This window comes from Taudactylus pleione, unplaced genomic scaffold (assembly GCF_031769625.1).
Source record: "Taudactylus pleione unplaced genomic scaffold, aTauple2 ptg001691l, whole genome shotgun sequence".
Classification (NCBI taxonomy): domain Eukaryota; kingdom Metazoa; phylum Chordata; class Amphibia; order Anura; family Myobatrachidae; genus Taudactylus; species Taudactylus pleione.
The window spans coordinates 1,269,429-1,399,892 of record NW_028286088.1 but is presented as its reverse complement, the minus strand read 5'-3'; the positions used below and the strand labels follow the sequence as shown (position 1 = coordinate 1,399,892).

General features: G+C 46.9%; 1 protein-coding gene across 1 annotated transcript; it reads right to left on the bottom strand.

Annotated features, from left to right (window-relative positions):
* Window positions 1–9,106: 9,106 nt before the first annotated feature.
* Window positions 9,107–92,518, bottom strand: EML2 (EMAP like 2; the record flags this gene model as incomplete). The annotated part of the gene is made up of 6 exons (XM_088464576.1): window positions 92,312–92,518; window positions 86,848–87,021; window positions 51,885–52,008; window positions 46,662–46,763; window positions 36,968–36,996; window positions 9,107–9,243 (listed from the first exon to the last, which is right to left on the bottom strand). Coding segments are annotated over exons 1-6 (630 nt in total), but the record flags the coding sequence as incomplete, so codon positions are not given.
* Between the last annotated feature and the right edge of the window lie 37,946 nt (window positions 92,519–130,464).

Sequence of the window (130,464 nt, the reverse complement as noted above, 5' to 3'; positions counted from 1 at the left end):
AAGTAGCTAGTGAACGATTGGTGTGGGGAGTTGTAGAAGGAATGCAGGCACACAATTAGGAGGCGGCGGGGGAGGGATATTGGCCCTCATTCAGAGCCGCACGTTACCAACAGTACGCTCGTTGCGTTCCGATGTTGACTAACCGCACATGCGTCGGTGTTACACTGCGCATGTGCGTACGGCAGAATGCGAGTTTTTTTTCTCTCGTTCCTAAAATAGCGTACAGGAAGTGACATGCCAAATGTGATTGACAGAACAGGGCGTTTTTGGGTGTTGACGGGGGTGGAGATGAAAAAACGCAGGCGTGGCGAGGCGTTTTCGGGGCGTACATACATTAGCAGATGCGAACGTCAAATGTGTTCGGACCGTCTCATACGTCACTGGAACATCCGCTTTCCCTTCAAAATGCTCGCACAGCTTAGGGTCAGGATTACTCGACCACATTGGCGATGGCCTTCTCCTCCGTCCCGGGACTCAACGATGGTGCTGCGATTAATCGCGGCTGGTCAGAAAAGTAATTAGTGTTGGATTGAAAAGCGGCTTGGTATGTGTTTGGAAAGCAGTTTATTGGGATAGCACAAAAGCGTACGCAGGTGGAAATCAGAGCTGCTAATGTCAGGATTACACAATCAATTAGCGTACATTTTTGGTGTTTTATTTTGGCCACAATTTGTTGGTTATGGCCTATTGTAACAATAATGTCATCATCTTTTAATTAGCTCCCCTTTTTTTTGGTTTACTGTGGAATTTGCATCGCTATGTGATTTTTTAAACGTTCCTTAAAGAGGCCTTTTTTTTTTTTAAGAGGGTCAGTTTTTGCCTTTAGGGCCAGGATTAAATGTAACCCATTTGTACAATAATGTCACAATACAATGTCAGTGTTTTGTTTTAAATTTATTGTTTAAACACAAACAAATTGGCATAATATTTTGTTGCCTTTTTTTTGTGCCAAAGATATTTGTTAAAAAAAAAAAAAAAGCCATAACTGGTAACATCAACGTAAATACCAAATGTAAAAACATTTCACAAGAAAGGAGAGGGAAGTTTTGACCAGAAAGGAATATGAGCCAAGCACAGAAGGAGTGTGGGAAAAGTCGCCATTGCTGTCACCGTTTTCTCGCCCGTTTGGCTGGGTGAGGGTGGGCGCCAGACCGGGTCCGGGATGCCATCGGGCTGGCCTGTCCAGAGGCAGATGTTGTGGCCTCTGGACTAGGCACAGGGCTAGGCTCATTTGGAGGATTGGCTGATGTTGTGCCAGAGGTGGAGGATCCGGATGTTCCGGCAGGAAGGGAGGTCGGCTCCACCATGTGCTGGCGAACGAGCTGCTCCAGGGCATCGGCGATGCGGATGTTGGCCCTGGTATTTTCCGCCAGGGCCTGAGCAATGGTCACGTTGGCCGCAGCATTTTGCTCCAGGGCCTCAGCCACCCGTATCAGACTGGCGTCCATCCTCTGCAGAATCTCCGTATGGAAATCCGATTTGAAATTGAGTTCTGTGAGGAGGCCCACTGCCTGCGAGGGGGCACGCCCTGGACTGGCTTCTGCAGGGTCCTCAGCCGGATGTACTGGTTCCTCCCCTGCAGAGCCAGCAGAAATTCTGCGGCCAAGGCTCCCCTCTGGAGCAGACTCATCCGCCTCTGTCTCTGTTCGGAAAATTGGGAAAAGACTCACATTAGAATCTACATATTGGCACAATAGCATTTCAGAGTTGGTGACATCACAAGACTTACCTTGGCCAACATGAGGAGCCGCAAAGTCTGGCATGTCCGTATCCATGTTGGACACGCCAAACACCTCCACAGCCTGCACACACCCCTGTGCCAGCTCTTCTAAGTCTGTCAACTCCAATGACACAGGGGTGGGACCCCCACCTGTCCCCCTTGCATGCCTAGCCCTGTCGGCAAGTTTTTGCTTGAGACGATATTTGAAGTCTGCCCATCTGTGGAATGAAATTGGAACCATTATCCTTTTTTTTACAATGGGGTTTGTTTATAGGATGGGAAAGTGTTTACTTACCGCCGTTTGACATCCCGGGCTAGACGGACATAATCACCCACCCTATTGACAGCAACGGCGACCTCCTCCCACATTCTCCACTTCTGGCTTTGGCTCATATTCCTGGCTGCCTGGGGCAGGATGTCAACGCACTTCTGGATCAAAACCTCCATCTCCTTGCTTGTGAAATGTGGCTGCCTTTTTTTTTTGGCAGCTTTGGCGGGTTGACTGGGGCCAGCAGTCTCTTCCATGTCATCCTCCTCACCTATTTGGGTAAATATGCAGATTTAGCCACTTCTCAACTTGCCCAATATTATGTTTTAAAAGAATCATTGACACAAAATGCATGAAGGCCTTACCGCCGGATTTTTGACCATTGTTTCCCTGGTTTGAAGCCATGTCTCTGCTTCCAGAATGAAATCATCCAGAAATTCAATGTGATTTTGTGACGTATTTATACATGCGTCCTTAGTTTGCGGCCGCATCATTGATTGTGCGTCCCTATGATTCATCCTTAATTTGTGCGGGAAAATAAACACTATTTATGGCTTGGTGTGTGTGGAGTCGAGGTTGGATTGTTGGCGGTTAAGTTGGTTGGATTTGGTTGTTTGCGGTTGGAGGATTTGGCAGAGTTGGTTTTTTTTTGGTTTTGCTACAGTTGTTTTGGTTTTCCGTTAGCATTTTTTTGCTTTTTTCCCCATCCTTTCCTGATTTGGTAAGTTTTGTGCAGTCTAATTTGTGGCCAATTGGTGTCTACTTCTGTTTTTTGCTTAGCTATTTTTTTTTTAACACTAATTTCATCTTTTTTAGTTTGTTTTGGCTTTCGGACCCAAAGACCTTTTTTTTGGAAATTTTATATATTCGAGTTGGGTAAGTCCATTTATTTTCTTGCATTTGCGAACTAATTACCGCATTTTTGACTGTTGGTGTAGTGACTTGCATTTGCGAACAAATTAACGCATTTTTGACTGTTGGTGTAGTGACTTGCATTTGCGAATTAATTAACGCATTTTTGACTGTTGGTGTAGTGACTTGCATTTGCGAACTAATTAACGCATTTTTGACTGTTGGTGTAGTGACTTGCATTTGCGAACTAATTAACGCATTTTTGACTGTTGGTGTAGTGACTTGCATTTGCGAACTAATTACCGCATTTTTGACTGTTGGTGTAGTGACTTGCATTTGCAAACTAATTAACGCATTTTTGACTGTTGGTGTAGTGACTTGCATTTGCGAACTAATTAACGCATTTTTGACTGTTGGTGTAGTGACTTGCATTTGCGAACTAATTAACGCATTTTTCGCGGCTTATTCATCATGTAAACCAGTTTTGCTTTTCCCTTTTCCATTTTTGGGGTCCATTTGAACCCTATTTGACGTACGGTGTGCAATGTCGTTTTCATCGATGGCCAAATGTGTGTTTCGCCTATTTTATGTGTTGGCTTGCAACAATTTGACAAACAAAAAATCACCCTCGAAATTTTTGATGTCTCATTTTTGGCTTTTTTACAGTTTATACGTATCATGACAATACCCCGGCATGTAAGCAGCTATGGATGGTATCCGAAAGCTAAGTTGTTTTATGTTACTTTTGGGGTGGCTCAAAAGCCTTACATTGTAAACTTTTAATTTCAGGTAGATCTGGGGCGAATTGTTCTGGCCCTGCTCCCGGAAGACGACCAACCTCAAACTCGTCCCAGGCGTAGGCATCGTAGGCATGCAAGGCCCCAGATATTTCAAACACGTGTCACCCTTTTTGGAATGCCCGATGATGAGGTTTTAAGACGCTACCGTCTACCTCCCAAAATCATCATAGACACTCTCTCATTAATAGAAAGTGATCTTGAGCGGCAAATTGACAGTCCAACAGCAATACCACCACTGACGCAATTTATGGCGGTGTTACATTTCTGTGCCTCAGGAGCGTTTCAAACAACGGTGGGAATAGTGGCGGGCATCTCCCAATCCTCCTTTTCCCGGATCCTGAGGGCAGTGATGGAGGCACTTTTCAAGCACCTCCATCATTTTATTAAAATGCCTTTGGATATGGGTGCCCTTAGTGTGGCCAAGGCCAATTTTTACCAAATAGCTGGCTTCCCACACATCATAGGGGTTGTGGATGGTACTCACATACCACTTCAGCCTCCAGCACGGCTGGAGGCAATATTTAGAAACCGTAAACACTATCACTCCCTGAATGTAATGGTGGTATGTGATGCCTCCCTCCAGATCCTGTCCCTGAATGCTAAATTACCCGGAAGTGCTCATGACTCCTTCGTCATCCGGCAATCAGGGATATGGCAGAAATTAACCAACCTACAAGCTGGTGATGCGTGGCTTCTGGGTAAGTGGAGACCTTTAGTACATAACAATGTTAAGCTTGATACACAGTGTTCCTGATGTGGTCTATTTTTGTTCACAGGAGACAGTGGATACCCTTGCATGTCCTGGCTGCTCACTCCTTATTTGGCTCCCACACCAGGGTCACAAAGTGCGTATAATTCTGCACTTACAGCCACCAGGCAAGTGGTGGAGCGCTGTATCGGCCTTTTAAAAGGCCGATTCAGATGCCTCCACCGCTCTGGTGGCGAGCTCATGTATGTGCCGGATATGGTGTCTAAAATTGTGGTCCTGTGTGGGATATTTCACAACATTGCCATAAGGAGTGGTGTCCCAATGCAGCCAGAGGATGCCTTACCTGAGGATGGCCCCCCCGAGGTTGGTCGAAGGTCAGTATGTGGGGGGGCCATACGCGATGATGTGGTGGCCAGATTTTTTAGGTAAGTTTGAACAAAACTACAGTGTTTATACCTAATGTGTTTGTGTTTGTTTGCGAACATCTAATTTTGTTTTTTTTTCTCACCATCTTCTGTTTGTTCACATAATCTTTGGCACTCCAACGCTCACTACTTCCTGCTACCCTTACCAAACCTGGATCTGGTCCTTTTGGCCATATATTCTGGAACCCATATCGCAACGCCATGTTTGTGGAATCATGTTGGCATGGTCCTTCGTCAACCAGTTCTTGATTTTTTGTTTTTATTTAATTATTTCTTGGTATGTGTTGTATTTGAATTTATCACTGTGTTATTTTTTTGGGACTGACCACTTTGTTTTCTCTGTTATGTTGTGAATAAATGTTTGGAGAGTGAAATGGTCTTCCTTTTTTGGGACGTTAACAGCAAGTGTAACCAGGTTAACACAAGTTACATTTGACTAAGGGGTAAACCAGTACTGACGCCAGTTGAGCACAACTGAAATATGTTTTCAGCTTTCCAATCCACACCAAAAGGAAGCCTGGCCCAACCTTGGGATTTGTAAGATTGGCCTAAGCAGCTTGCGCACCAAGTAGGAACCTGGAAAATGTAGAAATATGTAATTGACACTACACCCAAAAAGGGAAAAGACATTGTTACTGTTATGTGTTTCTTGTGTCTGTTTGACATACAAAGACAAAACACAATCGAACTTTTAAAAAAGGGAAATCCTTGCAGGAACAGTCTACTTATGTCAGGCTAAACTATCTTGGTTTTGGATTTTAAAAATGAGCCACAACGTATATTTGTCTTAATAAATTTATTTAGAAAATATAACAAAGAAAAAAACTACTGGCGAAGGAGGCCAGACAGCCGGTCGAGGGCCACCAGAATGCCGATGACATGTTGGCGCATCTGCCCCACACAATCCGCCACCTCTTGCCGACGCCTCTGTTCCTCTGTGGGTGAGAAAAGTGTGTGGGTTAATACAACAATAGGGAATCCACATTAAAAAAAAAAAAAACAACCAAATCACTCCTAAACACAAACAAAACAAAAAAAAGGGGGGGCTGGCAAAAATACAAGGCCTATGTACAAATTCCCACAGGTGTGATATGTGTATGTTGAAATCACCAGGAAGAGGTAAAGGCAAACCAAAAGTCAAGCCACAAAAACACGAAGAAAGGCACGACACATGATTACATACAAACAGTTTGTGCTTTAAAAAAAAACAAAATAAAAACATACCGGGAGACAAAACGGGAGCTCCGGCCAAACCTCCATGATCCTCCTCGGAGGATCCGTCATTACCCAAAGAATGGGGAGGAGTTATGATGGACTCTGGGGAGGGGGTAATTGGAAGAGGGGTGGGTGGAGGAGAGGGGGAAGTGGGACGGAGGGGAAGGAGGCCCGACATTTCCGGGAGAGGGTCTGGGAAGGATGGGGAGGAGTGGGGAATAGGGGAAAGATTTGGGGTGGAGTGTTGGCTGGGGGTTGGGGATAGTGGCCGGGAACGCCGTCTGGACGGACGGTGACGGCGGAGTCTTGGCTGTCCCCCTAAAATATGACAAAGAAATTGCGGTTAGTTTATGGACAAATCCGGGCAACAAAACTAAAAAAAAAAAAAAACAAATAAGCCAAATAGCAGTAGAATGAATAAATCAGAAATAGAGGGAAAACATGCACACGCAGATATGAGTACAAATAATAAATAGGACAGACAGGAAAACATGCACACGCAGATATGAGTACAAAGAATAAATAGGACAGACAGGAAAACATGCACACGCAGATATGAGTACAAAGAATAAATAGGACAGACAGGAAAACATGCACACGCAGATATGAGTACAAAGAATAAATAGAACAGACAGGAAAACATGCACACGCAGATATGAGTACAAAGAATAAATAGAACAGACAGGAAAACATGCACACGCAGATATGAGTACAAAGAATAAATAGGACAGACAGGAAAACATGCACACGCAGTTTGCCCCACAAACACAAACATTAAAACCACAATACATAACACTTACTTTCCAGGATCTGCATGCGAAAGCATGCCAGCAAGCGGGGCGTTCGCCGTTGCAGGTCGGACCACCTGCGCTCCAGCTGGCCGATGTTGCGGCGTGATCCAAAGGACCGCAGGCGGGACCGTACCTCCGCATACGCGGAGCGCTTCTGCCGGTTGGTCATGGGTTGAGGTTGGCTGGTGATCCGGCGATCCATGACCTCCGTAAGCACCAGCAGCTCGCGCCTGGTGAATGCGGAGGCTCTCATGATGGCAATGGGGTTTTTCTTAAAAATCATTTTTGATAAAGTGTGTAAAAATTTTCTGATTGGCTAATGTATTTTGGAAATTAACAGGAGCAATTCTATTGGTTAGTGTATGAGTCATGTGTTCGACAGGGCCAGAAATCTCTGGAGAGTTATGATAGGCTTGATGCAGTGACATGCGTAAGCAAATTTAAATAAAGAAATGAACCCAGGGAAATATGCGGGGATACACAGCAATAGAACAATTGTTTAATTGTGGTTCACATGTTTTTTGAACAATAAAAGCGAATGTTTCATCCGTACGTATTCTGCGGGTAAACACAAACACGGACAAGAGTAAAGTTTCTTGCATTGTGTTGAAAAAAAACAAACAATTAAGGTAATTGATACATTGATTGGCATGATACGATTGATGGAGGTAGGCAGAATAAAGGAGCAGGTAATCGACATCTGACAAGGCCACTTCCTGTTTATACTTGTGCGTGCGTTCCTTTCAAGCCATTTCGGGGATGTACGCTCGCTATTTCGTACGCTCGTTAGTTAGAGGAGGGGTCGTCAGAGTTTAGGGAGGAATTTTAGATGCGAACGAAAATACGAGCGAGCCATTGAATTTAAATATTTTTGTACGTACGCCTAACGTACGTGCGCCCGCTTGCGAGTGGGTCTGAATGAGGGCCATAGTTACTATCCCGGTAGTTGGGATGCCGGCACTTAAAACGCTGGTGCCAGAATCCCAACACCTATCAGAATCCTGGTGCCAGCATCCCGATGGGAAGTACTGGGGTATGGGGGAGGGTTAGGCACTGGGGAGGGAGAGGGGGAGGGTACTGACCGACAAGTGTCGGTATCCTAAACCTGTCAGGATGTCGACGTCTGTATTCCATACCCAACCTGTGGGGTAGTTGGAGTAACCAGACAATATCAGTGATAGAGGGTACTTGGATCACAAACGGGGGAAGGGGGGGGATACTTGAGACACAATCAGGGGGTGGGGTACTTGGGATATGTGAACACACAATATAGGGGGGTATACTTAGAAGAAGAGGACACACATTCGGGGCAGACATATAATCAGAGGGGGGTACACAAGCATGTGGGGATAGTTGGAAGAAGAGGACACACATTCGGGGTAGACATACAATGAGAGGGGGGGTACACAAGCATGTGGGGATAGTTGGAAGAAGAGGACACACATTCGGGGTAGACATACAATGAGAGGGGGGTACACAAGCATGGGGGGATAGTTGGAAGAAGAGGACACACATTTGGGGCAGACATACAATGAGAGGGGGGGTACACAAGCATGGGGGGATAGTTGGAAGAAGAGGACACACATTTGGGGCAGACATACAATCAGAGGGGGGTACACAAGCATGGGGGGATAGTTGGAAGAAGAGGACACACATTCGGGGTAGACATACAATGAGAGGGGGGTACACAAGCATGGGGGGATAATTGGAAGAAGAGGACACACATTCGGGGCAGACATACAATGAGAGGGGGGGTACACAAGCATGGGGGGATAGTTGGAAGAAGAGGACACACATTCGGGGTAGACATACAATCAAAGGGGGGTACACAAGCATGGGGGGATACTTGGAAGAAGAGGACACACATTCGGGGCAGACATGCAATGAGAGGGGGGGTACACAAGCATGGGGGTATAGTTGGTAGAAGAGGACACACATTCGGGGCAGACATACAATCAGAGGGAGGTACACAAGGATGGGGGGATAGTTGGAAGAAGAGGACACACATTCGGGGCAGACACAATCAGAGGGGGGTACACAAGCATGGGGGGATAGTTGGAAGAAGAGGACACACATTCGGAGCAGATACAATCAGAGGGGGGTACACAAGCATGGGGGGATAGTTGGAAGAAGAGGACACACATTCGGGGAAGACATACAATCAGAGGGGGGTGCACAAGCATGGGGGGATACTTGGAAGAAGGGGACACATTCGGGGCAGACATACAATCAGATGGGGCTACCCAAGCATGGGGGGATACTTAGTAAACGTTACAATAATGTTACACACTGAGCTGAGGGCCCAGCTATAGACCGCTGTTATTACAGGATACACCCATTCCAGCTGTAACTCCCTCGGAGGAAGTTCCCCCTTTGCTTCTATGTTGTACAACGCAACCAGCGAGTCCGGCACATACAGAGGAACAGAGCGACCCCTGAGGTACAGCTTCACCACACCCTCCTCTACATGGGGGAGAGGGAGAAGGATCAGACACAACGTGCACCCAGCACGGGGAAGAACAATGGCGACACATTCATAGAGGCCGGCGTGGAAGTGGCTCTGCTGGATATCAGAGGCCCTATTCTTACCTCTCTATTACACCCCCCCACCCCACACCCCTGAATTATGATCCGATCTCAGGCATTTGTATATAACAATCTGGATGAGGCCGCTGAGGACCTGATGGCGCAGGCGCGGTCACATTACTTCCATAGTGATAAATGCGTATCTCCTCCCGCATACAGACGTAGCCGTCCGCATTGTCCAGATTCCTGCGTACACTACAATCAGCAGAGCGCGCAATTCCGCCTACATCCTGGTGTGTGCACCGCATGGGTGGCGATGTGACTGAGCTGCGCACCTCTCTGTACCGCTCAAGTCTGCATATTCTGTGCTAGGAAACAGATATCTATAAAGGAGCCCTGAGCTGTAATTACACAGACATCAGCGCAAATCTATCTTCTGTGTGTAATAAATGAGGATATTGGATGCACACAGTATTATACACCGTTAGCACAGTCACTAACACCGCTGCAGGTTCTGGGGCTGATTAAGCATGGATGGGTATTGCAATCGCAGCTCCATAATCGCACAGAGGTCTGCTGCCACAATATGCTAATTATTGCAATCGCACAACCAGCATAGAGACCCCCACTTCCTCCCATTACCGCTATCTCACATCTGTAATACCTCACAGTCCTGTGTATACATCTGTAACATCAGCCACAGCTCAGCCAGCATAGACACCCACTACTGCTATCTCACATCTGTAATACCTCACAGTCCTGTGTATACATCTGTAACATCAGCCACAGCACAGCCAGCATAGAGACACCCACTACTGATATCTCACATCTGTAATACCTCACAGTCCTGTGTATACATCTGTAACATCAGCCACAGCACAGCCAGCATAGAGAGACCCACTACTGATATCTCACATCTGTAATACCTCACAGTCCTGTGTATACACCTGTAACATCAGCCACAGCACAGCCAGCATAGAGACACCCACTACTGCTATCTCACATCTGTAATACCTCACAGTCCTGTGTATACATCTGTAACATCAGCCACAGCTCAGCCAGCATAGAGACACCCACTACTGCTATCTCACATCTGTAATACCTCACAGTCCTGTGTATACATCTGTAACATCAGCCACAGCACAGCCAGCATAGAGACACCCACTACTGATATCTCACATCTGTAATACCTCACATTCCTGTGTATATATATGTAACATCAGCCACAGCACAGCCAGCATAGAGACACCCACTACTGCTATCTCACATCTGTAATACCTCACAGTCCTGTGTATACATCTGTAACATCAGCCACAGCACAGCCAGCATAGAGAGACCCACTACTGATATCTCACATCTGTAATACCTCACATTCCTGTGTATACATCTGTAACATCAGCCACAGCACAGCCAGCATAGAGACACCCACTACTGCTATCTCACATCTGTAATACCTCACAGTCCTGTGTATACATCTGTAACATCAGCCACAGCACAGCCAGCATAGAGACACCCACTACTGCTATCTCACATCTGTAATACCTCACAGTCCTGTGTACACATCTGTAACATCAGCCACAGCACAGCCAGCATAGAGACACCCACTACTGCTATCTCACATCTGTAATACCTCACAGTCCTGTGTACACATCTGTAACATCAGCCACAGCTCAGCCAGCATAGAGACACCCACTACTGCTTTCTCACATCTGTAATACCTCACAGTCCTGTGTATACATCTGTAACATCAGCCACAGCACAGCCAGCATAGAGACTCCCTCTACTGCTATCTCACATCTGTAATACCTCACAGTCCTGTGTATACATCTGTAACATCAGCCACAGCTCAGCCGGCATAGAGACACCCACTACTGCTATCTCACATCTGTAATACCTCACAGTCCTGTGTATACATCTGTAACATCAGCCACAGCTCAGCCAGCATAGAGACACCCACTACTGCTATCTCACATCTGTAATACCTCACAGTCCTGTGTATACATCTGTAACATCAGCCACAGCACAGCCAGCATAGAGACACCCACTACTGATATCTCACATCTGTAATACCTCACATTCCTGTGTATATATATGTAACATCAGCCACAGCACAGCCAGCATAGAGACACCCACTACTGCTATCTCACATCTGTAATACCTCACAGTCCTGTGTATACATCTGTAACATCAGCCACAGCACAGCCAGCATAGAGACACCCTCTACTGCTATCTCACATCTGTAATACCTCACAGTCCTGTGTACACATCTGTAACATCAGCTACAGCATAGCCAGCATAGAGACACCCACTACTGCTATCTCACATCTGTAATACCTCACAGTCCTGTGTATACATCTGTAACATCAGCCACAGCACAGCCAGCATAGAGACACCCACTACTGCTATCTCACATCTGTAATACCTCACAGTCCTGTGTATATATATGTAACATCAGCCACAGCACAGCCAGCATAGAGACACCCACTACTGCTATCTCACATCTGTAATACCTCACAGTCCTGTGTATACATCTGTAACATCAGCCACAGCACAGCCAGCATAGAGACACCCTCTACTGCTATCTCACATCTGTAATACCTCACAGTCCTGTGTATACATCTGTAACATCTGTCACAGCTCAGCCGGCATAGAGACACCCACTACTGCTATCTCACATCTGTAATACCTCACAGTCCTGTGTATACATCTGTAACATCAGCCACAGCACAGCCAGCATAGAGACACCCACTACTGCTATCTCACATCTGTATTACCTCACAGTCCTGTGTATACATCTGTAGCATCAGCCACAGCACAGCCAGCATAGAGAGACCAACTACTGCTATCTCACATCTGTAATACCTCACAGTCCTCTGTATACATCTGTAACATCAGCCACAGCTCAGCCAGCATAGAGACACCCACTACTGCTATCTCACATCTGTAATACCTCACAGTCCTGTGTATACATCTGTAACATCAGCCACAGCACAGCCAGCATAGAGACTCCCTCTACTGCTATCTCACATCTGTAATACCTCACAGTCCTGTGTATACATCTGTAACATCTGTCACAGCTCAGCCGGCATAGAGACACCCACTACTGCTATCTCACATCTGTAATACCTCACAGTCCTGTGTATACATCTGTAACATCAGCCACAGCTCAGCCGGCATAGAGACACCCACTACTGCTATCTCACATCTGTAATACCTCACAGTCCTGTGTATACATCTGTAACATCAGCCACAGCACAGCCAGCATAGAGACACCCACTACTGCTATCTCACATCTGTAATACCTCACAGTCCTGTGTATACATCTGTAACATCAGCCACAGCACAGCCAGCATAGAGACACCCACTACTGCTATCTCACATCTGTAACACCTCACAGTCCTGTGTATACATTGGGAACATCGAGTAACATCGGCCCCTCGCGTAGAATTACAGTAGGTCTGACCTGCCACAGAAACTGAAAGTCTTGTTGAACGCAGTGAGTAGTAAATGCATAAGCCGTGTTAGTGGCTAATTTATGCACGCCCAGGAAACGACGTTAGAGCATACAGACATGCCTGCATTTCTACAATCACTCCCACAGCCTGTCACTTACTCTGTCATGGCTTTTATTCTGCCTGAGTGATCGCACTCTCATCTCTTCGCATACTGCGCTGCATTCGTATGTACAGAACGCACCATCGATCGATCTGCGTACGCTGAATCAGGCCCTCTAACTACAATGGATTCTCTATCACAGCAGCAGCTCATGTAACACGTATGACCCTCGTGCTGCCTATGGCATATCTCTCCTGCACATGCTCCGCACAGGCCTCAGGGAGTAATCACTCAGCAGCCGCTGGGCACCATTGGAATTACTGGTCTCTGGAAATGGTTTAGAACACAGGTTCTCAAACTCGGTTCTCAGAGCCCCAAACAGTACATGTTTTCCGTCTCCTCACAGAATCACATGTGAAATAATTTGCTCCCCCTGTGGATCTTTTAAAGTGTGTTAGTGAGTAATGAATACACCTGTGCACCTGCTGGGTGACCTGGGAAATGTGTCAGTGAGTAATGACTACACCTGTGCACCTGCTGGGTGACCTGGGAAATGTGTCAGTGAGTAATGAATACACCTGTGTACTTGCTGGGTGACCTGGGAAATGTGTCAGTGAGTAATGAATACACCTGTGCACCTGCTGGGTGACCTGGGAAATGTGTCAGTGAGTAATGATTACACCTGTGCACCTGCTGGGTGACCTGGGAAATGTGTCAGTGAGTAATGAATACACCTGTGTACTTGCTGGGTGACCTGGGAAATGTGTCAGTGAGTAATGAATACACCTGTGCACCTGCTGGGAGATCTGGGAAATGTGTCAGTGAGTAATGAATACACCTGTGCACCTGCTGGGTGATCTGGGAAATGTGTCAGTGAGTAATGACTACACCTGTGCACCTGCTGGGTGACCTGGGAAATGTGTCAGTGAGTAATGATTACACCTGTGCACCTGCTGGGTGACCTGGGAAATGTGTCATTGAGTAATGATTACACCTGTGCACCTGCTGGGTGACCTGGGAAATGTGTCAGTGAGTAATGATTACACCTGTGCACCTGCTGGGTGACCTGGGAAATGTGTCAGTGAGTAATGAATACACCTGTGCACTTGCTGGGTGACCTGGGAAATGTGTCAGTGAGTAATGATTACACCTGAGCTCCTGCTGGGTGACCTAGGAAATGTGTCAGTGAGTAATGAATACACCTGTGCACCTGCTGGGTGACCTGGGAAATGTGTGAGTAATGATTGCACCTGTGCACCTGCTGGGTGACCTGGGAAATGTGTCAGTGAGTAATGATTACACCTGTGCACCTGCTGGGTGACCTGGGAAATGTGTCAGTGAGTAATGATTACACCTGTGCACCTGCTGGGTGACCTGGGAAATGTGTCAGTGAGTAATGATTACACCTGTGCACCTGCTGGGTGACCTGGGAAATGTGTCAGTGAGTAATGATTACACCTGTGCACCTGCTGGGTGACCTGGGAAATGTGTCAGTGAGTAATGATTACACCTGTGCACCTGCTGGGTGACCTGGGAAATGTGTCAGTGAGTAATGAATACACCTGTGCTCCTGCTGGGTGACCTGGGAAATGTGTCAGTGAGTAATGAATACACCTGTGCACCTGCTGGGTGACCTGGGAAATGTGTCAGTGAGTAATGACTACACCTGTGCACCTGCTGGGTGACCTGGGAAATGTGTCAGTGAGTAATGATTACACCTGTGCACCTGCTGGGTGACCTGGGAAATGTGTCAGTGAGTAATGAATACACCTGTGCACCTGCTGGGTGACCTGGGAAATGTGTCAGTGAGTAATGACTACACCTGTGCACCTGCTGGGTGACCTGGGAAATGTGTCAGTGAGTAATGATTACACCTGTGCACCTGCTGGGTGACTTGGGAAATGTCAGTGAGTAATGAATACACATGTGCACCTGCTGGGTGACCTGGGAAATGTGTCAGTGAGTAATGAATACACCTGTGCACCTGCTGGGTGACCTGGGAAATGTGTCTGTGAGTAATGATTACACCTGTGCTCCTGCTGGGTGACCTGGGAAATGTGTCAGTGAGTAATGAATACACCTGTGCACCTGCTGGGTGACCTGGGAAATATGTCAGTGAGTAATGAATACACCTGTGCACCTGCTGGGTGACCTGGGAAATATGTCAGTGAGTAATGAATACACCTGTGCTCCTGCTGGGTGATCTGGGAAATATGACCTGTGTGGGGTCCTGAGGACAGAGTTTGAGAACCAGTGGTGAAAAGGACGCTGGTAAAGATTTACTAACAGGTGGCAAATTCTGACTGACAAAGACAATAACCAGCGATGGATTTGGATGTAATTAGCCTTTTACAGAGGATACTGTGACGCATTATTCACAGGCAGTGCTGAGCAATATAACTGCACATTGTCAGTGCCTGGTCACTATGCCAACCGCTCAGCCTGGTCACTATGCCAACCGCTCAGCCTCGTCACTATGCCAACCGCTCAGCCTCGTCACTATGCCAACCGCTCAGCCTCGTCACTATGCCAACCGCTCAGCCTGGTACACAGCAAGTGGCTAAAGGTGGGTACACATTACACAATAGTGTAACTACACAATGGTGTAACCCAGCCGACAGACCAATACAATGTAACTATACACTACACCAGGGGTCTTCAAACGTGGCCCTCCAGCTGCTGTGGAACTACACATCCCAGCATGCACTGCCACCTTTTTGATATAACAGCATGCTAAAACTATGTGCAGTGCATGCTGGGATGTGTAGTTCCACAGCATCTGGAGGGCCAAGTTTGAAGACCCCTGCACTACACAATGGTGATACACAGCCGACAGAGCGATACAATGTAACTATACACTACACAATGGTGTAACCCAGCCGACACACAGATACAATGTAACTATACACTACACAATGGTGTTACACAGCCGACAGACCAATACAATGTAAATATACACTACACAATGGTGTAACCCAGCCGACAGACCGATACAATGTAACTATACACTACACAATGGTGTAACCCAGCCGACAGAGCGATATAATGTAACTATACACTACACAATGGTGTAACCCAGCCGACAGACAGATACAATGTAACTATACACTACACAATGGTGTTACACAGCCGACAGACCGATACAATGTAAATATACACTACACAATGGTGTAACCCAGCCGACAGACCGATACAATGTAACTATACACTACACAATGGTGTAACCCAGCCGACAGAGCGATACAATGTAACTATACACTACACAATGGTGTTACACAGCCGACAGACCGATACAATGTAACTATACACTACACAATGGTGTAACCCAGCCGACAGAGCGATACAATGTAACTATACACTACACAATGGTGTAAACTAGCCGACAGAGCGATACAATGTAACTATACACTACACAATGGTGTAACCCAGCCGACAGAGCGATACAATGTAACTATACACTATACAATGGTGTAACCCAGCCGACAGACCGATACAATGTACCTATACACTACACAATGGTGTTACACAGCCGACAGAGCGATACAATGTAACTATACACTACACAATGGTGTAACCCAGCCGACAGACCGATACAATGTAACTATACACTACACAATGGTGTTACACAGCCGACAGACCGATACAATGTAACTATACACTACACAATGGTGTAACCCAGCCGACAGACCGATACAATGTAACTATACACTACACAATGGTGTATCCCAGCCGACAGACCGATACAATGTAACTATACACTACACAATGGTGTAACCCAGCCGACAGAGCGATACAATGTAACTATACACTACACAATGGTGTAACCCAGCCGACAGAGCGATACAATGTAACTATACACTACACAATGGTGTAACCCAGCCGACAGACCGATACAATGTAACTATACACTACACAATGGTGTAACCCAGCCGACAGAGCGATACAATGTAACTATACACTACACAATGGTGTAAACTAGCCGACAGAGCGATACAATGTAACTATACACTACACAATGGTGTAACCCAGCCGACAGAGCGATACAATGTAACTATACACTATACAATGGTGTAACCCAGCCGACAGACCGATACAATGTACCTATACACTACACAATGGTGTTACACAGCCGACAGAGCGATACAATGTAACTATACACTACACAATGGTGTAACCCAGCCGACAGACCGATACAATGTAACTATACACTACACAATGGTGTAACCCAGCCGACAGAGCGATACAATGTAACTATACACTACACAATGGTGTTACACAGCCGACAGACCGATACAATGTAACTATACACTACACAATGGTGTAACCCAGCCGACAGAGCGATACAATGTAACTATACACTACACAATGGTGTAAACTAGCCGACAGAGCGATACAATGTAACTATACACTACACAATGGTGTAACCCAGCCGACAGAGCGATACAATGTAACTATACACTATACAATGGTGTAACCCAGCCGACAGACCGATACAATGTACCTATACACTACACAATGGTGTTACACAGCCGACAGAGCGATACAATGTAACTATACACTACACAATGGTGTAACCCAGCCGACAGACCGATACAATGTAACTATACACTACACAATGGTGTTACACAGCCGACAGACCGATACAATGTAACTATACACTACACAATGGTGTAACCCAGCCGACAGACCGATACAATGTAACTATACACTACACAATGGTGTATCCCAGCCGACAGACCGATACAATGTAACTATACACTACACAATGGTGTAACCCAGCCGACAGAGCGATACAATGTAACTATACACTACACAATGGTGTAACCCAGCCGACAGAGCGATACAATGTAACTATACACTACACAATGGTGTAACCCAGCCGACAGACCGATACAATGTAACTATACACTACACAATGGTGTAACCCAGCCGACAGACCGATACAATGTAACTATACACTACACAATGGTGTAACCCAGCCGACAGACCAATACAATGTAACTATACACTACACAATGGTGTTACACAGCCGACAGACCGATACAATGTAACTATACACTACACAATGGTGTTACACAGCCGACAGAGCGATACAATGTAACTATACACTACACAATGGTGTTACACAGCCAATCTGACAACAAAGTAACTACACATGGCGCCATCTGTACACATTACATGATGTGGTGTATAACGGCGTTTAGCTGCATGGCGTCATTCATCGCATCATCACATCTGCTGTGCAGTACAATGGATGGGGCGAAGCGATGAACGACCCACAGGCGCGTGAGATTGGGCGTACACACTATATACACAATACATCAGTGATCCTTATCAGAACGATATATCGTGCATTGGGCAGCACAGTGTGTACCCAGCTAAGGGCGGCTGTCAGAGGAAAAACAGCGGGTTACAGGGACGTTAAAGAGCCGTCTGCGGGATACACCAGATAGATTATATATATACACACACACACACACACACATATACATACACACACACACACACACACATACATACATACACACACACATACATACACACATACACACACACACACATACACACACACACATACATACATACACCTCTCCTAGGTAGATGGTTAAACACAACAATAATGTATTTGCTTAAGGCGACGTCTCAGATCTGCACCAGAACTTTTTCAAGCACAGACGTCACCTTCTGCCAATACACAATTGTTTTGTTTAAGCATTTACCTAGGAGAGCTCTGGTTATATACTGCTGTCCTGTGATATAACAATCCCCCTCCTCAGGTTATATACTGCTGTCCTGTGATATAACAATCCCCCTCCTCAGGTTATATACTGCTGTCCTGTGATATAACAATCCCCCTCCTCAGGTTATATACTGCTGTCCTGTGATATAACAATCCCCCTCCTCTGGTTATATACTGCTGTCCTGTGATATAACAATCCCCCTCCTCAGGTTATATACTGCTGTCCTGTGATATAACAATCCCCCTCCTCAGGTTATATACTGCTGTCCTGTGATATAACAATCCCCCTCCTCAGGTTATATACTGCTGTCCTGTGATATAACAATCCCCCTCCTCAGGTTATATACTGCTGTCCTGTGATATAACAATCCCCCTCCTCAGGTTATATACTGCTGTCCTGTGATATAACAATCCCCCTCCTCAGGTTATATACTGCTGTCCTGTGATATAACAATCCCCCTCCTCAGGTTATATACTGCTGTCCTGTGATATAACAATCCCCCTCCTCAGGTTATATACTGCTGTCCTGTGATATAACAATCCCCCTCCTCAGGTTATATACTGCTGTCCTGTGATATAACAATCCCCCTCCTCAGGTTATATACTGCTGTCCTGTGATATAACAATCCCCCTCCTCTGGTTATATACTGCTGTCCTGTGATATAACAATCCCCCTCCTCAGGTTATATACTGCTGTCCTGTGATATAACAATCCCCCTCCTCAGGTTATATACTGCTGTCCTGTGATATAACAATCCCCCTCCTCAGGTTATATACTGCTGTCCTGTGATATAACAATCCCCCTCCTCAGGTTATATACTGCTGTCCTGTGATATAACAATCCCCCTCCTCAGGTTATATACTGCTGTCCTGTGATATAACAATCCCCCTCCTCAGGTTATATACTGCTGTCCTGTGATATAACAATCCCCCTCCTCAGGTTATATACTGCTGTCCTGTGATATAACAATCCCCCTCCTCAGGTTATATACTGCTACTGCCAAGTATCCATCCGGCACCCATCTGACTTTACCAATAATATGGACTGCCCACCCCCACTGTATGTATGTATCTATGTATGTATCTATGTATGCATGCATGTATCTATCTATCTATGTATGTATGTATGTATGTATGTATGTATGTATGTATGTATGTATGTATGTATGTATGTATGTATCTATGTATCTATGTATGTACACACACAATGAGAATGTGTACAGAGCAGGGAGTAACCCTGCAATTCCCTCTTCTGTTTACAAATATTAAATATGTGAATTGGGATAAAAGCTTTTCCAGGATGTTTGAGTAGCAACAGGTAACGTCCTGTTATATAACAATCCCCCTCCTCAGGTTATATAACAATCCCCCTCCTCAGGTTATATAACAATCCCCCTCCTCAGGTTATATAGATATATGTAGCTGCGGTTACGGTTTATGTTACTAGTGACAGGTAACGTCCTGTGATATAACAATCCCCCTCCTCAGGTTATATAACAATCCCCCTCCTCAGGTTATATAGATATATGTAGCTGCGGTTACGGTTTAGGTTACTAGTGACAGTACTGGAGCAGCGGTGTCCGGCTGGATTTACTCCCATGGCCCAGTATAAGGGCCGTTGTTCTGCCCAGGATACCATGGCGTTGCCATGGGTGGTTCCGCTGTCATATAGCTGCATGCGGTACCCTGTGGCTCCCGGGGTGTTCTCATATAGGAGAAATGTGGCCCCTGGAAGGACTCGTCTGCGGCCAGAGCCCAGCTAAAATACACAGCGCAGCCAGATAACACATCAGCGCTTCACTGCGTCTCTTACATAAGAGCTTTATCTGCTCTGTACTAAAGACTGTGCTGCAGAAATATCTCACATAACACACAGTACATACAGCTGCTCTCCCATTGTCAGGCTACACAATGTCCTCCTCCACCACCACTGTGTTCTTTATGTGAGAGGCATCATTTTGGGCAGCACAGATGGTGTAATGGTTAGCATTACTGCCGTACAGAACTAAGGTCATGGGTTCGATTCCCACCACGGCCCTAACTGTGTGGAGTTTGTATATTCTCCCTGTGCTTGTGTGGTTTCCTCCCAAAATTATACTGGTAGGTTAAATGGCTCCCAACACAAAGTAACCCTAGTGTGTACGTGTGTGACCATGTGATGGGGAATATAGAGTGTAAGCACTGGGGCAGGGAGTGATGTGACCCCTAGTGTGTATGTGTGTGACCATGTGATGGGGAATATAGAGTGTAAGCACTGGGGCAGGGAGTGATGTGACCCCCTAGTGTGTGACCATGTGATGGGAACATAGGGTGTAAGCAGCACTGGGGCAGGGAGTGATGTGACCCCTAGTGTGTATGTGTGTGACCATGTGATGGGGAATATAGAGTGTAAGCACTGGGGCAGGGAGTGATGTGACCCCCTAGTGTGTGACCATGTGATGGGAACATAGGGTGTAAGCAGCACTGGGGCAGGGAGTGATGTGACCCCTAGTGTGTATGTGTGTGACCATGTGATGGGGAATATAGAGTGTAAGCACTGGGGCAGGGAGTGATGTGACCCCTAGTGTGTATGTGTGGGAATATAGAGTGTAAGCACTGGGGCAGGGAGTGATGTGACCCCTAGTGTGTACGTGTGTGACCATGTGATGGGGAATATAGAGTGTAATCTCTGGGGCAGGGAGTGATGTGACCCCTAGTGTGTATGTGTGTGACCATGTGATGGGGAATATAGAGTGTAAGCTGCACTGGGGCAGGGAATGATGTGACCCCTAGTGTGTATGTGTGTGACCATGTGATGGGGAATATAGAGTGTAAGCTGCACGGGGGCAGGGAATGATGTGACCCCTAGTGTATATGTGTGTGACCATGTGATGGGAATATAGAGTGTAAGCTGCACTGGGGCAGGGAGTGATGTGACCCCTAGTGTGTATGTGTGTGACCATGTGATGGGGAATATAGAGTGTAAGCACTGGGGCAGGGAGTGATGTGACCCCTAGTGTGTATGTGTGTGACCATGTGATGGGGAATATAGAGTGTAATCACTGGGGCAGGGAGTGATGTGACCCCTAGTACGTATGTGTGTGACCATGTGATACGGAATATAGAGTGTAAGCACTGGTGCAGGGAGTGATGTGACCCCTAGTGTATATGTGTGTGACCATGTGATGGGGAATATAGAGTGTAAGCTGCACTGGGGCAGGGAGTGATGTGACCCCTAGTGTGTATGTGTGTGACCATGTGATGGGGAATATAGAGTGTAAGCACTGGGGCAGGGAGTGATGTGACCCCTAGTGTCTATGTGTGTGACCATGTGATGGGGAATATAGAGTGTAAGCACTGGGGCAGGGAGTGATGTGACCCCTAGTGTGTATGTGTGTGACCATGTGATGGGGAATATAGAGTGTAATCACTGGGGCAGGGAGTGATGTGACCCCTAGTGCGTATGTGTGTGACCATGTGATACGGAATATAGAGTGTAATCACTGGGGCAGGGAGTGAAGTGACCCCTAGTGTGTATGTGTGTGAGCATGTGATGGGGAATATAGAGTGTAAGCACTGGGGCAGGGAGTGATGTGACCCCTAGTGTGTATGTGTGTGACCATGTGATGGGGAATATAGAGTGTAAGCACTGGGGCAGGGAGTGATGTGACCCCTAGTGTGTATGTGTGTGACCATGTGATGGGGAATATAGAGTGTAAGCACTGGGGCAGGGAGTGATGTGACCCCTAGTGTGTATGTGTGTGACCATGTGATGGGGAATATAGAGTGTAAGCTGCACTGGGGCAGGGAGTGATGTGACCCCTAGTGTGTATGTGTGTGTGACCATGTGATGGGGAATATAGAGTGTAAGCACTGGGGCAGGGAGTGATGTGACCCCTAGTGTGTATGTGTGTGACCATGTGATGGGGAATATAGAGTGTAAGCTGCACTGGGGCAGGGAGTGATGTGACCCCTAGTGTGTGTATGTCTGTGACCATGTGATGGGGAATATAGAGTGTAAGCACTGGGGCAGGGAGTGATGTGACCCCTAGTGTGTATGTGTGTGACCATGTGATAGGGAATATAGAGTGTAAGCACTGGGGCAGGGAGTGATGTGACCCCTAGTATGTATGTGTGTGACCATGTGATAGTGACTATAGAGTGTAAGCACTGGGGCAGGGAGTGATGTGACCCCTAGTATGTATGTGTGTGACCATGTGATAGTGACTATAGAGTGTAAGCACTGGGGCAGGGAGTGATGTGACCCCTAGTATGTATGTGTGTGACCATGTCATGGGGAATATAGAGTGTAAGCACTGGAGCAGGGAGTGATGTGAATGGCCAGATATTCTCTGTACAGCGCTGTGGAATATGTGTGCGCTATATAAATAACTGGTAATAATAATAGTAATAATCATTTACATCAGGGGAATAGGGAGAGAAAACAGGAGCAGAACATTGTGGCTTATATACCAACACTGCATATTGTACAGCCATGTGCTTTCATTCTGAGACATAATCCCAGGGGCCATTAAGCAGCTTATTATCTCCAGACACTAATTCACCTGAGGTTTCTGATAGATCAATATGTAATAATAACTTCCATAAGCCATTCTACTAATTACCCCCACACATAACGTCACATATGTTCTCCCCCTACACTCATACAAACCACTGACCCCAGACCAACACAGCCGTGTGACCGGATCATAGAGCCCACCCACAATGTCCTATATGTTCTCCTACACACAGACCACTGACCCCAGACCAACACAGCTGTGTGACCGGATCATATAGCCCACCCATAATGTCCTATATGTTCTCCTACACACAGCACGCTGAACCCAGACCAACACAGCCGTGTGACCGGATCATATAGCCCACCCATAATGTCCTATATGTTCTCCTACACACAGCACGCTGAACCCAGACCAACACAGCCGTGTGACCGGATCATATAGCCCACCCATAATGTCCTATATGTTCTCCTACACACAGCCCGCTGACCCCAGACCAACACAGCTGTGTGACCGGATCATATAGCCCACCCATAATGTCCTATATGTTCTCCTACACACAGCCCGCTGACCCCAGACCAACACAGCCGTGTGACCGGATCATATAGCCCACCCATAATGTCCTACATGTTCTCCTACACACAGCCCGCTGACCCCAGAGCAACACAGCCGTGTGACCGGATCATATAGCCCACCCATAATGTCCTATATGTTCTCCTACACACAGCCCGCTGACCCCAGAGCAACACAGCTGTGTGACTGGATCATATAGCCCACCCATAATGTCCTATATGTTCTCCTACACACAGCCCGCTGACCCCAGACCAACACAGCCATGTGACCGGATCATATAGCCCACCCATAATGTCCTATATGTTCTCCTACACACAGCCCGCTGACCCCAGAGCAACACAGCCGTGTGACCGGATCATACAGCCCACCAAGAGCCTCTGCCATCTGGCTGCTGGGCCGCTCTGTATTATGTAACATATCCCTATTTCCCTATAGAGTGTGAGCAGGACTCTATGACCTCTCTGTCTGTATTACCCAATCTTCTTCTATTACTGTTTTCTTCCCAATTGTAAAGTCTGTCTGGTGCTATATAAGTAACTTAGTAAATACATAGAGGACTGTGTGGTGCTATATAAGTAACTTAGTAAATACATACAGGACTGTGTGGTGCTATATAAGTAACTTAGTAAATACATACAGGACTGTGCGGTGCTATATAAGTAACTTAGTAAATACATACAGGACTGTGTGGTACTATATAAGTAACTTAGTAAATACATAGAGGACTGTGTGGTGCTATATAAGTAACTTAGTAAATACATACAGGACTGTGTGGTGCTATATAAGTAACTTAGTAACTACATACAGGACTGTGTGGTGCTATATAGGTAACTTAGTAAATACATACAGGACTGTGCGGTGCTATATAAGTAACTTAGTAAATACATACAGGACTGTGTGGTGCTATATAAGTAACTTAGTAACTACATACAGGACTGTGTGGTGCTATATAAGTAACTTAGTAAATACATAGAGGACTGTGTGGTGCTATATAAGTAACTTAGTAAATACATACAGGACTGTGCGGTGCTATATAAGTAACTTAGTAACTACATACAGGACTGTGCGGTGCTATATAAGTAACTTAGTAACTACATACAGGCTGTGTGGTGCTATATAAGTAACTTAGTGACTACATACAGGACTGTGTGGTGCTATATAAGTAACTTAGTAACTACATACAGGACCGTGTGGTGCTATATAAGTAACTTAGTAACTACATAGAGGACTGTGTGGTGCTATATAAGTAACTTAGTAACTACATACAGGACTGTGTGGTGCTATATAAGTAACTTAGTAACTACATACAGGACTGTGTGGTGCTATATAAGTAACTTAGTAACTACATACAGGACTGTGTGGTGGTATATAAGTAACTTAGTAACTACATACAGGACTGTGTGGTGCTATATAAGTAACTTAGTAACTACATACAGGGCTGTGTGGTGCTATATAAGTAACTTAGTAACTACATACAGGACTGTGTGGTGCTATATAAGTAACTTAGTAACTACATACAGGACTGTGTGGTGCTATATAAGTAACTTAGTAAATACATACAGGACCGTGTGGTGCTATATAAGTAACTTAGTAAATACATACAGGACTGTGTGGTGCTATATAAGTAACTTAGTAAATACATACAGGACTGTGCGGTGCTATATAAGTAACTTAGTAAATACATAGAGGACTGTGTGGTACTATATAAGTAACTTAGTAAATACATAGAGGACTGTGTGGTGCTATATAAGTAACTTAGTAAATACATACAGGACTGTGTGGTGCTATATAAGTAACTTAGTAACTACATACAGGACTGTGTGGTGCTATATAGGTAACTTAGTAAATACATACAGGACTGTGCGGTGCTATATAAGTAACTTAGTAAATACATACAGGACTGTGTGGTGCTATATAAGTAACTTAGTAACTACATACAGGACTGTGTGGTGCTATATAAGTAACTTAGTAAATACATAGAGGACTGTGTGGTGCTATATAAGTAACTTAGTAAATACATACAGGACTGTGTGGTGCTATATAAGTAACTTAGTAACTACATACAGGACTGTGCGGTGCTATATAAGTAACTTAGTAACTACATACAGGCTGTGTGGTGCTATATAAGTAACTTAGTAACTACATACAGGACTGTGTGGTGCTATATAAGTAACTTAGTAACTACATACAGGGCTGTGTGGTGCTATATAAGTAACTTAGTAAATACATACAGGACTGTGCGGTGCTATATAAGTAACTTAGTAAATACATACAGGACTGTGTGGTGCTATATAAGTAACTTAGTAACTACATACAGGACTGTGTGGTGCTATATAAGTAACTTAGTAACTACATACAGGACTGTGCGGTGCTATATAAGTAACTTAGTAAATACATACAGGACTGTGTGGTGCTATATAAGTAACTTAGTAACTACATACAGGACTGTGCGGTGCTATATAAGTAACTTAGTAAATACATACAGGACTGTGTGGTGCTATATAAGTAACTTAGTAACTACATACAGGACTGTGTGGTGCTATATAAGTAACTTAGTAACTACATACAGGACTGTGTGGTGCTATATAAGTAACTTAGTAACTACATACAGGACCGTGTGGTGCTATATAAGTAACTTAGTAACTACATACAGGACTGTGTGGTGCTATATCAGTAACTTAGTAACTACATACAGGACTGTGTGGTGCTATATAAGTAACTTAGTAAATACATACAGGACTGTGTGGTGCTATATAAGTAACTTAGTAACTACATACAGGACAGTGTGGTGCTATATAAGTAACTTAGTAATTACATAGAGGACCGTGTGGTGCTATATAAGTAACTTAGTAACTACATACAGGACTGTGTGGTGCTATATAAGTAACTTAGTAAATACATAGAGGACTGTGTGGTGCTATATAAGTAACTTAGTAAATACATACAGGACTGTGTGGTGCTATATAAGTAACTTAGTAAATACATACAGGACTGTGTGGTGCTATATAAGTAACTTAGTAAATACATACAGGACTGTGTGGTGCTATATAAGTAACTTAGTAACTACATACAGGACTGTGCGGTGCTATATAAGTAACTTAGTAACTACATACAGGACCGTGTGGTGCTATATAAGTAACTTAGTAACTACATACAGGACTGTGTGGTGCTATATAAGTAACTTAGTAAATACATACAGGACTGTGTGGTGCTATATCAGTAACTTAGTAACTACATACAGGACTGTGTGGTGCTATATAAGTAACTTAGTAACTACATAGAGGACCGTGTGGTGCTATATAAGTAACTTAGTAACTACATACAGGACTGTGTGGTGCTATATAAGTAACTTAGTAAATACATACAGGACTGTGTGGTGCTATATAAGTAACTTAGTAACTACATACAGGGCTGTGTGGTGCTATATAAGTAACTTAGTAAATACATACAGGACCGTGTGGTGCTATATAAGTAACTTAGTAAATACATACAAGACCGTGTGGTGCTATATAAGTAACTTAGTAAATACATACAGGACTGTGTGGTGCTATATAAGTAACTTAGTAAATACATACAGGACTGTGTGGTGCTATATAAGTAACTTAGTAACTACATACAGGGCTGTGTGGTGCTATATAAGTAACTTAGTAAATACATACAGGACCGTGTGGTGCTATATAAGTAACTTAGTAACTACATACAGGACTGTGTGGTGCTATATAAGTAACTTAGTAAATACATAGAGGACCGTGTGGTGCTATATAAGTAACTTAGTAACTACATACAGGACCGTGTGGTGCTATATAAGTAACTTAGTAAATACATACAGGACTGTGTGGTGCTATATAAGTAACTTAGTAAATACATAGAGGACCGTGTGGTGCTATATAAGTAACTTAGTAACTACATACAGGACCGTGTGGTGCTATATAAGTAACTTAGTAAATACATACAGGACTGTGTGGTGCTATATCAGTAACTTAGTAAATACATACAGGACTGTGTGGTGCTATATAAGTAACTTAGTAAATAACAAGAGATACGGTAAGAACTTACCTTTGTTATCTCTGTTTCTACAAAGTCCATAGGGTCCACAGGGTGACCTTGGGGTATAGCTGGATCCTGGATCCTCGGGCACCAAGGAGTTAAAGCTTTTAGCTGCTCCCAGGATGCACTTGGGTCCAACCTCCCCTATACCCCGCCCCCGAGCCACAGGCACCTCAGTTGGTTAGCAGCCCAGGCCGGAGGAGGAGACGAAACAGAGAGAAGGAAGACTGGAACACACAAGAACCATACTCACAGAAATGGGAGACGGAAAACCGGTGACCAGTCACAGAGCCCATATGGAGCCAGGTGCGTCAGGGCGGGTGCCCTGTGGACCCTATGGACTTCGTAGAAACAGAGATAACAAAGGTAAGTTCTTACCATATCTCTTGTTTTCTACTTCAGGGTCCATAGGGGTCCACAGGGTGACCTTGGGGATGTCCCAAAGCAGTCCAACTAAGGGCGCGGACGCTCCTGTGCTGATAGGAGAACCCGGCGCCCAAAGGATGCATCCTGAGAGGCAAAGGTGTCAAACGCATAGAACCTCAAAAAGGTCTGAATGGAAGACCAGGTGGCCGCCTTACATAGCTGAACAGCGGAGGCACCACGTCTAGCAGCCCAAGAAGGGCCCACAGACCGAGTGGAATGAGCCTTAACAGAGGCTGGAACAGGTAAACCCTCCTGCATATAAGCCTCAATAATAACAGAACGAAGCCAACGGGCTAGAGTCTGTTTGTTGGCAGGCCAACCCCTCTTGTGAAAACCAAAGAGGATAAACAAAGAATCCGACTTCCTCACAGAACTAGTCTGGTCCACATAAACCTGGAGTGCACGGACAACATCTAAAGAAGCCTCCCCAGCCGAAAGATCAGGCGACTGAAAGGCTGGTACAACAATTTCCTGATTAAAGTGGAACCTGGAAACCACCTTAGGCAGGAAATCAGGACGAGTGCGAAGCACCGCTCTGTCCTGATGAAAAATCAGAAAAGGGGGACGACAAGAAAGCGCCCCCAAATCTGAAACCCTCCTGGCAGAAGCAATTGCCAAGAGGAAAACAGTTTTAAAAGTTAGCCACTTGAGCTCCACTGACTCCAAGGGCTCAAAAGGCGGACCCTGTAAGGCCCGAAGAACCACCGCCAAATCCCACGGGGCCACTGGTGGCACAAAGGGAGGCTGGATTCTTAAAACACCCTGGAAAAAGGTGTGTACGTCCGGCATAGCAGCAATCCTGCGCTGGAACCACACCGACAGAGCGGACACGTGCACCTTCAGTGAGGAAAGATGTAATCCTAAGTCCAAACCCGACTGAAGGAAAGCCAGAATACGCAAAACCCGGAACACCTGGGGATCATATTTTCTGGCCTCGCACCACTGAAAGTAAGTGTGCCACACTCTGTGATAGATCCTCGCGGAAGCAGGCTTGCACGCCCTCAGCATGGTGGTAATAACGGAGCTAGAAAAGCCACGAGACCTCAGGACGACTGTCTCAAGAGCCACGCTGTCAAAGATAGTCGACCCAGATCCGGGTGAAGACAGGGCCCCTGACAGAACAGGTCCCGCCGTTGAGGTAGGAGGTACGGAGCGTCGATGGACAGGCTCCGCAGATCGGAGTACCACGGCCTTCTGGGCCACCAGGATCAGTGTGCCTCCGTCCTGTTTGAACTTGCGCAGGACCCGAGGCAGCAGAGATATCGGAGGGAACAAGTAAGCCAGTTGAAACAGCCATCTCACCGACAGCGCGTCTATCAGACTTGCGCCTGCGTCCCTTGTCCTTGACCCGTACACAGGCAGCTTGTGATTGTGACGGGACGCCATCAGGTCCAGCTCTGGCAGCCCCCACTTGTCCACGAGTAGTCGAAATACCTCTGGATTCCCCGGGATGCACGTCGTAACGGCTGAGGAAGTCTGCCTCCCAATTGAGGACTCCTGGGATGAAGACTGCCGAGAGAGCTGGAAGATAGCGCTCCGCCCAAGCCAGGACGCGGGACACCTCCGACATCGCAGCTCAACTGCGAGTCCCTCCCTGGTGATTGATGTACGCCACCGTGGTGGCGTTGTCTGACTGCACCTGAAGGGCCCTTCCGTGAAGAGCGGTGCCGGACGACTGCAGGGCTCTGTATACTGCCCGCAGTTCCAGGATGTTGATGGGAAGAATCGCTTCCTCCGCCGACCAACGACCCTGAAGTGACAAGGAGCCTGTCACCGCCCCCCAACCCCGGAGACTGGCATCTGTCGTGAGCAGAACCCATTCCGGGATCCAAAAGTGGCGCCCCTCGAGGAGATGAGCCGTCTGCAGCCACCAGGCTAGTGACAGACGCACCTCCGAGGACAACACCAGCATCTGAGAGCGGATCCTGTGTGGCAATCCGTTCCATTCCGAAAGAATCAGCCCCTGCAGGGGCCTGGAATGGAACTGGGCAAACTCCACCATGTCGAATGCCGACACCATGGACCCCAAAACTCTCATCGCTGAGTGCACCGACACTCTGCCACTGCTCAGACAACTGTGAATCCGCAGCTGTAAGGAGGAGACCTTCTCTGGCGTCAGAAAAATCCGTTGCTGACGAGAGTCCAGCAGGGCCCCCAAATGAACCATCCGCTGAGATGGGATGAGGGAGGACTTCTTCCAGTTGATCAACCAGCCGTGCGCCTGTAGACAAGCGACCCTCAGGTGGAGATGCTGGATCAGTACCTCCGGGGAGCTCGCCAGCAAGAGGAGGTCGTCTAGATACGGTAGCAACCGTATCCCCTGGCTCCGAAGGTGAGCCGCCATGACCGCCATCACCTTGGTAAATACCCTTGGTGCCGTGGAGAGATCAAAGGGTAGAGCCCTGAATTGGTAGTGGTTGTGGAGAATAGCAAACCGCAGAAACCGTTGGTACGATGCTGCTATAGGTACATGGAGGTAGGCGTCCTGGATATCCAGAGAGACCATATAATCCCCCGGTTCCATCGCCAAAGTGATGGAACGCAAAGTTTCCATCCTGAATTTGGGAACCCTGAGAAACCTGTTCAGGGACTTCAAACTGAGGATGGGGCGATGAGAGCCATTGGGTTTCTGCACCAGAAACAGCCTAGAGTAATACCCCATCCCACGTTGAGACTGTGGTACGGGTATAATGACCCCCGCCGTCAGCAAGGCCTCTATGGCTTCCTGAACCTGCAAGGCCTTGGTATTGTCCTGAGAAGGACTTGTGCAAAAAAACTGGCGAGGCGGCCTGTGCCGAAAAGACAGGGCGTACCCCTGGGAGACCACTTCTCGCACCCAGGCATCCGTGGTGGTATTGTGCCAGCACTGGGCGAATTGAAGAAGTCGGCCTCCCACTCTGGGGTCCCCCAGAGGGAGGCCCGTCCCATCACACAGAAGGCTTATCTTCTTGCTTGGAAGAAGGGCGCCTAGCACTCCAGGCTTGCTGCTTTGGCTTTGAGGCGGTCTTGGGTGCGGACTGCCTCGGGAAGGACTGACCCTTTGCCTTGCCCTGAACCCGAAAGGAACGAAAGGCCGAGCTCCGGACCTTAGCAGGTGTAGCAGCTGAAGGGAGGAAGGCTGACTTGGATTTTGCCAGGGTATCTACTATTTTGTCCAGGTCCGGACCAAATAGTAACTCTCCATTAAAAGGTAAGGCCTCCAAGCCTTTCTTTGAATCCGCGTCTGCTCTCCAAGACCTCAACCACAAGGATCTGCGAGCAGACACTGCTGCCGCCGAAACCCTAGAGGTCAGCAGGCTAGCATCCAAAGATGCTTCTCCAATGTAAGAGGCGGCATCTCTCATCTGTCCTAACAACGCCCTCTGGACATCCGGAGCTTCATCCGTAAACGTGTCCTCCAAGGCGTTGGCCCACCCCTCAATGGCCTTGGCCACCCAGGAGATGGCCATGGACGGCCGGGCTACAGCCCCTGATAGAGAATAAATAGACTTTAGACAAGTCTCCACCTTCCTGTCCGTAGGATCCTTCAGCGAGGATATAGACGGCAATGGCAAAGTAGCACTCCTGATGAGGCGTGTGACATGGGAATCAACCGCAGGCTGAGTTTCCCATTTCTTACAATGCGCTTCTGGAAATGGATAATTGGACGCCAAGCGTTTCTGTGGCAGGAATCGCTTACTGGGTGTCTGCCAGGCCACCGCCATGTGATCAGTCAACTGATCAGACAAGGGGAATGCTGCAGAAGGAACCTTAGCTTTTTTTTTTTAAAACTAGGATACCTCGACTTGGGAGCGGGTGCCTCATCCTCAATCAGAAGAATGGCCTGCACCACCCTAACCAGAGCCCGCACATTGATGGAAGACTTAGTGTCTAACTCCTGGACTGAGGCATCTGAGGCTGAGTCATCCTGCACCTCACCATCATCCGAGGACCCCTCAGAGTCCGAAAAGTGCGCAGCCTGCGCCATAACTGTGCGTTTAGACGCCCTGGAGGACACGTCACTGCGCAACATCGACTAAAAAGCCGAAGATGCTGCCGCCAAATCTTGGACAGTGTGGGAAAGCGTATCCACCCAGGGTGGAGGAGCTGCCCCAGGAGCCTGAAACGGCACCACAGCCTGCTGCGCCACAGGGGCGGACTGTATATACATTGGCAACCCCGCATAGGGACCAACAGGCTGAGACCCCGGGGGAGTCTGAAATAATTGTGGGACACCCGGGGAATGGGGGATGGCTGGCTGAGGCAACGCCCTAGTAGGGGCGGCAGTCGGGACCGACAGACGGTCCGCGATGGACAACAGCACCTGGGAAAACATCGCCCATGGTGGCTCCTGCGACATAGGAGGTTTAGACATACCAGGGACCGCCTGGCACCGTCCGCACAGGCCGTCCTGTGACAAATCCTCCCTATCCACTCCTGCAGAACAGCGCCTGCAGGAGAACAATACCGGAGCCCCGGAGTGCTCAATCTCCTCCTCAGACATGACTTAGGAAGAAAACGTGCGCACTCACCAGTGTGCTGAACAACAGCCCACAATATGGTACTGTGTAGCACACAACTGTATGTGACGGACCTCACAAATACGTGCTCTATGTAAGTGAGGTCAGTAGAAACACCCTTCCCCCGCACACCTGTAGGGCTTGTAGGAGAAGGAAAGGGATAGGTATAGGCTGACAGTAAGTAGAAAAAAGACACAGACAGGCAGCACTAGCAAAAGTCACATACCATGCAGGAAGATATACTCACTGCACCTTTCCACTACAATCACCCTCCCAGATTCAGTGTCTGGGAGGGCTATAGCGCTGTGTACACTGTCCTTTTGCAGGGGATAGGTACACAGGGGGACCGGTCCGCGTGCTCCCCGAGTATCTGCGCTGCCACTAGAAGAAAATGGCTGCTGGAGACCTCAGAGGAGGAGTGGCCGAGTATCTCCAGCTCAGCGACGCCAGACTCTGTGCTGAAAGGCGTGCTGAGCTGAGGGGAGGAGCCGCTAGACAGGGAAGGCTTCCTCCCCTGGCTAGCAAATTTAACCCCCGGGTTGCCGGCACCCCGCTTGCCGTTTATTTACCCTGGTGGTCTAGTGGTCTGGCGGGGTATGCCTCCGCTGGAGGGGGGGCCCGCCGCCACTGCTAGCGCCCCCGGTCTGTCCCCTAGACCGGGGGCATGGGACTGCATTTAAAAGGAACCCGCGCACCGCCGCTAATCAGCGGTGCGCGGCTTACCTTAATCTCCCCGGCGTCTTCCGGCAGCGGTCCCGGGAGAAACCAGAGTCCAGCTAGTACAGACTCTGGCTTCCCCCACCGCGATCCCCACTTCAGTGCTGGCGTCGCGGAGCCAGCAGGGAGAAGGAGCGGCAGCGTGGGCGTCTGTACAGACAGCCCAGCGCTGCTGCTCTAGAGAAAAAAACTAAAAAATAAAAAAAATAAAAAATTTGACCTAGTTAAATAAAAAAGCTTTAGGGGGCTGCTCCTGCAGCCCACCCCCCGCAGGGTGACCCGACTCCGGCCGGGCACCATCTTAAACTGAGGTGCCTGTGGCTCGGGGGCGGGGTATAGGGGAGGTTGGACCCAAGTGCATCCTGGGAGCAGCTAAAAACTTCAACTCCGTGGTGCCCGAGGATCCAGGATCCAGCTATACCCCAAGGTCACCCTGTGGACCCCTATGGACCCTGAAGTAGAAACATACAGGACTGTGTGGTGCTATATAAGTAACTTAGTAAATACATACAGGACTGTGTGGTGCTATATAAGTAACTTAGTAACTACATACAGGACTGTGTGGTGCTATATAAGTAACTTAGTAAATACATACAGGACTGTGTGGTGCTATATAAGTAACTTAGTAACTACATACAGGGCTGTGTGGTGCTATATAAGTAACTTAGTAAATACATACAGGACTGTGTGGTGCTATATAAGTAACTTAGTAACTACATACAGGACTGTGTGGTGCTATATAAGTAACTTAGTAACTACATACAGGACTGTGTGGTGCTATATAAGTAACTTAGTAACTACATACAGGACTGTGTGGTGCTATATAAGTAACTTAGTAAATACATACAGGGCTGTGTGGTGCTATATAAGTAACTTAGTAAATACATACAGGACTGTGTGGTGCTATATAAGTAACTTAGTAACTACATACAGGACTGTGTGGTGCTATATAAGTAACTTAGTAAATACATACAGGACCGTGTGGTGCTATATAAGTAACTTAGTAACTACATACAGGACTGTGTGGTGCTATATAAGTAACTTAGTAACTACATACAGGACTGTGTGGTGCTATATAAGTAACTTAGTAACTACATACAGGACTGTGTGGTGCTATATAAGTAACTTAGTAACTACATACAGGACTGTGTGGTGCTATATAAGTAACTTAGTAAATACATACAGGACTGTGTGGTGCTATATAAGTAACTTAGTAACTACATACAGGACTGTGTGGTGCTATATAAGTAACTTAGTAACTACACACAGGACCGTGTGGTGCTATATAAGTAACTTAGTAACTACATACAGGGCTGTGTGGTGCTATATAAGTAACTTAGTAACTACATACAGGACCGTGTGGTGCTATATAAGTAACTTAGTAACTACATACAGGACTGTGTGGTGGTATATAAGTAACTTAGTAACTACATACAGGACCGTGTGGTGCTATATAAGTAACTTAGTAAATACATACAGGACCGTGTGGTGCTATATAAGTAACTTAGTAAATACATAGAGGACCGTGTGGTGCTATATAAGTAACTTAGTAAATACATAGAGGACCGTGTGGTGCTATATAAGTAACTTAGTAAATACATACAGGACCGTGTGGTGCTATATAAGTAACTTAGTAAATACATACAGGACCGTGTGGTGCTATATAAGTAACTTAGTAAATACATAGAGGACCGTGTGGTGCTATATAAGTAACTTAGTAAATACATACAGGACCGTGTGGTGCTATATAAGTAACTTAGTAAATACATACAGGACCGTGTGGTGCTATATAAGTAACTTAGTAAATACATAGAGGACTGTGTGGTGCTATATAAGTAACTTAGTAACTACATACAGGACTGTGTGGTGCTATATAAGTAACTTAGTAAATACATACAGGACCGTGTGGTGCTATATAAGTAACTTAGTAACTACATACAGGACTGTGTGGTGCTATATAAGTAACTTAGTAACTACATACAGGACTGTGTGGTGCTATATAAGTAACTTAGTAACTACATACAGGACTGTGTGGTGCTATATAAGTAACTTAGTAACTACATACAGGACTGTGTGGTGCTATATAAGTAACTTAGTAACTACATACAGGACTGTGTGGTGCTATATAAGTAACTTAGTAACTACATACAGGACTGTGTGGTGCTATATAAGTAACTTAGTAACTACATACAGGACTGTGTGGTGCTATATAAGTAACTTAGTAACTACATACAGGACTGTGTGGTGCTATATAAGTAACTTAGTAAATACATACAGGGCTGTGTGGTGCTATATAAGTAACTTAGTAACTACATACAGGACTGTGTGGTGCTATATAAGTAACTTAGTAATTACATACAGGGCTGTGTGGTGCTATATAAGTAACTTAGTAAATACATACAGGACTGTGTGGTGGTATATAAGTAACTTAGTAAATACATACAGGACTGTGTGGTGCTATATAAGTAACTTAGTAAATACATACAGGACTGTGTGGTGCTATATAAGTAACTTAGTAACTACATACAGGACTGTGTGGTGCTATATAAGTAACTTAGTAACTACATACAGGACCGTGTGGTGCTATATAAGTAACTTAGTAACTACATACAGGACTGTGTGGTGCTATATAAGTAACTTAGTAACTACATACAGGACTGTGTGGTGCTATATAAGTAACTTAGTAAATACATACAGGACCGTGTGGTGCTATATAAGTAACTTAGTAACTACATACAGGACTGTGTGGTGCTATATAAGTAACTTAGTAAATACATACAGGACTGTGTGGTGCTATATAAGTAACTTAGTAAATACATACAGGACCGTGTGGTGCTATATAAGTAACTTAGTAACTACATACAGGACTGTGTGGTGCTATATAAGTAACTTAGTAAATACATACAGGACTGTGTGGTGCTATATAAGTAACTTAGTAACTACATACAGGACTGTGTGGTGCTATATAAGTAACTTAGTAACTACATACAGGACCGTGTGGTGCTATATAAGTAACTTAGTAACTACATACAGGACCGTGTGGTGCTATATAAGTAACTTAGTAACTACATACAGGACTGTGTGCTGCTATATAAGTAACTTAGTAAATACATACAGGACTGTGTGGTGCTATATAAGTAACTTAGTAAATACATACAGGACTGTGTGGTGCTATATAAGTAACTTAGTAAATACATACAGGACTGTGTGGTGCTATATAAGTAACTTAGTAAATACATACAGGACTGTGTGGTGCTATATAAGTAACTTAGTAAATACATACAGGACCGTGTGGTGCTATATAAGTAACTTAGTAACTACATACAGGACTGTGTGGTGCTATATAAGTAACTTAGTAAATACATACAGGACTGTGTGGTGCTATATAAGTAACTTAGTAAATACATAGAGGACTGTGTGGTGCTATATAAGTAACTTAGTAACTACACACAGGACTGTGTGGTGCTATATAAGTAACTTAGTAACTACATACAGGACCGTGTGGTGCTATATAAGTAACTTAGTAACTACATACAGGACTGTGGGTGTCTGCTGCTATCTCTATGTAGAACACTTACTGCATGGTAATAAGAACACTCAGCACTCACCGGGGTAGAACACAACCTGTTTGCTTTTGCTGTGAAGAGAGAGAATAACACAAAGTTATGTTGTGACAGACACAGCCTGTGACATAGTGACACAGACACACAGCCTGTGACATAGTGACACAGACACACAGCCTGTGACCTAGTGACACAGACACACAGCCTGTGACCTAGTGACACAGACACACAGCCTGTGACCTAGTGACACAGACACACAGCCTGTGACCTAGTGACACAGACACACAGCCTGTGACATAGTGACACAGACACACAGCCTGTGACATAGTGACAAACACACAGCCTGTGACATAGTGACACAGACACACAGCCTGTGACATAGTGACAAACACACAGCCTGTGACCTAGTGACACAGACACACAGCCTGTGACCTAGTGACACAGACACACAACCTGTGACCTAGTGACACAGACACACAGCCTGTGACATAGTGACACAGACACACAGCCTGTGACATAGTGACACAGACACACAGCCTGTGACATAGTGACAAACACACAGCCTGTGACATAGTGACACAGACACACAGCCTGTGACATAGTGACAAACACACAGCCTGTGACCTAGTGACACAGACACACAGCCTGTGACCTAGTGACACAGACACACAGCCTGTGACATAGTGACAAACACACAGCCTGTGACATAGTGACACAGACACACAGCCTGTGACCTAGTGACACAGACACACAGCCTGTGACCTAGTGACACAGACACACAGCCTGTGACATAGTGACAAACACACAGCCTGTTACATAGTGACACAGACACACAGCCTGTGACCTAGTGACAAACACACAGCCTGTTACATAGTGACACAGACACACAGCCTGTGACCTAGTGACACAGACACACAGCCTGTGACATAGTGACACAGACACACAGCCTGTGACATAGTGACACAGACACACAGCCTGTGACATAGTGACACAGACACACAGCCTGTGACATAGTGACACAGACACACAGCCTGTGACATAGTGACACAGACACACAGCCTGTGACATAGTGACACAGACACACAGCCTGTGACATAGTGACACAGACACACAGCCTGTGACATAGTGACACAGACACACAGCCTGTGATATAGTGACAGACACACAGCCTGTGACATAGTGACACAGACACACAGCCTGTGACATAGTGACACAGACACACGGCCTGTGACATAGTGACACAGACACACGGCCTGTGACATAGTGACACAGACACACGGCCTGTGACCTAGTGACACAGACACACGGCCTGTGACCTAGTGACAGACACACGGCCTGTGACATAGTGACACAGACACACAGCCTGTGACATAGTGACAAACACACAGCCTGTGACATAGTGACACAGACACACAGCCTGTGACATAGTGACACAGACACACGGCCTGTGACATAGTGACACAGACACACGGCCTGTGACATAGTGACAGACACACAGCCTGTGACATAGTGACACAGACACACAGCCTGTGACATAGTGACAAACACACAGCCTGTGACATAGTGACACAGACACACAGCCTGTGACATAGTGACACAGACACACAGCCTGTGACATAGTGACAGACACACAGCCTGTGACATAGTGACACAGACACACAGCCTGTGACATAGTGACACAGACACACAGCCTGTGACATAGTGACAGACACACAGCCTGTGACATAGTGACACAGACACACAGCCTGTGACATAGTGACACAATGTATGTACCTGGATGACTTCTTCATTGTGTCTCTGTCTCTCTGCCAGACACAACTTCCTGGTTCCCAGCTAGAGACAGCCCAAGAGACCCACCCTAGAGACACCCTGCCTTATAGACCCACCCTGGGGACACCCCCTCACAGACTCATCTCGGTGACCCCCCCCTACAGGAACCCATGCCAGGGAAGAGGAGGTGTTACATTACAGTCACCATCTCCCGTATGCTGGGGCTGATTCTCAGTACATTGTATATCCCTTCCCTACACAGGGAGATTGCGGCTGCAGGGTAACTGGATGTCTGCATGTAGCCTATATAAATGCTGGGCAGCTATATCTTACACTGCACAGGGGGATTGTGGCTGCAGGGTAACTGGATGTCTGCATGTAGCCTATATAAATGCTGGGCAGCTTTATCTTACACTGCACAGGGGGATTGAGGCTGCAGGGTAACTGGATGTCTGCATGTAGCCTATATACATGCTGGGCAGCTATATCTTACACAGCACATTACATCTGAGCTGGGATGCGCCCCTCCCTAATCTAACCCTCTGCACTAGTTACACCTCCCCCCTCCCTGCATCAGCTCCTGTGTCCTCATTATACAAACCTCCCTCACTAGGGGTCCTCATCTCAGGAGGGAAACTCATTATTCTGTTGTCACTGCTACTGGATGAAGTACATTGTACTACCTCCCCACACTATACACTTTACTACCTCCCCACACTATACACTGTACTACCTCCCCACACTATACACTGTACTACCTCCCCACACTATACACTTTACTACCTCCCCACACTATACACTTTACTACCTCCCCACACTATACACTGTACTACCTCCCCACACTATACACTGTACTACCTCCCCACACTATACACTTTACTACCTCCCCACACTATACACTTTACTACCTCCCCACACTATACACTTTACTACCTCCCCACACTATACACTGTACTACCTCCCCACACTATACACTGTACTACCTCCCCACACTATACACTTTACTACCTCCCCACACTATACACTGTACTACCTCCCCACACTATACACTGTACTACCTCCCCACACTATACACTGTACTACCTCCCCACACTATACACTTTACTACCTCCCCACACTATACACTGTACTACCTCCCCACACTATACACTGTACTACCTCCCCACACTATACACTTTACTACCTCCCCACACTATACACTGTACTACCTCCCCACACTATACACTTTACTACCTCCCCACACTATACACTGTACTACCTCCCCACACTATACACTTTACTACCTCCCCACACTATACACTGTACTACCTCCCCACACTATACACTGTACTACCTCCCCACACTATACACTTTACTACCTCCCCACACTATACACTGTACTACCTCCCCACACTATACACTGTACTACCTCCCCACACTATACACTTTACTACCTCCCCACACTATACACTGTACTACCTCCCCACACTATACACTGTACTACCTCCCCACACTATACACTGTACTACCTCCCCACACTATACACTGTACTACCTCCCCACACTATACACTGTACTACCTCCCCACACTATACACTGTACTACCTCACCACACTATACACTGTACTACCTCCCCACACTATCCACTGTACTACCTCCCCACACTATACACTGTACTACCTCCCCACACTATACACTGTACTACCTCCCCACACTATCCACTTTACTACCTCCCCACACTATACACTTTACTACCTCCCCACACTATACACTGTACTACCTCCCCACACTATACACTGTACTACCTCCCCACACTATACACTGTACTACCTCCCCACACTATACACTGTACTACCTCCCCACACTATACACTGTACTACCTCACCACACTATACACTGTACTACCTCCCCACACTATACACTGTACTACCTCCCCACACTATACACTGTACTACCTCCCCACACTATACACTGTACTACCTCCCCACACTATACACTTTACTACCTCCCCACACTATACACTGTACTACCTCCCCACACTATACACTGTACTACCTCCCCACACTACATCCTTCCACTATACACTGTACCACGTCCCCCACACTACATCCCTCCACTATACACTGTACCACCTCCCCACACTACATCCCTCCACTATACACTGTACCACGTCCCCCACACTACATCCCTCCACTATACACTGTACCACCTCCCCACACTACATCCCTCCACTATACACTGTACTACGTCCCCCACACTACATCCCTCCACTATACACTGTACCACCTCCCCACACTACATCCCTCCACTATACACTGTACCACCTCCCCACACTACATCCCTCCACTATACACTGTACCACCTCCCCACACTACATCCCTCCACTATACACTGTACCACCTCCCCACACTACATCCCTTCACTATACACTGTACCACCTCCCCACACTACATCCTTCCACTATACACTGTACCACCTCCCCCACACTACATCCCTCCACTATACACTGTACCACCTCCCCACACTACATCCCTCCACTATACACTGTACCACCTCCCCACACTACATCCCTCCACTATACACTGTACCACCTCCCCACACTACATCCCTCCACTATACACTGTACCACCTCCCCACACTACATCCCTCCACTATACACTGTACCACCTCCCCACACTACATCCTTCCACTATACACTGTACCACCTCCCCACACTACATCCTTCCACTATACACTGTACCACCTCCCCACACAACATCCTTCCACTATACACTGTACCACCTCCCCACCGTACAGCCTTCCACTATACACTGTACCACCTCCCCACACTACATCCCTCCACTATACACTGTACCACCTCCCCACACTACATCCCTCCACTATACACTGTACCACCTCCCCACACTACATCCCTCCACTATACACTGTACCACCTCCCCACACTACATCCCTCCACTATACACTGTACCACCTCCCCACACTACATCCTTCCACTATACACTGTACCACCTCCCCACACTACATCCCTCCACTATACACTGTACCACCTCCCCACACTACATCCCTCCACTATACACTGTACCACCTCCCCACACTACATCCCTCCACTATACACTGTACCACCTCCCCACTCTACATCCCTCCACTATACACTGTACCACCTCCCCACACTACATCCCTCCACTATACACTGTACCACCTCACCACACTACATCCCTCCACTATACACTGTACCACCTCACCACACTACATCCCTCCACTATACACTGTACCACCTCCCCACACTACATCCCTCCACTATACACTGTACCACCTCCCCACACTACATCCTTCCACTATACACTGTACCACCTCCCCACACTACATCCCTCCACTATACACTGTACCACCTCCCCACACTACATCCCTCCACTATACACTGTACCACCTCCCCACACTACATCCCTCCACTATACACTGTACCACCTCCCCACACTACATCCCTCCACTATACACTGTACCACCTCCCCACACTACATCCCTCCACTATACACTGTACCACCTCCCCACACTACATCCCTCCACTATACACTGTACCACCTCCCCACACTACATCCCTCCACTATACACTGTACCACCTCCCCACACTACATCCTTCCACTATACACTGTACCACCTCCCCCACACTACATCCCTCCACTATACACTGTACCACCTCCCCCACACTACATCCCTCCACTATACACTGTACTACCTCCCCACACTACATCCCTCCACTATACACTGTACTACCTCCCCCACACTACATCCCTCCACTATACACTGTACTACCTCCCCACACTATACACTGTACCACCTCCCCCACACTACATCCCTCCACTAGACACTGTACTACCTCCCCCACACTACATCCCTCCACTATACATTGTATTACCTCCCCACACTACATCCCTCCACTATACACTGTACCACCTCCCCACACTACATCCCTCCACTATACACTGTACCACCTCCCCACACTACATCCTTCCACTATACACTGTACCACCTCCCCACACTACATCCTTCCACTATACACTGTACCACCTCCCCACACTACATCCTTCCACTATACACTGTACCACCTCCCCACACTACATCCTTCCACTATACACTGTACCACCTCCCCACATTACATCCCTCCACTATACACTGTACCACCTCCCCCACTCTACATCCCTCCACTATACACTGTACCACCTCCCCACACTACATCCTTCCACTATACACTGTACCACCTCCCCACACTACATCCCTCCACTATACACTGTACCACCTCCCCACACTACATCCCTCCACTATACACTGTACCACCTCCCCACACTACATCCTTCCACTATACACTGTACCACCTCCCCCACACTACATCCCTCCACTATACACTGTACCACCTCCCCCACACTACATCCCTCCACTATACACTGTACTACCTCCCCACACTACATCCCTCCACTATACACTGTACTACCTCCCCCACACTACATCCCTCCACTATACACTGTACTACCTCCCCACACTATACACTGTACCACCTCCCCCACACTACATCCCTCCACTAGACACTGTACTACCTCCCCCACACTACATCCCTCCACTATACATTGTATTACCTCCCCACACTACATCCCTCCACTATACACTGTACCACCTCCCCACACTACATCCCTCCACTATACACTGTACCACCTCCCCACACTACATCCTTCCACTATACACTGTACCACCTCCCCACACTACATCCTTCCACTATACACTGTACCACCTCCCCACACTACATCCTTCCACTATACACTGTACCACCTCCCCACACTACATCCTTCCACTATACACTGTACCACCTCCCCACATTACATCCCTCCACTATACACTGTACCACCTCCCCCACTCTACATCCCTCCACTATACACTGTACCACCTCCCCACACTACATCCTTCCACTATACACTGTACCACCTCCCCACACTACATCCCTCCACTATACACTGTACCACCTCCCCACACTACATCCCTCCACTATACACTGTACCACCTCCCCACACTACATCCCTCCACTATACACTGTACCACCTCCCCACACTACATCCCTCCACTATACACTGTACCACCTCCCCACACTACATCCCTCCACTATACACTGTACCACCTCCCCACACTACATCCCTCCACTATACACTGTACCACCTCCCCACACTACATCCCTCCACTATACACTGTACCACCTCCCCACACTACATCCCTCCACTATACACTGTACCACCTCCCCACACTACATCCTTCCACTATACACTGTACCACCTCCACACACTACATCCCTCCACTATACACTGTACCACCTCCCCACACTACATCCCTCCACTATACACTGTACCACCTCCCCACACTACATCCCTCCACTATACACTGTACCACCTCCCCACACTACATCCCTCCACTATACACTGTACCACCTCCCCACACTACATCCCTCCACTATACACTGTACCACCTCCCCACACTACATCCCTCCACTATACACTGTACCACCTCCCCACACTACATCCCTCCACTATACACTGTACCACCTCCCCACACTACATCCCTCCACTATACACTGTACCACCTCCCCACACTACATCCCTCCACTATACACTGTACCACCTCCCCACACTACATCCCTCCACTATACACTGTACCACCTCCCCACACTACATCCCTCCACTATACACTGTACCACCTCCCCACACTACATCCCTCCACTATACAGTACACTGTACTACCTCCCCCACACTACATCTCTCTACTATACACTGTACTACCTCCCCACACTACATCCCTTCACTATACACTGTACTACCTCCCCACACTACATCCTTCCACTATACACTGTACTACCTCCCCACACTACATCCCTCCACTATACACTGTACTACCTCCCCCACACTACATCCCTCCACTATACACTGTACTACCTCCCCACACTACATCCCTCCACTATACACTGTACTACCTCCCCCACACTACATCCCTCCACTATACACTGTACTACCTCCCCACACTACATCCCTCCACTATACACTGTACTACCTCCTCACACTACATCCCTCCACTATACACTGTACTACCTCCCCCGCACTACATCCCTCCACTATACACTGTACTACCTCCCCCTCACTACATACCTCCACTATACACTTAACTACCTCCCCACACTACATCCCTCCACTATACACTGTCCTTCCTCCCCCGCACTACATCCCTCCACTATACACTGTACTACCTCCCCACACTCATATAGCCCCCCTCTCCCATGTGTGTATTCAGCCCCCTCCCATGTGTGTATTCAGCCCTTTATCCCCATGTGTGTATACAGCCCCCTCCCATGTGTGTGTATACAGCTCCCTCCCATATGTGTATACAGGCCCCCCACGTGTGTATACAGCCCTTTATCCCCCATGTGTGTATACAGCTCCCCCATGTGTGTGTATACAGCCCTTTATCCCCGATGTGTGTATACAGCTCCCCCATGTTTGTGTACAGCTCCCCCATGTGTGTATACAGCCCCCTCCCATGTGTGTATGCAGCCCCCTCCCATGTGTGTATTCAGCCCCCTCCCATGTGTGTATTCAGCCCCCTCCCATGTGTGTGTATACAGCTCCCTCCCATATGTGTATACAGGCCCCCCCAAGTGTGTATACAGCCCTTTATCCCCCATGTGTGTATACAGCTCCCCCATGTGTGTGTATACAGCCCTTTATCCCCCATGTGTGCATACAGCTCCCCCATGTGTGTGTATACAGCCCTTTATCCCCATGTGTGTATACAGCCCCCTCCCATGTGTGTATTCAGCCCTTTATCCCCATGTGTGTATACAGCCCCCTCCCATGTGTGTATACAGCTCCCTCCCATATGTGTATACAGCTCCCCCACGTGTGTATACAGCCCTTTATCCCCGATGTGTGTATACAGCTCCCCCATGTGTGTGTATACAGCCCTTCATCCCCCATGTGTGTATACAGCTCCCCCACGTGTGTGTATACAGCCCTTTATCCGCGATGTGTGTATACAGCTCCCCCATGTGTGTGTATACAGCCCCCCCACGTGTATATACAGCCCCTGTATACAGCCCTTTATCCCCCATGTGTGTATACAGCTCCCCCATGTGTGTGTATACAGCCCTTTATCCCCCATGTGTGTATACAGCCCCCCCATGTGTGTATACAGCCCCCCCATGTGTGTATACAGCTTCCTCCCATATGTGTATACAGGCCCCCCATGTGTGTATACAGCCCTTTATCCCCCATGTGTGTATACAGCTCCCCCATGTGTGTGTATACAGCCCTTTATCCCCGATGTGTGTATACAGCTCCCCAACGTGTGTATACAGCCCCCCCACGTGTATATACAGCCCCCCATGTGTGTATACAGCCCCCTCCCATGTGTGTATACAGCCCTTTATCCCCATGTGTGTATACAGCCCCCTCCCATGTGTGTATTCAGCCCCCTCCCATGTGTGTGTATACAGCTCCCTCCCATATGTGTATACAGGCCCCCCACGTGTGTATACAGCCCTTTATCCCCCATGTGTGTATACAGCTCCCCCATGTGTGTGTATACAGCCCTTTATCCCCCATGTGTGTATACAGCTCCCCCATGTTTGTGTACAGCTCCCCCATGTGTGTATACAGCCCCCCCACGTGTATATACAGCCCCCCATGTGTGTATACAGCCCCCTCCCATGTGTGTATACAGCCCTTTATCCCCATGTGTGTATACAGCCCCCTCCCATGTGTGTATTCAGCCCCCTCCCATGTGTGTGTATACAGCTCCCTCCCATATGTGTATACAGGCCCCCCACGTGTGTATACAGCCCTTTATCCCCCATGTGTGTATACAGCTCCCCCATGTGTGTGTATACAGCCCTTTATCCCCCATGTGTGTATACAGCTCCCCCATGTGTGTGTATATATATATATATATTACTGGCCATCACTCACCCATCTCTCCTACTGCTGGAGGATAGCAGCACTCTGCTCCTGACATCTAAGACATCCCGCTTCACAAAGGACAGACGCTCCGGGGAAAGTGAGCGCCGCAGGCTGCGGGGAGAATACGCCACAGCGAATATTTATCACACTGAGTAACAATGCTGCAAATACATGGGGGAAATGTACCAAGCCTTGGAGGAATTGCCCAAAGCAGCTAATCAGCGTCTGACGTCATTTCATAGACTGTGCGAGATACGTGACGGTGACAGAGGCTGACTGGTTACTTCCTGCCACTTCTCCACTCTATCTCTCTCCAAGGCTTGGTACATTTCCCCCACAATTAGACAAATAGACTTTTGCACTTTGTTATACACCGAACATAATATTCTGCACATAGCGGACACCTCCCTGCCAAGCGTAATGCATCCAACATTGCCACTATATACCGTGTGTGTGTACCGACGGGAGTGAGTGTGTGTACCGACGGGAGTGCGTGTGTGTGCACCGACGGGAGTGCGTGTGTGTGCGTACCGACGGGAGTGAGTATGTGTGTACCGACGCATGTGAGTCAGTATGTGAGTACCGACGGGAGTCAGGGCCTCATTCAGAGGCGGTCGGAGGATGCAAGCGGTCGCTCAGAAACTGGGCGGCCGCTTGCATCCTGACCGCCCGCCTCTGTTGCGGTCATTAGGCTGTGGGTTAACACCCACAGCTCTAACGACCGCTCGGGTGATGGTCGCGATGGTCAGAGACCATCGGGTATTACGATGAGACCCTAGGGTAGGGGTCTCACTTGTCGTAAGCCCCAGAGAGCTTCTGGCTCTGTCTGAGCCGGAAGCTCTCCACTGACATCACTAGTGATGTCAGTGGGGCCTACCCCAAACGGCAGGCGTTCCCATGGGAACGCCTCCGTTTGGGCTGCCACCCCCCCGGCCCGCCTTCCAAACGGGGTGAGCTGTCAATCAACATCGACAGCTCGCCCCCTTTGGAAAGAGACCCGCTACGACCAGCGCTGTCGGTCGTAGCGGGTCTCACGCATGCGCACGAGGGAGCCGGCTCCCTCGTGCGCATGCGCACTGGCAAAACATCGAGGTGGCACGGCCGCCTCTGAATAAGTTCCTCAGTACTGACGGATGTGAGTACTGATGGGAGTGAGTATGTGTGTACGGATAGGAGTGAGTACCGATGGGAGTATGTGTGTGCGGTAGGTTTGAGTACCGATGGGAGTGAGTATGTGTGTGCGGTAGGAGTGAGTACCGATGGGAGTGAGTATGTGTGTACGGTAGGAGTGAGTACCGATGGGAGTGAGTATGTGTGTGCGGTAGGAGTGAGTACCGATGGGAGTGAGTATGTGTGTGCGGTAGGAGTGAGTACCGATGGGAGTGAGTATGTGTGTGCGGTAGGAGTGAGTACCGATGGGAGTGAGTATGTGTGTGCGGTAGGAGTGAGTACCGATGGGAGTGAGTATGTGTGTGCGGTAGGAGTGAGTACCGATGGGAGTGAGTATGTGTGTGCGGTAGGAGTGAGTACCGATGGGAGTGAGTATGTGTGTGCGGTAGGAGTGAGTACCGATGGGAGTGAGTATGTGTGTACGGTAGGAGTGAGTACCGATGGGAGTGAGTATGTGTGTGCGGTAGGAGTGAGTACCGATGGGAGTGAGTATGTGTGTGCGGTAGGAGTGAGTACCGATGGGAGTGAGTATGTGTGTACGGTAGGAGTGAGTACCGATGGGAGTGAGTATGTGTGTGCGGTAGAGTGAGTACCGATGGGAGTGAGTATGTGTGTGCGGTAGGCGTGAGTACCGATGGGAGTGAGTATGTGTGTGCGGTAGGAGTGAGTACCGATGGGAGTGAGTATGTGTGTGCGGTAGGAGTGAGTACCGATGGGAGTGAGTATGTGAGTACAGACGACGTGGAGAAGTTGCCCATAACAACCTATCAGCTTTGAAGTAGCATTTATCATGTAGAGTTTATATGATAATAGGTAGGCGCTGATTGGTTGCTAAGGTCACTGCTCCACGCTTTTCACTGCTTGACAAATAGACCCCTTGGTATTATTTGTATGTATCCTCTGAGTGCCGTACGTGTTGCTGGAAGTTATTTATATACATATTATACACGTCTTCTTTATTGGGGTGAGAGCTGGGTCTGCCGGGGGACGGCATCAGGGCAAGATATACCCAGCTTTACTTTGGGGTGCCAATCTACATGCAAATAAAAAAAAATATATATATACATATATACATATACTCCTACAACATCCGGCACTCAGTAGTATCGTTATAACCGCACCCCGTTACCAGCACATATGAGTCCAGTCACGACCCGCAACAATAAAAATGCAAAAGGTGCAGAATTCGGGGGATTTAATATGCAATATGGGTTTTACTGCTGAGGTGAGCGAAAATGCTGATTCATTGAAACGTCGACCACAGGAGTAAAATCCATTTTGCATATTGAATCCTCTGAGTGCCGCACCGTGTGTGTGTATGTATATGTATATATATAATTCACACATCCATATACATCACCCTGTGTCTACGTGGACCACTCCACAGAGCACTTGTAGCAGGTGTTACATTACATGGTAAAGTACTATAAATTATGGATGTTACAGTCCCTGATAGAGACACCAGTAACGCTCCCTTGTCTGTACTTATGAATAAAACACTTCTCAGACCTTTATCTATCCATTTATCTCGTAACAATCTCATATATATCTATCTATCTCTCACATCTATCTATCATATCTCTCTATCTCATATCTCTCTCATATCTCTCTCTCTCTCTCTCTGGGTCTCATTCAGACCCGCTCGCGAGCACAGGACGCTCGCAAGCGGGTCGATGGTGCCCTAATGCACATGCGCACGACGGAGGGAGCTCCGTCGTGCGCATGCGCGAGACCCGCATAGCGACATCCAAGCTGTCGCTATGGGTCTCTCACCAAAGGGAGCGTGTAACCCACAGCTATGCGAACGTCCAAGAGGCCGCTCCATTTTTAGGTAGGAGGGCCCTGATTCAGAGCGAGTGCTCTGGTCAGAGCGTCCGACTCTGAATCAGGCCCTCTGTCTCTCTCTGTCTCATATATCTCTGATATCTATCTGTCTCTGAATGAGGGCGGGCGTTTCTTTTTTTTTTTATTGCGGCCTCCTGGTCTCTAGCTAAGCTGTGGGTTACCACCCACAGCTTAGTGACCGACCAGGGTGATGGTCGCGATGGTCAAGACCATCGCGACCATTGGGGCTTGCGACAAGACCCTAAGATTGGGTCTCGGCAACCGCAAGCCCCATGGAGCTTCCTGCTCTGATCGAGCAGGAAACTCCCCACTGACATCACTGATGATGCCCACAAAACGGGACAAAAGGTCTCCGTTTGTGTAGCCCCCTCTCTCTCTCTCTCTGTCTCGTCCCCTCTCTCTCTCTCTGTCTCGCCCCCTCTCTCTCTCTCTGTCTCGCCCCCCCTCTCTCTCTCTGTCTCGCCCCCTCTCTCTCTCTCTGTCTCGCCCCCTCTCTCTCTCTCTGTCTCGCCCCCTCTCTCTCTCTCTGTCTCGCCCCCTCTCTCTCTCTCTCTCTCTCTGTCTCGCCCCCTCTCTCTCTCTCTGTCTCGCCCCCTCTCTCTCTCTGTCTCGCCCCCCCTCTCTCTCTCTCTCTCTCTCTGTCTCGCCCCCTCTCTCTCTCTGTCTCGCCCCCTCTCTCTCTCTCTTTCTCTCTGTCTCGCCCCCTCTCTCTCTCTGTCTCGCCCCCTCTCTCTCTCTCTGTCTCGCCCCCTCTCTCTCTCTCTCTCTGTCTCGCCCCCCCCTCTCTCTCTCTCTCTCTCTCTCTCTGTCTCGCCCCCTCTCTCTCTCTCTCTGTCTCGCCCCCTCTCTCTCTCTCTCTCTCTCTCTCTGTCTCGCCCCCTCTCTCTCTCTCTGTCTCGCCCCCTCTCTCTCTGTCTCTCTCTCTCTCTCTGTCTCGCCCCCTCTCTCTCTCTCTCTCTCTGTCTCGCCCCCTCTCTCTCTGTCTCGCCCCCTCTCTCTCTCTCTGTCTCGCCCCCTCTCTCTCTCTCTGTCTCGCCCCCTCTCTCTCTCTCTCTCTGTCTCGCCCCCTCTCTCTCTCTCTCTCTGTCTCGCCCCCTCTCTCTCTCTCTCTGTCTCGCTCCCTCTCTCTCTCTCTCTCTCTCTCTGTCTCGCCCCCTCTCTCTCTCTCTCTGTCTCGCCCTCTCTCTCTCTCTCTCTGTCTCGCCCCCTCTCTCTCTCTCTCTCTGTCTCGCCCCCCCTCTGTCTCTCTCTCTCTGTCTCGCCCCCTCTCTCTCTCTGTCTCTCTCTCTCTGTCTCGCCCCCTCTCTCTCTCTCTCTCTCTGTCTCGCCCCCTCTCTCTCTCTGTCTCGCCCCCTCTCTCTCTCTCTCTGTCTCGCCCCTTCTCTCTCTCTCTCTCTCTCTCTGTCTCGCCCCTTCTCTCTCTCTCTCTCTGTCTCGCCCCTTCTCTCTCTCTCTCTCTCTCGCCCCCTCTCTCTCTCTCTCTGTCTCTGTCTCGCCCCCTCTCTCTCTCTCTCTCTCTCTGTCTCGCCCCCTCTCTCTCTCTCTCTGTCTCGCCCCCTCTCTGTCTCGCCCCCTCTCTCTCTCTGTCTCGCCCCCTCTCTCTCTCTGTCTCGCCCCCTCTCTCTCTCTCTCTCTCTCTCTGTCTCGCCCCCTCTCTCTCTCTCGCCCCCTCTCTCTCTGTCTCGCCCCCTCTCTCTCTCTCGCCCCCTCTCTCTCTGTCTCGCCCCCTCTCTCTCTCTGTCTCGCCCCCTCTCTCTCTCTGTCTCGCCCCCTCTCTCTCTCTCTGTCTCGCCCCCTCTCTCTCTCTCTGTCTCGCCCCCTCTCTCTCTCTCTGTCTCGCCCCCTCTCTCTCTCTCTCTGTCTCGCCCCCTCTCTCTGTCTCGCCCCCTCTCTCTGTCTCGCCCCCTCTCTCTGTCTCGCCCCCTCTCTTTGTCTCGCCCCCACTCTCTGTCTCGCCCCCTCTCTCTCATGTCTCGCCCCCTCTCTCATGTCTCGCCCCCTCTCTCTCATGTCTCGCCCCCTCTCTCTCATGTCTCGCCCCCTCTCTCTCATGTCTCGCCCTCTCTCTCTGTCTCGCCCTCTCTCTCTGTCTCGCCCCCTCTCTCTCATGTCTCGCCCTCTCTCATCTATCTATCATCACTATAGTAAGTATTGCCCACATGTCGTAGTGTGCGGTAGTCGTGCGCAGAGCTTCCCCCGTGATTGGACAATCTGTACCTTTTAGAGAAGATGGCAGTCGTTCCTTTTTTAGGGGACGATGGTGAAGTAGACATGCCACTCCTTCTGCGTGAGGTGACGCCATTCTGTGAGGAACGAGGCGGGGGCTTGACGACATGGACCCCTGAAAATATATATTACATTGAAATATACACAAATACATTTCTCACCATGCAAATCCCTATGTCAGTCCCCCCACATCAGCCATTCCTGTATCCTGTTATTGTATGTACAGTAATATACCTGGGCCGCCTACGGGCCGTCTGCTCTCTGTACAGACCTGTGTCCTGTTATTGTATGTACAGTAATATACCTGGGCCGCCTATGGGCCGTCTGCTCTCTGTACAGACCTGTGTCCTGTTATTGTATGTACAGTAATATACCTGGGCCGCCTGCTCTCTGTACAGACCTGTGTCCTGTTATTGTATGTACAGTAATATACCTGGGCCGCCTATGGGCCGTCTGCTCTCTGTACAGACCTGTGTCCTGTTATTGTATGTGCAGTAATATACCTGGGCCGCCTGCTCTCTGTACAGACCTGTGTCCTGTTATTGTATGTACAGTAATATACCTGGGCCGCCTATGGGCTGTCTGCTCTCTGTACAGACCTGTGTCCTGTTATTGTATGTGCAGTAATATACCTGGGCCGCCTATGGGCTGTCTGCTCTCTGTACAGACCTGTATCCTGTTATTGTATATACAGTAATATACCTGGGCCGCCTATGGGCCGCCTGCTCTCTGTACAGACCTGTATCCTGTTATTGTATGTACAGTAATATACCTGGGCCGCCTATGGGCCGTCTGCTCTCTGTACAGACCTGTGTCCTGTTATTGTATGTACAGTAATATACCTGGGCCGCCTATGGGCCGTCTGCTCTCTGTACAGACCTGTGTCCTGTTATTGTATGTACAGTAATATACCTGGGCCGTCTGCTCTCTGTACAGACCTGTATCCTGTTATTGTATGTACAGTAATATACCTGGGCCGCCTATGGGCCGTCTGCTCTCTGTACAGACCTGTATCCTGTTATTGTATGTACAGTAATATACCTGGGCCGCCTATGGGCCGTCTGCTCTCTGTACAGACCTGTGTCCTGTTATTGTATGTACAGTAATATACCTGGGCCGCCTATGGGCCGTCTGCTCTCTGTACAGACCTGTATCCTGTTATTGTATGTACAGTAATATACCTGGGCCGCCTATGGGCCGTCTGCTCTCTGTACAGACCTGTGTCCTGTTATTGTATGTACAGTAATATACCTGGGCCGCCTATGGGCCGTGTGCTCTCTGTACAGACCTGTATCCTGTTATTGTATGTACAGTAATATACCTGGGCCGCCTATGGGCCGTCTGCTCTCTGTACAGACCTGTATCCTGTTATTGTATGTACAGTAATATACCTGGGTCGCCAATGGGCCGTCTGCTCTCTGTACAGACCTGTGTCCTGTTATTGTATGTACAGTAATATACCTGGGCCGTCTGCTCTCTGTACAGACCTGTGTCCTGTTATTGTATGTACAGTAATATACCTGGGCCGCCTATGGGCCGTGTGCTCTCTGTACAGATCTGTGTCCTGTTATTGTATGTACAGTAATATACCTGGGTCGCCAATGGGCTGTCTGCTCTCTGTACAGACCTGTGTCCTGTTATTGTATGTACAGTAATATACCTGGGCCGCCTATGGGCCGTCTGCTCTCTGTACAGACCTGTGTCCTGTTATTGTATGTACAGTAATATACCTGGGTCGCCTATGGGCCGCCTGCTCTCTGTACAGACCTGTGTCCTGTTATTGTATGTACAGTAGGGGTGTGCACCGGCCACTTTTCGTGTTTTGTGTTTTGGTTTTGGATCTGGATCTTTCTTCGTGTTTTGGATCTGGATTGGTTTTGCCAAAACCACCCTTCCGTGTTTTGGGTTCTGGGTTTTGTGTTTTGGATCTGTATTTTTTTTTTAAAAAGCATAAAAACAGCTAAAATCACAGAATTTGTAGGTTTTTCTGCTCCTATGCTATTATTAACCTCAATAACCTTAATTTCCACTCATTTCCAGTCTATTCTGAACACCTCACACCTCACAATAGTGTTTTCATGTCCAAAAGGTTGCACCGAGGTAGCTGGATGACTATGCTAAGCGACACGAGTGGGCGGCACAAACACGTGACCCATCTAGGAGTGACACTGCAGTGGCAGACAGGATGGCAGTTAGAAAAACTAGGCCCCAAACTGTACATAATGCAAAGAAAAAAAAGAGGTGCAAGATGGAATTGTCCTTGGGCCCTCCCACCCACCCTTATGTTGTATAAACAGGACATGCACACTTTAACAAATCAATAATTTCAGCGCCAGGGTCTGCCACACAACTGTGGCTGAAATGATTGGTTCGTTTGGGCCCCCACAAAACAAGCTGGCAATTAATGTGTCCCTGCACAAACTGGCTCTACGGAGGCAAGATGTCATCCTCATCCTCCTCATCCACCGATTCCTCACCCTCTTCAGTGTGTACATCCTCATCCTCACAGAGTATTAATTCGTCCCTGCTGGAACCACAGGTCCCTCTGTACGTTCTGGAGGCTGGTCTCCCTGGAAGAGTTGATAATTCATTTTATGAACATCATCTTCTCCACATTTTGTGGAAGCAACCTCCTACGCCTTTCGCTGACAAGGTTCCCGGCTGCACTAAACACTCTTTCGGAGTACACACTGGAGGGGGGGCAACTCAGGTAAAATAGAGCCAGTTTGTACAGGGACCTCCAAATTGCTTCTTTTTCCTGCCAGTACAGGTACGGACTGTCTGACATGCCTACTTGGATGCTGTCACCGATGTAATCCTTTAACAGACAGACGCACGCTTGTCGCTGCTGCTTTGAGGATTCAAGTGCGGCTACAGCCCACACAATTCACAAAGACAGAAAAAAATAAAGAATATTTTTATTGTTTGTGGAGCACACTTTGAGGGTTACACCACCCTTTAACAGACAGACGCACGCTTGTCGCTGCTGCTTTAAGGATGCAGGTGCGGCTACAGCCCACACAATTCACAAAGACAGAAAAAAGAAGAAGAATATTTTAATTGTTTGTGTAGAACACTTTGAGGTGTCACCACCCTTTAACAGACAGACGCACGCTTGTCGCTGCTGCTTTAAGGATGCAGGTGCGGCTACAGCCCACACATTTCACAAAGACAGAAAAAAAAAGAACAATATTTTAATTGTTTGTGTAGAACACTTTGAGGTGTCACCACCCTTTAACAGACAGACGCACGCTTGTCGCTGCTGCTTTAAGGATGCAGGTGCGGCTACAGCCCACACAATTCACATAGACAGAAAAAAAAAGAACAATATTTTAATTGTTTCTGTAGCACACTTTGAGGGTGTCACCACCCTTTAACAGACAGACGCACGCTTGTCGCTGCTGCTTTGAGGATGCAAGTGTGGCTACATCGCACACAAGTCACAAACACATTAAAAAAATAGTTTTTTATTTTTTGGAACACTTTGAGAGTTACACCACCCTTTAACAGACAGACGCACGCTTGTCGCTGCTGCTTTAAGGATGCAGGTGCGGCTACAGCCCACACATTTCACAAAGACCGAAAAAAAAAGAACAATATTTTAATTGTTTGTGTAGAACACTTTGAGGGTGTCACCACCCTTTAACAGACAGACGCACGCTTGTCGCTGCTGCTTTAAGGATGCAGGTGCGGCTACAGCCCCCACAATTCACATAGACAGAAAAAAGAAGAAGAATATTTTTATTGTTTGTGTAGCACACTTTGAGGGTGTCACCACCCTTTAACAGACAGACGCACGCTTGTCGCTGCTGCTTTAAGGATGCAGGTGCGGCTACATCGCACACAAGTCACAAACACATTAAAAAAATAGTTTTTTATTTTTTGGAGCACTTTGAGAGTTACACCACCCTTTAACAGACAGACGCACGCTTGTCGCTGCTGCTTTAAGGATGCAGGTGCGGCTACAGCCCACACAATTCACAAAGACAGAAAAAAGAACAATATTTTAATTGTTTGTGTAGCACACTTTGAGGGTGTCACCACCCTTTAACAGACAGACGCACGCTTGTCGCTGCTGCTTTGAGGATGCAGGTGGAATCTAGACGGGATTTGGAACCGAGGACACACTACCTCCATCAATTGTCTAAATCCCACTGCACTAATGTCGGATACCGGACGCACGTCTAACACCAACATAGCAGTCAAGGCCTCAGTTATACGTTTTGCTTCAGGATGACTGCTGTCGTACTTCATCCTCATCGCTAGGGACTGTTGGAGGGTCAATTGTTTAGTAAAAGTAGTGATGTTCCTACTTCCTCTCTGGGATGATGAACAACTCCCAGCAGCAGCAACAGCACTAGGAGGAAGAGGTTCTTGATCTTTCCCTATTTTATTTTTATCGGAGAAAGTTTGGTCCTCCATTTATGTTATATTGATATATATACGTGCGGCTAAAGCGCACACAAACACAGAAAATATTATTTTATTTTTGCTGGAGAGTAGTGCACTTTGTGGGTTACACCACCCTTTAAGAAATGAGCCAGCCGGCTCTTTACTTATGGGACACAGGCGCACGCTTGGCGCTGCTCCTTTGTTGATGCACGTGCAGCCACAGTGCACACAATTCACAAACACAGAAAATAATTTTTTTTTAGGTTTGGACTGGAGTGTACTTTCGGGGGTTACAGCACCCTTAACGGTCAAGCCAGCCGGCCCTTTACTTATGACACAGGCGCACGCTTGGCACTACTTTGTTGATGCACGTGCGGCTACTGCGCACACAATTCACAAACACAGAAAATAATTTTTTTTTTGGTTTGGACTGGAGTGTACTTTCGGGGGTTACAGCACCCTTAACGGTCAAGCCAGCCGGCCCTTTACTTATGACACAGGCGCACGCTTGGCACTACTTTGTTGATGCACGTGCGGCTACTGCGCACACAATTCACAAACACAGAAAATAATTTTTTTTTGGTTTGGACTGGAGTGTACTTTCGGGGGTTACAGCACCCTTTAACGGTCAAGCCAGCTGGCCCTTTACTTATGACACAGGCGCACGCTTGGCACTACTTTGTTGATGCACGTGCGGCTACTGCGCACACAATTCACAAACACAGAAAATAATTTTTTTTTAGGTTTGGACTGGAGTGTACTTTCGGGGGTTACAGCACCCTTAACGGTCAAGCCAGCCGGCCCTTTACTTATGACACAGGCGCACGCTTGGCACTACTTTGTTGATGCACGTGCGGCTACTGCGCACACAATTCACAAACACAGAAAATAATTTTTTTTTTGGTTTGGACTGGAGTGTACTTTCGGGGGTTACAGCACCCTTAACGGTCAAGCCAGCCGGCCCTTTACTTATGACACAGGCGCACGCTTGGCACTACTTTGTTGATGCACGTGCGGCTACTGCGCACACAATTCACAAACACAGAAAATAATTTTTTTTTTGGTTTGGACTGGAGTGTACTTTCGGGGGTTACAGCACCCTTAACGGTCAAGCCAGCCGGCCCTTTACTTATGACACAGGCGCACGTTTGGCACTACTTTGTTGATGCACGTGCGGCTACTGCGCACACAATTCACAAACACAGAAAATTATTTTTTTTTTGGTTTGGACTGGAGTGTACTTTGGGGGTTACAGCACCCTTTAACGGTCAAGCCAGCCGGCCCTTTACTTATGACACAGGCGCACGCTTGGCACTACTTTGTTGATGCACGTGCGGCTACTGCGCACACAATTCACAAACACAGAAAATAATTTTTTTTTTGGTTTGGACTGGAGTGTACTTTCGGGGGTTACAGCACCCTTAACGGTCAAGCCAGCCGGCCCTTTACTTATGACACAGGCGCACGCTTGGCACTACTTTGTTGATGCACGTGCGGCTACTGCGCACACAATTCACAAACACAGAAAATAATTTTTTTTTTGGTTTGGACTGGAGTGTACTTTCGGGGGTTACAGCACCCTTAACGGTCAAGCCAGCCGGCCCTTTACTTATGACACAGGCGCACGCTTGGCACTACTTTGTTGATGCACGTGCGGCTACTGCGCACACAATTCACAAACACAGAAAATAATTTTTTTTTTGGTTTGGACTGGAGTGTACTTTTGGGGGTTACAGCACCCTTAACGGTCAAGCCAGCCGGCCCTTTACTTATGACACAGGCGCACGCTTGGCACTACTTTGTTGATGCACGTGCGGCTACTGCGCACACAATTCACAAACACAGAAAATATATTCTTTTTTTAGCACTTGGGGGGAGCACCCCTGATGGACAGAGCACCCCCTGGACAGCACTACAGCACTCCTTTAGGACTGGGACACTGCACAGGAGTTTGGAGTGGACACAGCCCCTATGGAGAACTGACTGCACAACACAGTCCAGCCAGCCCCTATGGACTTTGAAGTAGTGGACACAGCCCCTATTAACAACAGCAGCACAGCACAACACAGCCAGCCCCTATGGACTTTGAAGTAGTGGACAACAGCAGCACTACACTACACTACACTACACTACACAGCCCTAACTCCCACCCTCCCTCTTCACTGTCCACAGCCGAGTGAGAAAATGGCGCCGACGCGGGTACCTTATATAGGATCCAAAACCCGCGAGACTCGGAAGGCGGGATGATGACGTTTTGCCTCGATTTCAGATCCGAGTCAGGCGGGAAAAGTCGAGCCTGACTCGGATCGGACTCGGATCGGGGGGGCTCGGGGGGGTTCGGATTTCAGAAATCCGAACCCGCTCACCCCTAATGTACAGTAATATACCTGGGTCGCCTATGGGCCGCCTGCTCTCTGTACAGACCTGTGTCCTGTTATTGTATGTACAGTAATATACCTGGGCCGCCTATGGGCTGTCTGATCTCTGTACTAAACTTCCCATCGTCTGAGGATTGACCTGCGTGTGAATCAGTGACAATAACATACTTAATTGAAATAAAGACACGGAGACTTGTATTTGGCAGAATTTGTTAGCTATTTATTTAAAAACATATAATGAATTAGTTACTATATTAATTAAATTAATTTAAATATGGTGGCAAAGAAAGAACGGCTAACAACAGCCCAAGCCTAACACTATAAACACTCCAACCACAACACAATACGCTCAAGCCTTCTATCTTGACTACCCACCCGGTAAGGTGATGATGCTGCCCCCGGCAGGGTGGTCCAGCAGACTTTATGAGTCAACGAAGGTGAGCAAAACAATGAGTAAACAAATATTCACAGTGCTAATAGGTAACCTGCCGTTCTTTCCCGCCTAAAATAGCCAACGAAACAATCACCAAACCCAAATCAAAAAGAGCCCATAAAAATAAACTTTAGGGAGGGAGGGTGGGAAGACAGGAACAAAAGAGGCTGACTCCGCCTCCAACAATCTCTAATATCCCTGCTATAACCTACAACCCTAAAAACCCATTGGCCCTAATTATCACATGATTCCTCACACTGGTCTGCCCCCAGCCTAGGAAGTTTAACCCTCTCCACTCCTATACAGTCATTTCGTTTATCAGACCTGTGTCCTGTTATTGTATGTACAGTAATATACCTGGGCCGCCTATGGGCCGTCTGCTCTCTGTACAGATCTGTGTCCTGTTATTGTATGTACAGTAATATACCTGGGCCGCCTATGGGCTGTCTGCTCTCTGTACAGACCTGTGTCCTGTTATTGTATGTACAGTAATATACCTGGGCCGCCTATGGGCTGTCTGCTCTCTGTACAGACCTGTATCCTGCTATTGTATGTACAGTAATATACCTGGGCCGCCTATGGGCCGTCTGCTCTCTGTACAGACCTGTGTCCTGTTATTGTATGTACAGTAATATACCTGGGCCGCCTATGGGCTGTCTGCTCTCTGTACAGACCTGTATCCTGTTATTGTATGTACAGTAATATACCTGGGCCGCCTATGGGCCGTCTGCTCTCTGTACAGATCTGTGTCCTGTTATTGTATGTACAGTAATATACCTGGGCCGCCTATGGGCTGTCTGCTCTCTGTACAGACCTGTGTCCTGTTATTGTATGTACAGTAATATACCTGGGCCGCCTATGGGCTGTCTGCTCTCTGTACAGACCTGTATCCTGCTATTGTATGTACAGTAATATACCTGGGCCGCCTATGGGCCGTCTGCTCTCTGTACAGACCTGTGTCCTGTTATTGTATGTACAGTAATATACCTGGGCCGCCTATGGGCTGTCTGCTCTCTGTACAGATCTGTATCCTGTTATTGTATGTACAGTAATATACCTGGGCCGCCTATGGGCCGCCTGCTCTCTGTACAGACCTGTGTCCTGTTGTTGTATGTACAGTAATATACCTGGGCCGCCTATGGGCCGCCTGCTCTCTGTACAGACCTGTTATTGTATGTACAGTAATATACCTGGGCCGCCTATGGGCCGTCAACTCTCTGTACAGACCTGTGCCCTGTTATTGTATGTACAGTAATATACCTGGGCCGCCTATGGGCCGTCTGCTCTCTGTACAGACCTGTGTCCTGTTATTGTATGTACAGTAATATACCTGGGCCGCCTATGGGCCGTGTGCTCTCTGTACAGACCTGTGTCCTGTTATTGTATGTACAGTAATATACATGGGCCGTCTGCTCTCTGTACAGACCTGTGTCCTGTTATTGTATGTACAGTAATATACCTGGGCCGCCTATGGGCCGTCTGCTCTCTGTACAGACCTGTGTCCTGTTATTGTATGTACAGTAATATACCTGGGCCGTCTGCTCTCTGTACAGACCTGTATCCTGTTATTGTATGTACAGTAATATACCTGGGCCGCCTATGGGCTGTCTGCTCTCTGTACAGACCTGTGTCCTGTTATTGTATGTGCAGTAATATACCTGGGCCGCCTATGGGCTGTCTGCTCTCTGTACAGACCTGTATCCTGTTATTGTATATACAGTAATATACCTGGGCCGCCTATGGGCCGCCTGCTCTCTGTACAGACCTGTATCCTGTTATTGCATGTACAGTAATATACCTGGGCCGCCTATGGGCCGTCTGCTCTCTGTACAGACCTGTGTCCTGTTATTGTATGTACAGTAATATACCTGGGCCGCCTATGGGCCGTCTGCTCTCTGTACAGACCTGTGTCCTGTTATTGTATGTACAGTAATATACCTGGGCCGTCTGCTCTCTGTACAGACCTGTATCCTGTTATTGTATGTACAGTAATATACCTGGGCCGCCTATGGGCCGTCTGCTCTCTGTACAGACCTGTATCCTGTTATTGTATGTACAGTAATATACCTGGGCCGCCTATGGGCCGTCTGCTCTCTGTACAGACCTGTGTCGTGTTATTGTATGTACAGTAATATACCTGGGCCGCCTATGGGCTGTCTGCTCTCTGTACAGACCTGTGTCCTGTTATTGTATGTACAGTAATATACCTGGGCCGCCTATGGGCCGTCTGCTCTCTGTAAAGACCTGTGTCCTGTTATTGTATGTACAGTAATATACCTGGGCCGCCTGCTCTCTGTACAGACCTGTGTCCTGTTATTGTATGTACAGTAATATACCTGGACCGCCTATGGGCTGTCTGCTCTCTGTACAGACCTGTGTCCTGTTATTGTATGTACAGTAATATACCTGGGCCGCCTATGGGCCGTCTGCTCTCTGTACAGACCTGTGTCCTGTTATTGTATGTACAGTAATATACCTGGGCCGCCTATGGGCCGTCTGCTCTCTGTACAGACCTGTGTCCTGTTATTGTATGTACAGTAATATACCTGGGCCGCCTATGGGCCGTCTGCTCTCTGTACAGACCTGTATCCTGTTATTGTATGTACAGTAATATACCTGGGCCGCCTATGGGCCGTCTGCTCTCTGTACAGACCTGTATCCTGTTATTGTATGTACAGTAATATACCTGGGCCGCCTATGGGCTGTCTGCTCTCTGTACAGACGTGTATCCTGTTATTGTATGTACAGTAATATACCTGGGCCGTCTATGGGCCGTCTGCTCTCTGTACAGACGTGTATCCTGTTATTGTATGTACAGTAATATACCTGGGCCGCCTATGGGCTGTCTGCTCTCTGTACAGACCTGTGTCCTGTTATTGTATGTACAGTAATATACCTGGGCCGCCTATGGGCCGTCTGCTCTCTGTACAGACCTGTATCCTGTTATTGTATGTACAGTAATATACCTGGGCCGCCTATGGGTCGTCTGCTCTCTGTACAGACCTGTATCCTGTTATTGTATGTACAGTAATATACCTGGGCCGCCTATGGGCCGTCTGCTCTCTGTACAGACCTGTGTCCTGTTATTGTATGTACAGTAATATACCTGGGCCGCCTATGAGCCGTCTGCTCTCTGTACAGACCTGTATCCTGTTATTGTATGTACAGTAATGTACCTGGGCCGCCTATGGGCCGTCTGCTCTCTGTACAGACCTGTGTCCTGTTATTGTATGTACAGTAATATACCTGGGCCGTCTATGAGCTGTCTGCTCTCTGTACAGACCTGTGTCCTGTTATTGCATGTACAGTAATATACCTGGGCCGCCTATGGGCCGTCTGCTCTCTGTACAGATCTGTGTCCTGTTATTGTATGTACAGTAATATACCTGGGCCGCCTATGAGCCGTCTGCTCTCTGTACAGACCTGTATCCTGTTATTGTATGTACAGTAATATACCTGGGCCGCCTATGGGCCGTCTGCTCTCTGTACAGACCTGTGTCCTGTTATTGTATGTACAGTAATATACCTGGGCCGCCTATGGGCTGTCTGCTCTCTGTACAGACCTGTGTCCTGTTATTGTATGTACAGTAATATACCTGGGCCGTCTATGGGCTGTCTGCTCTCTGTACAGACCTGTGTCCTGTTATTGTATGTACAGTAATATACCTGGGCCGCCTGCTCTCTGTACAGATCTGTATCCTGTTATTGTATGTACAGTAATATACCTGGACCACCTATGGGCCATCTGCTCTCTGTACAGACCTGTGTCCTGTTATTGTATGTACAGTAATATACCTGGGCCGCCTATGGGCCGTCTGCTCTCTGTACAGACCTGTGTCCTGTTATTGTATGTTCAGTAATATACCTGGGCCGCCTATGGGCCGTCTGCTCTCTGTACAGACCTATGTCCTGTTATTGTATGTACAGTATTATACCTTGGCCGCCTATGGGCCGTCTGCTCTCTGTACAGACCTGTGTCCTGTTATTGTATGTACAGTATTATACCTGGGCCGCCTATGGGCCGTCTGCTCTCTGTACAGACCTGTATCTTGTTATTGTATGTACAGTAATATACCTGGGCCGCCTATGGGCCGTCTGCTCTCTGTACAGACCTGTGTCCTGTTATTGTATGTACAGTAATATACCTGGGCCGCCTATGGGCCGTCTGCTCTCTGTACAGACCTGTGTCCTGTTATTGTATGTACAGTAATATACCTGGGCCGCCTATGGGCCGTCTGCTCTCTGTACAGACCTGTATCCTGTTATTGTATGTACAGTAATATACCTGGGCCGCCTATGGGCCGTCTGCTCTCTGTACAGACCTGTATCCTGTTATTGTATGTACAGTAATATACCTGGGCCGCCTATGGGCTGTCTGCTCTCTGTACAGACCTGTATCCTGTTATTGTATGTACAGTAATATACCTGGGCCGCCTATGGGCCGTCTGCTCTCTGTACAGACCTGTGTCCTGTTATTGTATGTACAGTATTATACCTGGGCCGCCTATGGGCCGTCTGCTCTCTGTACAGACCTGTGTCCTGTTATTGTATGTACAGTAATATACCTGGGCCGCCTTTGGGCCGTCTGCTCTCTGTACAGACCTGTGTCCTGTTATTGTATGTACAGTAATATACTTGGGCCGCTTATGGGCCGTCTGCTCTCTGTACAGACCTGTGTCCTGTTATTGTATGCGCAGTAATATACCTGGGCCGCCTATGGGCCGTCTGCTCTCTGTACAGACCTGTATCCTGTTATTGTATGTACAGTAATATACCTGGGCCGCCTATGGGCCGTCTGCTCTCTGTACAGACCTGTGTCCGGTTATTGTATGTGCAGTAATATACCTGGGCCGTCTGCTCTCTGTACAGACCTGTGTCCTGTTATTGCATGTACAGTAATATACCTGGGCCGCCTATGGGCCGTCTGCTCTCTGTACAGACCTGTTTCCTGTTATTGTATGTACAGTAATATACCTGGGCCGCCTATTGGCCGTCTGCTCTCTGTACAGACCTGTGTCCTGTTATTGTATGTACAGTAATATACCTGGGCCGCCTATGGGCCGTCTGCTCTCTGTACAGACCTGTGTCCTGTTATTGTATGTACAGTAATATACCTGGGCCGCCTATGGGCCGTCTGCTCTCTGTACAGACCTGTGTCCTGTTATTGTATGTACAGTAATATACCTGGGCCGCCTATGGGCCGTCTGCTCTCTGTACAGACCTGTATCCTGTTATTGTATGTACAGTAATATACCTGGGCCGCCTATGGGCCGTCTGCTCTCTGTACAGACCTGTATCCTGTTATTGTATGTACAGTAATATACCTGGGCTGTCTGCTCTCTGTACAGACCTGTAGCCTGTTATTGTATGTACAGTAATATACCTGGGCCGCCTATGGGCCGTCTGCTCTCTGTACAGACCTGTGTCCAGTTATTGTATGTACAGTAATATACCTGGGCTGCCTATGGGCCGTGTGCTCTCTGTACAGACCTGTGTCCTGTTATTGTATGTACAGTAATATACCTGGGCCGCCTATGGGCCGTCTGCTCTCTGTACAGACCTGTATCCTGTTATTGTATGTACAGTAATATACCTGGGCCGCCTATGGGCCGTCTGCTCTCTGTACAGACCTGTGTCCAGTTATTGTATGTACAGTAATATACCTGGGCCGTCTGCTCTCTGTACAGACCTGTGTCCTGTTATTGTATGTACAGTAATATACCTGGGCCGCCTATGGGCCGTCTGCTCTCTGTACAGACCTGTGTCCTGTTATTGTATGTACAGTAATATACCTGGGCCGCCTATGGGCCGTCTGCTCTCTGTACAGACCTGTATCCTGTTATTGTATGTACAGTAATATACCTGGGCCGCCTATGGGCCGTCTGCTCTCTGTACAGACCTGTGTCCAGTTATTGTATGTACAGTAATATACCTGGGCCGCCTATGGGCTGTCTGCTCTCTGTACAGACCTGTGTCCTGTTATTGTATGTACAGTAATATACCTGGGTCGCCTATGGGCCGTCTGCTCTCTGTACAGACCTGTGTCCTGTTATTGTATGTACAGTAATATACCTGGGCCGTCTGCTCTCTGTACAGACCTGTATCCTGTTATTGTATGTACAGTAATATACCTGGGCCGCCTATGGGCTGTCTGCTCTCTGTACAGACCTGTGTCCTGTTATTGTATGTACAGTAATATACCTGGGCCGCCTATGGGCCGTCTGCTCTCTGTACAGACCTGTGTCCTGTTATTGTATGTACAGTAATATACCTGGGCCGCCTATGGGCCGTCTGCTCTCTGTACAGACCTGTATCCTGTTATTGTATGTACAGTAATATACCTGGGCCGCCTATGGGCTGTCTGCTCTCTGTACAGACCTGTGTCCTGTTATTGTATGTACAGTAATATACCTGGGCCGCCTATGGGCCGTCTGCTCTCTGTACAGACCTGTGTCCTGTTATTGTATGTGCAGTAATATACCTGGGCCGCCTATGGGCTGTCTGCTCTCTGTACAGACCTGTATCCTGTTATTGTATATACAGTAATATACCTGGGCCGCCTATGGGCCGCCTGCTCTCTGTACAGACCTGTGTCCTGTTATTGTATGTACAGTAATATACCTGGGCCGCCTATGGGCCGTCTGCTCTCTGTACAGACCTGTGTCCTGACGGGGATAAGACCACGCCCCTGATCTGCATAACCACGCCCCTTCTCTTAGACTCAGCAGGGTGATAACATGTAAGCGATATACAATGTGTAGGTCACACTGGGGGAGATGTATCAAATCTTCTAATGAGGACTGCTGGAGAAATTGCCCGTAGCAACCAATCAGACGCTACCGATCATTACCATGTCCTAAACAATGATAGCTACAATATCATAGGTTGCTATGGGTATCCTCTAGTTTACACTTTTGCTGTATGGAAGGTTTGATACATTACCCCCAATGTAACTGAAAATCTGTACAGAGATATATAAAGCAAATAACCATCTGTATTATATCTATGCATACTTCCTTACTTTCTCCTAATGTATAGGACACTCTTGAAACTCGAGGGGCTTCTCTGGACACCCGGAAAACAGGACAAGTCTCCTGAAGTGAACTGTAGTATATGTACCTGGGTTACACCAGGAGAGAACAGTAGTATATGTGCCTGGGTTACACCAGGAGAGAACAGTAGTATATGTGCCTGGGTTACACCAGGAGAGAACAGTAGTATATGTGCCTGGGTTACACCAGGAGAGAACAGTAGTATATGTGCCTGGGTTACACCAGGAGAGAACAGTAGTGTATGTGCCTGGGTTACACCAGGAGAGAACAGTAGTATATGTACCTGGGTTACACCAGGAGAGAACAGTAGTATATGTACCTGGGTTACACCAGGAGAGAACAGTAGTGTATGTGCCTGGGTTACACCAGGAGAGAACAGTAGTGTATGTGCCTGGGTTACACCAGGAGAGAACAGTAGTATATGTGCCTGGGTTACACCAGGAGAGAACAGTAGTATATGTACCTGGGTTACACCAGGAGAGAACAGTAGTATATGTGCCTGGATTACACCAGGAGAGAACAGTAGTATATGTGCCTGGGTTACGCCAGGAGAGAACAGTAGTATATGTGCCTGGGTTACACCAGGAGAGAACAGTAGTGTATGTGCCTGGGTTACACCAGGAGAGAACAGTAGTATATGTGCCTGGGTTACACCAGGAGAGAGCAGTAGTATATGCCCCTGGGTTACACCAGGAGAGAACAGTAGTATATGTGCCTGGGTTACACCAGGAGAGAACGGTAGTATATGTGCCTGGGTTACACCAGGAGAGAACAGTAGTATATGCCTGGGTTACACCAGGAGAGAACAGTAGTGTATGCGCCTGGGTTACACCAGGAGAGAACAGTAGTATATGCCCCTGGGTTACACCAGGAGAGAACAGTAGTATATATGCCTGGGTTACACCAGGAGAGAACAGTAGTATAGGTGCCTGGGTTACACCAGGAGAGAGCAGTAGTATATGCCCCTGGGTTACACCAGAAGAGAACAGTAGTATATATGCCTGGGTTACACCAGGAGAGAACAGTAGTATATGTGCCTGGGTTACACCAGGAGAGAACAGTAGTATATGTGCCTGGGTTACACCAGGAGAGAACAGTAGTATATGTGCCTGGGTTACATCAGGAGAGAGCAGTAGTATATGTGCCTGGGTTACACCAGGAGAGAACAGTAGTATATGTGCCTGGGTTACACCAGGAGAGAGCAGTAGTATATGTGCCTGGGTTACACCAGGAGAGAACAGTAGAATATGTGCCTGGGTTATACCAGGAGAGAACAGTAGTATATGTGCCTGGGTTACACCAGGAGAGAACAGTAGTATATGTGCCTCGGTTAGACCAGGAGAGAACAGTAGTGTATGTGCCTGGGTTACACCAGGAGAGAACAGTAATATATGTGCCTGGGTTACACCAGGAGAGAACAGTAGTATATGTGCCTGGGTTACACCAGGAGAGAACAGTAGTGTATATGTGCCTGGGTTACACCAGGAGAGAACAGTAGTGTATATGTGCCTGGGTTACACCAGGAGAGAACAGTAGTATATGTGCCTGGGTTACACCAGGAGAGAACAGTAGTATATGTACCTGGGTTACACCAGCAGAGAACAGTAGTATATGTGCCTGGGTTACACCAGGAGAGAACAGTAGTATATGTGTCTGGGTTACACCAGGAGAGAGCAGTAGTGTATGTGCCTGGGTTACACCAGGAGAGAACAGTAGTATATGTACCTGGGTTACACCAGCAGAGAACAGTAGTATATGTGCCTGGGTTACACCAGGAGAGAACAGTAGTGTATGTGCCTGGGTTACACCAGGAGAGAGCAGTAGTGTATGTGCCTGGGTTACACCAGGAGAGAACAGTAGTATATGTGCCTGTGTTACACCAGGAGAGAACAGTAGTATATGCGCCTGGGTTACACCAGGAGAGAACAGTAGTGTATGTGCCTGGGTTACACCGGGAGAGAACAGTAGCATATGCGCCTGGGTTACACCAGGAGAGAACAGTAGTGTATGTGCCTGGGTTACACCGGGAGAGAACAGTAGTGTATGTGCCTGGGTTACACCGGGAGAGAACAGTAGTGTATGTGCCTGGGTTACACCAGGAGAGAACAGTAGTGTATGTGCCTGGGTTACACCAGGAGAGAACAGTAGTATATGTGCCTGGGTTACACCAGGAGAGAACAGTAGTATATGCGCCTGGGTTACACCAGGAGAGAACAGTAGTGTATGCGCCTTGGTTACATCAGGAGAGAACAGTAGTGTATGCGCCTGGGTTACACCAGGAGAGAACAGTAGTGTATGCGCCTGGGTTACACCAGGAGAGAACAGTAGTGTATGCGCCTGGGTTACACCAGGGGAGAACAGTAGTGTATGCGCCTGGGTTACACCAGGAGAGAACAGTAGTGTATGCGCCTGGGTTACACCAGGAGAGAACAGTAGTGTATGTGCCTGGGTTACACCAGGAGAGAACAGTAGTGTATGTGCCTGGGTTACACCAGGAGAGAACAGTAGTATATGTGCCTGGGTTACACCTGGAGAGAGAACAGTAGTATATATGCCTGGGTTACACCAGGAGAGAACAGTAGTATATGCGCCTGGGTTACACCAGGAGAGAACAGTAGTGTATGCGCCTGGGTTACACCAGGAGAGAACAGTAGTATATGCGCCTGGGTTACACCAGGAGAGAACAGTAGTGTATGCGCCTGGGTTACACCAGGAGAGAACAATAGTGTATGCGCCTGGGTTACACCAGGAGAGAACAGTAGTGTATGCGCCTGGGTTACACCAGGAGAGAACAGTAGTATATGCGCCTGGGTTACACCAGGAGAGAACAGTAGTATATGTGCCTGGGTTACACCAGGAGAGAACAGTAGTATATGTGCCTGGGTTACACCTGGAGAGAGAACAGTAGTATATATGCCTGGGTTACACCAGGAGAGAACAGTAGTATATGCGCCTGGGTTACACCAGGAGAGAACAGTAGTGTATGCGCCTGGGTTACACCAGGAGAGAACAGTAGTATATGCGCCTGAGTTACACCAGGAGAGAACAGTAGTATATGTGCCTGGGTTACACCAGGAGAGAACAATAGTGTATGCGCCTGGGTTACACCAGGGGAGAACAGTAGTGTATGCGCCTGGGTTACACCGGGAGAGAGCAGTAGTATATGCCCCTGGGTTACACCGGGAGAGAACAGTAGTGTATGTGCCTGGGTTACACCAGGAGAGAACAGTAGTATATGTGCCTGGGTTACACCAGGAGAGAGAACAGTAGTGTATGTGCCTGGGTTACACCAGGAGAGAACAGTAGTGTATGTGCCTGGGTTACACCAGGAGAGAACAGTAGTGTATGTGCCTGGGTTACACCAGGAGAGAGCAGTAGTGTATGTGCCTGGGTTACACCAGGAGAGAACAGTAGTATATGTGCCTGGGTTACACCAGGAGAGAACAGTAGTGTATGCGCCTGGGTTACACCAGGAGAGAACAGTAGTGTATGTGCCTGGGTTACACCAGGAGAGAACAGTAGTATATGTGCCTGGGTTACACCAGGAGAGAACAGTAGTATATGTGCCTGGGTTACACCAGGAGAGAGCAGTAGTGTATGTGTCTGGGTTACACCAGGAGAGAACAGTAGTATATGTGCCTGGGTTACACCAGGAGAGAACAGTAATATATGTGCCTGGGTTACACCAGGAGAGAACAGTAGTATATGTGCCAGGGTTACACCAGGAGAGAGAACAGTAGTGTATGTGCCTGGGTTACACCAGGAGAGAACAGTAGTGTATGTGCCTGGGTTACACCAGGAGAGAACAGTAGTATATGTGCCTGGGTTACACCAGGAGAGAACAGTAGTATATGTGCCTGGGTTACACCAGGAGAGAGCAGTAGTGTATGTGCCTGGGTTACACCAGGAGAGAACAGTAGTATATGTGCCTGGGTTACACCAGGAGAGAACAGTAGTATATGTGCCTGGGTTACACCAGGAGAGAACAGTAGTATATGTGCCTGGGTTACACCTGGAGAGAACAGTAGTGTATGTGCCTGGGTTACACCAGGAGAGAACAGTAGTATATGTGCCTGGGTTACACCAGGAGAGAACAGTAGTATATGTGCCTGGGTTACACCAGGAGAGAACAGTAGTATATGTGCCTGGGTTACACCAGGAGAGAACAGTAGTATATGTGCCTGGGTTACACCAGGAGAGAACAGTAGTATATGTGCCTGGGTTACACCAGGAGAGAACAGTAGTATATGTGCCTGGGTTACACCAGGAGAGAACAGTAGTGTATGTGCCTGGGTTACACCAGGAGAGAGCAGTAGTGTATGTGCCTGGGTTACACCAGGAGAGAACAGTAGTATATGTGCCTGGGTTACACCAGGAGAGAACAGTAGTATATATGTGCCTGGGTTACACCAGGAGAGAACAGTAGTATATGTGCCTGGGTTACACCAGGAGAGAACAGTAGTATATATGTGCCTGGGTTACACCAGGAGAGAACAGTAGTATATGTGCCTGGGTTACACCAGGAGAGAACAGTAGTATATATGTGCCTGGGTTACACCAGGAGAGAACAGTAGTATATGTGCCTGGGTTACACCAGGAGAGAACAGTAGTGTATGTGCCTGGGTTACACCAGGAGAGAACAGTAGTATATGTGCCTGGGTTACACCAGGAGAGAACAGTAGTATATGTGTCTGGGTTACACCAGGAGAGAACAGTAGTATATATGTGCCTGGGTTACACCAGGAGAGAACAGTAGTATATGTGCCTGGGTTACACCAGGAGAGAACAGTAGTATATATGTGCCTGGGTTACACCAGGAGAGAACAGTAGTATATGTGCCTGGGTTACACCAGGAGAGAACAGTAGTGTATGTGCCTGGGTTACACCAGGAGAGAACAGTAGTATATGTGCCTGGGTTACACCAGGAGAGAACAGTAGTATATGTACCTGGGTTACACCAGGAGAGAACAGTAGTATATGTGCCTGGGTTACACCAGGAGAGAACAGTAGTATATGTGCCTGGGTTACACCAGGAGAGAACAGTAGTATATATGTGCCTGGGTTACACCAGGAGAGAACAGTAGTATATGTGCCTGGGTTACACCAGGAGAGAACAGTAGTATATGTGCCTGGGTTACACCAGGAGAGAACAGTAGTATATGTGCCTGGGTTACACCAGGAGAGAACAGTAGTATATGTGCCTGGGTTACACCAGGAGAGAACAGTAGTATATATGTGCCTGGGTTACACCAGGAGAGAACAGTAGTATATGTGCCTGGGTTACACCAGGAGAGAACAGTAGTATATGTGCCTGGGTTACACCAGGAGAGAGCAGTAGTATATGTGCCTGGGTTACACCAGGAGAGAACAGTAGTATATGTACCTGGGTTACACCAGGAGAGAACAGTAGTATATGTGCCTGGGTTACACCAGGAGAGAACAGTAGTATATGTTCCTGGGTTACACCAGGAGAGAACAGTAATATATGTGCCTGGGTTACACCAGGAGAGAGCAGCATCAGGACTGGGGACCCGACCATAGAAGGGTTACGCTGTTATTGTACTGTGACGTACCAGGCGTGATTTGTTTTTCTCTTTTCATAACTTGGTTGTTACGTTGGGACTGGTGCTGCCTCTGTCATTGTAGCTTGAGGTCACCTAAGTTGCTCACTGCTACTTACCAAGAAGAGCTGCAGCAGTGGCAGTGAGCCAGGGGTGGGACTGTTCTATGTGCTGCAGCTGATTGGCTGATCAGTGTCTGTCACTCTGTCAGCCACCACACCCAGCAGCAGCAGCAGCCCGGTCAGTGTTAGTACTCTCTTCTTAAGTTGTGATTGATTATAACACAAGGAGAGAGCCAGCTGGCAGCACACAGCAGTGACAGCACCACACAGCGTAATACAGCAGTGACAGCACCGCACAGGGTCACACAGCAGTGACAGCACCGCACAGCGTCACACAGGGTCACACAGCAGTGACAGCACCACACAGCAGTGACAGCACCGCATAGCGTCACACAGCAGTGACAGCACCGCACAGCGTCACACAGCAGTGACAGCACCGCACAGCATCATACAGCAGTGACAGCACCGCACAGGGTCACACAGCAGTGACAGCACCGCACAGCGTCACACAGGGTCACACAGCAGTGACAGCACTACACAGCGTCACACAGCAGTGACAGCACCGCACAGCGTCATACAGCAGTGACAGCGCCACACAGTGTTACACAGCAGCGACAGCACCGCACAGCGTCACACAGCAGCGACAGCACCGCACAGGGTCACACAGCAGTGACAGCACCACACAGCAGTGACAGCACCACACAGCGTCACACAGCAGCGACAGCGCCGCACAGGGTCACACAGCAGTGACAGCACCGCACAGCGTCACACAGCAGCGACAGCACAGCACAGGGTCACACAGCAGCGACAGCACCGCACAGGGTCACACAGCAGCAACACCACCGCACAGTGTCACACAGCAGCGACAACACCGCACAGCGTCACACAGCAGTGACAGCACCGCACAGAGTCACACAGCAGTGACAGCACCGCACAGCGTCACACAGCAGTGACAGCACCGCACAGGGTCACACAGCAGTGACAGCACCGCACAGCGTCACACAGGGTCACACAGCAGTGACAGCACCACACAGCGTCACACAGCAGTGACAGCACCGCACAGCGTCACACAGCAGTGACAGCACCGCACAGCGTCATACAGCAGTGACAGCACCGCACAGGGTCACACAGCAGTGACAGCACCGCACAGCGTCACACAGCAGTGACAGCACCGCACAGCGTCACACAGCAGCGACAGCACCGCACAGGGTCACACAGCAGCGACAGCACCGCACAGGGTCACACAGCAGCGACACCACCGCACAGCGTTACACAGCAGCGACAGCACCGCACAGCGTCACACAGCAGTGACAGCACCGCACAGGGTCACACAGCAGTGACAGCACCGCACAGCGTCACACAGCAGTGACAGCACCGCACAGCGTCATACAGCAGTGACAGCACCGCACAGGGTCACACAGCAGTGACAGCACCGCACAGCGTCTCACAGGGTCACACAGCAGTGACAGCACCACACAGCGTCACACAGCAGTGACAGCACCGCACAGCGTCACACAGCAGTGACAGCACCGCACAGCGTCATACAGCAGTGACAGCACCGCACAGGGTCACACAGCAGTGACAGCACCGCACGGGGTCACACAGCAGCGACAGCGCCGCACGGGGTCACACAGCAGTGACAGCGCCACACAGTGTTACACAGCAGCGACAGCACCGCACAGCGTCACACAGCAGCGACAGCACCGCACAGGGTCACACAGCAGTGACAGCACCACACAGCAGTGACAGCACCACACAGCGTCACACAGCAGCAACAGCGCCGCACAGGGTCACACAGCAGTGACAGCACCGCACAGCGTCACACAGCAGCGACAGCACCGCACAGGGTCACACAGCAGCGACAGCACCGCACAGGGTCACACAGCAGCGACACCACCGCACAGCGTTACACAGCAGCGACAGCACCGCACAGCGTCACACAGCAGTGACAGCACCGCACAGGGTCACACAGCAGTGACAGCACCGCACAGCGTCACACAGCAGTGACAGCACCGCACAGCGTCACACAGCAGTGACAGCACCGCACAGGGTCACACAGCAGTGACAGCACCGCACAGGGTCACACAGCAGTGACAGCACCGCACAGTGTCACACAGCAGTGACAGCACCGCACAGGGTCACACAGCAGTGACACCACCGCACAGCGTCACACAGCAGCGACAGCACCGAACAGCGTCACACAGCAGCGACAGCACCGCACAGGGTCACACAGCAGTGACAGCACCGTTCACACAGCAGCGACAGCACCGCACAGGGTCACACAGCAGTGACAGCACCGCACAGGGTCACACAGCAGTGACAGCACCGCACAGGGTCACACAGCAGTGACAGCACCGCACAGGGTCACACAGCAGTGACACCACCGCACAGTGTTACACAGCAGTGACAGCACCGCACAGCGTCACACAGCAGTGACAGCACCACACAGCAGTGACAGCACCACACAGGGTCACACAGCAGTGACAGCACCACACAGGGTCACACAGCAGTGACAGCACCACACAGTGTTACACAGCAGCGACAGCACTGCACAGGGTCACACAGCAGTGACAGCACCACACAGCAGTGACCGCACCACACAGTGTCACACAGCAGTGACAGCACCACACAGGGTCACACAGCAGTGACAGCACCACACAGTGTTACACAGCAGTGACAGCACCGCACAGCGTCACACAGCAGTGACAGCACCACACAGCGGGGACAGCACCACACAGCGGGGACAGCACCACACAGCAGTGACGGCACCACACAGCGTCACACAGCAGTGACAGCACCACACAGGGTCACACAGCAGTGACAGCAGCACACAGGGTCACACAGCAGTGACAGCGCTGCACAGGGTCACACAGCAGTGACAGCGCCGCACAGGGTCACACAGCAGTGACAGCGCCGCACAGGGTCACACAGCAGTGACAGCGCCGCACAGGGTCACACAGCAGTGACAGCGCCGCACAGGGTCACACAGCAGTGACAGCACCGCACAGGGTCACACAGCAGCCGCACAGGGTCACACAGCAGTGACAGCACCGCACAGGGTCAAACAGCAGTGACAGCGCCACACAGGGTCACACAGCAGTGACAGCACCACAGAGGGTCACACAGCAGTGACAGCGCCGCACAGGGTCACACAGCAGCCGCACAGGGTCACACAGCAGCGACAGCACCGCACAGGGTCACACAGCAGCGACAGCGCCACACAGGGTCACACAGCAGCGACAGCGCCGCACAGGATCACACAGCAGCGACAGCGCCGCACAGGGTCACACAGCAGCGACAGCGCCGCACAGGGTCACACAGCAGCGACAGCGCCGCACAGCGTCACACAGCAGCGACAGCGCCGCACAGGGTCACACAGCAGCGACAGCGCCGCACAGGGTCACACAGCAGCGACAGCACCGCACAGGGTCACACAGCAGCGACAGCACCGCACAGCGTCACACAGCAGCGACAGCACAGCACAGGGTCACACAGCAGTGACAGCGCCGCACAGGGTCACACAGCAGTGACAGCCCCGCACAGGGTCACACAGCAGCGACAGGGTCACACAGGGTCACACAGCAGCGACAGCACCGTACAGCGGCAAACAGCAGCGACAGCACCGCACAGCGTCACACAGCAGCGACAGCGCCGCACAGGGTCACACAGCAGCGACAGCACCGCACAGCGTCACACAGCAGCGACAGCACCGCACAGGGTCACACAGCAGTGACAGCGCCGCACAGGGTCACACAGCAGTGACAGCCCCGCACAGGGTCACACAGCAGCGACAGGGTCACACAGGGTCACACAGCAGCGACTGCACCGCACAGGGTCACACAGCAGTGACATCGCCGCACAGGGTCACACAGCAGTGACAGCACCGCACAGGGTCACACAGCAGCGACAGGGTCACACAGCAGCGACAGCGCCGCACAGCGTCAAACAGCAGCGACAGCGCCGCACAGGGTCACAGCAGCGACAGCACCGCACAGCATCACACAGCAGCGACAGCACCGCACAGGGTCACACAGCAGTGACAGCGCCGCACAGGGTCACACAGCAGTGACAGCCCCGCACAGGGTCACACAGCAGCGACAGGGTCACACAGGGTCACACAGCAGCGACAGCACCGCACAGCGGCAAACAGCAGCGACAGCACCGCACAGCGTCACACAGCAGCGACAGCGCCGCACAGGGTCACACAGCAGCGACAGCGCCGCACAGGGTCACACAGCAGCGACAGCGCCGCACAGCGTCACACAGCAGCGACAGCGCCGCACAGGGTCACACAGCAGTGACAGCGCCGCACAGGGTCACACAGCAGTGACAGCACCGCACAGGGTCACTCAGCAGCGACAGGGTCACACAGGGTCACACAGCAGCGACAGGGTCACACAGCAGCGACAGCACCGCACAGCGTCAAACAGCAGCGACAGCGCCGCACAGGGTCACACAGCAGCGACAGCGCCACACAGGGTCACACAGCAGCGACAGCTCCGCACAGGGTCACACAGCAGCGACAGCACTGCACAGCGTCACACAGCAGCGACAGCGCCGCACAGCGTCACACAGCAGCGACAGCGCCGCACAGGGTCACACAGCAGCGACAGCACCGCACAGGGTCACACAGCAGTGACAGCACCACACAGCAGTGACAGCACCACACAGGGTCACGGTCACACAGCAGCACCACACAGGGTCACACAGCAGTGACAGCACCACACAGGGTCACTCAGCAGTGACAGCACCGCACAGGGTCACACAGCAGTGACAGCACCGCACAGGGTCACACAGCAGTGACAGCACCGCACAGGGTCACACAGCAGTGACAGCACCGCACAGCGTCACACAGCAGTGACAGCACCGCACAGGGTCACACAGCAGTGACAGCACCGCACAGGGTCACACAGCAGCGACAGCACCGCACAGGGTCACACAGCAGCGACAGCGCCGCACAGCAGTGACAGCGCCGCACAGGGTCACACAGCAGTGACAGCGCCGCACAGGGTCACACAGCAGTGTTAGTGTCGCACAGGGTCACACAGCAGTGTTAGCGTCGCACAGGGTCACACAGCAGCGACAGCACCGCACAGGGTCACACAGCAGCGACAGCGCCGCACAGGGTCACACAGCAGCGACAGCGCCGCACAGGGTCACACAGCAGCGACAGCGCCGCACAGGGTCACACAGCAGCGACAGCGCCGCACAGGGTCACACAGCAGTGACAGCGCCGCACAGCGTCACACAGCAGTGACAGCGCCCCACGGTCACACAGCAGTGACAGCGCCGCACATGGTCACACAGCAGCGACAGCGCCACACAGCAGTGACAGCACCGCACAGGGTCACACAGCAGTGACAGCGCCGCACAGGGTCACACAGCAGTGTTAGCGTCACACAGTGTCACACAGCAGTGACAGCGCCACACAGCATCACACAGCAGTGACAGCGCCGCACAGGGTCACACAGCAGTGTTAGCGTCACACAGTGTCACACAGCAGTGACAGCACCGCACAGCGTCACACAACAGCGACAGCGCCACACAGCGTCACACAGCAGCGACAGCGCCGCACAGGGTCACACAGCAGTGTTAGCACCACACAGGGTCACACAGCAGTGTTAGCACCGCACAGCGTCACACAGCAGTGACAGCACCGCACAGGGTCACACAGCAGTGACAGCACCGCACAGGGTCACACAGCAGTGACAGCACCGCACAGGGTCACACAGCAGCGACAGCACCACACAGCAGTGACAGCGCCACACAGGGTCACACAGCAGTGACAGCGCCACACAGGGTCACACAGCAGTGACAGCACCACACAGGGTCACACAGCAGTGACAGCACCACACAGCAGTGACAGCACCACACAGCAGTGACAGCGCCACACAGGGTCACACAGCAGTGACAGCGCCACACAGGGTCACACAGCAGTGACAGCGCCACACAGCGTCACACAGCAGTGACAGCACCGCACAGGGTCACACAGCAGTGACAGCGCCACACAGTGTCATACAGCAGTGACAGCACCACACAGGGTCACACAGCAGTGACAGCACCACACAGCGTTACACAGTGTCACACAGCCAGTGGCCTAACTTCATCCCAGGTGCCCAGAGGCAAGATAAATGTTGGTGCCCCCCCCACCCCACAAATTAAAATTGATCAGCACCTGTGCCAGCCCCAGCTGCCGCCGGCCCCCTATGCAGTTCCTTTTATACAGTGCCGCCAGTAGTGGTCCCCCCTATGCAGTGCCCCATATACAGTGCCCCCAGTAGTGGTCCCCCTATGCAGTGCCCCCAGTAGTGGTCCCCCCTATGCAGTGCCCCCAGTAGTGGTCCCCCCTATGCAGTGCCCCCAGTAGTGGTCCCCCTATGCAGTGCCCCCAGTAGTGGTCCCCCCTATGCAGTGCCCCCAGTAGTGGTCCCCCCTATGCAGTGCCCCCAGTAGTGGTCCCCCCTATGCAGTGCCCCCAGTAGTGGTCCCCCCTATGCAGTGCCCCCAGTAGTGGTCCCCCCTATGCAGTGCCCCCAGTAGTGGTCCCCCCTATGCAGTGCCCCCAGTAGTGGTCCCCCTATGCAGTGCCCCCAGTAGTGGTCCCCCCTATGCAGTGCCCCCAGTAGTGGTCCCCCCTATGCAGTGCCCCCAGTAGTGGTCCCCCCTATGCAGTGCCCCCAGTAGTGGTCCCCCTATGCAGTGCCCCCACTAGTGGTCCCCCTATGCAATGCCCCCAGTAGTGGTCCCCCTATGCAGTGCCCCCAGTAGTGGTCCCCCCTATGCAGTGCCCCCAGTAGTGGTCCCCCTATGCAATGCCCCCAGTAGTGGTCCCCCCTATGCAGTGCCCCCAGTAGTGCCCCATATACAGTGTCCCCAGTAGTAATACTGTCCCCTGTAATAATTCCTCTAAAAGTAATGCCCCCTGTAGTAGTGCCCCCAGTTGTGATGCCCTTGTAGTGCCGCCAGTAGTAAGGGCCCTTGTAGTGCTCCCAGTTTTACTCCCTGCAGTGCCCCAGTAGTATTACCCCTTGAAGTGCCCCCAGTAGTAAACACACACACACCCCTTACCTTAAACCCAGCTCCAGTGCCTGCTTCACTCCCTCCCTGGCGCCTGCTCCTCGGAACTATGGGAGTGACGTCATGACATCACCCCCATAGCGCACTGCGGGTCCCGGAAGCCGGAGCTCAGGAGTGAGCTCTGGCTGCCGCGCGGGGGGGGAAGAGCGGAGAGAAGGAATGCCGATCAGGAGTGCCCGGATCGGCCTGGTGACAGTGGAGCCAGGTGCCCCCTTCGGGGCTGGTGCCCTGCGGCAAATGACTCCACTGACTCTGGGTGTTTCGCCACACAGCGTCACACAGCAGTGATGGCACCGCACAGGGTCACACAGCAGGGAAAAGCATGGGGGGAGATATCTAGCGATGGTAATGAAACATTGGATCCTAAACATTGCAGGGTTGAACATTGAACATTGGAACCATCTGACCGATGTTTCCGATGAAACATCAAATGATTCCCATCCCTGATGGTTACCGCCAAAAGCCACAAAGCAAGTGTGAATGCAGAGACAGGCAATTTCATTGGGCGTTTCTGGGTGGTAATGGGAGTGGCTAGCCAGGCGGGGGGGTGTTTAGGTTAGCGAGTTGCACTGATCCCGGTGGACGTGTTTCAGATTGAGAAATTGCTTTTGCCGTAGGTTTGCTGCGATCTCCGATGGTGCGTCCTAATATGCGCAGCAGCAGTATTAGCGCCACAGCTGGTGGGCGTCTCTGTATGAATCCCATCGGCTTTGGTATTAGCATAAAGCTGCAATAGCGTCACCTCTATCATACAAATCATACGATTTGTTCGGGAGCCTCCCAAAAATCGGGAACCTCCCGCAAGCTGCCGACCGCCACCTGCACCCCTCCCTCCCCCCGGCGATTACATGAGAATCCCCGCCAGTGGGGGGGCCTGAATCTCATCAGTTTGGCCCCTCTCCCTGCTTCACAAAGCCAGGATTATCAGCATTGTGTAGCGGGGGCGGGACCAAAATGATGCAATTGTGTGGCCACGCCTCCTGCTCCACCCACAACAGCTGACCACATCCCCCTATTTTGCCTATCTGGAAGGGGCAGCCAGAATGTCGGCATGTCTGCTCTGTATCGGGCCTACAGAGAGGGAGCTTCCCACCATAACGGCAGCCAGCCCTCGCCCCGTCAGCCCACAGCTGCTATCCCTAGGGAAGAGACGACGGATATGGGGTCACCCCTCCTCAAGGAGAACCAGCCTCGGTGCTTTGGGTGCAGAAGTAGTAGTATATTAAATGGTTAAATAATATTGTTCTTTACAGGTGAACTACAGGTCCCAGTAAGCCTGCCCAGTTCCTACTGATCAGATGGGCAGCGGATTCATACTTCTATTTAACAGCGAAGTCTATTGTAAAGGGGGAAATCCAGAGTTTTACACAGGAAAAAAGCGGCGACTAAACCATGGAAAGATGATATAGACGCTCAAAAACGCTGCTTAGTAAATCCGGGATTTATATCCTGCAACTCTCCCTGATTGCGCCTTGCAAAATGATGCGATCGTGTGGCCACGCCCCCGCTCCGCCCTCAATGCCGACTACGCCCACCTGTGATGCTGATCTGGCTGATGGAAACCCTGGTTATAAGGCACAATGATCCCTACGGCTACATGCATTAGTAAATAAGGTTTCCTGTAGCCACTTACAGTATATGTGAGTAGAACACGATACTAGAACAAGCCCTGAAACGTGTCGCTGTCTTTTCGTCAAAAAGTAGATCATACTGAGCAACAATGCTAAGACACAGCCGTACACGCCCACATTACCGCTGCGCTCATAGGTGTCGCTTTCACAATCTCCCTGAAATGCTTCTTCAAAAATAGGCCAATACTGTATGCGTAACTGCCGGCGACGACCAGCGATTTCAATAACTGTACAAACACGATTCTTAGTAAATGTATCCCTAGGTATTGCTCATAGTACCCAATAAGAATCTAGCAATCATTTATCAAACAATGATAGGTAGACTCTGATTGGCTGCTATACATACAATGCAATTTGTGTTATAGAGGTAGCTTAACACAGAACTTATTTTTTACTTATCAATTTTAGAACGCACACGTTTATAATAATAATACTACACAGTCCTATACATAGGACAACACAGAATCACATACATAGGAAAACACAGCGTCACATGCATAGGACAACACAGCGTCACATACATAGGACAACACAGCATCGCATATATAGGACAACACAGCGTCGCATACATAGGACAACACAGCATCAGCATCACATACATAGGACAACACAGCGTTGCATACATAGGACAACACAGCGTCGCATACATAGGACAACACAGCGTCATCATCACATACATAGGACAACACAGCGTCGCATACATAGGACAACACAGCGTCAACATCACACATAGGACAACACAGCGTTGCATACATAGGACAACAGCACCGCATACATAGGACATCACAGCATCAGCACCGCATACATAGGACAACAGCGTCGCATACATAGGACAACGGAGCGTCGCATATATAAGACAACAGAGCATCACATACATAGGACAACACAGCATCACATATATAGGACAACACAGCATCAGCATCACATACATAGGACAACAGCGTCGCATACATAGGACAACAGAGCGTTGCATACATAGAACAACATAGCGTCGCATACATAGGACAACACAGCGTCAGCATCACATACATAGGACAACAGATCGTCGCATACATAGGACAACAGCACCGCATACATAGGACAACATAGTGTCAGCATCACATACTTAGGACAACACAGCACCGCAGCATCAATTTTACAATGCACATGTTTTTAATAATGATAATACTACTACACAGTCCTATACATTGGACAACACAGTATCGCATAGATAGGACAACACAGCGTAGCATACATAGGACAACACAGAATTGCATACATAGTACAACACAGCATCACATACATAGGACAACACAGCATCACATACATAGGACAACACAGCGTCAGCATCACATACATAGGACAACACAGCGTCGCATACATAGGACAACACAGCACCGCATACATAGGACAACACAGCACCGCATACATAGGACAACACAGCTTCAGCATTGCATACATAGGACAACAGTGTCACATACATAGGACAACACAGCACCGCATATATAGGACAACACAGCATCAGCGTCACTTACATAGGGCAACACAGCATCACATACATAGGACAACACAGCATCAGCATCACATACATAGGACAACAGAGCGGTGCATACATAGGACAACACAGCATCACATACATAGGACAACACAGAGTCACATACATAGGACAAAACAGCATCGCATACATAGGACAACACAGCGTCGCATACATAGGACAACACAGCGTCAGCATCACATACATAGGACAACAGATCGTCGCATACATAGGACAACACAGCACCGCATACATAGGACAACATAGTGTCAGCATCACATACTTAGGACAACACAGCACCGCAGCATCAATTTTATAATGCACATGTTTATAATAATGATAATACTACTACTACACAGTCCTATACATTGGACAACACAGTATCGCATACATAGGACAACACAGCGTAGCATACATAGGACAACACAGAATTGCATACATAGGACAACACAGCGTCGCATACATAGGACAACACAGCGTCGCATACATAGGACAACATAGCATCAGCATCACATACATAGAACAACACAGCGTCGCGTACATAGGACAACACAGCATTGCGTACATAGGACAACACAGCGTCGCGTTCATGGGACAACGCAGCATCGCGTACATGGGACAATGCAGCGTCGCGTACATGGGACAATGCAGCGTCAGCATCACATGGGACAACGCAGCACCGCATACATAGTACAACACAGCACCGCATACATAGTACAACACAGCGTCGCATAGATAGGACAACACAGCGTCGCATAGATAGGACAACACAGCGTTGCATACATAGGACAACACAGCATCGCGTACATAGGACAACATAGCGTCGCGTACATAGGACAACATAGCATCAGCATCACATACATAGGACAACACAGTGCCGCGTACATAGGACAACATAGCGTCGCATACATAGGACAACATAGCATCAGCATCACATACATAGGACAACACAGCGTCGCATACATAGGACAACACAGCGTCGCATACATGGTACAACGCAGCGTCGCATACATGGTACAACGCAGCGTCGCATACATGGGACAACGCAGCGTCGCATACATGGGACAACGCAGCGTCGCATACATGGGACAATGCAGCGTCGCATACATGGGACAACACAGTGTCAGCATCACATACATAGTACAACACAGCACCGCATACATAGTACAACACAGCATCACATACATAGGACAACACAGCGTCGCATACATAGGACAACACAGCGTCGCATACATAGGACAACACAGCACTGCATACATAGTACAACACAGCATCAGCATCACATACATAGGACAACACAGCATCACATATATAGGACAACACAGAATCAGCATCACATACATAGGACAACAGATTGTCGCTTTCATAGGACAACACAGCATCAGCATCACATACATAGGACAACAGCGTTGCATACATAGGACAAAAGAGCGTCGCATACATAGGACAAAAGAGCGTCGCATACATAGGACAAAAGAGCGTCGCATACATAGGACAACACAGCGTCAGCATCACATACATAGGACAACACAGCATCACATATATAGGACAGCATCACATACATAGGACAACAGATCGTCGCATACATAGGACAACACAGCTTGGCATACATAGGACAACATAGTGTCAGCATCACATACTTAGGACAATACAGCACCGCAGCATCAATTTTATAACGCACACGTTTATAATAATGATAATACCACTACACAGTCCTATACATAGGACAACACAGCGTCGCATAGATAGGACAACACAGAATCGCATACATAGGACAACACAGTGTCAGCATCACATACATAGGACAACCCAGCGTCACATACATAGGACAACACAGCATCAGCATACATAGGACAACACATAATCGCATACATAGGACAACACACCATCAGCACCACATACATAGGACAACACAGCGTCAGCATCACATACATAGGACAACACAGCGTCGCATACATAGGACAACACAGCATCAGCATCACATACATGGGACAATGCAGCGTCGCATACATGGGACAAGGCAGCGGCGCATACATAGGACAACGCAGCGTCGCATACATGGGACAACGCAGTGTCGCATACATGGGACAATGCAGCGCCGCATACATAGGACAACACAGCATCACATACATAGTACAACACAGCTCAGCATCACATACGTAGGACAACAGTGCATCGCACACATAGGACAACAGAGCATTGCATACATAGGACAACGCAGCACCGCATACATAGGACAACACAGCATCGCATACATAGGACAACACGGCGCCGCATACATAGGACAACATGGCGCCACATACATAGGACAACACAGCATCGCATACACAGAACACAGCTCAGCATCAGTATACATAGGACAACACAGCATCACATACATAGGACAACACAGCATCACATACAGAGGACAACACATCGTCAGCATCACATACATAGGACAACACAGCGCCGCATACATAGGACAACACAGTGTCAGCATCACATACATAGGACAACACAGTGTCAGCATCACATACATAGGACAACACAGCACCAGCATCACATACATAGGACAACACAGCATCACATACATAGTACAACACAGCTCAGCATCACATACGTAGGACAACAGTGCATCGCACACATAGGACAACAGAGCATTGCATACATAGGACAACGCAGCACCGCATACATAGGACAACACAGCATCGCATACATAGGACAACACGGCGCCGCATACATAGGACAACATGGCGCCACATACATAGGACAACACAGCATCGCATACACAGAACACAGCTCAGCATCAGTATACATAGGACAACACAGCATCACATACATAGGACAACACAGCATCACATACAGAGGACAACACATCGTCAGCATCACATACATAGGACAACACAGCGCCGCATACATAGGACAACACAGTGTCAGCATCACATACATAGGACAACACAGTGTCAGCATCACATACATAGGACAACACAGCACCAGCATCACATACATAGGACAACACATCGTCAGCATCACATACAGAGGACAACACAGCGTCGCATACATAGGACAACACAGCGTCGCATACATAGGACAAAACAGCGTCACATACATAGGACAACACAGCGTCAGCATCACATACATAGGACAACACAGCATCACATACATAGGACAACACAGCATCACATACAGAGGACAACACATCGTCAGCATCACATACATAGGACAACACAGCGCCGCATACATAGGACAACACAGTGTCAGCATCACATACATAGGACAACACAGTGTCAGCATCACATACATAGGACAACACAGCACCAGCATCACATACATAGGACAACACATCGTCAGCATCACATACAGAGGACAACACAGCGTCGCATACATAGGACAACACAGCGTCGCATACATAGGACAACACAGCGTCGCATACATAGGACAACACAGCGTCAGCATCACATACATAGGACAACACAGCATCACATACATAGGACAAAACAGCGTCACATACATAGGACAACACAGCATCACATATATAGGACAACACAGCGTCATATATATTAATACTAAAGTCATATCTATCATGTAATATACATGAGGCACTGTGGAAGCTTTGTGGCGCCATATAAATAAAGGATAATAATAATACAATTATCAGACACAAAATAAAAGTACTGATTAAGTGTAATGAAATGGAAACAGCCGGTGTCTCCATCTAAGAAATGACATTGGAATCTCGGTTCTTGCCACTAGCCGATCATACCTATCACATAATGCGCACAGCTGGCAGCGGCTACGCTTATAATCGTATCAGTGGGAGGGGTCAAGATGCACTCAGCCAATCGGAAGCAGCTACCAATTCTCATCACCATCACCCGCGAGTGAGCTTGGGACGTGATGTATTTATCAGGTAGTTACTTTACTCCGTCAGCGCTGGCATGCCCCTCCCCCTCGCTCTGCCTCTGAATGTACGGAGGTATTGTCAGACCGGGACATGAAGGGACCACCAGGAGAAGGCAGAAAAAGGGCCCATGCTTAAGGGGTGTGTTCAGCCACCAGAGGGGGTGTGGCCAGCCGCCAGAGGGGGTGTGGCCAGCTGCCAGAGGGGGTGTGGCCAGCCGCAGCAGAGATATGGCTAAATATGGTCTGGGCCATACTTGCCTATGCTCCCAATTTGGGCAGGAGCCTCCTGAAAAATCAGGTGCTGCTCCCGGCCCCCCGGAAACACAAGCAAGTCTCCCAGCAGCCACCGCCCCTGCCGCCCCCCTCCACGGTTATAAAAAAATCCTACGCAGCAGGGGGAGCCGGTGATGTGATTCTCGCCAAATCATGGCATTTTGGCCCCGCATTGTGTACCGTGGGTGGGGCCATAATGACACGTAGACGTGGACACACCCCGCTTCGCCAACAAATGCCGGCCATGTTTCCTTGATTTCCCAATCTGACTGCCCCCTTCCGGAAGGGAACCCTGGTCTGGGCCCCTTATAAATATAGTACATACTGATGTCCCGGCATGATCATGTACTAGCGTGATAACGGCAATGCCTTGTAGTAAATGCGCCACAATCCTGGAAATGCAGTATAATATATATATCTCATATGCACAGTCTATAACCAGACCCCTAGAGAAGACGTGGGGTCCACCGGGGATTTCCCCTGTACCCCCGTGGGCCAGTCTGACCGTGTACGGAGGCATGAGCACAATATATGTCACATGATTTTCGTATGGATGGCTGTCCTTGTGCACGTGCGCCGTACATTATAGGGCTGTTTGTGCCAGAAGAATGAGCCCTTACGTATTGTGCAGAGCTGGGAGTACTCCTGTTTATCCATGAACAGTAGGTATATGGTCCCATGCAGAGCCACGGTCTCTTACCTTGCCTCCCCCTCAGCGGATCTCCACGTTCCTCACATACTCGCAGCCTCCGCAGGGCGTCACTCAGCGCTGCCCTCAGAACCTGCATCTCATCCTCCTGGAGCTGAAGCCTCTGTTCCAGATTCGATATCCGGTCATCTGTGTCCATCGCACTCGGGCCAGAGAGGCCATCATCTGGGGGCAAATAAGATATCAGAGACCTCCTGAGTCAGGGGCTAATGAGCAGTCAGGGGGGAGGATTCCAATAGCAGATTATGTTAAATAATGCAAATTATCTCCGGCAGTCCTAGAGGGGCCATAATCTGTCTCCCCTCCTCCACTGTGCCCCCTCCCCCTGTACCCAGACGCTGGGAGTTCCAGGCGCTGCCACCCTGCCAGATGTCCGTCTCTCTTTCTGTCCATCCTGACTGTATCGTCTCTCTAGATGCTATAAGGAGTATGTACAGTCCTAGGGCTACGGTACCTATTTACCATCTCATCTAATGGTGCCGGTCCTACATTACTGTCCTCATCCCCCACAGGAGCCAGCCACATCCAGCGTGATAATTCTACATCTGGCCTCAAGAGCCCAGACCGGGTACTATATAAATATACGCACATATATACATACAGTATATAATATATATAGATATATGAGAGATGTGGAGGCCGGCCGGGTACTATATAAATATACGCACACATATATATATATATATACACACAGTACATTATATATATAGGTGATGTAGGTGGCCGGCCGGGTACTATATATGCACACACATATATACATACAGTACATAATATATATATATGAGAGATGTGGAGGCTGGCCGGGTACTATATATACGCACACATATATACATACAGTACATACTATATATATAGGTGATGTAGGAGGCTGGCTGGGTTCTATATAAATATACACACAGATATATACATACAGTACATACTAAATATATATATATATATATATAGGTGATGTAGGGGGCCGGCTGGGTACTATATAAATATACACACACAGATATATACATACAGTACATACTAAATATATATATATAGGTTATGTAGTGGGCCAGCTGGGTACTATATATATATAATATACACACACAGATATATACACACAGTACATACTATATATATATAGGTGATGTAGGGGGCCGGCTGGGTACTATATATACACACACAGATATATGCATACAGTAAATACTATATATATATAGGTGATGTAGGTGGCCGGCCGGGCACTATATAAATATACACTCACAGATATATACATACAGTACATACTATATATATATATAGGTGATGTAGTGGGCCAGCTGGGTAATATATATATATATATATATACACATATACATACAGTAAATACTATATATATATAGGTGATGTAAGTGGCCGGCCGGGCACTATATAAATATACACTCACAGATATATACATACAGTACATACTATATATATATATGTGATGTAGGGGGCCGGCTGGGTTCTATATAAATATACACACACAGATATATACACACAGTACATACTATATATATAGGTGATGTAGGAGGCCGGCTGGGTACTATACAAATATACACACACAGATATATACATACAGTACATACTATATATATATATAGGTGATGTAGGTGGCCGGCCGGGCACTATATAAATATACACTCACAGATATATACATACAGTACATACTATATATATAGGTGACGTAGGGGGCCGGCTGGGTACTATATATACACACAGATATATACACACAGTACATACTATATATATAGGTGATGTAGGAGGCCGGCTGGGTACTATACAAATATACACACACAGATATATACATACAGTACATACTATATATATATATATATAGGTGATGTAGGAGGCCGGCTGGGTTCTATATAAATATACACACAGATATATACATACAGTACATGCTATATATATATATAGGTGACGTAGGGGGCCGGCTGGGTACTATATATATATACACACAGGTATATACACACAGTACATACTATATATATAGGTGATATAGGGGGCCGCTGGGTACTATATATATATATATATATACACACAGATATATACATACAGTACATACTATATATATAGGTGATGTAGGGGGCCGGCTGGGTACTATATAAATATATATACACACACAGATATATACATACAGTAAATACTATATATATATATATATATATATATATATATATATATAGGTGATGTAGTGGGCCGGCAGGGCACTATATAAATATACACACACAGATATATACATACAGTACATACTATATATATATATAGGTGACGTAGGGGCCCGGCTGGGTACTATATATACACACACAGATATATACACACAGTACATACTATATATATAGGTGATGTTGGGGGCCGGCTGGGTACTATATATACACACACAGATATATACACACAGTACATACTATATATATATATATATATATATATATATATAGGTGATGTAGGGGGCCGGCTGGGTACTATATATACACACACAGATATATACACAGTACATACTATATATATAGGTGATGTAGGGGGCCGGCCGGGTACTATATATATACACAGATATATACACACAGTACATACTATATATATATATAGATGATGTAGGGGGCCGGCCGGGTACTATATATATATATACATAGATATATACACACAGTACATACTATATATATATATATAGGTGATGTAGGGGGCCGGCTGGGTTCTATATAAATATACACACACAGATATATACATACAGTAAATACTATATATATATAGGTGATGTAGGTGGCCGGCTGGGTTCTATATAAATATACACACACAGATATATACACAGTACATACTATATATATAGGTGATGTAGGGGGCCGGCCGGGTACTATATATATACACACAGATATATACACAGTACATACTATATATATAGGTGATGTAGGGGGCCGGCCGGGTACTATATATATACACACAGATATATACACACAGTACATACTATATATATAGGTGATGTAGGGGGCCGGCTGGGTACTATATAAATATACACACACAGATATATACATACAGTACATACTATACATATATATATATATATATATATATAGGTGATGTAGTGGGCCAGCTGGGTACTATATATATATATATACACACACACAGATATATACATACAGTAAATACTATATATATATATATAGATGATGTAGGTGGCCGGCCGGGCACTATATAAATATACACTCACAGATATATACATACAGTACATACTATATATATATATAGGTGATGTAGGGGGCCGGCTGGGTTCTATATAAATATACACACACAGATATATACATACAGTACATACTATATATATATATATAGGTGACGTAGGGGGCCGGCTGGGTTCTATATAAATATACACACACAGATATATACATACAGTACATACTATATAGGTGATGTAGGGGGCCGCTGGGTACTATATATACACACACAGATATATACATACAGTACATACTATATATATAGGTGATGTAGGGGGCCGGCTGGGTACTATATATACACACACAGATATATACATACAGTACATACTATATATATAGGTGATGTAGGGGGCCGGCTGGGTACTATATAAATATACACACAGTACATACTATATATATATATAGGTGATGTAGGGGGCCGGCATGGTACTATATAAATATACACACAGTACATACTATATATATATATATATAGGTGATGTAGGGGGCCGGCTGGGTACTATATAAATATACACACAGTACATACTATATATATATATATAGGTGACGTAGGGGCCCGGCTGGGTACTATATATACACACACAGATATATACACACAGTACATACTATATATATAGGTGATGTTGGGGGCCGGCTGGGTACTATATAAATATACACTCACAGATATATACACACAGTACATACTATATATATATATATATAGGTGATGTAGGGGGCCGGCTGGGTACTATATATATATAATATACACTCACAGATATATACATACAGTACATACTATATATATATAGGTGATGTAGGGGGGCGGCTGGGTACTATATAAATATACACACAGATATATACACACAGTACATACTATATATATAGGTGATGTAGGGGGCCGGCTGGGTACTATATATATATAATATACACACACAGATATATACATACAGTACATACTATATATGTAGGAGGCCGGCTGGGTACTATATATACACACACAGATATATACATACAGTACATACTATATATATATAGGTGATGTAGGGGGCCGGCTGGGTACTATATATAATATACACACACAGATATATTCACACAGTACATACTATATATATAGGTGATGTAGGGGGCCGGCTGGGTGCTATATATATATATATATGCACACACAGATATATACAGACAGTACATACTATATATATATAGGTGACGTAGGGGGCCGGCTGGGTACTATATATACACACACAGATATATACACACAGTAGATACTATATATATATATATAGGTGATGTAGGGGGCCGGCTGGGTACTATATATACACACACAGATATATACACAGTACATACTATATATATATATAGGTGATGTAGGGGGCCGGCTGGGTACTATATATACACACACAGATATATACATACAGTACATACTATATATATAGGTGATGTAGGGGGCTGGCTGGGTACTATATATACACACACAGATATATACACACAGTACATACTATATAGGTGATGTAGGGGGCCGGCCGGGTACTATATATACACACACAGATATATACACAGTACATACTATATATATAGGTGATGTAGGGGGCCGGCTGGGTACTATATATACACACACAGATATATACACAGTACATACTATATATATAGGTGACGTAGGGGGCCGGCTGGGTACTATATATACACACACAGATATATACACAGTACATATTATATATATAGGTGATGTAGGGGGCCGGCTGGGTACTATATATACACACACAGATATATACACACAGTAGATACTATATATATAGGTGATGTAGGGGGCTGGCTGGGTACTATATATACACACACAGATATATACACAGTACATACTATATATATAGGTGATGTAGGGGGCCGGCCGGGTACTATATAAATATACACACACAGATATATACACACAGTACATACTATATATATAGGTGATGTAGGTGGCCGGCTGGGTACTATATAAATAAACACACAGATATATACACACAGTACATACTATATATATATATATAGGTGATGTAGGTGGCCGGCTGGGTACTATATATACACACATAGATATATACACACAGTACATACTATATATATAGGTGATGTAGAGGGCCGGCTGGGTACTATATATATACACACAGTACATACTATATATATATATATATATATATATAGGTGATGTAGGGGGCCGGCTGGGTACTAAATATATAAATATACACACACAGATATATACACACAGTACATACTATATATATATATAGGTGAAGTAGGGGGCCGCTCACCGTTACAGTACTGCAGGAGGGAGCTGGTGTCGTAGGCTGTGCTGTTGGCCCCGGACTCTGACATCCCTCCTCCGTCTTGTGGTCTCTGTATTTTCTTTCTCTCGTTGTTCTCTGTTTCTGCCTTTCTCTATCCTCACATCCTCACATCCCTCCTTCTCTATCTCATCACCATGGTAACTGCTTCCTGCAGCATCTTCTGCTGTGGTACCCCCCTCCCAATTCCATCACACAGACCACACCTTTCTATCTAACACTGGGGTCATTGTTACACAGTATCACCGATCACATGCCACTGACATACATATATATATATATATATATATATATATACTGCCTCTCTGTATAATTAGCTGTGTCCCAGTGTGACGGCCCAATGGTGACTGGATTTGTGGAAGTGGCAGACAAGCACCTTCTCCATCTCTGATTTTATCTACAACCTAATAGCTTAAATTATTACTACCCAGGTGGGGGGGTGCTCTGAGAATGAGACATATAGGATGGGAGCCTGGCATGGCACAGTACTACTTCTCCTATGCTGTATGCAGCCCTCAGAATCTCATCTATGTATATGTTTTGCTGTACATACAAGTAATGCACAGTACCACTCCCTAGGTTCTCCACAAAGCTCTCAGTATCTCCTCATACTCAGTATCTCCCCTGCTTGTACATATAGGTAATGCACAGTACCACTCCTTAGGTTCTGCACAAATCTCTCAGTATATCCTCATACTTGGTATCTCGTCTGCTGTACATACAAGTAATGCACAGTACCACTCCCTAAGTTCTGCACAAAGCTCTCAGTATCTACTCATACTTAGTATTTCTCCTGCTTGTACATACAGGTAATGCACAGTACCACTCCCTAGGTTCTGCACAAAGCTCTCAGTATCTCCGCATACTTGGTATCTCGTCTGCTGTACATATAGATAATGCACAGTACCATTCCCTAGGTTCTGCATAAAGCTCTCAGTATCTCCTCATACTTGGTATCTCGTCTGCTGTACATATAGGTAATGCACAGTACTGCTCTCTATGTTTGCATAAAGCTCTCAGTATCTCCTCATACTCCGTGTCGCTCCTGCTGTACATATAGGTAATGCACAGTACCATTCCCTAGGTTCTGCATAAAGCTCTCAGTATCTCCTCATACTCAGTATCTCTCTTGCTGTACATATAGGTAATGCACAGTACCATTCCCTAGGTTCTGCATAAAGCTCTCAGTATCTCCTCATACTCAGTATCTCTCCTGATGTACATTAAGTTAATGCAAAGTGCCACTCCCTAGGTTGTACAGAAAGCTCTCAGTATATCCTCATACTCAGTATATCTCCTGCTTGTACATACAGGTAATGCACAGTACCACTCCCTAGGTTCTGCACAAGGCTCTCAGTATCTCCTCATACTCAGTATCTCCCCTGCTTGTACATATAGGTAATGCACAGTACCACTCCTTAGGTTCTGCACAAGGCTCTCAGTATCTCCTCATACTCAGTATGTCTCCTGATGTACATATAGGTAATGCACAGTACTGCTCCCTATGTTTTGCATACAGCTCTCAGTATCTCCTCATACTCAGTATTTCCTCTGCTTGTACATATAGCTAATGCACAGTATCACTCCCTAGGTTCTGCACAAAGCTCTCAGTATCTCCTCATACTCAGTATATCTCCTGCTTTTACATACAGGTAATGCACAGTACCGCTCCCTAGGTTCTGCACAAAGCTCTCAGTATCTCCTCATTCTCAGTATCGCTCCTGCTGTACCTATAGGTAATGCACAGTACCACTCCCTATGTTTTGCATAAAGCTCTCAATATCTCCTCATACTCAGTATCTCTCCTGCTGTACATATAGGTAATGCACACTACCACTCCCTAGGATCTACACAAAGCTCTCAATATATCCTCATACTCAGTATCTCTCCTGATGTACATATAGGTAATGCACAGTACCACTCCTTAGGTTCTGCACAAATCTCACTTTCTCCTCATACTCAGTATCTCTTGTGTTGTACATATAGGTAGTGCACAGTACCACTCCCTAGGTTCTGCACAAATCTCTCAATATCTCCTCATACTCAGTATCTCTCCTGCTGTACATATAGGTAATGCACAGTACCACTCCCTAGGTTCTGCACAAATCTCTCACTATCTCCTCACACTCAGTATCTCTTGTGCTGTACATATAGGTAAGGCACAGTACCACTCCCTAGGCTCTGCAAAAATCTCTCAATATCTCCTCCTACTCGGTATCTTCCCTGATTGCACATACAGGTAATGCACAGTACCACTCCCTAGGATCTACACAAAGCTCTTAATATCTCCTCATACTCAGTATCTCTCCTGCTTTACATATAGGTAATGCACAGTACCACTCCCTAGGTTCTGCACAAAACTCTCAGTATCTCCTCATACTCATTATCTCTTGTGCTGTACATATAGGAAATGCACAGTACCACTCCCTAGGATCTACACAAATCCCTCATTATCTCCTCATACTCGGTATCTTCCCTGCTTGCACATACAGGTAATGCACAGTACCACTCCCTAGGATCTACACAAAGCTCTCAATATCTCCTCATACTCAGTATCTATCCTGCTGTACATATAGGTAATGCACAGTACCACTCCTTAGGTTCTGCACAAATCTCTCAGTATCTCCTTATACTCAGTATCTCCCCTGCTTGTACATATAGGTAATGCACAGTACCACTCCCTAAGTTCTGCACAAAGCTCTCAGGATCTCCTCATACTTAGTATTTCTCCTGTATGTACCTACAGGTAATGCACAGTACCACTCTCTAGGTTCTGCACAAAGCTTGCAGGATCTCATCATACTCAGTATCTCCCCTGCTTGTACATGTAGGTAATGCACAGTACCACTCCTTAGGTTCTGCACAAAGCTCTCAGTATCTCCTCATACTCAGCATCTCCCCAGCTTGTACATATAGGTAATGCACATTACCACTCCTAAGGTTCTGCACAAAGCTCTCAGTATCTCCTCATACTCAGCATCTCCCCTGCTTGTACATATAGGTAATGCACAGTACCACTCCTAAGGTTCTGCACAAAGCTCTCAGTATCTCCTCATACTCAGCATCTCCCCTGCTTTTACATATAGGTAATGCACAGTACCACTCCTAAGGTTCTGCACAAAGCTCTCAGTATCTCCTCATACTCAGTATCTCTCCTGATGTACATATAGGTAATGCCCAGTACCACTCCCTAGGTTATACAGAAAGCTCTCAGTATATCCTCATACTCAGTATCTCTCCTGCTTGTACATACAGGTAATGCACAGTACCACTCCCTAGGTTCTGCACAAAGCTCTCAGTATCTCCTCATACTCAGTATCTCTCCTGCTGTACATATAGGTAATGCACCGTACCACTCCCTATGTTTTGCATAAAGGTCTCAGTATCTCCTCATACTCAGTATCTCTCTTACTGTACATATAGGTAATGCACAGTACTACTCCACAGGTTCTAGACAAAGCTCTCAATATCTCCTCATACTCAGAATCTCTTGTGCTGTACATATAGGAAAAGCACAGTACCACTCCCTAGGTTCTGCATAAAGCTCTCAGTATCACCTCATACTCAGTATCTTTCCAAATTGTACATACAGGTAATGCACAGTACCACTCCTAGGTTCTGCAGAAAGCTCTCAGTATCTCCTCATACTCAGTATCTCGTCTGCTGTACATATAGGTAATGACCAGTACCATTCCCTAAGTTCTGTATAAAGCTCTCAGTAGCTCCTCATACTCAGTATCTCTCATGCTGTACATATAGGTAATGCACAGTACCACTCTCTAGGTTCTGCAGAAAGCTCTCAGTATCTCCTCATACTCAGTATCTCCCCTGCTTGTACATATAGGTAATGCACAGTACCACTCCCTTGATTCTGTACAAAGTTCTCAGTATCTCCTCATACTCTGTATATCCCTTGCTTGTACATATAGGTAATGCACAGTACCACTCCTTAGGTTCTGCACACATCTCTCAGTATCTCCTTATACTCAGTATCTCCCCTGCTTGTACATATAGGTAATGCACAGTACCACTCCCTAAGTTCTGCACAAAGCTCTCAGTATCTCCTCATACTTATTATTTCTCATTCTTGTACATACAGGTTTCACAGTACCACTCCCTAAGCCCTGCACAAAGCTCTCAGTATCTCCTCATAATCAGCATATCCCCTGCTTGTACATATAGGTAATGCACAGTACCACTCCTAAGGTTCTGCACAAACCTCTCAGTATCTCCTCATACTCAGTATGTCTCCTGATGTACATATAGGTAATGCACAGTACCACTCCCTAGGTTCCACAGAAAGCTCTCAGTATATCCTCATACTCGGTATCTCTCCTGCTTCTACATACAGGTAATGCACAGTACCACTCCCTAGGTTCTGCACAAAGCTCTCAGTATCTCCTCCTACTTGGTATCTCGTCTGCTGTACATATAGGTAATGCACAGTACCATTCCCTAGGTTCTGCATAAAGCTTTCAGTATATCCTCATACTCAGTATTTCTCCTGCTTATACATACAGGTAATGCACAGTACCACTCCCTAATTCCTGCACAAAGCTCTCAGTATATCCTTATACTCAGTATCTCTCCTGCTTGTACATATAGGTAATGCACAGTACCACTCCCTATGTTCTGCATAAAGCTCTCAGTATCGCCTCATACTCTGTATCTCTCCAGCTATACATATAGGTAATGCACAGTACCATTCCCTAGGTTCTGCATAATGCTCTCAGTATCTCCTCATACTCAGTATCTCTCTTGCAATACATATAAGTAATGCACAGTACCACTCCGCAGGTTCTGCACAAAGCTCTCAGTATCTCCTCATACTTGTTACTTTGTCTACTGTACATATAGGTAATGCACAGTACCACTCCCTAGGTTCTACAGAAAGCTCTCAGTATCTCCTCATACTCAGTATCTCTCCTGCTTGTACATACAGGTAATGCACAGTACCACTCCCTAGGTTCTACACAAAGCTCTCAGTATATCCTCATACTCAGTATCTCTTCTGCTTGTACATACAGGTAATGCACAGTACCACTCCTTGTGTCCTGCACAAAGCACTCAGTATCTCCTCATACTTGGTATTTTGTTTGCTGTACATATAGGTAATGCACAGTACCACTACCTATGTTCTGCATAAAGCTCTCAGTATTGCCTCATACTCAGTATCTTTCCTGCTATACATATAGGTAATGCACAGTACCATTCCCTAGGTTCTGCATTATGCTCTCAGTATCTCCTCATACTCAGTATCTCCCCTGCTTTTACATATAAGTAATGCACAGTACCACTCCCTAGGTTCTACACAAAGCTCTCAGTATCTCCTCATACTCAGTATCTCTCCTGCTTATACATATAGGTAATGCACAGTACCGCTCCCTAGGTTCTGCACAAAGCTCTCAGTATCTCCTCATACTCAGTATCTCTCATGCTGTATATAGACTGTAGGTAATGCACAGTACCACTCCCTAGGTTCTGCACAAAGCTCTCAGTATCTCCTCATAATCAGCATATCTCCTGCTTGTACATATAGGTAATGCACATTACCACTCCTAAGGTTCTGCACAAATCTCTCACTATCTCCGCATACTCAGAATCTCCCCTGCTTGAACATATAGGTAATGCACAGTAACACTCCTTAGGTTCTGCACATATCTCTCAGTATATCCTCATACTCTGTATCTCTCCTGCTTGTACATACAGGTAATGCACAGTACCACTCCCTAGGTTCTGCACAAAGCTCTCAGTATCTCCTCATACTTGGTATCTCGTCTGCTGTACATATAGGTAATGCACAGTACCACTCCCTAAGTTCTGCACAAAGCTCTCAGTATCTCCTCATACTTAGTATTTCTCCTGCTTGTACATACAGGTAATGCACAGTACCACTCTCTAGGTTCTGCACAAAGCTCGCAGGATCTCCTCATACTCAGTATCTCCTCTGCTTGTACATGTAGGTAATGCACAGTACCACTCCTTAGGTTCTGCACAAAGCTCTCAGTATCTACTCATACTCAGTATCTCCACTGCTTGTACATATAGGTAATGCACAGTACCACTCCTAAGGTTCTGCACAAAGCTCTCAGTATTTCCTCATACTCAACATCTCCCCTGCTTGTACATATAGGTAATGCACAGAACCACTCCTAAGGTTCTGCACAAAGCTCTCAGTATCTCCTCATACTCAGTATCTCCCCTGCTTGTACATATAGGTAATGCACAGTACCACTCCTAAGGTTCTGCACAAAGCTCTCAGTATCTCCTCATACTCAGCATCTCCTCTGCTTGTACATATAGGTAATGCACAGTACCACTCCTAAGGTTCTGCACAAAGCTCTCAGTATCTCCACATTCTCAGCATCTCCCCTGCTTGTACATAAAGGTAATGCACAGTACCACTCCTAAGGTTCTGCACAAAGCTCTCAGTATCTCCTCATACTCAGCATCTCCCCTGCTTGTACATCTAGGTAATGCACAGTACCACTCCTAAGGTTCTGCACAAAGCTCTCAGTATCTCCTCATACTCAGCTTCTCCCCTGCTTGTACATATAGGTAATACACAGTACCACTCCTAAGATTCTGCACAAAGCTCTCAGTATCTCCTCATACTCAGCATCTCCCCTGCTTGTACATATAGGTAATGCACAGTACCACTCCCTAAGTTCTGCACAAAACTCTCAGTATCTCTTCATATTCAGTATCTCTCCTGATGTACATATAGGTAATGCCCAGTACCACTCCCTAGGTTCTACAGAAAGCTCTCAGTTTATCCTCATACTCAGTATCTCTCCTGCTTGTACATACAGGTAATGCACAGTACCACTCCCTAGGTTCTGTACAAAGCTCTCAGTATCTCCTCATACTCTGTATCTCCCCTGCTTGTACATACAGGTAATGCACAGTACCACTCCTTAGGTTCTGCACAAATCTCTCAGTATATCCTCATACTCTGTATCTCCCCTGCTTGTACATACAGGTAATGCACAGTACAACTCCCTAGGTTCTACACAAAGCTCTCAATATCTCCTCATACTCAGTATCTCTCCTGCTTGTACATACAGGTAATGCACCTTACCACTCCCTAGGTTCTGCACAAAGCTCTCAGTATCTCCTCATAATCAGTATCTCCCCTGCTTGTACATAAAGGTAATGCACAGTACCACTCCTAAGGTTCTGCACAAAGCTCTCAGTATCTCCTCATACTCAGCATCTCCCCTGCTTGTACATATAGGTAATGCACAGTACCACTCCCTAAGTTCTGCACAAAACTCTCAGTATCTCTTCATATTCAGTATCTCTCCTGATGTACATATAGGTAATGCCCAGTACCACTCCCTAGGTTCTACAGAAAGCTCTCAGTTTATCCTCATACTCAGTATCTCTCCTGCTTGTACATACAGGTAATGCACAGTACCACTCCCTAGGTTCTGTACAAAGCTCTCAGTATCTCCTCATACTCTGTATCTCCCCTGCTTGTACATACAGGTAATGCACAGTACCACTCCTTAGGTTCTGCACAAATCTCTCAGTATATCCTCATACTCTGTATCTCCCCTGCTTGTACATACAGGTAATGCACAGTACAACTCCCTAGGTTCTACACAAAGCTCTCAGTATCTCCTCATACTCAGTATCTCTCCTGCTTGTACATACAGGTAATGCACCTTACCACTCCCTAGGTTCTGCACAAAGCTCTCAGTATCTCCACATACTCAGCATCTCCCCTGCTTGTACATAAAGGTAATGCACAGTACCACTCCTAAGGTTCTGCACAAAGCTCTCAGTATCTCCTCATACTCAGCATCTCCCCTGCTTGTACATCTAGGTAATGCACAGTACCACTCCTAAGGTTCTGCACAAAGCTCTCAGTATCTCCTCATACTCAGCTTCTCCCCTGCTTGTACATATAGGTAATACACAGTACCACTCCTAAGATTCTGCACAAAGCTCTCAGTATCTCCTCATACTCAGCATCTCCCCTGCTTGTACATATAGGTAATGCACAGTACCACTCCCTAAGTTCTGCACAAAACTCTCAGTATCTCTTCATATTCAGTATCTCTCCTGATGTACATATAGGTAATGCCCAGTACCACTCCCTAGGTTCTACAGAAAGCTCTCAGTTTATCCTCATACTCAGTATCTCTCCTGCTTGTACATACAGGTAATGCACAGTACCACTCCCTAGGTTCTGTACAAAGCTCTCAGTATCTCCTCATACTCTGTATCTCCCCTGCTTGTACATACAGGTAATGCACAGTACCACTCCTTAGGTTCTGCACAAATCTCTCAGTATATCCTCATACTCTGTATCTCCCCTGCTTGTACATACAGGTAATGCACAGTACAACTCCCTAGGTTCTACACAAAGCTCTCAGTATCTCCTCATACTCAGTATCTCTCCTGCTTGTACATACAGGTAATGCACCTTACCACTCCCTAGGTTCTGCACAAAGCTCTCAGTATCTCCTCATAATCAGTATCTCCCCTGCTTGTACATAAAGGTAATGCACAGTACCACTCCTAAGGTTCTGCACAAAGCTCTCAGTATCTCCTCATACTCAGCATCTCCCCTGCTTGTACATATAGGTAATGCACAGTACCACTCCCTAAGTTCTGCACAAAACTCTCAGTATCTCTTCATATTCAGTATCTCTCCTGATGTACATATAGGTAATGCCCAGTACCACTCCCTAGGTTCTACAGAAAGCTCTCAGTTTATCCTCATACTCAGTATCTCTCCTGCTTGTACATACAGGTAATGCACAGTACCACTCCCTAGGTTCTGTACAAAGCTCTCAGTATCTCCTCATACTCTGTATCTCCCCTGCTTGTACATACAGGTAATGCACAGTACCACTCCTTAGGTTCTGCACAAATCTCTCAGTATATCCTCATACTCTGTATCTCCCCTGCTTGTACATACAGGTAATGCACAGTACAACTCCCTAGGTTCTACACAAAGCTCTCAGTATCTCCTCATACTCAGTATCTCTCCTGCTTGTACATACAGGTAATGCACCTTACCACTCCCTAGGTTCTGCACAAAGCTCTCAGTATCTCCACATACTCAGCATCTCCCCTGCTTGTACATAAAGGTAATGCACAGTACCACTCCTAAGGTTCTGCACAAAGCTCTCAGTATCTCCTCATACTCAGCATCTCCCCTGCTTGTACATCTAGGTAATGCACAGTACCACTCCTAAGGTTCTGCACAAAGCTCTCAGTATCTCCTCATACTCAGCTTCTCCCCTGCTTGTACATATAGGTAATACACAGTACCACTCCTAAGATTCTGCACAAAGCTCTCAGTATCTCCTCATACTCAGCATCTCCCCTGCTTGTACATATAGGTAATGCACAGTACCACTCCCTAAGTTCTGCACAAAACTCTCAGTATCTCTTCATATTCAGTATCTCTCCTGATGTACATATAGGTAATGCCCAGTACCACTCCCTAGGTTCTACAGAAAGCTCTCAGTTTATCCTCATACTCAGTATCTCTCCTGCTTGTACATACAGGTAATGCACAGTACCACTCCCTAGGTTCTGTACAAAGCTCTCAGTATCTCCTCATACTCTGTATCTCCCCTGCTTGTACATACAGGTAATGCACAGTACCACTCCTTAGGTTCTGCACAAATCTCTCAGTATATCCTCATACTCTGTATCTCCCCTGCTTGTACATACAGGTAATGCACAGTACAACTCCCTAGGTTCTACACAAAGCTCTCAGTATCTCCTCATACTCAGTATCTCTCCTGCTTGTACATACAGGTAATGCACCTTACCACTCCCTAGGTTCTGCACAAAGCTCTCAGTATCTCCTCATAATCAGTATCTCCCCTGCTTGTACATAAAGGTAATGCACAGTACCACTCCTAAGGTTCTGCACAAAGCTCTCAGTATCTCCTCATACTCAGCATCTCCCCTGCTTGTACATATAGGTAATGCACAGTACCACTCCCTAAGTTCTGCACAAAACTCTCAGTATCTCTTCATATTCAGTATCTCTCCTGATGTACATATAGGTAATGCCCAGTACCACTCCCTAGGTTCTACAGAAAGCTCTCAGTTTATCCTCATACTCAGTATCTCTCCTGCTTGTACATACAGGTAATGCACAGTACCACTCCCTAGGTTCTGTACAAAGCTCTCAGTATCTCCTCATACTCTGTATCTCCCCTGCTTGTACATACAGGTAATGCACAGTACCACTCCTTAGGTTCTGCACAAATCTCTCAGTATATCCTCATACTCTGTATCTCCCCTGCTTGTACATACAGGTAATGCACAGTACAACTCTCTAGGTTCTACACAAAGCTCTCAGTATCTCCTCATACTCAGTATCTCTCCTGCTTGTACATACAGGTAATGCACCTTACCACTCCCTAGGTTCTGCACAAAGCTCTCAGTATCTCCACATACTCAGCATCTCCCCTGCTTGTACATAAAGGTAATGCACAGTACCACTCCTAAGGTTCTGCACAAAGCTCTCAGTATCTCCTCATACTCAGCATCTCCCCTGCTTGTACATCTAGGTAATGCACAGTACCACTCCTAAGGTTCTGCACAAAGCTCTCAGTATCTCCTCATACTCAGCTTCTCCCCTGCTTGTACATATAGGTAATACACAGTACCACTCCTAAGATTCTGCACAAAGCTCTCAGTATCTCCTCATACTCAGCATCTCCCCTGCTTGTACATATAGGTAATGCACAGTACCACTCCCTAAGTTCTGCACAAAACTCTCAGTATCTCTTCATATTCAGTATCTCTCCTGATGTGCATATAGGTAATGCCCAGTACCACTCCCTAGGTTCTACAGAAAGCTCTCAGTTTATCCTCATACTCAGTATCTCTCCTGCTTGTACATACAGGTAATGCACAGTACCACTCCCTAGGTTCTGTACAAAGCTCTCAGTATCTCCTCATACTCTGTATCTCCCCTGCTTGTACATACAGGTAATGCACAGTACCACTCCTTAGGTTCTGCACAAATCTCTCAGTATATCCTCATACTCTGTATCTCCCCTGCTTGTACATACAGGTAATGCACAGTACAACTCCCTAGGTTCTACACAAAGCTCTCAGTATCTCCTCATACTCAGTATCTCTCCTGCTTGTACATACAGGTAATGCACCTTACCACTCCCTAGGTTCTGCACAAAGCTCTCAGTATCTCCTCATAATCAGTATCTCCCTTGCTTGTACATATAGGTAATGCACAGTACCACTCCTAAGGTTCTGCACAAAGCTCTCAGTATCTCCTCATACTCAGTATCTCCCCTGCTTGTACATATAGGTAATGCACAGTACCACTCCTAAGGTTCTGCACAAAGCTCTCAGTATCTCCTCATACTCAGCATCTCCTCTGCTTGTACATATAGGTAATGCACAGTACCACTCCTAAGGTTCTGCACAAAGCTCTCAGTATCTCCACATACTCAGCATCTCCCCTGCTTGTACATAAAGGAAATGCACAGTACCACTCCTAAGGTTCTGCACAAAGCTCTCAGTATCTCCTCATACTCAGCATCTCCCCTGCTTGTACATCTAGGTAATGCACAGTACCACTCCTAAGGTTCTGCACAAAGCTCTCAGTATCTCCTCATACTCAGCTTCTCCCCTGCTTGTACATATAGGTAATGCACAGTACCACTCCTAAGATTCTGCACAAAGCTCTCAGTATCTCCTCATACTCAGCATCTCCCCTGCTTGTACATATAGGTAATGCACAGTACCACTCCCTAAGTTCTGCACAAAACTCTCAGTATCTCTTCATATTCAGTATCTCTCCTGATGTACATATAGGTAATGCCCAGTACCACTCCCTAGGTTCTACAGAAAGCTCTCAGTTTATCCTCATACTCAGTATCTCTCCTGCTTGTACATACAGGTAATGCACAGTACCACTCCCTAGGTTCTGTACAAAGCTCTCAGTATCTCCTCATACTCTGTATCTCCCCTGCTTGTACATATAGGTAATGCACAGTACCACTCCTTAGGTTCTGCACAAATCTCTCAGTATATCCTCATACTCTGTATCTCCCCTGCTTGTACATACAGGTAATGCACAGTACAACTCCCTAGGTTCTACACAAAGCTCTCAGTATCTCCTCATACTCAGTATCTCTCCTGCTTGTACATACAGGTAATGCACCTTACCACTCCCTAGGTTCTGCACAAAGCTCTCAGTATCTCCTCATAATCAGTATCTCCCTTGCTTGTACATATAGGTAATGCACAGTACCACTCCTTAGGTTCTGCACAAATCTCTCAGTATCTCCTTATACTCAGTATCTCCCCTGCTTGTACATATAGGTAATGCACAGTACCACTCCCAAAGTTCTGCACAAAGCTCTCAGTATCTCCTCATACTTAGTATTTCTCATTCTTGTACATACAGGTAATGCACAGCACCACTCCCTAAGCCCTGCACAAAGCTCTCAGTATCTCCTCATAATCAGCATATCCCCTGCTTGTACATATAGGTAATGCACATTACCACTCCTAAGGTTCTGCACAAAGCTCTCAGTATCTCCTCATACTCAGTATCTCTCCTGATGTACATATTTGTAATGCACAGTACCACTCCCTAGGTTCTACAGAAAGCTCTCAGTATATCCTCATACTCGGTATCTCTCCTGCTTCTACATACAGGTAATGCACAGTACCACTCCCTAGGTTCTGCACAAAGCTCTCAGTATCTCCTCATACTTGGTATCTAGTCTGCTGTACATATAGGTAATGCACAGTACCATTCCCTAGGTTCTGCAGAAAGCTCTCAGTATATCCTCATACTTAGTATTTCTCCTGCTTGTACATACATGTAATGCACAGTACCACTCCCTATGTTCTACACAAAGCTCTCAGTATCTCCTCATACTCAGTATCTCTCCTGCTTGTACATACAGGCAATGCACCTTACTACTCCCTAGGATCTGCACAAAGCTCTCAGTATCTCCTCATAATCAGTATCTCCCTTGCTTGTACATATAGGTAAAGCACAGTACCACTCCTTAGGTTCTGCACAAATCTCTCAGTATCTCCTTATACTCAGTATCTCCCCTGCTTGTACATATAGGTAATGCACAGTACCACTCCCAAAGTTCTGCACAAAGCTCTCAGTATCTCCTCATACTTAGTATTTCTCATTCTTGTACATACAGGTAATTCACAGTACCACTCCCTAAGCCCTGCACAAAGCTCTCAGTATCTCCTCATAATCAGCATATCCCCTGCTTGTACATATAGGTAATGCACATTACCACTCCTAAGGTTCTGCACAAAGCTCTCAGTATCTCCTCATACTCAGTATCTCTCCTGATGTACATATAGGTAATGCACAGTACCACTCCCTAGGTTCTACAGAAAGCTCTCAGTATTTCCTCATACTCGGTATCTCTCCTGCTTCTACATACAGGTAATGCACAGTACCACTCCCTAGGTTCTGCACAAAGCTCTCAGTATCTCCTCATACTTGGTATCTAGTCTGCTGTACATATAGGTAATGCACAGTACCATTCCCTAGGTTCTGCAGAAAGCTCTCAGTATATCCTCATACTTAGTATTTCTCCTGCTTGTACATACAGGTAATGCACAGTACCACTCCTTAGGTTCTGCACAAACCTCTCAGTATATCCTCATACTCGGTATCTTCCCTGCTTGCACATACAGGTAATGCACAGTACCACTCCCTAGGATCTTCACAAAGCTCTCAATATCTCCTCATACTCAGTATCTCTCCTGCTGTACATATAGGTAATGCACAGTACCACTCCCTAGGTTCTGCACAAACCTCTCAGTATCTCCTCATACTTAGAATTTCTCCTACTTGTACATACAGGTTATTCACAGTACCACTCCCTAGGTTCTGCACAAAGCTCTCAGTTTATCCTCATACTCAGTATCTCCCCTGCTTTTACATATATGTAATGCACAGTACCACTCCTTAGATTCTGCACAAAGCTCTCAGTATTTCCTCATACTCAGCATCTCCCCTGCTTGTACATATAGGTAATGCAAAGTACCACTCCTAAGGTTCTGCACAAAGCTCTCAGTATCTCCTCATACTCAGCATCTCCCCTGCTTGTACATATAGGTAATGCACAGTACCACTCCTAAGGTTCTGCACAAAGCTCTCAGTATCTCCTCATACTCAGCATCTCCCCTGCTTCTACATATAGGTAATGCACAGTACCACTCCCTAAGTTCTGCACAAAGCTCTCAGTATCTCTTCATATTCAGTATCTCTCCTGATGTACATATAGGTAATGCCCAGTACCACTCCCTAGGTTCTACAGAAAGCTCTCAGTTTATCCTCATACTCAGTATCTCTCCTGCTTGTACATACAGGTAATGCACAGTACCACTCCATAGGTTCTGTACAAAGCTCTCAGTATCTCCACATACTCTGTATCTCCCCTGCTTGTACATATAGGTAATGCACAGTACCACTCCTTAGGTTCTGCACAAATCTCTCAGTAAATCCTCATACTCTGTATCTCCCCTGCTTGTACATACAGGTAATGCACAGTACCACTCCTAAGGTTCTGCACAAAGCTCTCAGTATCTCCTCATACTCAGTATCTCTCCTGATGTACATATAGGTAATGCACAGTACCACTCCCTAGGTTCTACAGAAAGCTCTCAGTATTTCCTCATACTCGGTATCTCTCCTGCTTCTACATACAGGTAATGCACAGTACCACTCCCTAGGTTCTGCACAAAGCTCTCAGTATCTCCTCATACTTGGTATCTAGTCTGCTGTACATATAGGTAATGCACAGTACTATTCCCTAGGTTCTGCAGAAAGCTCTCAGTATATCCTCATACTTAGTATTTCTCCTGCTTGTACATACAGGTAATGCACAGTACCACTCCTTAGGTTCTGCACAAACCTCTCAGTATATCCTCATACTCGGTATCTTCCCTGCTTGCACATACAGGTAATGCACAGTACCCCTCCCTAGGATCTACACAAAGCTCTCAATATCTCCTCATACTCAGTATCTCTCCTGCTGTACATATAGGTAATGCACAGTACCACTCCCTAGGTTCTGCACAAACCTCTCAGTATCTCCTCATACTTAGAATTTCTCCTGTTTGTACATACAGGTTATGCACAGTACCACTCCTTAGGTTCTGCACAAAGCTCTCAGGATCTCCTCATACTCAGTATGTCCCCTGCTTTTACATATAGGTAATGCACAGTACCACTCCTTAGATTCTGCACAAAGCTCTCAGTATCTCCTCATACTCAGCATCTCCCCTGCTTGTACATATAGGTAATGCAAAGTACCACTCCTAAGGTTCTGCACAAAGCTCTCAGTATCTCCTCATACTCAGCATCTCCCCTGCTTGTACATATAGGTAATGCACAGTACCACTCCTAAGGTTCTGCACAAAGCTCTCAGTATCTCCTCATACTCAGCATCTCCCCTGCTTGTACATATAGGTAATGCACAGTACCACTCCCTAAGTTCTGCACAAAGCTCTCAGTATCTCTTCATATTCAGTATCTCTCCTGATGTACATATAGGTATTGCCCAGTACCACTCCCTAGGTTCTACAGAAAGGTCTCAGTTTATCCTCATACTCAGTATCTCTCCTGCTTGTACATACAGGTAATGCACAGTACCACTCCCTAGGTACTGTACAAAGCTCTCAGTATCTCCTCATACTCTGTATCTCCCCTGCTTGTACATATAGGTAATGCACAGTACCACTCCTTAGGTTCTGCACAAATCTCTCAGTATATCCTCATACTCTGTATCTCCCCTGCTTGTACATACAGGTAATGCACAGTACCACTCCCTAGGTTCTACACAAAGCTCTCAGTATCTCCTCATACTCAGTATCTCTCCTGCTTGTACATACAGGTAATGCACCTTACCACTCCCTAGGTTCTGCACAAAGCTCTCAGTATCTCCTCATAATCAGTATCTCCCTTGCTTGTACATATAGGTAATGCACAGTACCACTCCTTAGGTTCTGCACAAATCTCTCAGTATCTCCTTATACTCAGTATCTCCCCTGCTTGTACATATAGGTAATGCACAGTACCACTCCCAAAGTTCTGCACAAAGCTCTCAGTATCTCCTCATACTTAGTATTTCTCATTCTTGTACATACAGGTAATTCACAGTACGACTCCCTAAGCCCTGCCCAAAGCTCTCAGTATCTCCTCATAATCAGCATATCCCCTGCTTGTACATATAGGTAATGCACATTACCACTCCTAAGGTTCTGCACAAAGCTCTCAGTATCTCCTCATACTCAGTATCTCTCCTGATGTACATATAGGTAATGCACAGTACCACTCCCTAGGTTCTACAGAAAGCTCTCAGTATATCCTCATACTCTGTATCTCTCCTGCTTCTACATACAGGTAATGCACAGTACCACTCCCTTGGTTCTGCACAAAGCTCTCAGTATCTCCTCATACTTGGTATCTAGTCTGCTGTACATATAGGTAATGCACAGTACCATTCCCTAGGTTCTGCACAAAGCTCTCAGTATATCCTCATACTTAGTATTTCTCCTGCTTGTACATACAGGTAATGCACAGTACCACTCCCTATGTTCTACACAAAGCTCTCAGTATCTCCTCATACTCAGTATCTCTCCTGCTTGTACATACAGGTAATGCACCTTACTACTCCCTAGGATCTGCACAAAGCTCTCAGTATCTCCTCATAATCAGCATATCCCCTGCTTGTACATATAGGTAATGCACATTACCACTCCTAAGGTTCTGCACAAAGCTCTCAGTATCTCCTCATACTCAGTATCTCTCCTGATGTACATATAGGTAATGCACAGTACCACTCCCTAGGTTCTACAGAAAGCTCTCAGTATTTCCTCATACTCGGTATCTCTCCTGCTTCTACATAAAGGTAATGCACAGTACCACTCCCTAGGTTCTGCACAAAGCTCTCAGTATCTCCTCATACTTGGTATCTAGTCTGCTGTACATATAGGTAATGCACAGTACCATTCCCTAGGTTCTTCAGAAAGCTCTCAGTATATCCTCATACTTAGTATTTCTCCTGCTTGTACATACAGGTAATGCACAGTACCACTCCTTAGGTTCTGCACAAACCTCTCAGTATATCCTCATACTCGGTATCTTCCCTGCTTGCACATACAGGTAATGCACAGTACCACTCCCTAGGATCTACACAAAGCTCTCAATATCTCCTCATACTCAGTATCTCTCCTGCTGTACATATAGGTAATGCACAGTACCACTCCCTAGGTTCTGCACAAACCTCTCAGTATCTCCTCATACTTAGAATTTCTCCTGCTTGTACATACAGGTTATGCACAGTACCACTCCCTAGATTCTGCACAAAGCTCTCAGGATCTCCTCATACTCAGTATCTCCCCTGCTTTTACATATAGGTAATGCACAGTACACACTCCTTAGATTCTGCACAAAGCTCTCAGTATCTCCTCACACTCAGCATCTCCCCTGCTTGTACATATAGGTAATGCAAAGTACCACTCCTAAGGTTCTGCACAAAGCTCTCAGTATATCCTCATACTCGGTATCTTCCCTGCTTGCACATACAGGTAATGCACAGTACCACTCCCTAGGATCTTCACAAAGCTCTCAATATCTCCTCATACTCAGTATCTCCCCTGCTGTACATATAGGTAATGCACAGTACCACTCCCTAGGTTCTGCACAAACCTCTCAGTATCTCCTCATACTTAGAATTTCTCCTACTTGTACATACAGGTTATGCACAGTACCACTCCCTAGGTTCTGCACAAAGCTCTCAGTTTATCCTCATACTCAGTATCTCCCCTGCTTTTACATATATGTAATGCACAGTACCACTCCTTAGATTCTGCACAAAGCTCTCAGTATTTCCTCATACTCAGCATCTCCCCTGCTTGTACATATAGGTAATGCAAAGTACCACTCCTAAGGTTCTGCACAAAGCTCTCAGTATCTCCTCATACTCAGCATCTCCCCTGCTTGTACATATAGGTAATGCACAGTACCACTCCTAAGGTTCTGCACAAAGCTCTCAGTATCTCCTCATACTCAGCATCTCCCCTGCTTCTACATATAGGTAATGCACAGTACCACTCCCTAAGTTCTGCACAAAGCTCTCAGTATCTCTTCATATTCAGTATCTCTCCTGATGTACATATAGGTAATGCCCAGTACCACTCCCTAGGTTCTACAGAAAGCTCTCAGTTTATCCTCATACTCAGTATCTCTCCTGCTTGTACATACAGGTAATGCACAGTACCACTCCATAGTTTCTGTACAAAGCTCTCAGTATCTCCACATACTCTGTATCTCCCCTGCTTGTACATATAGGTAATGCACAGTACCACTCCTTAGGTTCTGCACAAATCTCTCAGTAAATCCTCATACTCTGTATCTCCCCTGCTTGTACATACAGGTAATGCACAGTACCACTCCTAAGGTTCTGCACAAAGCTCTCAGTATCTCCTCATACTCAGTATCTCTCCTGATGTACATATAGGTAATGCACAGTACCACTCCCTAGGTTCTACAGAAAGCTCTCAGTATTTCCTCATACTCGGTATCTCTCCTGCTTCTACATACAGGTAATGCACAGTACCACTCCCTAGGTTCTGCACAAAGCTCTCAGTATCTCCTCATACTTGGTATCTAGTCTGCTGTACATATAGGTAATGCACAGTACCATTCCCTAGGTTCTGCAGAAAGCTCTCAGTATATCCTCATACTTAGTATTTCTCCTGCTTGTACATACAGGTAATGCACAGTACCACTCCTTAGGTTCTGCACAAACCTCTCAGTATATCCTCATACTCGGTATATTCCCTGCTTGCACATACAGGTAATGCACAGTACCCCTCCCTAGGATCTACCCAAAGCTCTCAATATCTCCTCATACTCAGTATCTCTCCTGCTGTACATATAGGTAATGCACAGTACCACTCCCTAGGTTCTGCACAAACCTCTCAGTATCTCCTCATACTTAGAATTTCTCCTGCTTGTAAATACAGGTTATGCACAGTACCACTCCTTAGGTTCTGCACAAAGCTCTCAGGATCTCCTCATACTCAGTATGTCCCCTGCTTTTACATATAGGTAATGCACAGTACCACTCCTTAGATTCTGCACAAAGCTCTCAGTATCTCCTCATACTCAGCATCTCCCCTGCTTGTACATATAGGTAATGCAAAGTACCACTCCTAAGGTTCTGCACAAAGCTCTCAGTATCTCCTCATACTCAGCATCTCCCCTGCTTGTACATATAGGTAATGCACAGTACCACTCCTAAGGTTCTGCACAAAGCTCTCAGTATCTCCTCATACTCAGCATCTCCCCTGCTTGTACATATAGGTAATGCACAGTACCACTCCCTAGGTTCTGTACAAAGCTCTCAGTATCTCCTCATACTCTGTATCTCCCCTGCTTGTACATATAGGTAATGCACAGTACCACTCCTTAGGTTCTGCACAAATCTCTCAGTATATCCTCATACTCTGTATCTCCCCTGCTTGTACATACAGGTAATGCACAGTACCACTCCCTAGGTTCTACACAAAGCTCTCAGTATCTCCTCATACTCAGTATCTCTCCTGCTTGTACATACAGGTAATGCACCTTACCACTCCCTAGGTTCTGCACAAAGCTCTCAGTATCTCCTCATAATCAGTATCTCCCTTGCTTGTACATATAGGTAATGCACAGTACCACTCCTTAGGTTCTGCACAAATCTCTCAGTATCTCCTTATACTCAGTATCTCCCCTGCTTGTACATATAGGTAATGCACAGTACCACTCCCAAAGTTCTGCACAAAGCTCTCAGTATCTCCTCATACTTAGTATTTCTCATTCTTGTACATACAGGTAATTCACAGTACGACTCCCTAAGCCCTGCCCAAAGCTCTCAGTATCTCCTCATAATCAGCATATCCCCTGCTTGTACATATAGGTAATGCACATTACCACCCCTAAGGTTCTGCACAAAGCTCTCAGTATCTCCTCATACTCAGTATCTCTCCTGATGTACATATAGGTAATGCACAGTACCACTCCCTAGGTTCTACAGAAAGCTCTCAGTCTATCCTCATACTCTGTATCTCTCCTGCTTCTACATACAGGTAATGCACAGTACCACTCCCTTGGTTCTGCACAAAGCTCTCAGTATCTCCTCATACTTGGTATCTAGTCTGCTGTACATATAGGTAATGCACAGTACCATTCCCTAGGTTCTGCAGAAAGCTCTCAGTATATCCTCATACTTAGTATTTCTCCTGCTTGTACATACAGGTAATGCACAGTACCACTCCCTATGTTCTACACAAAGCTCTCAGTATCTCCTCATACTCAGTATCTCTCCTGCTTGTACATACAGGTAATGCACCTTACTACTCCCTAGGATCTGCACAAAGCTCTCAGTATCTCCTCATACTCAGTATCTCTCCTGCTGTACATATAGGTAATGCACAGTACCACTCCCTAGGTTCTGCACAAACCTCTCAGTATCTCCTCATACTTAGAATTTCTCCTGCTTGTACATACAGGTTATGCACAGTACCACTCCCTAGGTTCTGCACAAAGCTCTCAGGATCTCCTCATACTCAGTATCTCCCCTGCTTTTACATATAGGTAATGCACAGTACACACTCCTTAGATTCTGCACAAAGCTCTCAGTATCTCCTCATACTCAGCATCTCCCCTGCTTGTACATATAGGTAATGCAAAGTACCACTCCTAAGGTTCTGCACAAAGCTCTCAGTATCTCCTCATACTCAGTATCTCTCCTGCTTGTACATACGGGTATTGCACCTTACTACTCCCTAGGATCTGCACAAAGCTCTCAGTATCTCCTCACAATCAGTATCTCCCTTGCTTGTACATATAGGTAATGCACAGTACAACTCCTTAGGTTCTGCACAAATCTCTCAGTATCTCCTTATACTCAGTATCTCCCCTGCTTGTACATATAGGTAATGCACAGTACCACTCCCAAAGTTCTGCACAAAGCTCTCAGTATCTCCTCATACTTAGTATTTCTCATTCTTGTACATACAGGTAATTCACAGTACCACTCCCTAAGCCCTGCACAAAGCTCTCAATATCTCCTCATAATCAGCATATCCCCTGCTTGTACATATAGGTAATGCACATTACCACTCCTAAGGTTCTGCACAAAGCTCTCAGTATCTCCTCATACTCAGTATCTCTCCTGATGTACATATAGGTAATGCACAGTACCACTCCCTAGGTTCTACGGAAAGCTCTCAGTAATTCCTCATACTCGGTATCTCTCCTGCTTCTACATACAGGTAATGCACAGTACCACTCCCTAGGTTCTGCAAAAAGCTCTCAGTATCTCCTCATACTTGGTATCTAGTCTGCTGTACATATAGGTAATGCACAGTACCATTCCCTAGGTTCTGCAGAAAGCTCTCAGTATATCCTCATACTTAGTATTTCTCCTGCTTGTACATACAGGTAATGCACAGTACCACTCCTTAGGTTCTGCACAAACCTCTCAGTATATCCTCATACTCGGTATCTTCCCTGCTTGCACATACAGGTAATGCACAGTACCACTACCTAGGATCTACACAAAGCTCTCAATATCTCCTCATACTCAGTATCTCTCCTGCTGTACATATAGGTAATGCACAGTACCACTCCCTAGGTTCTGCACAAACCTCTCAGTATCTCCTCATACTTAGAATATCTCCTGCTTGTACATACAGGTTATGCACAGTACCACTCCCTAGGTTCTGCACAAAGCTCTCAGGATCTCCTCATACTCAGTATCTCCCCTGCTTTTACATATAGGTAATGCACAGTACCACTCCTTAGATTCTGCACAAAGCTCTCAGTATCTCCTCATACTCAGCATCTCCCCTGCTTGTACATATAGGTAATGCAAAGTACCACTCCTATGGTTCTGCACAAAGCTCTCAGTATCTCCTCATACTCAGCATCTCCCCTGCTTGTACATATAGGTAATGCACAGTACCACTCCTAAGGTTCTGCACAAAGCTCTCAGTATCTCCTCATACTCAGTATCTCTCCTGATGTACATATAGGTAATGCAAAGTACCACTCCTAAGGTTCTGCACAAAGCTCTCAGTATCTCCTCATACTCAGTATCTCTCCTGCTTGTACATACGGGTATTGCACCTTACTACTCCCTAGGATCTGCACAAAGCTCTCAGTATCTCCTCACAATCAGTATCTCCCTTGCTTGTACATATAGGTAATGCACAGTACAACTCCTTAGGTTCTGCACAAATCTCTCAGTATCTCCTTATACTCAGTATCTCCCCTGCTTGTACATATAGGTAATGCACAGTACCACGCCCAAATTTCTGCACAAAGCTCTCAGTATCTCCTCATACTTAGTATTTCTCATTCTTGTACATACAGGTAATTCACAGTACCACTCCCTAAGCCCTGCACAAAGCTCTCAGTATCTCCTCATAATCAGCATATCCCCTGCTTGTACATATAGGTAATGCACATTACCACTCCTAAGGTTCTGCACAAAGCTCTCAGTATCTCCTCATACTCAGTATCTCTCCTGATGTACATATAGGTAATGCACAGTACCACTCCCTAGGTTCTACGGAAAGCTCTCAGTAATTCCTCATACTCGGTATCTCTCCTGCTTCTACATACAGGTAATGCACAGTACCACTCCCTAGGTTCTGCAAGAAGCTCTCAGTATCTCCTCATACTTGGTATCTAGTCTGCTGTACATATAGGTAATGCACAGTACCATTCCCTAGGTTCTGCAGAAAGCTCTCAGTATATCCTCATACTTAGTATTTCTCCTGCTTGTACATACAGGTAATGCACAGTACCACTCCTTAGGTTCTGCACAAACCTCTCAGTATATCCTCATACTCGGTATCTTCCCTGCTTGCACATACAGGTAATGCACAGTACCACTACCTAGGATCTACACAAAGCTCTCAATATCTCCTCATACTCAGTATCTCTCCTGCTGTACATATAGGTAATGCACAGTACCACTCCCTAGGTTCTGCACAAACCTCTCAGTATCTCCTCATACTTAGAATTTCTCCTGCTTGTACATACAGGTTATGCACAGTACCACTCCCTAGGTTCTGCACAAAGCTCTCAGGATCTCCTCATACTCAGTATCTCCCCTGCTTTTACATATAGGTAATGCACAGTACCACTCCTAAGGTTCTGCACAAAGCTCTCTGTATCTCCTCATACTCAGCATCTCCCCTGCTTGTACATATAGGTAATGCAAAGTACCACTCCTATGGTTCTGCACAAAGCTCTCAGTATCTCCTCATACTCAGCATCTCCCCTGCTTGTACATATAGGTAATGCACAGTACCACTCCTAAGGTTCTGCACAAAGCTCTCAGTATCTCCTCATACTCAGTATCTCTCCTGATGTACATATAGGTAATGCCCAGTACCACTCCCTAGGTTCTACAGAAAGCTCTCAGTATATCCTCATACTCAGTATCTCTCCTGCTTGTACATACAGGTAATGCACAGTACTACTCCCTAGGTTCTGCACAAATCTCTCAGTATATCCTCATACTCAGTATCTCTCCTGCTTGTACATATAGGTAATGCACAGTACCACTCCCTTTGTTCTGCATAAAGCTCTCAGTATCGCCTCATACTCAGTATCTCTCCTGCTATACATATAGGTAATGCACAGTACCATTCCCTATTTTCTGCATAATGCTCTCAGTATCTCCTCATACTCAGTATCTCTCTTGCTGTACATATAAGTAATGCACAGTACCACTCCACAGGTTCTGCACAAAGCTCTCAGTATCTCCTCATACTTGTTACTTTGTCTACTGTACATATAGGTAATGCACAGTACCACTCCCTAGGTTCTACAGAAAGCTCTCAGTATCTCCTCATACTCAGTATCTCTCCTGCTTGTACATACAGGTAATCCACAGTACCACTCCCTAGGTTCTACACAAAGCTCTCAGTATATCCTCATACTCAGTATCTCTCCTGCTTGTACATACAGGTAATGCACAGGACCACTCCCGAGGTTCTGCACAAAGCTCTCAGTATCTCCTCATACTTGGTATCTCATCTGCTGTACATATAGGTAATGCACAGTACCACTCCCTAGGTTCTACCCAAAGCTCTCAGTATATCCTCATACGCAGTATCTCTCCTGATTGTACATACAGGTAATGCACAGTACACTCCCTAGGTTCTACACAAAGCTCTCAGTATATCCTCATACTCAGTATCTATCCTGCTTGTACATACAGGTAATGCACAGTACCATTCCTTAAGTTCTGCATAAAGCTCTCAGTAGCTCCTCATACTCGGTATCTCTCATGCTGTACATAGACTGTAGGTAATGCACAGTACCACTCCCTAGGTTCTGCACAAAGGTCTCAGTATCTCCTCATACTCAGTATCTCTCCTGATGTACATATAGGTAATGCACAGTACCACTCCCTAGGTTCTACAGAAAGCTCTCAGTATATCCTCATACTCAGTATCTCTCCTGCTGTACATATAGGTAATGCGCAGCACCACTCCCTACTTTCTGCACAAAGCTCTCAGTATCTCCTCATACTCAGTATCTCCCCTGCTTGTACATATAGGTAATGCACAGTACCACTCCTTAGGTTCAGCACAAAGCTCTCAGTATCTCCTCATACTCAGTATCTCTCCTGATGTACATATAGGTAATGCACAGTACCACTCCCTAGGATCTACACAACGCTCTCAGTATCTCCGCAAACTCATTATCTCATGTGCTGTACATATAAGTAATGCACAGTACCACTCCCTAGGTTCTGCACAAAGCTCTCAGTATCTCCTCATACTCAGTATCTCTCTTGCTGTACATATAGGTAATGCACAGTACCACTCCACAGGCTCTGCACAAAGCTCTCAGTATCTCCTCATACTCAGTTTCTCCCCTGCTTTTACATATAGATAATGCACAGTACAGCTCCCTAGGTTCTACAGAAAGCTCTCAGTATATCCTCATACTCAGTATCTCTCATGCTGTACATAGACTGTAGGTCATGCACAGTACCACTCCTTAGGTTCTGCACAAAGCTCTCAGTATCTCCTCATACTCAGTATCTCTCCTGATGTAAATATAGGTAATGCACAGTACCACTCCCTTGGTTCTAAAGAAAGTTCTCAGTATATCCTCCAACTCAGTATCTGTCCTACATCTGCATACAGGTAATGCACAGTACCACTCCTTAGGTTCTGCACAAAGATCTCAGTATCTCCTCATACTCAGTATCTCTCCTGATGTACATATAGGTAATGCACAGCACCACTCCCTAGGTTTTGCACAAGGCTCTCAGTATCTCCTCATACTCAGTATCTCTCCTGATGTACATATAGGTAATGCACAGCACCACTCCCTAGGTTCTGCACAAAGCTCTCAGTATCTCCTCTTACTCAGTATCTCTCCTGCTTGTACATACAGGTAATGCACAGTACCACTCCCTAGGTTCTGAACAACGCTCTCAGTATATCCTCATACTCAGTATCTCCCCTCCTTGTACATATAGGTAATGCTCAGTACCACTCATTAGGTTCTGCACAAATCTCTCACTATCTCCTCATACTCAGTATCTCCCCTGCTTATACATATAGGTAATGCACAGTACCACTCCCTAGGTTCTACACAAAGCTCTCACTATCTCCTCCTACTCAGTATCTCTCCTGATGTACATATAGGTAATGCACAGTACCACTCCCTAGGTTCTGCACAAAGCTCTCAGTATCTCCTCATACTTGGAATCTCGACTGCTGTACATATAGGTAATACACAGTACCATTCCCTAGGTTCTGCACAAAGCTCTCAGTATCTCCTCATGCTCAGTATCTCTCCTGCTTGTACATACAGGTAATGGACAGTACCACTCCCTAGGTTCTGCACAAGGCTCTCAGTATCTCCTCATACTCAGTATCACCCCTGCTTGTACATATAGGTAATGCACAGTACCACTCCCTAGGCTCTACACAAAGCTCTCAGTATCTCCCCTGCTTGTACATACAGGTAATGCACAGTAACATTCCTTAAGTTCTGCATAAAGCTCTCAGTAGCTCCTCATACTCGGTATCTCTCATGCTGTACATAGACTGTAGGTAATGCACAGTACCACTCCCTAAGTTCTGCACAAAGCTCTCAGTATCTCCTCATACTCAGTATCTCTCCTGATGTACATATAGGTAATGCACAGTACCACTCCCTAGGTTCTACGGAAAGCTCTCAGTAATTCCTCATACTCGGTATCTCTCCTGCTTCTACATACAGGTAATGCACAGTACCACTCCCTAGGTTCTGCAAAAAGCTCTCAGTATCTCCTCATACTTGGTATCTAGTCTGCTGTACATATAGGTAATGCACAGTACCATTCCCTAGGTTCTGCAGAAAGCTCTCAGTATATCCTCATACTTAGTATTTCTCCTGCTTGTACATACAGGTAATGCACAGTACCACTCCTTAGGTTCTGCACAAACCTCTCAGTATATCCTCATACTCGGTATCTTCCCTGCTTGCACATACAGGTAATGCACAGTACCACTACCTAGGATCTACACAAAGCTCTCAATATCTCCTCATACTCAGTATCTCTCCTGCTGTACATATAGGTAATGCACAGTACCACTCCCTAGGTTCTGCACAAACCTCTCAGTATCTCCTCATACTTAGAATATCTCCTGCTTGTACATACAGGTTATGCACAGTACCACTCCCTAGGTTCTGCACAAAGCTCTCAGGATCTCCTCATACTCAGTATCTCCCCTGCTTTTACATATAGGTAATGCACAGTACCACTCCTTAGATTCTGCACAAAGCTCTCAGTATCTCCTCATACTCAGCATCTCCCCTGCTTGTACATATAGGTAATGCAAAGTACCACTCCTATGGTTCTGCACAAAGCTCTCAGTATCTCCTCATACTCAGCATCTCCCCTGCTTGTACATATAGGTAATGCACAGTACCACTCCTAAGGTTCTGCACAAAGCTCTCAGTATCTCCTCATACTCAGTATCTCTCCTGATGTACATATAGGTAATGCAAAGTACCACTCCTAAGGTTCTGCACAAAGCTCTCAGTATCTCCTCATACTCAGTATCTCTCCTGCTTGTACATACAGGTATTGCACCTTACTACTCCCTAGGATCTGCACAAAGCTCTCAGTATCTCCTCACAATCAGTATCTCCCTTGCTTGTACATATAGGTAATGCACAGTACAACTCCTTAGGTTCTGCACAAATCTCTCAGTATCTCCTTATACTCAGTATCTCCCCTGCTTGTACATATAGGTAATGCACAGTACCACGCCCAAATTTCTGCACAAAGCTCTCAGTATCTCCTCATACTTAGTATTTCTCATTCTTGTACATACAGGTAATTCACAGTACCACTCCCTAAGCCCTGCACAAAGCTCTCAGTATCTCCTCATAATCAGCATATCCCCTGCTTGTACATATAGGTAATGCACATTACCACTCCTAAGGTTCTGCACAAAGCTCTCAGTATCTCCTCATACTCAGTATCTCTCCTGATGTACATATAGGTAATGCACAGTACCACTCCCTAGGTTCTACGGAAAGCTCTCAGTAATTCCTCATACTCGGTATCTCTCCTGCTTCTACATACAGGTAATGCACAGTACCACTCCCTAGGTTCTGCAAAAAGCTCTCAGTATCTCCTCATACTTGGTATCTAGTCTGCTGTACATATAGGTAATGCACAGTACCATTCCCTAGGTTCTGCAGAAAGCTCTCAGTATATCCTCATACTTAGTATTTCTCCTGCTTGTACATACAGGTAATGCACAGTACCACTCCTTAGGTTCTGCACAAACCTCTCAGTATATCCTCATACTCGGTATCTTCCCTGCTTGCACATACAGGTAATGCACAGTACCACTACCTAGGATCTACACAAAGCTCTCAATATCTCCTCATACTCAGTATCTCTCCTGCTGTACATATAGGTAATGCACAGTACCACTCCTAAGGTTCTGCACAAACCTCTCAGTATCTCCTCATACTTAGAATTTCTCCTGCTTGTACATACAGGTTATGCACAGTACCACTCCCTAGGTTCTGCACAAAGCTCTCAGGATCTCCTCATACTCAGTATCTCCCCTGCTTTTACATATAGGTAATGCACAGTACCACTCCTAAGGTTCTGCACAAAGCTCTCTGTATCTCCTCATACTCAGCATCTCCCCTGCTTGTACATATAGGTAATGCAAAGTACCACTCCTATGGTTCTGCACAAAGCTCTCAGTATCTCCTCATACTCAGCATCTCCCCTGCTTGTACATATAGGTAATGCACAGTACCACTCCTAAGGTTCTGCACAAAGCTCTCAGTATCTCCTCATACTCAGTATCTCTCCTGATGTACATATAGGTAATGCCCAGTACCACTCCCTAGGTTCTACAGAAAGCTCTCAGTATATCCTCATACTCAGTATCTCTCCTGCTTGTACATACAGGTAATGCACAGTACTACTCCCTAGGTTCTGCACAAATCTCTCAGTATATCCTCATACTCAGTATCTCTCCTGCTTGTACATATAGGTAATGCACAGTACCACTCCCTTTGTTCTGCATAAAGCTCTCAGTATCGCCTCATACTCAGTATCTCTCCTGCTATACATATAGGTAATGCACAGTACCATTCCCTATTTTCTGCATAATGCTCTCAGTATCTCCTCATACTCAGTATCTCTCTTGCTGTACATATAAGTAATGCACAGTACCACTCCACAGGTTCTGCACAAAGCTCTCAGTATCTCCTCATACTTGTTACTTTGTCTACTGTACATATAGGTAATGCACAGTACCACTCCCTAGGTTCTACAGAAAGCTCTCAGTATCTCCTCATACTCAGTATCTCTCCTGCTTGTACATACAGGTAATCCACAGTACCACTCCCTAGGTTCTACACAAAGCTCTCAGTATATCCTCATACTCAGTATCTCTCCTGCTTGTACATACAGGTAATGCACAGGACCACTCCCGAGGTTCTGCACAAAGCTCTCAGTATCTCCTCATACTTGGTATCTCATCTGCTGTACATATAGGTAATGCACAGTACCACTCCCTAGGTTCTACCCAAAGCTCTCAGTATATCCTCATACGCAGTATCTCTCCTGATTGTACATACAGGTAATGCACAGTACACTCCCTAGGTTCTACACAAAGCTCTCAGTATATCCTCATACTCAGTATCTATCCTGCTTGTACATACAGGTAATGCACAGTACCATTCCTTAAGTTCTGCATAAAGCTCTCAGTAGCTCCTCATACTCGGTATCTCTCATGCTGTACATAGACTGTAGGTAATGCACAGTACCACTCCCTAGGTTCTGCACAAAGGTCTCAGTATCTCCTCATACTCAGTATCTCTCCTGATGTACATATAGGTAATCCACAGTACCACTCCCTAGGTTCTACAGAAAGCTCTCAGTATATCCTCATACTCAGTATCTATCCTGCTGTACATATAGGTAATGCGCAGCACCACTCCCTACTTTCTGCACAAAGCTCTCAGTATCTCCTCATACTCAGTATCTCCCCTGCTTGTACATATAGGTAATGCACAGTACCACTCCTTAGGTTCAGCACAAAGCTCTCAGTATCTCCTCATAGTCAGTATCTCTCCTGATGTACATATAGGTAATGCACAGTACCACTCCCTAGGATCTACACAACGCTCTCAGTATCTCCGCAAACTCATTATCTCATGTGCTGTACATATAAGTAATGCACAGTACCACTCCCTAGGTTCTGCACAAAGCTCTCAGTATCTCCTCATACTCAGTATCTCTCTTGCTGTACATATAGGTAATGCACAGTACCACTCCACAGGCTCTGCACAAAGCTCTCAGTATCTCCTCATACTCAGTTTCTCCCCTGCTTTTACATATAGATAATGCACAGTACCGCTCCCTAGGTTCTACAGAAAGCTCTCAGTATATCCTCATACTCAGTATCTCTCATGCTGTACATAGACTGTAGGTCATGCACAGTACCACTCCTTAGGTTCTGCACAAAGCTCTCAGTATCTCCTCATACTCAGTATCTCTCCTGATGTAAATATAGGTAATGCACAGTACCACTCCCTTGGTTCTAAAGAAAGTTCTCAGTATATCCTCCCACTCAGTATCTGTCCTACATCTGCATACAGGTAATGCACAGTACCACTCCTTAGGTTCTGCACAAAGATCTCAGTATCTCCTCATACTCAGTATCTCTCCTGATGTACATATAGGTAATGCACAGCACCACTCCCTAGGTTTTGCACAAGGCTCTCAGTATCTCCTCATACTCAGTATCTCTCCTGATGTACATATAGGTAATGCACAGCACCACTCCTTAGGTTCTGCACAAAGCTCTCAGTATCTCCTCTTACTCAGTATCTCTCCTGCTTGTACATACAGGTAATGCACAGTACCACTCCCTAGGTTCTGAACAACGCTCTCAGTATATCCTCATACTCAGTATCTCCCCTCCTTGTACATATAGGTAATGCTCAGTACCACTCATTAGGTTCTGCACAAATCTCTCACTATCTCCTCATACTCAGTATCTCCCCTGCTTATACATATAGGTAATGCACAGTACCACTCCCTAGGTTCTACACAAAGCTCTCACTATCTCCTCCTACTCAGTATCTCTCCTGATGTACATATAGGTAATGCACAGTACCACTCCCTAGGTTCTGCACAAAGCTCTCAGTATCTCCCCTGCTTGTACATACAGGTAATGCACAGTAACATTCCTTAAGTTCTGCATAAAGCTCTCAGTAGCTCCTCATACTCGGTATCTCTCATGCTGTACATAGACTGTAGGTAATGCACAGTACCACTCCCTAAGTTCTGCACAAAGCTCTCAGTATCTCCTCATACTCAGTATCTCTCCTGATGTACATATAGGTAATGCACAGTACCACTCCCTAGGTTCTACAGAAAGCTCTCAGTATATCCTCATACTCAGTATCTCTCCTGCTGTACATATAGGTAATGCGCAGCACCACTCCCTAGGTTTTGCACAAATCTCTCAGTATCTCCTCATACTCAGTATCTCCCCTGCTTGTACATATAGGTAATGCACAGTACCACTCCTTAGGTTCTGCACAAAGCTCTCAGTATCTCCTCATACTCAGTATCTCTCCTAATGTACATATAGGTAATGCACAGTACCACTCCCTAGGATCTACACAACGCTCTCAGTATCTCCTCAAACTCATTATCTCATGTGTTGTACATATAAGTAGTGCACAGTACCACTCCCTAGGTTCTGCACAAAGCTCTCAGTATCTCCTCATACTCAGTATCTCTCTTGCTGTACATATAGGTAATGCACAGTACCACTCCACAGGTTCTGCACAAAGCTCTCAGTATCTCCTCATACTCAGTTTCTCCCCTGCTTTTTCATATAGATAATGCACAGGACCGCTCCCTAGGTTCTACAGAAAGCTCTCAGTATATCCTCATACTCAGTATCTCTCATGCTGTACATAGAGTGTAGGTCATGCACAGTACCACTCCCTAGGTTCTGCACAAAGCTCTCAGTATCTCCTCATACTCAGTATCTCTCCTGATGTACATATAGGTAATGCACAGTACCACTCCCTTGGTTCTACCGAAAGTTCTCAGTATATCCTCCAACTCAGTATCTGTCCTACATCTACATACAGGTAATGCACAGTACCACTCCCTAGGTTCTGCACAAAGCTCTCAGTATCTCCTCATACTCAGTATCTCTCCTGATGTACATATAGGTAATGCACAGCACCACTCCCTAGGTTCTGCACAAGGCTCTCAGTATCTCCTCATACTCAGTATCTCTCCTGCTTGTACATACAGGTAATGCACAGTACCACACCCTAGGTTCTGCACAACGCTCTCAGTATCTCCTCATACTCAGTATCACCCCTGCTTGTACATATAGGTAATGCACAGTACCACTCCCTAGGTTCTACACAAAGCTCTCAGTATCTCCCCTGCTTGTACATATAGTTATGCACAGTACCACTCCCTAGGTTCTACACAAAGCTCTCAGTATCTCCTCATACTCAGTATCTCCCCTGCTTATACATATAGGTAATACATAGTACCACTCCTCAGGTTCTGCACAAATCTCTCAGTTTCTCCTCATACTCAGTATCTCTCCTGATGTACATATAAGTAATGCACATTACCACTCACTAGGTTCTACAGAAAGCTCTCAGTATATCCTCATATTCAGTATCTCTCCTGCTTGTTCATAAAGGTAATGCACAGTACCACTCCCTAGGTTCTGCACAAAGCTCTCAGTATCTCCTCATACTCATGATCTCTCTTGATGTACATATAGGTAATGCACAGTACCACTCCCTAGGTTCTACAGAAAGCTCTCAGTATCTCGTCATACTCATTATCTCCCCTGCTTGTAGATATAGGTAATGCACAGTACCACTCCCTAGGTTCTGCACAAAGCTCTCAGTATCTCCTCATACTCAGTATTTCCCCTGCTTGTACATATAGGTAATACACAGTACCACTCCTTAGGTTCTGCACAAAGCTCTCAGTATCTCCTCATACTCAGTAGCTCTCCTGATGTACATATAGCTAATGCACAGTACCACTCACTAGGATCTACACAAAGCTCTCAGTATCCCCTCATACTCATTATCTCTTGTGCTGTACATATAGGTAATGCACAGTACCACTCCCTAGGTTCTACAGATAGCTCTCAGTATCTCCTCATACTCAGTATCTCTCCTGATGTACATAGAGGTAATGCACAGTACCACTCACTAGGTTCTACAGAAAGCTCTCAGTATATCCTCATACTCAGTATCTCCCCTGCTTGTACATATAGATAATGCACAGTACTGCTCCCTAGGTTCTACAGAAAGCTCTCATTATATCCTCATACTCAGTATCTCTCATGCTGTACATAGACTGTAGGTAATGCACAGTACCAATCCATAGGTTCTGCACAAAGCTCTCAGTATCTCCTCATACTCAGTATATCTCCTGAAGTACATATAGGTAATGTACAGTACCACTCCCTAGGATCTACACAACGCTCTCAGTATCTCCTCAAACTCATTATCTCATGTGATGTACATATAAGTAATGCACAGTACCACTCCCTAGGTTCTGCACAAAGCTCTCAGTATCTCCTCATACTCAGTATCTCTCTTGCTGTACATATAGGTAATGCACAGTAAAACTCCAAAGGTTCTGCACAAAGCTCTCAGTATCTCCTCATACTCAGTTTCTCCCCTGCTTTTACATATAGATAATGCACAGTACCGCTCCCTAGGTTCTACAGAAAGCTCTCAGTATATCCTCATACCCAGTATCTCTCTTGCTGTACATATAAGTAATGCACAGTACCACTCCACAGGTTCTGCACAAAGCTCTCAGTATCTCCTCATACTTGTTACTTTGTCTACTGTACATATAGGTAATGCACAGTACCACTCCCTAGGTTCTACAGAAAGCTCTCAGTATCTCCTCATACTCAGTATCTCCCCTGCTTGTATATATAGGTAATGCACAGTACCACTCCTCAGGTTCTGCACAAATCTCTCAGTTTCTCCTCATACTCACTATCTCTCCTGATGTACATATAGGTAATGCACAGTACCACTCACTAGGTTCTACAGAAAGCTCTCAGTATATCCTCACATTCAGTATCTCTCCTGCTTGTACATATAGGTAATGCACAGTACCACTCCCTAGGTTCTGCACAAAGCTCTCAGTATCTCCTCATACTCATGATCTCTCTTGATGTACATATAGGTAATGCACAGTACCACTCCCTAGGTTCTACAGAAAGCTCTCAGTATCTCCTCATACTCATTATCTCCCCTGCTTGTAGATATAGGTAATGCACAGTACCACTCCCTAGGTTCTGCACAAAGCTCTCAGTATCTCCTCATACTCAGTATCTCTCCTGATGTACATATAGGTAATGCACAGCACCACTCCCTAGGTTCTGCACAAAGCTCTCAGTATCTCCTCATACTCATGATCTCTCTTGATGTACATATAGGTAATGCACAGTACCAATCCCTAGGTTCTACAGAAAGCTCTCAGTATCTCCTCATACTCATTATCTCCCCTGCTTGTAGATATAGTAATGCACAGTACCACTCCCTAGGTTCTGCACAAAGCTCTCAGTATCTCCTCATACTCAGTATCTCTCCTGATGTACATATAGGTAATGCACAGCACCACTCCCTAGGTTCTGCACAAAGCTCTCAGTATCTCCTCATACTCAGTATCTCCCCTGCTTGTATATATAGGTAATGCACAGTACCACTCCTTAGGTCCTGCACAAAGCACTCAGTATCGCCTCATACTCAGTATCTTTTCTGCAATACATATAGGTAATGCACAGTACCATTCCCTAGGTTCTGCATAATGCTCTCAGTATCTCCTCATACTCAGTATCTCCCCTGCTTGTACATATAGGTAATGCACAGTACCACTCCCTAGGTTCTACACAAAGCTCTCATTATCTCCTCATACTCAGTTTCTCTCCTGCTTATACATATAGTTAATGCACAGTACCGCACCCTAGGTTCTGCACAAAGCTCTCAGTATCTCCTTATACTCAGTATCTCTCATGCTGTATATAGACTGTAGGTAATGCACGGTATCACTCCCTAGGTTCTAAACAAAGCTCTCAGTATCTCCTCATACTCAGTATCTCTCCTGATGTACATATAGGTAATGCACAGCACCACTCCCTAGGTTCTGCACAAAGCTCTCAGTTTCTCCTCATACTCAGTATCTCTCCTGCTTGAACATACAGGTAATGCACAGTACCACTCCCTAGGTTCTGCACAACGCTCTCAGTATATCCTCATACTCAGTATCTCCCCTCCTTGTACATATAGGTAATGCACAGTACCACTCACTAGGTTCTCCAGAAAGCTCACAGTATATCCCCTGCTTGTACATATAGGTAATGCACAGTACCGCTCCCTAGGTTCTACACAAAGCTCTGAGTATCTCCTCATACTCAGTATCTCCCCTGCTTATACATATAGGTAATACACATTACCACTCCCTAGGTTCTGCACAAAGCACTCACTATCTCCTCATACTCAGTATCTCTCCTGATGTACATATAGGTAATGCAAAGTACCACTCCCTAGGATCTACAAGAAGCTCTCAGTATCTCCTCATACTCATTATCTCTCCTGATGTACATATAGGTAATGCACAGTACCACTCACTAGGTTCTACAGAAAGCTCTCAGTATATCCTCATATTCAGTATCTCTCCTGATGTACATATAGGTAATGCACAGCACCACTCCCTAGGTTCTGCACAAAGCTCTCAGTATCTCCTCATACTCAGTATCTCTCCTGCTTGTACATACAGGTAATGCACAGTACCACTCCCTAGGGTCTGCACAACGCTCTCAGTATCTCCTCCTACTCAGTATCTCTCCTAATGTACATATAGGTAATGCACAGTACCACTCCCTAGGTTCTGCACAAAGCTCTCAGTATCTCCTCATACTTGGAATCTCGACTGCTGTACATATAAGTAATACACAGTACCATTCCCTAGGTTCTGCACAAAGCTCTCAGTATCTCCTCATACTCAGTATCTCTCCTGATGTACATATAGGTAATGCACAGTACCACTCCCTAGGATCTACACAAAGCTCTCAGTATCTCCTCATACTCATTATCTCTTGTGCTGTACATATAGGTAATGCACAGTACCACTCCCTAGGTTCTACAGATAGCTCTCAGTATCTCCTCATACTCAGTATCTCTCCTGATGTACATATAGGTAATGCACAGTACCACTACCTATGTTCTGCATAAAGCTCTCAGTATCGTCTCATACTCAGTATCTTTCCTGCTATACATATAGGTAATGCACAGTACCATTCCCTAGGTTCTGCATAATGCTCTCAGTATCTCCTCTAACTCAGTATCTCCCCTGCTTGTACATATAGGTAATGCACAGTACCACTCCCTAGGTTCTACTCAAAGCTCTCACTATCTCCTCATTCTCAGTATCTCTCCTGCTTATACATATAGGTAATGCACAGTACCGCTCCGTAGGTTCTGCACAGAGCTCTCAGTATCTCCTCATACTCAGTATCTCTCCTGCTTGTACATACAGGTAATGCACAGTACCCCTCCCTAGGTTCTGCACAACGCTCTCAGTATATCCTCATACTCAGTATCTCCCCTCCTGTACATATAGGTAATGCACAGTACCACTCCCTAGGTTCTACACAAAGCTCTCACTATCTCCTCCTACTCAGTATCTCTCCTGATGTACATATAGGTAATGCACAGTACCACTCCCTAGGTTCTGCACAAAGCTCTCAGTATCTCCTCATACTTGGAATATCGACTGCTGTACATATAGGTAATACACAGTACCATTCCCTAGGTTCTGCACAAAGCTCTCAGTATCTCCTCATACTCAGTATCTCTCCTGATGTACATATAGGTAATTCACAGTACCACTCCCTAGGATCTACACAAAGCTCTCAGTATCTCCTCATACTCATTATCTCTTGTGCTGTACATATAGGTAATGCACAGTACCACTCCCTAGGTTCTACAGATAGCTCTCAGTATCTCCTCATACTCAGTATCTGTCCTGATGTACATATAGGTAATGCACAGTACCACTCACTAGGTTCTACAGATAGCTCTCAGTATCTCCTCATACTCAGTATCTCTCCTGATGTACATATAGGTAATGCACAGTACCACTACCTATGTTCTGCATAAAGCTCTCAGTATCGTCTCATACTCAGTATCTTTCCTGCTATACATATAGGTAATGCACAGTACCATTCCCTAGGTTCTGCATAATGCTCTCAGTATCTCCTCTAACTCAGTATCTCCCCTGCTTGTACATATAGGTAATGCACAGTACCACTCCCTAGGTTCTACTCAAAGCTCTCACTATCTCCTCATTCTCAGTATCTCTCCTGCTTATACATATAGGTAATGCACAGTACCGCTCCGTAGGTTCTGCACAAAGCTCTCAGTATCTCCTCATACTCAGTATCTCTCCTGCTTGTACATACAGGTAATGCACAGTACCCCTCCCTAGGTTCTGCACAACGCTCTCAGTATATCCTCATACTCAGTATCTCCCCTCCTGTACATATAGGTAATGCACAGTACCACTCCCTAGGTTCTACACAAAGCTCTCACTATCTCCTCCTACTCAGTATCTCTCCTGATGTACATATAGGTAATGCACAGTACCACTCCCTAGGTTCTGCACAAAGCTCTCAGTATCTCCTCATACTTGGAATATCGACTGCTGTACATATAGGTAATACACAGTACCATTCCCTAGGTTCTGCACAAAGCTCTCAGTATCTCCTCATACTCAGTATCTCTCCTGATGTACATATAGGAAATTCACAGTACCACTCCCTAGAATCTACACAAAGCTCTCAGTATCTCCTCATACTCATTATCTCTTGTGCTGTACATATAGGTAATGCACAGTACCACTCCCTAGGTTCTACAGATAGCTCTCAGTATCTCCTCATACTCAGTATCTGTCCTGATGTACATATAGGTAATGCACAGTACCACTCCCTAGGTTCTACAGATAGCTCTCAGTATCTCCTCATACTCAGTATCTCCCCTGCTTGTACATATAGATAATGCACATTACCGCTCCCTAGGTTCTACAGAAAGCTCTCGTTATATCCTCATACTCAGTATCTCTCATGCTGTACATAGACTGTAGGTAATGCACAGTACCACTCCATAGGTTCTGCACAAAGCTCTCAGTATCTCCTCATACTCAGTATATCTCCTGATGTACATATAGGTAATGAACAGTACCACTCCCTAGGTTCTACAGAAAGCTCTCAGTATATCCTCCTACTCAGTATCTCTCCTGCTTCTACATACAGGTAATGCACAATACCACTCCCTAGGTTCTGCACAAAGGTTTCAGTATCTCCTCATACTCAGTATCTCCCCTGCTTGTATATATAGGTATTGCACAGTACCACTCCTTAGGTCCTGCACAAAGCACTCAGTATCTCCTCATACTTGGTATTTCGTTTGCTGTACATATAGGTAATGCACA